Consider the following 121,896-nt stretch of genomic DNA (forward strand, 5'->3'; position numbering starts at 1 on the left):
TGCCCCACACGGTGCTCACCATAGGACTGGCAAGAGAAAAGGCTTTGCATGCCAAAGCCACACAGCACAGGTGACAAACTCACCAGACTCAGGGGACTGGGCTGGCAGCCCACCCTCTGCCCAGGCTCAGGACTGGCTCCACTGGGTGACCCTTCCAGCTCAGAGCCACCAAATCAAGTCAGTCTGGTGAATTAGAGGTTGCACCTCAAAGAGTGATTTTTTTTTTTAAACTCCTACCAAAAACCAGCAGGTCCCTGTAGAGTGAGTTGTTTGCCTGGGGGAGAAACCAGGTCAAAACTTTGTAAATTCAGATATAAAGGGTTTGTTATGCTTCCTCAGCAAACAATGTCTTACTGCAAATAACTGCAGCTAACTGTGTGCCCTCAGCCTTGTTCTGTCCTGGGTGATGCTTAAACTGTCAATAATCCTAAGGCTGCTGTCACAGTGCTGCTCAATGGGGTTGACAGATTATATCTCTAAAGTCCCTTTATTGGACCTTGTTCCCAGAAAAGCTTGCAAATTGCTCTGATCTTACCAGACAAAGGCGTTGCTCACTCTCGGAGTCCTTGGATATCCTACACAATAAGGTAGGAATTGGTGAGAATTACCTGAGATAAAATATCCCTTACAACATCAAAGTTCCTGATCTCTTAGCTGTCAGCTGCAGGTATGTGAAAGTCCTGACAGGCTGAAGATAGAAAGAAGAGATAAAGCAAAAAAAGAAGGGAGGGGGAATGGAGAAATTCTCTGCATGAAACGTTATATCATTGGATTTGGCACAAAGATGTCAGCTCAGGGGGTCTGTACAGGCAGCTGGGGTGTGAGCAGGGCACTGGGCTTTCACCTTCTCAGATGAATCAACAGCAGCTGATACCAGGCAGCCAGGCACAGATCCTGATCCTTGGCACACCGGTGGATAAGGAGGTGAATTCAATAACCTTTGTGAGGATCCTAACTCAGGGGGTTCTATGATAAATGAAGCAGGAGTAACAGAGATCTGCAATAAATCACGATCATGCCTCCCCCCATTTCCCCATCCCTGCACACTCAGCTCTTGGTTGTTGTTTGCAGTGAAATGGGTGAAGTGGGTCGGTTACCAGGGGAAATCACTGGTGTGAATCACTGGTGTAACACAGGACATCATCCTTGTGCCCTCTTTGCCCTCCCCATTTTATAATAATTGGCCTCCCTGAGTTGTCACAGGAGCATGGCAGGGAGCTGGGCTCAGACCGCACCCAATGCTGCCCTGCACCATAATCTCCCTGTAAAAGCCAGAGGTAGGCCTGAAAAACAGATTTTCACAAAAAACAGACTCAGAGTTGAGCTGAAACAAGATCTGGCTTGTTTGTCTAAAATCCTGCCCTTTCACACTGCAAAGACTGGACAGGTCTTCCCTCTGCCCAGTGCTCCCACACACCTAATCCTCCCTAAAATTGTGTTTGAGAGCAGATCAAATACCTTTAGGTTCTTAGAAAGGACTGGTTTTGGCAAATGCACAAATACTTCTCTCAAATGACATAAATATTGTATGTGATTTGTTGCCTTGCCAAAATGCAAACACACACACATGCTCTCCTAACTAAGCAACATTCTTTAAAAGTTAAGATCATTGCTTAGAAAGAAATATAGAGCATTTTATAAATCCAAATTGATCACGCACTATGTGTGTTGAAAGTATGTACAAAAAAATGGAACCCCAAAACTCCATTAAACCACTTCTGAGACAATACATCACTGCACCTTTATATTGCACCAAGGGGTTTAACAACCCTTCTCCAGGAAAATATTTTACTAGGTAACAAAAAAAAAAGTTATTGAAAACATATATTTGATACTTTTGGCAATTCATTTTACTACTTGCATTTCCAATTCATTGGTATAGTTCATGAAAAAAAATATTTTCGCAGTTGGGTCATGTTATTATTTCTCTCTCTCTTTTTTTTTTTTTTTTTCTTTTTTACTTGAAAGCCATAATACAATTTTTTTTTTCTATGGAACAACAAAGAGACAAAAGCTGCTTGCTTGGTGATCCAGTGGATGTTTGAGGGTCTGCTGGAAGAGTAGAATACACACAAACATGCCTACAGGAAATTATGGCATCTTTCTGCTTTCCAGGATAACCAACTTCATATCTGAACCAACTAAACAAAGCCAGGAAGAACCAGTAGGTTGAATCTTCCAAGGAACAAAAAGAAGGTATCATTTACTAGAATATTAAAATCTTTATTAAAATTAGATGATTTTGCTTCAGATCACCTGAACTGTCCCTGGCACTGGGCTGTGTGTGACACCCTCTCCCTGCAGCACTGCACTTCTCTTGGCTGGTGTGAATTTATCTCCTCAGGTGAAACCCTGGCTTGAACTTGACCTGTCCAGATTCCAGATGAAGGCAAAGGAATCCCAGGAGAGGAGGAGATAAGCATTACCTAAATCAGACTAACAGCTTGGGCTCAGATTCCTTTCCCTACCTAGAGAGTGATTTTCCACCCAAAGCTGCTGGTGCTTTAGACCCTCAGAACTGGCCATCATGGCACTCTGGGCTTTTGCTTTCCCTTGGGCTGAAAACACACCCATTTCAAAACAAACCTAAACCATGGGTTTATGTGTGCCTGCCTGCCATCCATCCTTCCTTCTCCCTCCCCACCTGCCTCTTTCCTTCACATCCCTCCAAGAAGATTTTGGTGCTAAAACCTAGGTGGATACATGTCCTTGGAAGCACTGGTGACCTGCAGAGCTGGACATCCACACAAGGATTTCTGCTTCTTTAACCAAACTGCTCCTGGACCATGTGTGTGCTCACTTCCACTGTGCAGGTAAGTCTGTAACCTTTGCTTTGAGAGAGGTACTGTGATTAACCAGAACACGTTGTCTCCTTATTTGTCTGGAGAACAGTGATTTTCCATTTTAATTGCTTCCTGTATGACACATTTTGTCAGGTCCCAGCCTCCTGTCAGCTCTTCTTCTCACTGCATTTGTTTCCTGATGTGTGTGTAATTACAACCATGAAAGTCCATCAGCAAAAGCACCATCAATCTGAAAGATTAACGAATCTCACGCTTTCCCTCTCTCCTCCCCCCAAAATTAGAAAGCCCACTCTGTGGTTTCCAGCACACATCTATCATTACACACTCCTGGGTCTCAGGTAAATTAGCAACCTGATTCTTTTCCCTGCTGTCACTTAGAAGAAAAGGGCTTCTTATTTGCCATCCAAGGAAAAGTACAGTAAACCTAGAACTAGATAAAAGGGAAGTAATCAAATATATTTAACTGTACTCAGCCAAATCCCATTATTTGTGTAGATGTTAGCTGGTGCATTTGAAGAATTAGGGAAGCCTTGTCTTTTATAGGAAATAGTACTACTTGATTGAAAACTGCAGTATCTGTGCTACTGTTCCTCTGCTTACCTAAAATAAGAAGTTCAGCTTTATGTAGAGATATATTTATGCATGAACAGCAGATATTTTAAAAGGGGTTTCATGTTCTTACTCTTCCACTAATCCCATACATTTGGGGTGAGGACAGCATCCCTCTGTGCTTCTTTCAGAGATGGGAAATGCCTCATCAGTGTGGGAATGTTCCTTGGACTGCCCTTCTCACTTCTACCTGAAAGATGTGGAGAAAATAATTTTAGAGAAGTCAACTCCTACACATCTGAGGCAATCAACTCCCTGGGGTGTGAGGAACAGCTCATGGGCTGTAGGGATAATGTAGGGGCAGGCTGAGCAGCCAAGGGGAAGGATCATACTGGGAGATTATAATCATGGTGAGGTTGTAGGGAGAGCACAGGAAGCCTTCAGCTGGTGGTAGGAACCCAGGTTTTGAAAATACATGGACAACACGACAGCAGTGCTCGTGCAAGGGGTGCTCCTTCCCCTGGCAGCTGCTTCTGTGGGAAAGGGGGAATGCGCCACCTCTAGACGGTTGTGGTTGGTGGTCACCAGACCTTCCCCTTTGGAAATCCCTCCAGTGCCAAAACACAGGATGCACAGCTGCTTGGAAAATATACCCAAATATACCCAAACCCATCCTTATCCACAGGACCAAATCATCTTCCAGGTGTCCCTGTGCAAACAGGGTGAGTGTCACTGTGAAAATGTTTGATTAAGGTGTTCCAGGTCCACAGATGGAGGGAAAGCTTCCCCCATTCTGTGCTCATGCCAGCACACAGCTTTCTCAGCTCAGTTTTGTGCTCAAAGACACTGCTTTGTGTGCTATCCAGCCAGGTAGGTGACTGGGGCTCTGCAGAGAGCCCAGGTTCTTCAGGGTGATGACCCAGCTCACCCTGATGACAATGGGCACAGCAAGATGAGGCACATTTTGATCCCAAATTCCAGTTTTATTTTGCTCAACTCAACGTTGTTTCAGTACTTTGGGGAGAAGAAGGAGACAGACAAGAGTCCCCACAATGGTTTTTTACATGCCTGAGTCAAATTACCCTCCCTTCTGCGGGGCTTCTTCTGAAGTAACAGATCGTACTGTAACCAAATATTGCCATCCAGGAAAGCCATTTTCCATCCAGCAAGGAGGCTTCTTCCTTCTCAGCAGCCACTGAAAAGGGCCTTTGTTCTCAGGCTGAACACCTGGAGGGTGTTATCAGCAGTGGTCTCTCGGGGCCAGCACTCGGAGCAGCTGTGACAAGACCCAGTGGCTTTGGCGTCGGGAGCGTCAGCAGCACCTGGCAGCTGCTGGCACCCAAAAAACATCCTGTCTGGGCCTTTGCAACTTTGGGTGGTTCCTCTCTTCTGTGGGGACTAGGGTCTGTATTTTCTTTCTTTTCCCATTTTATAGTGACAGCCTCACTCCATAGGGTCTCTGGATAACCTCAAGGATGTGACACTTCTATAGGGAATGGAGAACAAGCCTTGGCATTGCCTTTTGGAGATACTGGTGTGAGCAGGGAAAAGCTGGCACAGAGCACCAACATCCAGGGCACATGGTTTGACACTACACCTTGATGAGTAAAAGGTGGAACTGTTGCCTGGCATGACAGGTAGGACATTCAGCAGAGAGGGAGTCGAGTGATGTGACCAAGGACAAGATTGCACAGCAGCAGATGTGACCCTGGCACAGCTTTCTGCTCTCCCTACAGTCAGCACCACTTCTGCCTGTGTCCCTGAAAAGACAGACCCACAACTGCTCAGAAACTCAAGGAAACCCAACTCATTTGGCCCATTAGGTAATTCCCTGGAGGTAGAACTGCATTGTGTAAACCATCACTGCCATAGACATCAGCTTCAAAATCAAAAGGTTTTCTTTCTTTCCCTGGATTTTACAGGATCTGAAGAAGAATGTGTGAGGAAAGATGGAGAATCAGAAAGCAGAGGTTGTCAGTGGATCTGCCGTGGGGTAACCTGGAGAGCTGCTGACACTGGCTGAACCTGTGCTGGGTCTCTGAGGGGTTTTACCAGTGGGACCTATGAGTTTAGCAGGTCTAGACCTACAGACCTTTCTGAATGTGTTGATTTTCCACTGAAGCCAGACAGTTCAGATCACAAACCACCCCCCTCTAAACCCCAACATAATTATTATTTTCCTGATAACCCAGATAAAGTTCTGACTCCTACAAGGAGTTATACACTGGGAGATTTCAACAATGCCTCGTCACAAGATTCACAGCTCTGCAAAGTATCCATTCTGGAGCAGTTCTGCCAAATACCAAGAGAAAATTGCATAACATGAGAAGGAGCAAACCACAGCTGAAGCTTCATCATCCACAGTGGCAGCTGAGTGTGGACGTCACGAGTTCTTCCATACCAGATGGCATCATTTCCATTTTCTTTGGACTCTAGTAGTGAAAGAATAAACATTTCAAAAGGTTCAAATGAGACCTTTGAGTGCCAGCACTGAGTCCCTGTGAGGCTGGGATAAACTGACAAAATAACATCCTGCAGAAGCTGTGCCTGGGACAAACCACCATTCCTGCCTTCGTGTTCTGTGGTTTGTAGCACAGGGGCCACTTCAAACCTTGGTCTCTGTCCAGGCACCAGTACCAGCTCTCCCATGACTTTATGTTTGCATCTCTTTCTTCTCCATGAAAGGAAAATTTCCAGGTTTGTTCCTTTTAACTTTGTTCATGGTAGCACTCTTGACAGAAGGACTTAGTGCCTATTTAATGTCTTTGCAAGGAAAAGAGAGAAACTTCTCGGTTACATAAAAGTTTGTATCAAAATTCAAGAATCCGGATTAATTATAGAAGACTTGCCTTGTATCATTCAATTTGTTTGAATAGCTTTAAAGATTAAGCAGATCCAAGGCCTAACAGAACCAGAGCCAGTAAGACAATAGCTGAGATTTTCCTTTGAAACAAAATATACAGGTGGTTTCTGTGAGTTTCTGTGTCTATCTGCCCGGCTTTTTTATTTTTATGTCGTATCCAATATCACAGAACCTGGCAGTAGAAATCATATAGCAATTTGTGAAAGCTTGTTGCTGTTCTAGATATCATATAGTCTGTTCCACACCAGCAAAGACAAAACCAATGCCTTTACTCCTCGAGTTTTCATTCAAAAGGATAATGATCTCTGGTAACAAAATATTTGGCAGTAGCATTATTTAAAATGCACAGAGGAAATGTTTGTCCCTAATTCAAGGGACTGTGGTCACACAGTCTCTATTCACTTGGTATTTACCAGCGAATGCCAAAGGCTAATCTGCAAAAAGCCCAGGAACAGAGTTAAGTTTATCACACTCCATCCTTCACCCATCCCATTGTAAGGGAGTTAAAAAATAGTAATAATTGAATTTCTTTGTGGCCAGAGAACTTATAAACCGTGTTATACCCAGCAGGCTCTAATGGCTCCTTCGGTAAGTATCTAATTAAGTGGTTTGGGGTGTTGGGTTTTTTTTCCTTCATAGCATACTTTTGTGTTTTAAAATCCCGTTGCATTAAACGACTTCTCGAGTTTTCCAAATTTCTCACACGAACAGAAGAGAGAAGTAAGAAAAAAAAAGCGGAGGGGAGATTTCGGTCGTGGGAATAGGAGGCAGAAACGAGGGTTCGCGAAGGCTAAAGGCAAATCCTCCCCAAAATCTCCATCTAAAACCCTGAGAACTGCAGCTACGGTCCGCCTGAGACCATTTGCTGTCTAGAGAGGGGGAAATAAAGCCAGCCCGAGGGCAATGGCTGCGTTTGTGGAGGAGAGGCCGCTCCCCCAATTCCCAACACCTCGAGGGCTTTGAACGGTGCAGATGCGGGGTTTGGGCAGCCTCACCGACCCCGCTCGGCATCCCCCGCCCGCCGCTCCCGCCGCCGCGAAATCCCGCTCCAGCCGGGGAGCCGAACGCGCCGAGCGCTGCTGGGCGAGAGCTCCATCGGGATGGGGAGAATCTGCCCGGGGTGACGGGAGAGGAACCGAGCATCCACCCAGCTCCCTCCTCGCCTTCGGGAGGGATGCTCAGCCGAGCTGCCGCCCCGCTCCCTCCTCGCTTTCGGGAGGGATGCTCAGCCGAACATCCGCCCCGCTCCCTCCTCGCCTTCGGGAGGGATGCTCAGCCGAGCTGCCGCCCCGCTCCCTCCTCGCTTTCGGGAGGGATGCTCGGGGACGGCGGGAGGTGAGAAAAGTGCGGATCTCCGGCCCGGAATGCCACCTGTTCCAGGGAAAATTATTTGCCCCGAGAAAACTGCGTGCTCCGGGGAAATGTCTCACAGCGAGCCACGGGGCCGGTCCCTGCCTCTCCCCCCGCGGTACCAGCGGCCACCGCCTCCCGCAGCCTCGCTGCTCCTCCGGGCACCGCGGGGAAAGCTTAAATCGGGCAATAGGTTGGTTTTTTTTTTAATGGAGCCATGTCGAGGTGCCGGAGATGGGCTGGAAGGGGCCGAGTCCCCCCATCCCGGCTCGGTCCCGCATCCCGGCTCGGTCCCGGGCGCACCTGCCCCGGCCCCAGGGCTGCGGGTCTCTCTCGGGGCTGCTCCTCCCCTGCGCCCCCGATCGCTCCGGCCCCTTCTCCCTCGTTAGGGAAGTGTTAGAAAGTTGCTGAAGTGCGAAATGAGCCTGCGAAACCTCGTTGTCCTCATTAAACTCTGACAAGGAGGGTGACAAGAAGCAGCGGAGGGGAAACAATGCGGCAGTGTTGGGGAGAGCCCCGCGCCGGGGCAGCCTTTGTGCCCGCACACAAAAGCTCTTGTTTGCATGTGTTAAAGTCCATTAAACCGCGGCAGCCCCAGGTGCAAACGCCAGCCCGGAGAGGCCGCGCCACCTTCCGCGCCCGCTGAGCGCCGCGGCCGCTCCGCGCTCAGCCCCGGCAGCGGCGGGGCCGGGGCACGGCCCGGCGGCTCCTAATGAGGGCCCGGGGCTGCCCCTTCATTAGCGGACATGGGTGGGTTTCGCTCTCTGTGCCCCCACACTCGCCTGTCCCCCGCCTCGCCGTTAGTGGCAGCGACAGGACACAATGTCGCCTATTGTGCTGCCCAGCCCCTCACCCGAGGGGACACGGAGGGGACCCGCTCGCAGCCCGGGGTCGTGGGTGCTGACCTGGTGCCAAAGAGTTTGCTGGACAGGGGCCAGTGGTTTGGCTTTTTCCCACTGGGGCTTGTAAAGGTGCCTTTGGACACCGTAACATCGTGAAATCTTCACAGAAAGTACCGCCAAGGCTGGGAGCAGAGCAGTTTTCCGACTTCTGGATCAAACAGCAGAATTCAACCCAAAATATGGAAAAGAGAGGAATTGTGCAGAGAACAACCATACAAAAAACCAAGCTTTGCACAGGTCAAAGCCTACAAAAACAACCTCATCACACTGTTAGTGTTTCTTATGACTGGCATGGCAATTTATCCAAGAAAAAGTATTTCCAGGTTCTGTTGCAACAAGTCCACATCACTTTATCCCCAGTGGTCTGCCAGGGATCTGCCCCGCAGCTATTTTAAATTGTGCTGCTAATAACAATTCATTACAGTTGATAGAACTGGGAGACTTGCCTTTTATTTTGCAATTAGACGTAAAGGCTCTGATCTGGCAAAAGCTCTGCACTGTGAGCATGCGAGTAACTCTGCTGAAGTCATCTGGGACTGTTCATGTGCTTAACATTAAGCCCATGTGGGTTTGCAGGATCAAGGTCTGAGACGGGATCATCTTTAAGGATGTTTGTTTACCTGCTCTGTTCTGTATTTTCTAGATTCACGACGGCGCCCCGCAAAACCGTTTCTCTGGGAAATGGAGAAATGGAGAGTCTCGAGTCAGCTGGGCACAGCTCACAAGCAGCATTCGGAGGCCAAGGGATTCTTCCTGTAAACAAAAATGGTTTGCAGGAGCTTGATTTGGGAAGACATGACGGCACTGGGTACGTTGCACTGCGAACTGTTGAGCTGTGTGAGCCTGTGTGTACTGAGGCGTTAATGCAGAACTGTTGGGCATTGGGCCCAGAACAGATGTGATGATGAGTGAGAGCAAAGAGACAGGGAGGAAGGAGCAGAAGAAAGCACATTTTAGGTTTCTCAGTTCCTGACTAGGCAACCACTGCTTCCAAAACCTGGGCACCGTCCCCAAATGCCTCTTATCAAGAGAAAGTGGGAAGCAACATGATCTGCGGCGAAAACAAACATATTTGGCTTTTTTCATCTGCCAATCCTGCAAACAATAGCTGTTTGTAGGCAAATAATCCTCAGGTCTGCATCGCCAGATCGATGCAGGGAGTGGCTCCCATCGGCTCTGCAGTGCCAGACGCACTGAGTGGTTTGTAAGGAAACAGGTCCTTGAACTCCTCCACAGCACAGACACTATCTTAGTAGGTTATCTCACACTTGCTTCTGTTCCTGCTCCCATTCTTCTCATCTTCCAAGGCTTGGCCCGGCAGGGAGAAGTGAAGACTAGAGGAAATAGACCTTGTTTTAATAGAAAAGGCTTCAAAATGTTCAGCTGTTTGTTATTTCCTTGCCACTTACTTTTCCAATTTACTTTTGGAGCTAGGCTAGCTAAAGGAAAGGCCAATCCTTGTGCACAGTCGCAGTTTAATACCTATGATATGCATGAAGAAAATTAATTTGACTGAGGATTTTGCTTCATGAAGTAATTACAGCCCAAAGCATAAAAAGGCTGTGTTTTGTCTTGAGCCGCCAAAGTCCTGGTTTGCATCATGAGGTCATGTTTAGGATTACAAATGTTTGCACAAATAGCATCTTGCAGTATCTCACATTGTCTCTCTCCACCTTTACTAACAGGACTTTTGGAGGTGGAGAGGATCAGGAGAAGAAACTGTTCTTCAGTCCCAGATGTGTTAAAATTGAAACTCAAACCGACAGGGCACAAGAAGAGCAGCACAAATACAGGAGGGGGCTGAGTTTATGGGGCTGCTCACACCCCAAAATATCTCCCATATCCACAACCCCTCTGCACTACTGTCAGTGGAGGAAGGTTGGGGGAACCAGCACAGCACAATTTAGGTTGGATTGATACAAGAGGAACCCTCATGTAAGACATTCCATTTCCATGGTATCTCCAGGACAGGCTTCTCTTTTCTATTTTGACTTTTTAAGGCACCTCTCTGGATTCAAATCCTTTTGAAATTGTGTGTGAATACTTGGATAAATTGAGTAGAGCTAGTTTTGGTAGAAATGGCAGATTTTTTCATTAATTTGGTGATATTTGCAATGTGCTTCACAACTGAAGGCAGCAGTTCAATTATCACTATCTTGCAGCCAGAAAATATTTGGAAAAACAAAGCAAACCAAAATGTGCTGGCAAAGCACATCTCACTCCCTTCACATGGCCAGTCCCTATCAATCAGTGACTTCTGCTACCAGGGAGCCCATAAAATGCCAATCACACCACGGTTCAAATCAGTCCATCCCACTGCTAACCTGTATATGGCAAATTTGGTCAAGACTGAGGAAATTTATGGATTTTAAGTTTGTTTAGAAGAATTAACTCAAGCTCTAGAACTACCCATGGGAAATAAAAGTTAAAGGAATGGTAAATTTACAAAACCCCAGAAAATTCACAGATTAAAGTCACTGGGGAGCAATGCACTCACCAGCACTTTCTGCCTTACCTGGGTTTTTGGGTGGGAGATCTTCAGATCCAGCTTGTGCAATGAACTGCTGGAGCTGAGTTCTGAATGTCTGTCATCAAAACACTCAGGCTGCGGGTGACTCACATTGGGAAACTGAAATTATGAACACCCTTTTTTTATTCATCACTGCCTGCCTTCTTTCCTCACTGATAATCCAGGGTCAGCATCCTCTCAAAATGACTGGAAAAGGAAACAGTGCATGTGAAACTCTCAGACACCGCTGTCATGAGCACCATGGAAAAACCATACGGAAATGAATAATTTTGTGCCCAAAGCACAGTTTGAATAACAGGCAGTAAAAAGCCCCTTCGCTGCACATTAAACAAGAGGAGAATAAATCATGAGGGGAGCTGCTCCCTCAGGAGCAGCAGCCATTGCCAATGCAGAGTGAGCGGGATGCCTGTAGGAAAAGGGCGTGGATAACTCAATTACAGTTCATCTGGATGAGGAAAACCAGGCAAATCCTGGACACTCCAGGCTGTTGAATGCTGGAGCGTAGAGCCTCAGTAGCCTTTCAGAGTATATTGTTTCACACACGTATTTATGTTTGTGTGTGCATGGGCTTCGGGGGATATGGAAAATAAGTGGGATAAGCTTTGGCTCTGTGCCAGGTTGACTGCTCTACACAGCTACGGCACTGCTGGTCAGCTGGAACCACAGGCTGAGGTCTAGATGGAAAAAAAATCTTGGAAATATCAACTGATCAGTTTGTAGAGTATCTGTGAATGGCTGCAGCACCACTGACTGGGCAAACACAGCCCTCTGATATGCGCCTCACTGTCTTCATCCATGGGGTTTAGAAACACCCTATCTCCAGGTAGTCTGGAGATGTCTTTACTGACCCTCTCCATTCAACTTCTGGCACTCCTGGGCTGGAGCCAGGGCATAAGATACAGCAGAGTCTATTTGGAGGAGTTACCACTAGCAATATCCCCTTCGTTAAGGTTAAATAAGGTTGGGAAGTAAGAGAAATTAATTCCTACAGTGACACTTGGCATCTCTAAAAGAGAGACAGCAACATCATAGCAGGAACGTGTCCCTGGACTGTGCTTGGCACACAGGCAGGACAGCACAAGAGCTGAGGTCAGCTCTCACTCACGGTGGCCTATTTTAGAGTGCACATGTCCAACCCAACAGTGGGAAGGTGATCTTTGTTCTGCTTGGCAGAGCAGAGCTGGTGTACTGATGGTGTAAAACCTCAGTGTGAGATACAGCTCTGCAGGGCAGCTCCAGGGAATCCACAGCACTGCTGTCACGGCAGCAGGTTAAGGACACATTGTGAGATCTCTGTGACAGAGAACACAACAGGGTAACTCAGCAGCAATGTGACCTCTCTGACTGACGCTCTTCCTCGTGTTTCTGACACATTGATCAACTGTTGCAAACTTAGGTAAATCCCATTTTTTCAGTCCCTCTATCCTAGTGGTGGCATGGTTCTCCTGAAGCACAGGAATGAATGTAAAACGTCTCTCACTTGTTCTGATCAGGGCTCTGCTGATGCTTTAAGAGCTTCTCCCATGCAGAAGTCTGGAGATGTGAGTATTTCCACCCCTGTGGGTCTGGTAGAAGCACAAAAGACACATCTGGTGACAAAAGACACATCTCTTTGGGGCTGGTGGACTTCCCGCTTGTGCCAGGATTGAGTTTGCCCAACAAGGGACCAGTCAGTGTCCACAAAACTCTTTGACAGCAGAACATTCCGTTACTCTTCCTGTGACGTTATCAGAGGAAAACACTGCACACAGCTATGTACATCCATTAAAGTCTATTATTTCAGCTCGTTCATATGTTGCTGATTCACTTTGTACAACCTTTAAAAAGTCTTACACATCCCCAAACCCTCCACGCGGAATTTCTGCCTTGCATGTATCTCCCACTGCACCGACGTTAATTCAAAGAGGCAATAATTTTCCCAGGAGTGTCCTGTATAAGTCTTCCTCATCAGAGATAAGAGACAAGGTCATTCCTCATGAGACAACCCACTGGAATGAGTCTTTAGACATTGCTTGTTCTGGAAATTCTTATTCATCCTGATATCCTCATCCCGATATTTTGTCCTCTAATTGCAAAAGTACGTTCCGCTTCCACTGAGTGTTTCTGTGGGCAAGGTACAGACAGAAATGGATAAATTCCTCTTCTTTGGGACTAGGAATACATTGGGATTTGGCTAAGAGGTTTCTTCTAGCTTAGGTGCATTTGTAGCTTTTGTGGGAAATAGGAACTGGACAGTTAAAAAAGGATAACTTAGAAATAAACATTTCTGCACCATCAGATAGGTTTTCACCTGGGTAGAGGACATCCAAAAACATCCTGCAAGTACAGGGAGTGGGGGTTGATTCATCAAGGTACTTTCCCTTCTGAATCAGCACTAAATCTACGCCACTGTGATATCACACGCTATCTGCCTTTGGAAGCTCTGAGCATTTTTAAGCATTCTAACAGCAAAGTGCTGACTATTGCTGGGGATTACAGATTCTGCAGAACATTTTGGAAGATAACTTCTGGCATCTTGCCACTTGTTATATGGAAAATATGTTGTATTATCTTCCATGTGTGTGGGGGTGTGAGGGTGCTCCGAGTGTCCTGGCCCTCAGCCTGCAAAGACTTTCACATATTTTATGCAGAATAAAGTTAAGCAATACATAATGAACTTGTTCAGGCTCAGAGCCTAGATCTGTCACTTAAGACATGTTCCATATCCTTCAGGACTTCTCGAAAGACAGAATCTTTCTCGACACTCCAAGTACGCTACCATGAGCACCGTGCTGGGGCTTGGCTGAGTGGGACACAAATATGCTCTTATCAGTTTAGGACTTTCCAGTGGAAGGGCCTGGTCCTGCCCCAGCCGGCTGGAGTCTGACTGGGATAGTCAGACTGGGATGGTCAAACTGGTCCACAGGAATGTGGATGAACATCATGGTATGCAGATGCACATCAGACACTTGATGTTCTTCTCTTACTGTCAGTCCTGGAAAGCTCTCCAGAGGCAATGAGTGAAGGATGAGGTGTAGCAGGTTGAGGTAAGGATGTCAGGGCACCAGGAATAGCAGGAAAAGGCCCTTATTGCTGGGAGACAGTGTTGTTATTTCCATGGAGACCCCTGCAAGGATCCTCCCATGAATGACTTCTGGGTGGGCGTGGGTGGGACGCGGAGGCAGAAGGCAGCAGAGGGCACATCCTCACATGACCACCCCAGTGCCACCCTTTGGGGGAAGTGGCTGCTCCACTCCCAAAACCCATCTGGGCACACCCAGCTCCACTCCCGCACTGCTCCCGGCAGCGGGGAGTCCTGAGGGAGCCCCATGGGGAGTCCTGCGGGGAGCAATGCCTGGAGCTCTGAGGGAAGCACTGTGGGGAGCACCGCGGGGAGCCCTGAGGGAGCAGTGTCCGAACTCTCTGTGGAGCCCTGAGGGAGCAGTGTCCGAGCTCTCTGTGGAGCCCTGAGGGAGCAGTGTCCGAGCTCTCTGGGGAGCCCTGAGGGAACAGTGTCCGAGCTCTCTGGGGAGCCCTGAGGGAGCAATGTCTGAGCCCTCTGGGGAGCCCTGAGCGAGCAATGTCCGAGCTCTCTGGGGAGCCCTGAGGGAGCAATGTCCGAGCCCTCTGGGGAGCCCTGAGGGAGCAGTGTCCGAGCTCTCTGGGGAGCCCTGAGGGACTCTGTGGAAACCCTGAGGGGAACGCGGTGGGAGCGCTTTGGGATTCTGTGGAGAGCCCCGCGGGGAACCGTTTATGGCGTGACGGGAATCTCTTGAGAAGAATCCCTTACAGCCCCGTGCAGAGCCCTTTGGAAGCCCTTTGGGCTCCTGAGGGGAGTCGTTAGGGATCCCGCGAGTCACCCTTCGGGGGCCCTTTGTCACCCGTGTGGGGACAGCGCTGCCGGAGCGCTGTGGGGACCCCTCGGCGGCGCGCACGGCGCGCGGGCGCCCCCCCCGCCCCTGCGGCGCGCGCGGAGCCTCGGCGGGGCGGCGCCGCCCGTCACCTGCGGCCGCGCGAGGGGCCGGGGCGGGGCGCGGGGGCGGGGCCGGCGCGCGAGCCGGGGGGCGGCGGCCAATGGGGGCGGGCGGGCGGCGCGCGCGGCGCTCTTAAGGCGGCGCGGGCGCTGTCAGCGGACAGAAGGCGCGCGGGTTCGACGGCGGGGCCATGGCTGCCCTCAACGGCGCTGTAGAGAACGGGCAGCCCGACAAGAAGGTGCCCCAGCTGCCGCGGCCCCTGCGCAGCCTGGAGGTGAAGTACACCAAGGTGAGCCCGCCAGGCATGGGGCGCTGGGCGGCGGGTGGGCTTTGCCGTGATAGCATCACCTATGCTCTGCGAAGTCAGGGTGGCGGTGAGGTGTTATATTTTTAATACAAAGTTTTTACCCTCGGTGTTGTTTTTCTTAGGTTCTTTTATTCCTTCTGCTGCCTGAAATATCAGATTTATGGGGGTTTGAGGTTGAGCAACCTTGATGACAATGGCGTTTCTAATGGAGCAACACTTGCCCCAGTCCCTAATGCCCAAACCCTACCTTTTTCTTTTTAATAAAATAATTCCACCCAAGCTGTTGCTGTGTCCCAGGTGTCCTGGACTCCTCTCCCTGGCTGTGGTGCCTGACACCATCTTCCCTCCCAACCCACCCTGAACGCCTCCAGCTCCCGCTGGCGCTCAGCACAATCCGATTTGGATGGGTGAGCCTGGGCAGGGCGAGCAGGGCTTTATCCCTCAGGAAGCCGCTTGCTGGGATTGTGTTCAACTGTCCTTGACCCACAGCTCCCCTGTGGCTCGGTGCACTGGTGAGTTTGGGTGGTGGCGAGCTCAGGGCTGTGTCCGGCAGGCCTGGGCCTTGTGGGAAGGCTCTGCCATGGGACTGGAGCCGTCCTGCAGCTCCACAAGAGGAGCAGTGCTGGGGATTCTTCGTGCTCGTGCTGGGGATTCTTCATCCCAACTCCACGGCCTCCCCACGGGATGAGGAGTCGAGCACTGAGCCCACACAAACCCTCACCTCTCCACTCCCCATTGAGTTTCCCTTTAAACTGTGGCTCCTGACTTTTTGGTATAAACCAAAGGCTCCTGAGCTTGATCTCTCTGTCCCTCAGAGGTGGAGCTGAGCAGGGCTGCAGAAATCCCTGTTCCCAGGGCAGCTGGAGCTCTGCGATCGCCGAGTCGCTTTTTGTTCCACAACAGCCTGACCCGCTGCCTTGCGCAGTGGGGAAAGCGTCCCGGCTGGGTACGCTGCTGAGGAGCCTTGGCTGCCATAATTTCCATTTTTGTCTGGACTGAAAGAGCTAGAGGGGCTGAATGAGTATGTTACTGTTACATTTTTGTGTTAAGCATTAAGGAAAAACGAAATTTGAAGCTCATTGCCTTGTAGCAAGAAGGAGTGAACAGCAATAGCTTATCGGGTGAGGTGTTGATTTGAATTATGCACCCAAAGTACTGAAACAGATTAGCAATTAGGAGAAATCACTGGGCTAAATTAATTTTTAACATCCGAATTTTATCTGCTCTTTATTTGTCAGATAAACTTGTCATTTAGCAGCAAATTGGATCTGCAGCTGCTGATTGCAGAATGGCGTAATGCTGCACAAACAGCTCTTTCCTGCGTCCAAAATGGACACGGCCATTTGAGTTCTTCTTAAACATCCAAATGTTCTGGTTTTTGTTATTTTTATTGTTGTGAACACTTTTAAACACTCCTTAGGGATCTTATCCTGCAGCCGTGTATGTTTTAAAACACGCAGTTTATGCTCCACAGTTTTACCAGAGACTGCGAGTGCTAAAAGAGTCAAGGTAGTATCTGAAAAGTAGAAACGAACGTAAATTAAAAGTGTTTGATGTTTGATCTGATGCTCCCGGTGCATCTGAGAAAATAATGAGCAGCAGTCAATTTTCATAAAACTGTGAGGGGTTTTGTGCAAGCTGAGTTTCACCAGATGTTTACAGCTGACAGCACGCTTCCCTCTGCTTGGAGGAGATTTTTATTTTTGGTTCTACCAGTTATGGGGCTGGGCGAGAGGCAAAGTTTTTCAACAAAGATCTTTCTTATGGAGCAGCTTAGTGCTTGTCATGGGTGGGTGATGGAAGTGGTCTGTCCACAATTCCTTGTATCCAATTCTGGCTATGAAGCATGAACTGCTGCTGTACTGTTCGATTTGATTTCAACTCCTGGCACCAAGGATTTGTGATATGTGGTGGATTCCCAGAATGATGCCAGTGTGTATGATACATTTAAAACAACCTGATCCTGTCACTCTTGTGTTTTACAACTTAGTATGAACATCACTTTCCCACAGAATTGGTGTTGAATGCAAAGGAAAAATCAGTATCCTTCCCCAATCCTTAGTTTGTGAGCATATACCTGATATTGTAATTTTATGGTTGCTGTCATATTTCCCACATTTATAATGTGACTTTTCTTCATTAGGGAAATAAAGAAAAACTGAAGTTAAAATGTTTACATGTTAAAATGTAGTACTTGGGTAACAGAGGTAGTTTGGGAGCACTGGTATCCTAAACTGGAGTTAATATTTCTAACATTGTATATTTTCTTGTGACTTCTCTTGGCAACACTTTTTGTAAAATGTTATTTTTCTCAGCCTGTGTGTAACAGGTGGGTCCAGCAGTGCAGCTTTTACACCAATTACACTTTGGATGCTTTATGCAGAAATAGTAAGAAAAAGCCCTTTCAGGAAAAAAAGCTGCCCAAGGAAAGAAAAGTATGACCCAAAGCAGTGGGAATTCCGAATGTAAGAGATGCAACATTAATCTCCTGGTGGTGTGTAGAGACTCATAAACAAGATTGCAAATGTGGATGGCTTCCAAATAAAAGTACTAGCTTACAGCCACTAGCAGGCTACTAATAAAGATTACTTCATCTAATCTTATTTAAAGTATATTTATAAAATATAACACTGCCAAGTCAGATCACAGCGTGGATAAGATGCATGCTGAATCCATTAATTGTATATAGGTATTCATGCTCTGTTTACAGTGAGTAACAACACTCCAGTATTTAATGCATTTTCAGTTACGCAACGCTGGGACTGTTTGTTCTTGCTCTGGAAATGCAATATTTTGAAACACTTAAATCTTGTCACAGATGACTCCAAGTGACGTGGGAGGATTGATCTGGCCTGTGACAAGGCATGGTGGGGTAGAGCTGAGCCAGAACCCTCCTCCTGTGACCACTGCTGGAGCGGGGAGCAAGTTGTGGAGGTAGCCCAGGGCAGGGCACAGCCACACGTAACCAGGGGCTCCTTCTTCCTCAGCCATGCAAACTTCTCTTGGTGTCTGCTTGCTGTTCCCATGGAGATGGATTTCAAAAACTGCCAAATCCCAGTGTTGTTCTGTGTGGAACCCATGCTCTGCCTTCCTCTGGCTCAAAACTAACTGGGTGCACAAAATTTGTAGAAATGCTTCTGTATTGCCAGCAGTGCCTCTGAGAGAGAGACTGAGCACACTTGACTCTGCCATGGGTGGAAGTTGAAGAGCCTCTAGACCTTTGAGGAGCACTTGTGGCTTTTGTTTTGTTCTTTTTGTTTATATCAGTTGTTTTTCTTTCTCCTGCCCATCCCACTCCCCTTGCTCTCTCTCCAGATATTTATTAACAATGAGTGGCACGAGTCTACAAGTGGAAAGAAGTTCCCCACCTACAACCCTTCAACGCTGGAGAAAATTTGTGACATTGAGGAAGGAGATAAGGTAAGTGTTGTTGGACAAGCAGTGCAAGAGTCGTTTTCCAGGGGATTTCTTTTTGTAGGGAAGCACACGGAGGAAAAACTGGCAGCATCCATCTGGGCAGCCTGAGCTGGAGGTCTGGGACACTGGATGTGCTGCTCAAGAATTACATGGGCTGGGTGGCATCAATCCTGTCCAACTTGTCAGAGGCACTTTCCCTGGTAGGAACTGGCTGCTGAACACTGCCAGAGGAATGAGACTGAGCATCATTCTTGTGCCATAGACTGGAAGGAAGTAGCCAGCCTGAGGGAATAACAGTGATGGTGCATGCATGGGATTTGGGCCCTGTGTTGTGGGGGATTTATACCCCAGCTGCAGGGCAGCCTGTTGGAGACACTGAACTGGAACTCCCCCTTTTTTTAAGCCCAAATAACCTGAGCACTTAAGGGAATTTAAACTTGGTCATGCAAACATTGACCACTTGCTGCTGGAGATGTGGTGCTGCTTTTCCAGCTGCTGTTGTGGGTTCTAGCCTCCTGCACAGATGTGGCAGCTCTCACTAAAACTGAACCAGTATCTCAAGAGCTTTAGTAGTCCCTGGCTCACCCTGGTGTGCTGTAGAGTAACCTGAGATGTAACTGCTTGGGTTTGGTAACAGTCTGAGGTGAGAAACAATCACATGTGACACTTTTTTGTCCAAAGCAGCTCATGTATGGGCCAACTGGTCTGACCTATGGAAAAGAGCTGGGCCAACATCTGGCTTTGTGCAGGAAGTCATGGGAAGGCGATTCACAGCTGCTGTGCTGTGCCAGGGCTTTGGGAGCTCGTTGCTGTGGGCAGTAAGTGTTGGGCAGTGTGGCCATTTCTGCCTGCACTGAGATCTTTTTCTTGGTGTTTAAACTTGTCCAACGCTTGTGAGGCAGCCTCCAAGACTTGTTGCCACTGGGGATCTGTGCATCCATGGGGCAATTACACATTGAGGCAGAACCAAACATGATGTGTCATTTCTTTATCCTGACTGGGTAGGACACAACTGTGTTTAATTGCAGTGGCATGTAAACAGTGGAATTGAAGCTGACTGATGCAACTGTATTTTGATAGGCAGAAACCATGACGTGGTTATTGTTCCCTGAGCTAAATGTCTCCTCAAGCAGCTACAGAATACTACATGAGCAGTTTGCTTCTTAATGTTGGCTAAAGAAAATTGTTATACAGAACTAACAGAAGGCCAGTTTTGCCTCCTTGAGATTTGTCCCTGTGTGAATTCAGCTTCTAGCTTGCAGGAGGGTCACTGTAAACTTTTCCAGTCAGTGGAGCTCTCTCCCCCTGAATACTCAGTCCAGGTGACTGATTTCTTAGTGGAAATTGCTGCCAAAAATGTAAGCTAGCTGTGCTTTGGGTGCTGAAAGCCTCTTCTACACATCACACCTTTTTCAAACAATATTTTGCTCTAACTAGGTTTTTCCAAGAAACTGAGTGGGGGTTAGACCTGGATCTGGATTAATTAAAGAGTCATGGGTAACAACATCCCCAGCTAGCTGTTTGCCTTCTGCTGACACTTGACCATGTCCTACTCTTTCCTGGCAAACTAAGGTCCCTGAGGCTTTCCTTGCTCTGGTTCATCCCCTCCTGGGGCTGCAAGTGCAGCCTGCTGGAGTCACCACAGGAAGTGGTGAGCTGTGTTTGGTGCTGCTTTCCAGTGCCCTGTCCCCATGTGCCACTGGGCTTGCTGTGCTGGCCAGTGCCACTGCAGGGTGACAGTTCCTGCTGCTGGCTCTGGCTTCAGCTGTGCCCTGCCAATGTTTGGCTGTGCCTTCACAGCAGGCTGGGAGCAGAACTCCCCTTCCCAAGCCCTGAACAGAAACCTGCCCCTCCCTGACCATGCAGAGTGTTTTGCTTAGGCTGCACGTGAGGGGTGGAAATTTGGCAGCCGATACCTCAGCGATGACAGTTTAGTCTGGTGCTGAAACTTGGCCAATGCTTTATAACCCTAGAAGCAAAGGTTTTGTTGTCTGTTCTTTAGTTACAGAATTGATGGGACAGTTGAGGGATAAAGAGAAGTCTGTGTGGACAAAGAAGCCCTGAAAATAAAATGGTGGATATTTCCACTGGATGCTGGATACCTCACAAATAAAAGCTTAGTGTCCAACTGTTTGCCAGATTGATAAGGGAAAAGGAGTGACTCTGGTGCTGTCCCTAACACTTGGAGACAGGCTTTTTCCTTCTAGCAGCTTGCTGACATCCATCAAGGGCAGGGGAAAAGTGCTCCTTCCTCAAAGGAGTGCCAATCTTGGTGGGCAGCAGGTCCACAGCTGTGACTGTGAAGTCTCTGTCATTAGCATTTCTAGACAGCTCACTCTCATGTAGCCCTTTGAAGGGTTGTGAGAGGGATTTGTACAGTCAGCCTGTCCTCTCCAGATTGTAGTGGCAGGCTGAGGTAAGACCACAGCAGACTTGCAATGTCCTCAATAATGATTTTGGATATTTCAGGCTGTTAGATGCTGATTGCAGCTTTTTGAATTCAAGTTTGGAACTTAAAGCAATTCGATGTGTGGACTGTTTGCAGGGGAGCAGGTCAGGGAACCTCTTCTAACTGAAAAACTGTGACATGCTATGTCAGAAGAGTGCCTTTCCAAAGATGTGCACAGGGGAAGCTTTTTGAAGAAGTCAGTAGGTGAACTCAAGAAAGAGGGTCTCCAGTGGGTGTGCTCCATTCCTGGCACATCTCCTCACTGGGGCACTCTGGGGCACCCTGAGATTGAAGCACAGCAAGGCTTTTTTGCAGGTGTTTTCCCCACTCAGAGGCAGTGGGGAGATGGCTGCTACTGGGGCAGGAGTGAGGGAAGGAAGATGGGAAAGAAAAAAGGAGCAGCAATGAGCAGGCCTTGAGGTAGAGGAGGAAGGTGGATGAGGCAGCTTAGAACAAAGAAGAGTGTTCAGTCTGTCTGGGGGGAAGGTATGTGATTGTGCAACTGGGGGTTGTATCATAATTCAAACACCCCAGGTGGGTATGAAAGTTTGCAGTCATTTCCCAACACTGTAAAGACTTTGCAATCTTAATATTCTTAGTGAAGCTTTTTATGTAACGCTCAGTAAATCTGTTACAGAGCTGAGTGGAGCACCAGGATGCATGGATCTCCTCCTCCTGTGGTTTTGTGCACCACAGGGTGTTCCTGGCACCTTGACAGTTCAGAGTCACTTTGTCACGCCTTGTGCCTACCTATTGCAACATGCCTGCAATGAACATGCCATTCAGACTCCCTTAATGCCTAGTCATAACAGGATGGATTAAGAATGGCATTTCAGCCTTTCTGAAGAATTTCCTTGTTTTTGCTGGTCTCTCAGACCTTTTGAGGCTGGGCAGAAAGGCTCTCAGGATATCACTTGGTGGTGCTGCCCTGAGGGTGTTTAGGGAAAGCCTGTTTGCCTGTGTGACAGTGAGTGCAGGCTCTGAGCCAGTATTTGTGCCCAGAATGTCTGAGAAAAATGGTTGTCTTCATTTTTGTCTCTACAGGAGCTGCAGCAGGGCTCATGTGCTGCCATTTTTAGAGGCTGGGGAAGATCTGGGCATGCACTGGAGTCCTCTGCCCTCACAGTTATTTCATTCCTGTTCTGAGTGCCAGGGTGGAGGGAAGGACCTCAGTACCAAGGGCATTGTGCCACTGCAGACCCAGCTCCCTGCACATCAGTGCTCCCAGCCTGAACTAATTAATTGCTGCTAAGGGAAGACTTGTTTAAACCTGACACACTTATGTTCCTTTGCCTGCTCTGTCACATAAAATATTGCCTTCTTTCAGCTTAAGCCTTCATTCCAGCAGGCAGGATGGGGGATTCATAAGTGTGCAGTGGCTGGTGGTGCCTTCTGGCTCCTGTGATGTGCCAGGCTGAATCCAGATCAACTCCAGCAGGATGAGCCATCCCAAGGCCTGTTGTGCCTGTGGTGGTGGGTCCCAGGCAGGACTGCCTGTCTGTGCTCAGTGGCTCTGGACACCTCTGCACCTTGCTGGACCAGAGCCATCCTGTGACAGCACAAGTTTCCTCCAATGGCTTCCCATCACTGCTCTTCCAAAAGGATGGAATTCTTTTCCTGACAGTATTACTGGTCAGACTGTTTCAAAGCTATGTGATCTCTTTGTAAAGAAATGGAACCAAATGTAATGTAAGGTGCCATTGCCTTGGGTGATGACTTGCAGTTTTGACCATGAGCTTTTTAAGAAGGCAGCATATCTCCCTGCAACATTTTTTTCTTGATTGAGCACCACACATCCCCCCATGAGAGGGGTGTGGCCAGACCTTGTTGGATGAGTGCTGAGGTGTATTTCCTAATTGTATCCAGACAAGGCTTGAGAAAAGGTATAGATGAGAGCAACTGGTGAAGTGCTGGGAGGAATGATCAAGGTCTGACAGCCTCCCTCCTTTCCCACCCTTTTGAGTTATATACTGCAGTGAGGTGCAAGCTCTATCAGTTGCAGTGAGGCTTGGGCTGTGCCAGACCTTACATACAGCAGGAGTCTGTCCAAAGCTTTATCAACAGCTGGGGTTCAGGCTTGGCCTTGTGGATGTTGGTGGCAGTGTTCCCATAGATTCCATTGGATTGGGAGCCCTTGGCCTCACTTTTTTAATCAATGTGTATGAGGTGAAGGGAGGAGTCCAGGCCATACTGTGGCCAGAGCAAATGCATGAAGCTCTGGGGGTGATGGTGTGGGAGGAAGGGGAATTTGCTCCCCATCTGGTTATTCACTTGGGTTTGGTCCAGGGGATGGTAAAGCTGTTGGGAGAGGAAGGAAGAATGGCACTGAGTGTGTATAGGGGAAATGTCTTTGTCACAGCCCTGAAGAGCAAAACCTTTCCCATCTGGTGGAAGTGTTCTGGGAATGTGTTCTAGGATCTAAGGGAGATTTTTAGTGTGTTAACTGCCTTGGCATGGGCTCCAGGGGAGCTGGATGGTGGGATCTGAGCTGTAATTACTTCCCTGGGTAAAATCTTGATCTCATGGGGGATTTTCCTGCCCACACTTGTTTAGAGGAGGCTAATTCATGTAGGCCAGTGGCCTGTCATGATTCTTCATCCTCCCCCAGTGTCACATCCTGTATTGGCAGGAACATGATTCTGGATTATTTTATAAACAAGTCAGTTACATTAAATTACCCTTGAAAGACCCAATTGGTATTCAGACCTCAAGGTTGTTTATGAGCCCAGGCCAAACATAAAACATATTCCAGGCTTGAATTCAAATCCAGGAGTGAAATGAAAGTGGTTTTGTTGGACAATTTGGTTTTGGCCGCCACAGCATCAACTAGGAAGTAGCCTGGGGGGGTTTCTGTGCCATTGTCCAGCTCCTTCCTTGTAACCTGAGTTTTTCTTGTGTGTGTGTTGTGTAGCCTGATGTGGATAATGCAGTGGAGGCAGCAAAGGCAGCGTTCCAGAGGGGCTCTCCATGGAGACAGATGGATGCCCCCAGCAGAGGAAGGCTCCTGCACAAGCTGGCAGATCTCCTGGAGCGGGACAGAGTCACCCTGGCAGTGAGTACTGGGAGCGCTGATAAGCCAGAACAGTTGGTTCAGAACTCTGCTCCATCCCTCTGGTGTATCCATATCTACCTAATATTGTTCTTCTCTCCCTTCATGAAGGGCAGAAAAGTCCATCCAGGAGTCATGACTTTGTTCCTCTTTCTTAGAAAGAGAAGGCTGTCAGTTCTTCTACATAGTTGACTTTTGAGGAACTTTAACTCGCTATTGAAGCAATTAAAGATATTAATACTTATATTCTCAAAGCAATTTTTTTGTTTTAACTCTCATTGGTGTTTATAACTGTCTCCCAGCTCTTACTACTTTTTTTCTCACTTTTTGATATGACTTTGGAACACCCTCTTTTCCCTTAACCAGAACACACTTCAAGCCCTTCTGGTTTGGGAGGGCTTGTTTGGCATTGCTGTTTGCACTGCAGAAAACCAGCCCTGGCTGCCTTGGCTGCATGCTAAGCAATGACTTATAAAAATCAGTTGTTGTAGCAGACATTCAGTGGATAACAATCCTCATCATTCCAAGGGGAATGTCTGTTAGAGTGCTGTTTGGACCCTGATGTCTGTGGAGGATGACAGGGTATGACTTCATGTGTAAACAAAGATGTTTCAATCTACCAAGGGATAGTACTTCCTTTATGGATGTGCTGGCCATTTGCACCAATATCCCATTTAATGACCTGAGTGGAGAACAAAGCATTCCCTGAGCTAATGTCCAGAACAGTGTGAAGGGCACAGGCTCAGCCTGGAATTTGTTTAGAGCTGATCAGCACCAGTGCAGCAACTTCTGCCTTGCCCTGGGCTCAGCACAGATATGAGCCCAAAGGTTACTTTACCAGAACTCTGTAAGAAGTCTGTTTATCATGGGACAAAAGAGCCTTTTCAGAGGTTGAGTTTAGGTTTATCAAGTAGAAAAATCAGATTATTTTTTTCTAATAAAAGGAAAGTAGTTCTGCCTGATCTCAGTGACACCATCTGGACTCCAGAACATCTGTGTTGAAAGGTCAGTTAAGGTGAAGTCATGATACTCACATTGTCTCTGACCAGTGCCCCAGACCCCAGCCCTGTATCCCACCCACACTCACCTTCTGGAGCCTTCTGGAAGGTGCTCTTTCAGCACAGCCCCTGAACAAAGCAACTCCTGTACCCATCAGTCACTGTCTCTGCTTCCCCTTCTGCATTATTTGTTTTAGCAAGCTCATTCTCTAAATAGAAGAGGAGGAAAGAACATTGCATGTCTTCAGAACAATAAAGCTGAGAAGAGGGTTTTTTTTTTTAAAGCTCTTTCTTAAGGAAAAGACCCAAAACATTGACTTGTCTGACAGTGCATGCACCTTTTTTTTCTCTTCAGACTCTGGAAACAATGGACACAGGAAAACCTTTTCTGCAGGCTTATTTCATTGACCTGGAAGGCTGTATAAAAACACTCCGCTATTACGCTGGATGGGCTGACAAAATTCAGGGCAGGACTATTCCCGTGGGTGAGTACCTTCAGACCCAGTTTCAGAGCTGGGATCAGGCTTGAGGGGGAGGGAGATCCATGGAAAAAAGGCTGGTTTCTGAAAACCTGCAAAAATAGCCTGCACTTCCTTTCTATCTCAGGGTGCATTGTAAGCAGATGTGTCCCAATATTGAAACTAATGGGAGAACTTGGTTAATGCCTGGCTAGATCTCTGGAAAATAATGTGTGGATTCTTCTTTGCCTTTTTAACAGAGAAACTTTTGGTTAGAGCAGTCACACAGAGAGAACACTTTGGTCCAGGTGTAAAAGATCAAATATGGTTTTGATGAAAACAAGTTAAGAGAATGGATGTCCTTGTGACATGATGGGCAATATGGAGTATTTTCAAATTCAGCCTCTTTTGTCCCTGCCTATGGGTGATCACTGAGGTTGTGTGAAGGACAGACACTGTAGACAGAAATTAGTCACCAGAGGAAGGGCTCTGGAGGGCTGAGCTAGTTTAGTCTGTGCAGACAGCAAAGGGAGCCATGGCAGTCATGTAAACTGAGATTTGTCACCCTCATTCAGAGTAGTGTAAAGCTTTGCTTGTCTGGACACTGCTTGTTTGTCCTGATTTGAGAACACTTCCAAAACCCATCAATAGAAATGTTCTTGCTCTCTGTCACATCTTCCCAGTGAAACTGTGTGTTCAGCAAGAATGAATTTGAAAGGCAAGTGTTCTTCCTGCTTTCTCTTTGAAAGCATAACAGCAGTATTTTAAGGAATGGTATTACTTTAGTTTCAGACTTCATCTTCTTGTGATTTCTTACCAGGACTGAAATTCCTGTTACACTGAACAGGAGTCATGTACAAAATGTGTTTTAAAACCTGCTCCTTCAGGGACATAAGTGCTTTGTGTTTTTTAATAGAACACAATGTGAATGAAATTTGTTTGCTCTTCAGTACAATAAAGAGTTATCCTCCCCTCAGCCTCAACACAGGGAGTCTGCAGAAGGAACTGAGCCCTGGTTTTAAAAGGTTCCTGTGTGACTGTGAGTGGTGTTTGGCTTTCATGCTGGCACAAGACCTGTACTCAGATCTTCACCCACCTGGGGTGTTCCAAAGACATGAGTCAGGATGAACAGACAGTGTTCTCTGTCCAGCATGGGTTTAGTTCTGTCCCCAACCTGTCAGTGTGCAGTTGTCTCACACACTTTCTGTAAAAATGAGGATTTTGACTGTTTTGTCCCCTTTTACTCTCTTGTCTTGCAGATGAGAACTTTGTCTGCTTCACCCGGCACGAGCCCATGGGTGTGTGTGGAGCCATAACCCCAGTAAGTGCCAGTGCTGGTGCCCTGCACCTCCCACAGAACTGGAAATTCCACGTGCACTCCATCCTACCCTGCAGCCATTTGCTGCCTGGTTAAGCACAGCTGTTGTGCAGGGAACTCCCATCTCTGATGTAGTTTTGTATTTTACCCCCATGCCAATTGCTCTTGGCAACAGAAATGCTCTGCAGTGGAAGGGTGGGTCTCCTAATCAGATGCTCTGTTGCTCTCTGAGGCTGACACCAGTCACCAGAGACCAGTCAGAGCTCTGACTCTCACACTGCTGGGACAACCATCTCATTAGGAGTGCTGGCTTTTTGCTGCCTTGTGCTGATGCATAGTTTTGAGTTTTAAATCATATCCATTATCAATTAATTACGTCTGGCTGTTCTCTGAGCTTTCTGGGATTATATCTCACTGAATAGTTTTCTTTTCCTTGAGGTCTCATTCTCTGCTGAGGGGACAGTGTGGCTAGCTCTTGGAATGCCTCCAGTGTTAGCATGTGTTGCTTGCTCTGTTTCAGCAGACAGCCAGGAAGAACTTTACAGCTCATGGGAGACAGATTATGTTCCTGTCTGGTTGTAAAATGCTTTGAATGTGGTATCCTACAATTTGTGAGGCAAATGGTGCTGTGTGAAGATTCTCTGTTTGGATACAGCACCAACTCTGCCAGAGCTCAAGAAGTGTTTGGACAATGCTGTCAGACCTGTGGAGGGAGCCTTGGTGCTGTCCTGTGTAGGTCCAGGAGTTGGAATTTGATGATCCCAGTGGATCCCTTCCAACTCAGGATATTCTATGGTACCTGGTTCAATAAGAGTTCATGGAGGATTTTGATTTTTGAGATAATGTTAAAGACTGAAAGAAATGCAGTGGGACATTGGGAATCCCAAGATGTCTGGGGAAATTCTGCTTTTTCCTTCAGCAGGACTGAATTTATACCCCAGTTGATGAGAGGACATGGTCTCTGGTAGTGTCAGGGTGAGGTGGAAACTATCCCTTTAAATGCCTCCATGCAGGATGCTTTGGAAGGCCACTGTAGGGGACACAGTGGGACTTGTAAGAGCTCAGGATGACCCTAGACCAGCAATAAATACATCAGAAAGTACAGAACCAAATTTGAGTTAAGTTCAACACTGTGTTTGTATAAAGTATGATTGGGGTGAACAAAACCACATCTGTCTTCAGTTTACTCAGAACCAATCTTCTCCAACTTTTTTTCCCAGTTTGATCTCAATAACACCAACAGCCTGTGGTTTTGTATAGTCCTACTTGATTGAAAAAGATTGTCACTGTTCTGGGTATGCTTCCCTAGAGCAATTAACAGTCTTCCCCTTTTCCTATGGCTTGACTGTATTTAATGTTCTTAGCCAGAGAAGTTCTTGGGAAGTACAGCATATGGCTTGTTTTTATCCCAAGGTGATATCATGAGGCAGCCCTGGAGTCCTTTACTGTTACTTCCACCAGCAGAAAGCTCCTAATGGAGCTGTTTCATGCTCTGAAACTGTAGAAAAGTAGAGTAGGTGTAAATGGCTCAAGCTGTAAGGTCAGGCCTCTAAGAAAACTTGGGAGAAAAAGACAAATGGGCAAATTATGGGATGTGGCCATTGGAGAAGATTACTGAAATGGAACAGGTCTGGGAAAAAGGGTGAAGCAAGTTGAAGAATAACACTTGAGACTAAATTCTGCTTTGTCTCAGGGTTAGAATAGAACTCATGGCTCAAAAGCTACACTGCTAATTTATTTGTAAGTGTGAATTTGTGGATTCCTGACATACTTGGCTTCTTTGTTGATAGCTGAAGGCCCTTGGCTTGAGTCTTGACAAGAAGTCCCCTTGCTGTTGGCCTGCTTCCATCATCCCTGAAGCAGCATTAATTATTTTTAATGAAGAAATCCTTTCTGCTGCCAAATGACCTTTCTGAGATTCAGTGTGAGCTAGATTTTCCACTTCTTGCTTAGACTCCAAGATCTCCAAATACACATGAGCATGAAAGAGATTAGCACAGAGAAAACTGTGGACTGGTTCTTAATTCCAAATTAGAAAACTAATTGGAAAGGAGCAATTCACAATATGAAGGGAGTATAAGACCTCCCTTAGATTTCCCTGACTGACCAACTCACTGCAGTTTCCTAGTTATAAAACTGGAACTGAATGATATTATATAACTCCCAACTACTCAGCCAGTGCTTAACAGAGAAAAATTAGTTTTTTTCTTCAATGAGTACTTGCATTCTGTAATTCCCCACATACAGATGCTGTACAGAAGTGATGCATCAGGAAACTGCCTCCAACACAGTTTCTGTGAAGAGCCAAAATCCTACACAAAATGTGATCAAACTCCTTTAAAGAATGAGGTCACATCGTGCAGAAGGTTGTCCAACTTACAGGATTAGTGTGAGGACTGCCAGCAATAACAGGGATCTCAGGGGGAAATCAAGGAAGTTATATTCCTGAGTCCAAGCAAACACAGGATTACAAACAGACGCTTCTCTTTGTGGCTTTCCTCCCAGCTCCTTTCCTCCCTGAGCTGGGAAAAGGCTGCATGCAAGTGAGTAGGTGACTGTTCCAGGCTGACCTGACCACTGACTTGTGTTCTTGCAGTGGAACTTCCCCCTGCTGATGCTGGTTTGGAAGATGGCACCAGCTCTGTGCTGTGGAAACACTCTGGTCATTAAGCCAGCTGAACAAACTCCGCTCACGTCGCTCTACATTGGCTCTCTGATCAAAGAGGTGAGGAAATCTGAACAGCCCATCCAGGGTCTGTTCTCTTAAGGTCATAAGCAAAGCTGGATTTTGAATTTGCTGTCCAGATTTTTAGGTTTTAAAGAGTCTAACAGACTTTCAGCCTCACAAAGGAAGGTGAGAACAACCTGTCTTCAGTCTGGCTGGGAGGTGGCAAACATCACAAACCTGTGATTTTTTTTTCCCTTCTCAGGAAGCTGTAGAGAGGAAAAAATGAAACTTTCCTTCCCCTACCTTGTCTTCCCCTCTCCCAAATGAGGGAAATACAACAGCTCAGTTTATTAGACAATGGGACAAAAAAAAGTGTGATTAGACAGCAGTGTTGTGTTTGTTTTTAAGTGGGATAATTCAACCAAGACAGAGTGCCCTGGGAAACAATTCCTCATAATTTCTGTGGTTCATAGAACAGTTTAGTTGTGTCTGGCCTGTAAAGTCAACTGAAATAAAGGCAAGATAATAGGTTGGGGTTTTAAAATGCTGATTTAGGGCTTGTTAAGGTGGGATCCTGTGTGCCAACAAATCTGTTAATTGTACAGAGGGGGTGGGAAGTGCACAGAACCTTCCAGCACTGCTCATACATCACATTCCATAGCTATGGATCTGACTGAGGAAAACTGAAGGAGTTGCAGATGGGCTTTTGCCTCTCAGCTGGAAGTCTGTTTGTTAGGCTCAGTCAAATGATGATTTTGTCCTTTCTTGGCTTAGCCTGGGAGAAAATAGAAAGATATGTTGATAATTGACACTTTAGGCCCTTCCATCAGGAAAGGAAGTGGAAAAATAATACCAGTTAAGTATCTGCTACAGTTACTTGGCTTAATGAGATTACACAAGACGAGTGAGTGAGCACAGGGTGCAGTTGTCATGCCAGTGAGCCCTGCCACACCACTGCTTTTTTTGAGTCTGACATGTAGCTCCCCAAACACAGACAAAATATTCCCCCCCCCAAAAAAACACCATTCAATTCTGGTAAAATTAATTTTTTTCAGCTGAAATTCTAACTTGTCCTTCAAGGCTGAAGTGTAATTAGAGCAGAATAACTTTACTTGAAGATGTTCCTTTCTCCACCCAAAATTAGCTAAATTCTTTGCAGTTTTTCAGAAAAAGGAGTTGAAGATTTTGGTTTTCATCTTTAAAAGGATGCAGAAGATGTTAGCACACACACAAAGCTATGTGTTACGTTCAATGAATTAATTCTTGGCCAACCAAAATATTTTGGCTTTCATTTTTGCTGAAAAACAAAAAACTTTTTGGCTCAGGGTGTTTTCAACCAATTTTTTGCTTCCTTGTGGCTTTGCTGCTGACTCCAAACACCATTACTTGCACAGTTTGACATGCAGTATTTGCTTGAAGACTCATTAGCCAAGATGCAAACTCCATTAAATGCACTTTTGTCATTGTCACATCCATAGAAGAAATGAGACTGCCCTTCCAATTTATGAAAAGAAAAAATGGGGGGAAAAATTCTTATGAGGATAATTTTTTTTGCAAGACAGTACAAGAGCAATTGCTATTAAAAAGTAATAGCATTTATTGAGATTTTGTATTAAAAAGTCATAAGAAATGAAGCAAATGTGTTATATTCTGCAATTTCTAACAAAATTGCAGGGAAAACAACCTTGTGCTATCAGTAGTAGGGGAAGGCTCACCTAGAAGAGCAATAATCCTTAAAACTTGTTTGAGAAAGTAAAACCAAACCAGTTCTTCAGTTCTCCTTGCACTAGAATTTCACCTGAAGTTTTGCCATTTGTCTCTTTTGGCAAAATTACTAGTTGGCTAATCTAGGTTGTAAATGTGGTGGAAACTTGCATAAGTCTTGTTACCATCTGCTTTTGTACTCCTGTTTTATTAGCCTCATCATCTAGTGAGGTTTTACTGACTTCTTAATCCCTCTGGTCCCTGAAGAACCACAAATGTCAACCTTTGTTCAAAACAAACTTTCATTCATTTACCCCTTGGCTGCAGCTGCACTGCAGTAGCTGGGGGCCAAGTCTGGTTGAAAGACTCACTCTCTTTTGACTTGAAACTGGGATTTCTCCAAGGATTCTTACTGAAACTTGGCATTTCCTAAGCATGGCTCTGAGTTTCACCCACGTCTGCTCCAGCTGGTAGCATGCAGCCATGTTACTGGAAAGTCTGGAAAAGAGGGATGTATCTGGTAAGAGCTCGGGGGAGTGTAGTACAACTCATCCAGGCTTCCTGGGAAATGGGCTGGGCTCTCCAGTTCTCTACAGAGCTGTTTTTAATCTCTGTTTCAGGTGGGTTTCCCTCCAGGTGTGGTGAACATTGTGCCAGGCTACGGCCCCACAGCTGGAGCTGCAATTTCTACCCATGACAACATTGATAAAATTGCTTTTACTGGATCCACCAAGGTGAGTGATGGATTTCTCAAAGACACCTGCTGTTCTTCTCTGCATTCTCCTGTAAACTGTCATCCACACAGGGCTGGACCTATGAAATGTCAGTGATTTCTGTAGAACCAACACTTCTTCCAACACATTCCATGTGACAGGATTTCTCAGAAGTGTTTGGTATTTGTCTAATTCAGATCTTTGTGCTTGTAATAATCCCACATCACTGAAAGCTGGGTTTTGCCAAACCACCACATTCTGTAAGAGCTGTAAGCAAAAGGTGCTCTGACGTAAGGGAAGGCAATCTCCAGGGCAGGCTGGCAGTGACTTAACATCATGTCATTGACCCAATGGAGTTTCTGGGCATGTTTTCCTGCCAGTCCTGCCCTGCAACTGGAAAACATGTCAGTCAGAGCCCTGAACAATTCTTCCTTGGCTTTAGTTACCTCTGAGCAACTAGGACTTAAATAAAAACATGGCTTTGTGCCCAAGGCCTTCTCTGCTGACGTGGAGGGGATTAATATTTGAGCTTCATTCTGAGACCTGCACAGTAAAGCACCTTCTATTTAACTTTATTTTCCTGTAAATAGATGTCTGGCTTGTTTATGAGAGGGGTGGCCACAAGACCTCTGCACTATCAATCACCTACAGCTATCCTCTTCCATACCTGCATGGGAAAAGTGCAAATGGCTTGGCCAAGACCATGGAATTGAGCACAGCTGAGACATGCAAACAGATCTGACTGCAATAATCACTGCTGAAAATTCTCAAACAAAATCTTGCTTAGAAAAGTGAATATTTTTCCAGTGAGTGCTTTAGACGTTTCTTGCAGTAGATCTGCACCTCCAGAATAAAGGCAGTGTCCAAAGCGTGGAAATGCTCACACCAGTGGGGGCAGCTGAGGCAAATTCAATCTCTTATTTCTTTGAAGAACATTATTCTTGTTGAGCATTTGCTAAATTCATCCATTCTTATATCTGCCCTCATAATTGCAGACTGTGCTGTGAATGTATAATGATGACAAATTACCTTGAAAGGTGCTCTTGGTTGGTAAAGGTAACTCCAAGCACTCAAAAGCTGCAGCATTTACCAACACCACCATCTAGTGGCTTTGTGTACATCCTGTGCTTATCCCAGAGGAAAAGGTGTGCTAAGCCTCTGTTTCTGTGCAGGGATCATGGGAACAAACAGAACACAAGAAATGAAAAGTTCACAGTGAGCTTTTTCTGTCTTGATAGTTGGTCTAATCTGAGCATTTACTCAGTTACATGCTTCTCTCCAAATCCTAGATCAGAAACTTTTAGCCCAGATGAGACATTAGCTGTGTGAAAACAATAGAGCTTACAGACTTACCCAGCCCACATGGATCTGTTTGGGTTTTTAATGAAAAAGGAGTATCCAGTGGATTAGTGGCAGAAGGAAAATCTCAGCTGCTGGAGCCTGTAGGCAAAAAACTCCTGTAGACACTGTGCTTGTCTCCTAATCCATGGGTGTGCAGGAAACACCAAGGGAGACAGATCCTTTGCTAATGCATGTGTAATTTAGAAGTGTTTTCTTCCCCCTCCACCCATCTGTGAGTTCAGCTGCATCTCTGCAGCATTTGCAGCACAACGCTACTGCTTCTGAGCCAGGAAGTGAAGCTATTCAAAATATATTTTGACTTAGTTATTAAGCCCCAGCTTGGGCTCAGTGCCAGCTTGGAAATCCTGATTTTAAACTCCATGAGAATTTTCCCATATAGATCTCTTCTCTTAGGTTATTAACTTGCTCCTCTTTGGCCAGCCAGCCTGCAGTGATGCCTGTTGCAAAGCTAGGATGCATCACTTATTTCTGCTGTCTCTAGGCCTGAGCTCTGAGTGACTAGAGATGATTTCTCCTAAGTTCAGGAATCAGGCTCAAGTAACAAGGGCAAACCATGAGAAATGCAGTCCTGTAATTTCCAGCCAGCTGCCCCATGCCCCCATGCTTTCCTTCCTCACAGTTCCACTCCAGGGCAAGAGTAGTTTTTGTCAGAAATAAAGGTAAGGTTTCCATGTGCAAAGGTAGAATACAAGAAAACAGTTATAATGTAAGCAAATTCAAATATTACATCACTCTTAAGAAATTAACCTGCCCTAACAACTAAAGATCCCAAATAGTTTTAATTCATACTGTTTCTACCAAAATTAGATTACTAAATTTTGAAAGCAGAGTAAGTCCTTCCCTTCAGGATACAGATGTAGCTCTCCCACACAGCCTGTCCTTTCAGACCTGCCTAAACCAATCCTTAATTCTGGCTCTGGTTTTGACCCGACACACCACAGCAGTAGGCAACTCAAACCATTTCAGAATGTTCTCCCTGAGCTCTACCTGCTTCAGCTGCCATCCAGGCTCTTCCATCTTTGTTGGAACCACAGTTGAGATTTTTAGGGGAAACAACTCATGTCCTGTTTGTGTCTCACTGATACAGGTTGGAAAACTGATCAAAGAAGCTGCTTCTAAAAGCAACCTCAAAAGGGTGACATTGGAGCTGGGAGGGAAGAACCCCTGCATTGTGTGTGCAGATGCAGACTGTGAGTATGGGCTGCTGGGTGTGCTTGCTGCAAGAGGGTTGAGGGTGGTGGGGTTTGTGTCTCTGCTGTCCTCTGGCAGCTCACAGGGCTGGTGTTTCCACCCCAAAGGCTGGAGGAAACCTCTGTCCAAGGGCAGGATATAGTTCTGCCTTCCTGGAGCTCTTCCCCTGCATGGGGATGGTTCCCATGGTTCATGTTGCCTTCCCTGGGGGTGGCTGCAGTTGCAGTTAAATCTTGCATTCCTGTGTTTGCTGTTTGTGGGCTTTCCTCCTGATTGGCAGTGCTGCAGAGTCTGAGCCAAGCACTGGGGAAAGCAGTTTTCTGCAAAGCAGCCCTCTACAGGCATTCCTGTGACAGGGGAGTTTTGTAGGACCTGGTCTAATCCAGCCTTCACCTCTCTCCTGGTGGTCTCCAGGGCTCACTTTGTGTGTTCCATTACGCTTTTGTGTAACCTGTGGCTACCAAAATGGCTGAAAAAATCTTATTTGGCTTTGAGAAAATCTTTCCAGTCCTGCACAGCACAGGTTGAAAATCAGAGGTATTTGTGTCAGCTGCTAATAGGGAGCAGTGCAAGGAGCTGGCCAAAGCTGGCGTGCTGCTTTCTGAGCAATCACAACTGAAACTTGTCTTTAAGACCCAATGCATGGTATCAAGAATTCCCACAGCAAGAAAAACTGGTCACTGCCTTCAGTGAGTCCTTGTGGAAGAAAGTATCAGGAACTATGTCTAACTAGACCTCAAGACAAAAGGCAGGAAGGGAGGTGGATGCAATAAAAGATCTGGTTTGGGGGCAGTGAGGCCCAGTGAGTGCCTTCCATGGGTGTGGACCATTGTCAGCATTTTTTAAGGAGGTTTTCCAAAGAGAAAGGAAAACAACAAATCTGGAAACACTGGAACTGTGCATGTGGTAACACTTCTCTCCCTCCTGGGTCATCTGACAGTGGACTTGGCAGTGGAATGTGCCCACCAAGGCGTGTTCTTCAACCAGGGGCAGTGCTGCACTGCTGCCTCCCGGGTCTTTGTGGAGGAGCAGATCTACCCCGAGTTCGTCAAGCGCAGCGTGGAGTTTGCCAAGAAGAGACTGGTTGGAGACCCCTTTGATGCCAGAACTGAGCAAGGGCCCCAGGTAACTGTGTGTCTCAGAGCAGTTGTTGTTGGGTTTTTGGTTGTGGTTTTGTATAATTTTCCTTGTGTAAATATTATCCTTACGGACGCGGTCCCAGCAGAAGTGCCGAGGGGTGAGTAATGTATCGTGGCTTTATTTTTCCTCTCTATTTTAAATATCAATTAATCACAACTGTTGAAATGTTATGTTGTAATTTTTTTTTAAAACACAAATGTATTTAATTCAGTTCTTATCCAGCTTTATGAAGGGGCTGTCTCCCTGGTGCAGTAACACAAAGCATGTTGCAGTGAGCCATAGCTCTGTGCAGAAGAGTGCAGCTAAATGGCTATTCAGCTCCTTGGCTGTGTGGGTGATGACAAGCAGTTAGAGCCCAGAGACTCCTGAGTCCTCACTTTCCCTCTCCTCCTCTGCTGCCTTTCTGATCCTTTGGAGAAGTTTCAGCTGAATTAAGAGGAAGAAACATGCCAAACTGCTGTCAGAACCAGCCTCCTCAATACTTCCAGAGCCTTCCTTTTAGTTTTTCCTTTTGAGGCAATCAGAGTTGTGCTGGAGAGCTCTGGGGGAAGATGATTCTTAGGTCAGATCTTCTCACAGGCCCACAATTTGGTACCAAAAATAAAGCAAGGTTCCCAGAAACCTATAGCCAAGGTCTCTTTTCTCACTGCACTGTGGGTTTTTCTTTCCTTGATGCTGTCTGTGTAGGATCCCTCAGAGAAAGGGTGGCTCTGAGGACATCTGCCTCTCCTGATCTGGATCTGTACATGATTCATGCATGGTAAAGCCCCATTGCTTGCCCTCAGCATGGGGAGGAAGATGATGTACATCCCCTGCTCATGCTGAGGCTGCATCTAGCCCTGTGACTTGCCCAGAGATTTCAAACTGCTCAGGTCTCTTAGGAAAAGAATCTGATGCTGAGGCTTCCTCCAGCAGAGATGAGCTGCCCCTCAAGCACTGATTTCATGAGAACAGCTCCTGAATCCAGTCAGTTGTGAGTTTTAAAGGGTGAAACACCCTGCAGTGGTTGGAGCATGTTGAACTGGGCTCACTGCTGGGATGGATCACTGGTATCACTGCTGTGGCTTAAGGGAGACCCTTTGCATACAAGCCTGCAATTGAGGGTAACACCAAGCTGGAGTAGCAGTGTCTGGCCAGATTTTATGGCCTATCTGTCCTTTTTTCCTGCTCTGGCTTACCTGTTATACATGTAGGAGAGGCAGCACACCCACACACCTGAATTTCTGTATATGCAACTGTCAAGTCCAGGATGGGAAGGTGTTGAGGGAGTGGGAGGAAACTGCAAATCCCAAAGCTTTTATGTGGTTGCCAGTTCAAAGGAACAACCACTTCCTCTGCAGCTATGTTGTGGGCACATACAGAAACCTAAGCAAAAGAAAGAAATGATGCAGTGTCACAAGGACTTAAAAATACCTCCAAAAGTAGCAAAGGCTCCTGTCTGCAAGTTACTCCTCAAATGTGAAGCTTCCAGATAATTTTTCCCCCATGTTGCTGAAGTAACCTGCTTGGCTGTGAGGGTTTTTTGATCTTGAACTGATGGATAAGGGAAGAATCACCAGGAAAAATAATTTATCTTCATCTCTCTCCATCAAATGCTTCAGATCCAGCCTGTTGCTTTCATCCTCCTTTGGTGTAAGTCAGGGTGAACACGTACAACAGCATTACTACAATGCTGCATAGATCCTGTTGTGGGATGGTCACTGGCCTAGAAGCCAACAGGGGGAAGGGATTGAAGCCAACCTTCAGGCTGACAGTGGTTGTAGCTCATGATCTCTTTGGTCCTGCACCAGCTGTAGGTGATGACAATCCTGTTCCACAAGAACTTGATGTAAGCTAGTCCAGGAAAAGTGGTGCCATGTGCAGTTCCTACATTGCACTGCACTAGATTTGGGAACTGGCTGATTCAGGTCTAATCCAGCTTTTTTGGAAGTGAGGAAGAAAAGTTTTACTCAGGTCAGTCCCCTGATGTGGATTACTGTTCACTGGCATGGATGCTCATGGCATTGCAGTGGGGAAAAGACTGTGTCAGCTGCAGTATTGGGTTATGCTGATATAAACTGTACTGCTCTGATTAAAATTAGGTCAGCTTTAAACAGCATTAAATTTAGACAGAAATGAGGCATGCTTCTGATGAGACTCCTCCAAAACTCACATGTGTCTGGCAGTGCTGACTGGCTGGAATTCAAAGGACACCACAAGAAACCTGAGGGGTGATCAGGATTGTTTGAGCAGAGTGCCAACCTCAAATGCAGACCAAGGGTAGTTTTTAACTTTGGATTCCTGGGAACTGTATCACAGGAAGCAATAAAATAAATCTGCACAGATGGCAAACTGGTTAACCAGTGCATTATACAACTGTGAACAGCAAATTGCATTAGATGAGACTGACATCCTGGGGCACTAGAACAGGGATTAGATTAGAACAAGACTAGACTAGTTTTGTTATTTTAGTACCCCAAATACTGGGATTTGTGGACTGCAAGACCTAGTATACAAAAACAAAAGAAGCACTAATTGTGGCACTTGTTAGCCAGTAATGATTGAGCCCAAGACATAAATTTTGATTTGAGACAGTGAATATTTTCCTTATACTGTAGACATGCACTTTAGGATTAAAGTGTGAAATAAAACATTTAAGTAGAAATGGTTGTGTCAAACAGCCTGTTGGACCCAGTTGTGGGCTGTTTTGTAGGATTACAAACACTAGGTTTGCACATGGAAAAAATTCTCCTTGTGGTCTTGACTGAAATGAAGCAAGAGATGAAGATTTGGGGGTTCCCAGATTTTCAGTATTGCAGTGATCCTTAGAAGCTCCCTTCCCTATTGAATTAGATGAACAAATAGTAGAATTTGCTTTACCAGATCATGTGTTTTTAATAGAATTCAATGCTTGAACCATAAATAATAGTGGAGTAGGGGACAGAATTTAAACAAGCCTTGCAAGCTCTAGTTACAATGACAAACAGTTCCACCCTTGCATGTCATTTTTACAAATGTTTTCTTTCCCCAGTGTCTTTTCATCTAACTGTAGTTTGCCTTGCAACAAGTTACAGCTGTATAAATATCCTTGTTTTGTTTTCTGTGATGTGAAGTGGATGGACTGGATTGGTCTGGATCACAGACATGCCAGGATGGAAAGCACTTGCAGATATTTTCTAATTATTTACACTTGGCAGCTAAGCAACCAGACAAATAGACAATGTGTGTGACACCTGCCAAACTCAGTGTGACACTGTGTGCTACAGGAGGGCACACATTTCCTGGGGCAGTAGCATGAATTAAATGTGTCCTTAGGTAGCACCTTAACACATGAGAGAACACAAACCCTTAGACAGTGCATGGGCTACACACATCTGTTTGCCTGGAGATGTGCTGGGCTCTGTTTCCACTGTGTACCAGAAGTATCCCAAGGACACCCTCCTGCAGCTTTGATATTTGTCTAAAAGCATGAAAACTTGGATTGTGTGTGGCCAGGATTAACTAGGGACAGGATATAGTCTGTAATCTGGAGGAGTCAAGTGTGGAACACTCCGTGTAAACAGTCCCAACTGGCAACTGGCCCTGCTGAAATAAAACCAGATGCCTAGGGAGGGGGATTGAGCCAGAACAAGCATCTGGAGATACCTGGCAATCAGAATAACACCCCAGGCTTCCAGGACACCTTGTACCAGTGGGTGGAATCTTTTTTTCTTTAATCACCCCAATAAATTTGTCAAGCTTTTTTTGTTGAGTTTTTCTTTTTAAAAACACCTCTGTAAGCCTTTTACCATAAGGGGTTTCATCACTTAATTCCACATCATGTCAAGAGCCAGGTCTGTTTGTTTGAAAGCTGCAGTTCTGCAGCCCACTGCTGCATGTGGAGCATGGATGAAGGATCAGCAGTGATTGGAAGTGCTGTGGGCTTCTGCACCTCTTCCCAGCACAGGACACCCTGTGCTTGTGGAGTACATGATGTGTCCTCCAAGTCCTGGAGCAGCTGTGCAGCTTCAGGGTCCTGTCACTGGACTGGCCTTTCCCCACCCCTACAGCAATCCCTGGTTAAAGGCTGACAGCAGCACTCACCATTTGAGATTATTCCATATTTAGGAGGAGTTAGAAAAGATAGTTAAAAATGAAGATATGGCTCCCAGTGCAGAGGGAAAAAAATGCAAGCTTATACCAGCTCTAAGAACTGTGAAAAATTATTTTGATTTTAAAGCAAGGCTTTGGTGCAGCAGTTGCTGTGAAGTCACCCCACCACCAGGGCTGATCTTTGAGGCTGTTTGTGTGGTGTGGAAGGAGGTGGAGGCAGAGCTTGCTGGGTTCTTCCAGCTGGGGACAGAGAGCTGGAGGTGAAGCTGCACACTGCAGCAAAATTGAGTTAATACTTCTTATGTCTTGGTTCTCCCTCACCTGCAGTGATTCTGTTGCTGGTCAGATCCCCTTGCTGAGCTTTCTAGTCCATCTCAGGCTGTTCTCACACTGCTACTGAGAACTGGGGATCAGCAAATGCCAGGGCTCAGGTGAGGTGAGTTCTGGCAGCACATTTCCAGGACAGGGAGGAAGGGAAAGTGGGGAGACTACTCCATGTGGCAGCAAACTGTTAGATCAGATTAAACTGTCACATGTCACTTCACCTTCTGTTTTCTGTGGCTCAGAACTGTGTTCCTGTCCTGTCTTTCTCCCTGCTCACTGCCTGACTGCCACATCCTAAACTGAGCTGTAAACTGACCCAGTTTGACAGTGCCCTACAAACATGCCCTGGGCCACATTCCATGACTCCTCTCTGGAACCATGATAATAAAGGTGCTGCTGTTTGTTTCTTTCCTTTTTGTGTCTGACAGATTGACCAAGAGCAGTTTGATAAAATCCTGGAGCTGATAGAAAGTGGGAAGAAAGAAGGGGCTAAGCTGGAGTGTGGAGGTCTTGCCATTGAAGACAGAGGCCTGTTTATAAAACCCACGGTGTTTTCAGAGGTCACTGACAACATGAGAATTGCCAAAGAAGAGGTACAGTACAAATCACCTAGAAAAATGCTGCTTCAGAATCAGAAATAGTGGTGATGGAGGGGGTTCTGTCTGAATCTTTAATTCTAAATATAAATAACTGGGTAAGAGTAGCTGACACTGCAGCAGGCTGGAGCAATTATTTACCCTGTTTAATGCTAGTGACAGTGGTCAGTGTCATGTGTGGTTTTGCTCCACTACTTTGTAGAGAAGGAGTTGTTTTATTGCAGAAAGGTGGGAAAAGAACTCTGGGACCTGATGCTGGTAAGGAGCAAAGAAACAGCCACTGAAGTTCTCTGAAGCAGCCTCAACATCTGAAACAATCCCAGATTCCATTCTCATGGCAAAATCCCCTGAGACTTGACTGTTTCTTTCCTATATGAAAACGTGGTCAAAGCCAGCAAAGTGCAGATCTAATACTCTGGCTTTCATTATTCATATGCAGAAATGTTGAACAAGCTGCATGTGATTAGATCCTGTGATATTCCTTTGAAATAGAAGTTAATCTACTTTTCATCATGTTCCCTAATGGAAAATAAGTAGTTGCCAAATTCTAACTGGCATTTGTAGTTTATAGTTTAGCTTAGTGCTTTTTATGGAGCTGCTTGATGTTCACTCCTGGCAAGATGTTTAAATGTCTCAGTTCTGCCACAGAATCTCTAAGGAACCTGGGAAAGATATCAGTCAGTCAGGGCATCAGTTACATGCTAAAAATAGAGAGAAAAAGAGCTGAAAATCCCATGACAGACCTTTTCTTAATGAACTGACTCCAAATCCCAAGCCATGATTCACAAAGCTTATCCAGTTCCATTCATTGGCAGTTTTGTTTCAAATGCACGTTCATCCTTTGCCTGGGATTGAGGCTCCACATAAGAGCCTGGATATTCCAAAACAAAAAGACATTTAGAAACCCTTGTATGACCTTAAAAGTAGCCCAAATGAGTCTGTACTTCACATTCAATGGGCTTTATTGTGCTGTGAGCCCTTGCAGACCAAGAAAGGGATCCACCTTTGATGCTGTACCCGATGAGAGACTCCATCCCAAAATTTGGGAAGCCTTCAGTATGGCTGTAGCCTCTACTGGCAACCTGGGAACCAAGTTTGTGGTCAAACACAGACGTGGTTAATGCAAATAAAATGCATACAGTGACAAAATCAGGGGTAAAACCAAGGGAAAAAACTTGCAGTCCTTGAAATAAATTGTTACTTGAGTACACTCAGCTTCATAGTTCAAAAGGAGAGTTGTAAATGGAGTAAGGATGAATCATTTGTAACCTGTCCAGATCTAATTCTGCTTATTTTGATTGTTACAGATGATCCATTACTCGTTGGATCTTAACATTTATTAACTACTTAACTACTACAGCACATCACCATGCTTCCTTTGAAGTTTAATTAGTAGTTTTTAAGACATTCTGTCAGTGACCCTTAGAAGGCTAAGATACAAAGTTTTAAATGTATTACTCAAACAGAGCATCTGATTCTGATTACTTCAAAATTACCATGATTAGCAGATGCTTTCCTGTACTAAAGTTTAATTGATATGTGCAGATTTTTGGGCCAGTTCAGCCAATTATGAAGTTCAAGAGTATAGAAGAGGTTATAAGAAGAGCCAACAGCACCGAGTACGGACTCACAGCTGCGGTGTTCACCAAGAACCTGGACAGAGCCTTGACCCTGGCTTCAGCTCTGCAGTCAGGAACAGTCTGGTGAGCAGGCTGGGAACAGAGGGTGGGTTGGGGCTTTGTTTCCTGAGAGGGGAGAGGGATTTAGGATTTGCAGTCATGTTGGTAAAATAATAAAGTTGTGGGCTCCATCCCCATGCCGTTCAGTTAAGAGTTGAACTTCATGGCCCTTGTGGGTCCCTCCCAACTCAGAATATCTGTGATTCTCTGAATGCTGGAGCTAAGATGTATCAGTAGCCTGCCTAATTCTTGTTCTGCTCAGAAGCAACACCCATTCCTCAAAACAGGGTGCTGAGGCCCAGACAGCATGTGGAGACATTGATTGTTTTTTCCTTCAGTTGAGGTATTTCCTTGTCAGGGTTGCAGTAAGTTCCACCAGACATGATGCCTTCCAAAACCATGTATGGAGCAAAAGGCATTGCAAAAGGCAATTCTCATGATCTTTAGCCAGCACCAGATGGGATTTTGCTGCATAAACGAGTATGGACAGTAGATGGCAACACACCACTGTCACAAAGGAAAGCAGCTATTTTTGCATACAGAATTTCTTCTTTTATATTAGAATGGTTTTAAAGATGGAATCCTGGTTTTTTTCCCACTCAAGACAGGAAGTTGATCTGGTGTCTGCTTCTGAAGCAGAGGATTAATTTCAAGAGTTGGCACCAGAAGAATCAGCCTCAAATATTTACATTAAAATGGGATGTTGGGCTTTGAAGGATACATGTGCTGAACACACATGGAGGTGCACACCTCCAGCACAAACCACACCTGTGCTCTGTGACCTTCAGTCATTTGATCTTACTGAGATGCTGGGGAAGTGTCTGCAGCAGCTTTTCCTACCAAGGATCTACAGGAATGGGCCCAGTGCTTTTATTTTACTGTGACACAATTGTCTGATACAGTCCAAATGTTTTCTATACCTGGAAGGGGATGCTGGGGCCTCATTGTGAGTGTTTAGACAGCTTTCTGAGCAAACACGCTCATTTCAGAATGTGCTTAATAAATTAGGGACTAGCTTGGACTATTTATATTAATCATGACTTTGAACATGGCATAAATTCCAGCTCAAGCATGAATGTCTTTGCCATTAGAGGATATGAAGTGAGATGTAGGTCAGACTGAGAACTACTCAGATGTTTTCTGTTTCTGCAGCAAAAGAAGATTTTATTGCAAAAATCTGATTTCTCAAGTGACTGAATTGTATGAAAGAGAAAGCTGAGAGATTTCAGCCTTTTATTGTATTGTTGCTGTTGTCATCATCTTGCTTTTCCTTGGTATTGAATTGTCTTTTTAAAATTGATGTTTTTATTGTAGGATCAACTGTTACAATGCGCTCTATGCTCAGGCTCCTTTTGGTGGCTTTAAAATGTCAGGCAATGGCAGAGAACTGTAAGTTTTGCTCAATATTTTGTTTCTGTGTGGGTGGTGAATGCAGTAACATTTGTGACTGTGAAAACACTGTTGAATTTGCTTTTAAAGTTTAATCAGGCTTGCAGCATGCTCCACAGGGAGGTGCTAAGGCAGTAGAGCGTGGATGTAAAGCACTCCTTTAGGAGCACCTTCATCTGCTTTATAAGCTTTTAATAGCTCCAGTTCAGTCAAGTCCACTTGGAAGCACTTTTCCATACTAGTTAGACTTTTAGATGAAGGGAGAAATGGGGCACCATGGCTGAGGATACAGGTATCCACCCCAAACCTGCTCCATCCATGGTGGTGTCTGTGCCTCTCTTGGCTGCTGTATCATTGCTCTTGTTCAGGTGGGAAGGAATGATCTCCCAAATCATTCTACATCCCACCTTCCAAGCTTGCTGCTAAATTACAGAAGAACCCTCTGTCCCTCTTGCCAGCCTGGCCTGTTGCAGTGGGGCTACCAGACACATCAGCTCTTGATAGTTACTAAAGCTGAAATTTTTAAACCAAGGTCACCCCATGAGTTAGATACAGAGCTGAGACATTGTCTAAAATCTTAATTTTTGTCTTGTATAGGAGACAGGTTTTCTTAGACCATTCACCAGACTCCTCAGAGGAATCTAACACACTTTTTCTTTCACAAGCCAGATTTAATCCCAGAAACCATTTCCAGTAACTGTTCTGGTACATCTGCTGCTCTGAGACATTCAGGTGCCTCATTTGCTAAGCACAGCAAATAAATGAATCCTCAGATGGGACACAAATATATATTGAGACCTTATGGTTTGCTGTGCCTGACTGCCTGGCTAATTAAAGGATGTCAGAGCTTTCCCATGGGAAGGACATGGGAACAGAGCCAGTTATCACCAAGCAAGACATAATGCAGTGGTGGGCTCTCTCATCAGTATGCATTTCTGCAGCAACTGTGCCCTCCTGATGACATGATATCTTACAGATAGAAGCTTTCTTTTGGTGAAAAATAATTCCTTTAATTGCTGTCTAAGAACCAGTAATGGTGTGTGCATGGCTGTCTCTTGTATGGCCTCTCACAGCAGCACTCAGGTTGCACTAGGCAGTTACAAGTCATCTTTTGGATTACAGTGACCAAAGCAGTCTGTTTCTTTCACAACAGGGTGTTGTTATTTGTACTTATGTGCATGTGCTTGATGGTTATTAGAAGTGGTGGGACAAGTGTAGTTGGATATTTGGTGTAAATTGTTCAGATTTGGTTTTAATGACCTGATGTCAAAGATGCACATGTGTGCAACTCTCTTCTCTCACATGAACATTTGACAACTGTTTGTCCCTTTCCTCTTCTTTTCTCTTGCAGTGGGGAATATGCTTTGGCAGAATACACCGAAGTGAAAACAGTCACCATCAAACTCTCCCAGAAGAGTCCATGAAAACAGGGGGCCTAAAATGCTGACACTCTGAATGTGACACATGGGGGACGTGTTCAGAGCAAGGGGGAGGGGAGGGAAGGAAAATGGAAACACCTGTCTTTATTCCTCTAGAAACACTGAATCTACTGGACTCCATTTTACCAACTGGCTCTTCAAAAACTGATTCACTGCCCCAACTGGCAGTACACACTTGTACTCTACAAGTCCCTGGCTGTACATCTGCCTGCTCCCTGTGGCTCAAACACTGGTCAGTCACAGTGCTGGCAGGACATCTGCTTCCAAACTGTACCCCTGAAGGATGTGGACATCACTGGCATGTTAGAGAGACTGCTGGTACCATCAGAGGTACTGGCAAATCCTTCAGAGGCACTTGGCTTTCCCTTGGCAGAGATGGACTTGAGTGGTAAGGGTTAGAACAACTTGACTGGAGTTGGTGGAGTTTGTGTGAAGATTGCAGCTGAAGTTTGGAATGGGAGTGCAAGCTTTCATGGAAGGATCTGTAAGGAAATTCTCTTTGAAAGAGCTATCATGGTCTCTCTAAAGATAAGTGCATTCTCCATCCTGGTGATATTCTAGCCCTGAATGAGATTTGTGGGAGTTTCCTAGAGGACTCTTTTGGGGCCACTATGTCACCCAACAGAGCCAGACTTTTCAAGTGTCCTTGGAACCTGATGTTTGGGTGTGCATACACTACACATGCTGCAAATGCAAGTTCCTGACTTGCTGACCCTTCTGGCTCCCAGTGAGTCACAGTTGTATCTCAAACCTTCACTACAGCACTTTTCTCAAGAGGATTTTGCACTGCACTTACTGTGGTGACACCGAGTTGGATGCTGAGCATGTAGCATGGTAGATACCCCACAGAAAACACCCCATACCAATCCTGATCTGGGAGAGGGAGCAGAAGAGCTGCAGGAAACTGTCCTGCACTGTCTTGCTCTGTAACTTTCAGGCTTTTTGAACATCTCTTTGTTTTTTGAGCCAGGACTATTACTATGAGAGTAAAATTTGCCAGCTCTTTCACACTGCTTCTTTATCTTGTATGAATGTAGCTTAAAATACATTCCTGGAAGTGCAGTGTGAAAAGGCAGGTGCTCCCCAGCACACCTTGAGTGCTGAAGAGGAGGGTGTTCAAGCCAGTTACCATGGAATAAGCTGTGGCTGGACTTTAGTCTGTCAGCAGCTTCACAGCCATTGTCCTTGTGAGTGCTGTCATCTTGTGGCCAGCACAGAGAATCCTTTACTGAGAAAACTGCCTTGGATTGTCCCTTTCACAGCTGTCCATGGAGTGGCTGTCACACCGAGTTCATGCCTTAGCACCTCCTGCAGTAACTTCTTTGCATGCCCAGACATTATGATGATATTAATTATGAGTTTAATGACAAGCCACAGACTATCTTCAGTTCCTGGGTTCACTGCTTCCCCTCCTCCTGATTCTGCTGGAGACCCCTGGCAAAGGCACAGCCAGTCCCACGTCTGCAGGAGCTGTGAGTGTGCAGGAGTTAGTGGTGACAGCTTGGTAGGAAGTTCAGCTGATCCCTCTGGGGTTGCCCTCTGAGAACAAGCCCACCGAGGTTCCTTATGGCTTATCAGCAGATCTCCAGGGAGCACTGATAAGGATTGCTGCTCCAGATGTCAGAGCTTGGAGCAGAAATGCAGGTCTAACCTCTCTGCTGCAAGCCAGGATTTACCCAGTACCTTCCTTTGCTCACAGATAGGCTCAGACAGCAACAAATTCTGTTGCATGAGTGGAGCTTTTTTTGGAGGAGGAAGGAAGGTGGGTGGCGATAAGTAAGTAAGGGAAAAAGTTTGCATGAGCCTAAACTTCCTTATTAGTTGGTGAATGTTGAAATTGCACTTCAACATCACTTCACTTCTGACATGACATACCTCCAACAGTGTAACCAGGAGCCTGTCCTCCCACAGGGTGTGAGGCAGGAAAATCTCCCCATCCAGTGATGAAAATGTCCTCCCTTCCCCATGAAAGGCCAAATGGGATCATTGTAAATAAGTTTCTATTTTTGTAAGACACTTAAGAGTGCAAACATCTTCTCAGACAAACATTTTACTCTTGCCCACCTGAGGGTTGGGTAGGTGAGGCTGGTTATCTTGATGCATCTCTGTATTTTTGATAAACAGTGGTGGAGATTGAAATAATCTGAAATTCTTAAAATCCTACTCTTCTGGCTTTATATATATGATATATATTTCACTTTTTTTCCCCTTATCAAGTTTTTAAAAAGTCAACGTATCTCTTATTGTATAAATCAGGGTTTGACTCTACACACTGAATTTCCTAAGTTATATAACACTAGACACTAAAATAACCCCTTAGAGGGTATATATAGTCCTCCATTGCACAATAAGGCTTTCATATGAATACTAGTTGTTTTTTTTAAAAGAAAAGAACTATATTTATAAATTAGGATACAGTTAATCTAATGTATTTTTATAGCTAAAGGTACATGAAAATGTTATGTTTAAACCTCATGTATATATTTAGACTATGGATATCTTTTTTGTAATAGTTCTTGTTCCTAATAAATGTTTAACTTTGTGAAACAGGTGTATGTGAGGATTTAGTATCTCACTGGGGGACTGTGAGGGAATCTGCACTTGGAATAATTTTTAAAATTTGGGAAGAATTAGCCAATTTAAAGAATAAAGTGTGGTCAGTGCTCTGCACATCAAAACTTGAGTTGTGCCATTTACAGCAAGCAGAGGGAGGAGAGCAGAGCTGCAGGGGGAAGCACAAAGTTGGATCCTCTTTTCCTTCTGAGGTGAGCCTCAAAATGCAGAGTTAGTTCCAAGGCCCCGTGGCTCCTGCAGCCAGATGGGGATTCCTGCCCTGCTCTGGCTGCTTCTAAACCCCTTGAGACACATCCACCTCCAGTGTGGCTCTGCTAAATATGTTCCCAGCCCAGGTTTATTTCTCTCATCTGCAATGTAGATACACAGCAAGGACATTCCATTGTCTTTTAACTCTCTTCCCATCTGATGTGTGAGAATTTCCTACCAGCCAAACTCCTTGAATTTTCCACTCACTGACAGCATCACTCAGAAGCTTTCAGACTCCAGAAAAGGGAGATACAAAGGCATTACTGTGTGTGAAATAATCAGTGGGGACATAAGGAAGAGTGGGATGAGATTTGGGGAGAGAAAAAAGGGAAAAATTAGCTTGAATATGTGGGTAAATTATTGCCAGAGGAAATTAGAGACTATCATAATATAGGAAAAAGAGTTCTTTTCGGGTGTTTTCAAATATTGTGCTAAAAATGGTGTAAGAAAGGTCTGGCTCAGGGCTGGGCTGTGAGGCGTAAAAGGAGCAGCAGGCTGGGTAAGAGATGGAAAGGTGCTGAAAACAGGTAAGGCTGTTTTTTAGCTGTGTTAAAAGTCAGAAAACAATAGTATCGGTATGTACTTGCTCCCCACCTATGGCTGCAACTGGAGTCGGATTGACGGGGACCTGAACCCAGGGAAAAGCACCGGGGAACACCCGTTTGTGTCTCCACAATCATCCAAAGAAACCCCCAGGAAAATCTCAGCCTGCCGCAGCCCTTCTGTGAAAGCAAATCTGCCTCCAAGTGTCCATCAGTGACCCATTGCTGGGTACCGACCAGGGTAAAACACACCCTCTGTGTTTAATTTATAGAGTGACTACGAACAGCAAAGCAACAGGCACGCAGGTTTTATTTTTTTTTTCTTAGTTGGTCCGACGCGGGCTGGTAAATGGGGCAATCCCTGGCTTGTAGAGGCTCCTGGAGAGGAACGGGTCAGCACCAACACTGACTCCGTCCGAAGCGAGGGGGCAACCTCGCTCTGCTCTTCCACCAGCCCCGAACTCACCGCGATCCGGCCGAGGAGCAACTTTGAAAGCCCGAGCTGAGCCGGGCCCTGCCGGGGTAAAGCCGGGCCCTGCCGGGGCGATGAGCAGCGCTGTGGGAAGCTCCAACCCCCAGCCTGCTTTTTCCTAAAAAACTCAAACCCTCGGAGCCAAGGCGCTGCCGGGCCGAGCGGCTCGGCTCTGGGAAGCAGCTCCATCCCGCTCCTCAGGGGCAGGCCAGGGGCCGTGCCCGGGGCTCGCCCTTGGCCGGGGGCCGGAGGAGGAGCCGCGGTCCCGCTGCCTTCGCTGCCGGGCTCCCTCCGCCTCCGGGCCGCGGAGCGAGGCGTGCGGGCGGCGCCGGACGAGGAGGAGGCGGAGGAGCAGCAGCAGCAGCAGGAGGAGGAGGAGGAGGAGGCGGCGGCAGCGCCGGGAGCCGGCCCGGGACGATGGAGGTACCGTGGCTCTGCTGCCGCGTCTCGGGCACCTGCCCCGCCGCCAGGGCAGTGGGTGTGGGGGACTTGCCGGGGCGTTTCAGGTGGAAACGAGAGGGAAAAGCAGTTTGTTTTTAAAGAAAATGAAAGTTGGGAGGGAAGTTTGCGGGCGCAGCGCGGCCGCCCCGCCCGGCGGGGACGGGGAGCACCGGGACTCGCTGTGAGGGGACGCCCCACCCCGGCGGCTGGCAAACCGCTGGGAAAAGGCTGGAAAGGGGCTGGAAAGGCTTGGGAGAGCCCCCAGAGCGGGGTGTAGAGCCGGGTGTTCCCCAGGCCGAGGTGTGGGAGAAGGGGATGGCGTGGTGCTCGCTGCTCGCCCGGCCGGGAGGGATGCGGGTGCGGCGGGCAGGGAGCGCTGGGCTCGCCCTGGGCCCCGGGATCGACACCGGCAGCAGAGCCCCGACACCTTCCCTGCCCTGGGCCACATCCCCGGGGCTACCCAGCCCCGGCTGCGGTTGGCACAAACAACAGGTGGTTTGGGTGAAGCTCTGAAGTTTTAGCAGGGTTTTTTTAGTGTGTGACACGGGATGTAAATCGCATTTACACGTGTTCAGGTGTGTTCTGCATGGTCTGTCTCCTTCTGAACGGGATTCTGCAGAGCACAGGCTGCCTGAATCAAATCCAGACGTGCTGTTTGCACGTGTTGCAGTTGTGTGCAGCTCTGTAGGGATTTTTGAGATATATACAAAAAGATCCTGAAATACACAAATCCTGTGCACTCGGGCACTATGTGGCAGTAATACACATGGCTACAATGTTTAGCTTCTTGTGCAGTTAAAGGGAACTGATTACCAGAACCACGCTACTGTTTTTCCTGAAAATTATTTTTCCTTTTGCTTTATACGGGGAAAGTTTCAGCCAGGGGAGTAGGCTGAGCAGAGAGCTAAAAATCAGGAGTGGGATGGTTTTCAAGCCTCAGGGGTCCACGCTGACCCCCATTCAGTGTTTGTTGTACAGTTGCTGTGGGTGCACATGGTTTGTCCCCAGAGCAAGGAAGTGTCTCAGAAACCATCATCTGCTGCAGAGCTGGGGGTCAGAGTGTGCATGGGGAAGTGTTCCCTCTCCCTGGAGCTGCTGGGAGCATCACATCCCCTCCATTGTCAGAGTGAGAAACCTGGGCAGCTCTGGGGAGGTGTGAGAGCCTCCCTGACAGCTCTGCCTGGTGTGTCCCACCCATGGCATGGAGAGATGTGGGGTCCCAGCACAGCAGCTCTTCCTGCCAGTGTGGTCAAGAGAAGCTGAGACCAGGAGAGAAGCTGAGTCTGGTGGGACCCAGCACGTTCCAGGGCAGAATTCAGTCCTCCACAAACACAGCACAATTCAGCAGTTAGTGGGCTTGGATGTGTGATTAGGAATCACCTCCATCTCAGCCAGACTGGGGCACAGGATGTGAGTTTGGGCTCTTGCTGCCAGGCACTGCAAAGTCAGGGTCAGCAGAAGCTGAATGCACCTGAAATTCAAATATTTGCCTAGAAACAGCTGAAATAGGATGCAGTGATTTTTAGTGTTGTTGGCAGATGGTTGAAACCCAGTGTAAGGAGGGAGGAGCAGAAATCTTCCTGGAGAGTGGTGAGGGATCAACGTATTTTTGTATTCCCCATGGCCTTTGATCCCAGCTCAGGAAGCCAGCTCTGCTCAGGGTGAGTCAGGGCTGATCTCAGGCCTTGCTGGCCAGAGTGGGAGGTGGGTTATGAGCTTTGCTGAGCTGGAGCCTCAAATCAAAACTTCATCATCACGCACCAGACATGAGAAGAGCCAGTAAGAGTCAGTTGAGGGGCATCTTTTTGAGAGGTGTTTCCTGACTGAAACTGAAAGCAGAAAGTGAAGGAGCTCTGATGCTGGTGGGACAAACGCTGCAAATTCTCCAGGAGTTTGAACCTCTGTAGGAAGAGGTTAAAGGGTGGGTGTGCAGCTGTGGAAAGGGAGGGAGTTGGAAATGCCTTGGGAGACTGAGCTGTGCAGTTTTCTGCTGCCTGTTATACCAGGCAGTTCACAAGAAGCCAACCTTTAATAGCTCCTAAGGGCCTGATTTGCCTCCCTGATTGAAGAAGCCTGATGCTTCCAGGGTGGGAGACTTCTCAGAAAGGGCTGGACAGAGGGGACAGGAGCTGCTGTGTTTCTCTTCACCCTTTTCTCTTTCCTACACAGGGTTATCTCAGTAACCACATCAGTATTTTTCAGTTTCTCACAGTCTTACAAGAGCTGTGGTTGTCTTTGTGGATGGGAGAGGTTTTGAGGTTGCATTTAGGATTTTTCCAGCTGCACTGCAGGGTTTCAATGGTCTGCCTTTACACCAGCTTGTGGAGAATCTGAAACTGCAGCTGTGACCCCTGCCCACCCCCATGTCCTCTGCCCAGAGACTGAGTAGCTTTGGTGGTGAAAAATTACGAACATTATCTTTCTGTAGTGCAGAAATTGTTAGTCCCCTCTGTTAATTCATGTTGTGCTCTTTACAAAGCTGTTATGAAAATAATTGAATTTATGGGATAATGTATTTCTGCAGTGTGACATTTGGATAACTGTGTTAATAGTGGAGAGGAATGAACATCTCACCATTTCTGCAGCAGAACGATTAATTTGTTTTGTTGTTTATTTTTAAACAGAATAAATGATGTTTCATCAGGATGGTGCTCACTAGCAGCCTCTGCTCCTGCATTCATGTGATGGGGATCATCCAGCTCTGACAACACTACTCAGTCTGAAGGGCTGTGGAAAGTTTGTCTGTGGGACCTTCACAACTGTGACCCAGAATGTACTGGTGTGTGGGAACGGAGGAATCCGCTGTTTGCAGGGAGAGCAACATGGATCCACAAAATGGTAAATGGGAGGATTCAGCCCTTTCCTGTTCATATTAGGAGCAAAAGGTTCTAAGAGAACTCATTAGCCAGCTACCACTGGGCTTTGATGAAGTTTAAACATGTGGGAAGTTTTTTTGAGCCCTAATCTTTGAAAATTTACAGTCTAGAACGAGGAATTTTACTTCCAGGGAGAGTGGTGTTGAACTATGGAGGTGGTAAGAATAGCATTCCCCCAAAGATGGATGTTCTCCAAAGGCCTACAGAATTAGTCAATATATGTATCATGTCTCTCCAGTTCCTAAATATGTTTTACAAGATCTGTGCTTTCTCAGTGTGTGAATGCAAATATGTTCCCAGTCACTGATGCAATGGGTATTCAGGGTATGAAAGCTGCTAAAATCAGAGCATCTCTTCTCAGCCTGAACAGATATTAACTGCTCCAGTTTTACCCTCAGCTCCACTTCAGTGGCTTGCAGTGATTTCATGTTGTGCTAGATTAGGAGGTTTGTGTTTATGTAATAAAGAAATTCCCCTTTTGGAAGGGACATATGCTTCAGGTTGCTTCCTGTGAAATTTTATTTTTTTTCCTGAGCAGGCAAATTATTTTTGGATGGTTTCTCTCGCTGCAACCCTCAGCTCCCAGGCACTGCTGCCTTTCTCTGAGTCAAACCCCAGTTATGTTTCTGCAGCAAGAAATAGCCTCCTGTTCTTGTGTAACGGTGTTCCCCCCTTGCAGCAAGTGCTTCATTAGGAGGCAGCATCTGCGTTTGAAGTGTGGGAAGAAGGTGTGTTTGACGCTTTGTAGTGAGTAAGCAGGCTCCAGCAGAAGCTAATGTTTTTGCAGCCTTATTTTGGATTTTATCAGCAACTATGAAGCAAAACCTGATAGTTTATTCAGAGGCCTCCTTGTCTTGTTTGAAGACGTTTCTCAGCAGCGTCACAGGGAGCTCTGGGAACTCTTTCCTCTCTCCGTACGTATTCTGCTTGTTCTGTGATACTGGTTTTTCTGTTTGCTTTTGGTAATTAGCACTGTACCTTTCTGTAACACTTGGTTAGTGAATATTCTTAAAATTCTTAAATTCTGCCTTCTGAGTTTCTCTCTGGAAGAAATTATCTCCACTTGAATACTAAGCTATAAACCATGAGAAGAATTTTAATCTGCGCTAACGATTCAGAATTGCTAAATTTTTGTTCTGCAGTAGTGATCTGACAAGTTTTCTCACTGTTTAAAGATACAGTAAATAAATTATTGTAGGAGTGAATAACGAAATGAAAAGTGGAATGGTTATATTTTCTACATTTCAGTTCATTTTTCTTTTTTTTTTTTTTTTCCTGAGAACTTTATTACACGTTGCTGTTATATAATTCTATTCTGTTAAACTGGTTAGCTGGAAGCATGCAAATCTCACTGCTAGACTCTTCTATGTGGATATATCTGGGTTATATTATAAAGTGTATATATAATACATGACATATATATTTAAGTTAATATATATATTAACTTATATATGTATAAAGTTGTCTACAGTGTTGGAAAACTGGGAAAGGGATCCTCGTAAAGCTTAGGATCCCTGTACAAGGCACCAGTACTGCCATGGTGGATCTGCTCTTTATGAGGGTATTGTACACGCTTAAACTCATTGTTGTTTCAGGATTCTGTGCCAAGAACAGTTGTCATTAGCTAATGGGTCCACTCCCTGAGTGAGCTGGTCCTTTACAGGGGCTGCAGCAGGAGCACGGTGACTCAGCCTCCCATTGTTTACACCCCTGTAGGAACAATGTGGATGCAGCCTCCTGCTCCCATTCAGCAGAAGCTGCTGGGAAAGGGAGTGAGATCCCAGATCATTTCTTTAATGCTGACAACTTCATTAGTGCACAGAGCTTGGAGTCTTTATTTTTCTTTGGGCAGGAGGGACTGGCATGTGGCTGTGGGGGGTTTAACCTGAGCACGGTGGTGCTGGGGGCTCTGGGGTGGGTCGGTTGGATCAGCAGGGCTGGAGGCACCTTCCAGCAGATCCCTGTGCACCTTCATTATCTGAAGCCTTAGGATTTTTAGGAGTTTTTTTCCTGGCAGTTATAAAGCCTTGGCCAGTTGTTTCTGGAGGAAAGGTTCACAGCATCCTTGTTAGAAAATGTAAGATAGGATGCAGGGGCTCACCTTGCTCAGGTGTCTCTTGTGCTGTTCCTCTTGGTTGCCAGTGATCTTCCTGTGTCTCAGCTTTCCCTGTGTGCCAGCAGGATGCCAGCTTTCCCCAGGAGTGAGTGAGCTGTGTGTCAGAGCTGGACCCTCTCTGCCCTCCAGCCATGGGGCTGGGCTTGGCTTGGTGGTGGTGACCGAGTCCTCAGAGGGGATTTGTCACCAGAGCTCAGGGTGAGGCTCCCTTGTGGGTGCACTCAGCATCTCCCTTGCCTCCTCAAACCCTGCTTCCCCTCTCCTGGATTTGTTCCTCTTGTCCTAATTAAAAAGAAACTGAGCAGGGATATGGGGGTGGCTGCAGTCTCTCATGAAGTACAGGGTTTGTTTTTTTTAAAAAACTTGGTTAAAGAGCTCTGCATAATACAGAGAGGAGGTGGCATGATGGGAATTTTGTAGGAAGCACAAAGGAAGCCCAAAGGCATCACTTTATGAATGTGTAGAAAAGCATACATTGCCTTTCTATGGGCTGATTGATTTCTTTGAATCTTACAAAATTTCACAGCTAGGATCTAATTCTGGTGTGGTTTTCCAGGAGACAGTTCCTCAGAGGTGTAGAACAATCATTGCCTTCTGAAACATAAGGGTACTCTGTTAAAAAGCTTATCTCCTTCTTACTGTGAATTTTACTCAAAGTCACAGGGAATTCATATGCCACTGGTGTGTGTCTCAGAGATTGGATTATCCTTCAAACATGCCAGAGGGTGTCTCTTCTCTCCTGCTGAAGCTAGAAATGAGCACTAAAGAGGGGTGTTATGGTGGAAGGTGTTCTAACATTACATAATTAGGGACAGCAGTGCCAAGGAGAGCTGCCTGAAACTTTATAGTAGCTTTGCAGGTATTAATTTAGTGCACCTTGACAACTCTTTTTGAGGGAAATCAGTTGAAACTTGGTGACTTCCCACTGTCCAGGGAAGCACAGATGGACATGGACAGTGTGCCTGGAAAAGGGATTTAAATATTACTTGAGCGACCAAACAAATAACCAGAACATATGACTTGAGTTGTCATTTGGAGTGGACCAGAGGCTCCTAAAGCTGTGCTTTGCAGGTGCTGTGGTGACCCTGCAGCTCACAGGGCTTTCTATCTTTTCAGAAAGAAGCTGCCCACAATGGCAGTGACCTTTGCAACCCCAGCTGGGCCACGGCTCAGCTCAGATCTGACTCACAGGGAGCGCTGCTGCCTGCCCTGCTGCTTCCTGAATCCTGCAAAAGGCTCTGGTGTGAGTAAGGGTTGAACTGGAAAAGTCAAAGGGTTATTCAACAAGAGGGATTGCTCAGGAGTAAGTGGAATTTTATAGGAGAATTCTCACAGCAGTTTGAGTGGTGGCAGTTCAAGGTTGGCCAAGGGCAAATGGAGCTGTTTATCCTCCTGGGACACACTTTGTGCCTCCAGCTTTGCTCCTGGTTGGCATCAGGGCAGGATATGAGCAGAGGTGGACTGAATGGTCCTGATGGGTCCCTTCCAACACAGCCTGATCTCTAATTCTATGATTTCCTCACAGTTCTGCACCATTAAATGTGAAGGGCAGGAACTTGCAGCTTGAATAACTTTGTTTAAAAATCTTTCCTGCTGAATAGAGGAGGAAGGGAAAATCAGCACCAGGGATATCAGTTTGTTCCTCTTGAAGTCACCGTGTAAACCTTAAAACTTTCCCATCAGCTGTGTGTGGGGACAGGACCAGCAGCTGGGCCTGGGGGCACATTGTGCTGCATAACAGGGAAAAAGTACTCACAGCCTCTGTCCTGCTTTTTCCATCCACACATCAGCCTCTAGTAACATTGCCCTGAGTGTTTCATGACAGTGTGGGGTGAGAAGGACAGAGAGAGGATCTGGGAGATGAACTGAGCTCACAGAGCACTGGAGAGCTGCAAAGTGTGTCAGTTGTGTGAAGTTCTCCATAATCAGACTAAATCAGCCTTGAAGGTTTTCTGCTTTTCTTCCTGCTTATTAATCTGTGAGTAAATTCGAGTCCAAACAGCAAACTGAAAGGGTTCCTATGAGCTAAAAAAGCAGAAAATAGAACAGGTTTTGTATGTGAGTCAGTCTCACTGCAGAGTGCCCTGCAGAAGGAGAAGTAGGAAATGCTCAGCAGGAATAGGAAGTACACCAGCAAGGCAGTAATAGGCTTGTATTTTTAAATATTTAAATAAACTCTTCATACAGAAGTGGTGCAACCTCACAAGGGGCCAAGGGCTCCTACGGAAGGCTGGTCTGCAGCTGAACATGCCTGTGGTTAAACCTGCCCTCCTGTGCAGGGCTGGTGTTACAACATCCCTCCAAACCCAGCCTGCATTTCCAAAAGGGGCAAGGAATGCTGAGGCTTTTACAATTTTCCTGACAAAACCCATCAAAGCCAGCCTGCTCTTGAACTTGAGGGCTGTGTCAAGGAGGGCAGAGCTGCTGGGAGAGCCAGTGGTGCAGCAAAGGCCTTGGGAAGTTAATTGAGCAGAGAGGCTGCCCTGAGAGCCAGTTTGATTTACAGGCAGCAGTGAAACATTGATCTTTCTTTGAACTGCATCTGGAATTATCTGCTGCTTTACAGCTTTATTTTTACACCTTCATGTTAAAATGTATTTGTGGTGTATTGCATTGAACTGTAACTTATGACAACTCTATCTAGAAGCCTGGAAAACACCAAAGATAAGGTGATAATGTAATGAAGAAAATCCTGTGCCCTTTGAACTTGTACTCAGGGAGTTCTTTACAATGTTCCTGAGGTGTGATGTATGAGGGAGCTTTCAGGTGAGGGTCATGGAACTGCTCTCCTCTGTTTCAGTGGGGAAAAAGCAATTGATAGTGTTCACACCAACTCAGCCTTTACCAGGCCTGTAATTGATGTGCTGTTTTGACTGACATATCACAGCTGATTTTATACTTGCATTAAGAAAATGCTGTGAATGATGGGGTTTTATCCTCCCCAGAGCCTATGGGAGCTTTATCCAAAACCCATTACATTCTTTGCACTGACATAATGGGATCTTCAGGGATCCTTACAGCATTAATTCTCTGGTTTGTTTGTTTTTCACTGCTCTGATCAATAATGGGGCTGCCAGTGCTGTGCTTGCAGAAGGCAGTGAGCTGGGAGGAACTGTTTGCATTGCAGATGAGGGGAGGGGGAATGGATTTTATACCATTCAACTCCCAATCTGCTATATGAAATCATAAAATCATGGAATTTTTAAGGCTGGAAAAGACCTTTAGGGTCACTGATTCCAACTGTCCCCCAGCACTGCCAAGCCCACCATTAAACCATGTCCCCAAGTGCCACATCCACACAGCTTTTAAACCCCTCCAGGGATGGTGACTCAACCATGAAGTCTATCTCTTAATAGGTTCTGTTTCAGATTTTACATCAAGTCAGGCTGATATTTAATTCCTTCCCTTAATCCAAGTCTGTGTGCTCATTAGTGGGTCAGCAATTGCTTATTTGCATGATTATGTATCACCAGAGCAGCAGCTCTTTTATGTAAGCTGCTGATATTTTCACAACAGAACTATCTCAATGTTTTTTAATTTGTGCCTTGCCCTCACTTTAGAGGACCTATTTAAAAAGTCTTTAAGTTTTAGGAAAGGCTCTCACCCTTCCCAAAGCCATTCTGCAGTCAGGGGGACTCTGGGAGTGAGCAGTTCTTGTTGCTGGCAGGGCTTGGGGTCTGCCATGGAGATGCACAGTGGGAAGCCTGGGGCAGATCCTTTGTGTTTTGGCTCTGTCTCTCCAGTTGGAGAGGGCAGCAGATCCCTGGTGAGCTTCAGGAAATTCTCATCTGCAAAGACAAACCCTGTTAGTGTCACCCAGGGGTGAGGAAAGGGGTCAGTGTGCCACAGGAAGGGTGGTAGGAAGGAGCAGGGACCTGGGGCTGGGAGCTGGAGGAGCAGCTTCATTTCCTCTCTAATAGTCCATGTGTGGCTCCCAGGAATAAAGGCTGGCATTGCAGATACTGCTGGGGAAAACTCAGTCCCAGGCTGTCCCCAGCTCCTCTCTGCACATAGCTGAAAATCATGGAAAAATAACGAACCAAAGCAATGACTCAAACTAGAAGTCTGGATAAATTTAGCTCAAATATTCTTGGTATGTTTGTGGTCACTGTGGAAATTGCATCACTTCTTGTTTTAATGATCAAAATATTGCTTGGAAAACTGGCATGGCTACCCGAGGAGAGCTCAAAATGAAATCCTTTAAAAGCAAGTATGTCTTTGGAATTGCTTCACCTGCAGTTAATTGGTTTTGGGGGTTGTTTGTTTTATTCCTGCCTTGGTTAAGAAGTTTTTGGATTGGAGGTTATTGCTGCTTAATTGAAAAGCCGCAAGGTTTAGAGCTGATGCACTCTGCAGCATGATTATCTATTTCATATAAAATTTCTGTCTGGGGAGTAGGATTCAAAAAGAGTGCTGGTAATTGCTGAAGACAAGACCTCCTCCAGAATCTGCCTGCTCGTCTTTCTGTCTTTCACATCAAAGAGCCTTTGAAAATGCTTTTATTTTGGCATCAAACAGGAACATTTTATTTATTTTTTTTTTACAACACTAATGGACAGGATCCCTTTTCAGCTCTCATGCATAGCCTGAAAAACAAAAAGCCTGGCTCCTTGAGTGAGCTTGTAATCCTGGCCATAATTCTCCCATGTTTTGCACCTTGGACCTTTCACACAGTGGCAGGGTGTGAATAAAAGCTGCCAAATCAAAGCCATTTGCAAGGACAGGACCAGGTTCATGGATGCAATGGATCAGAGTTTGTCAGAGGTTGGTGGGAAGGGGATGAACTGTGCCCTGCCTCATTTTGCTGTCTGTGCCTTGGAGCAGACATCCAAAAATGCTGTGAGCTGCAGCAGGGTCACAGCATGGACAGAGGAGCCTCCCAGGCAGAGTCCTTGTCCTCCCTTCACTGGAATGGGTGCTGATATTCCCAGGCACCAGGAAGACAAAATACCTCCCTGCAAAAGCAGGCATTTCTGCCACTTGTAGGTTGTGTCACAAGTAGGGGAAGGTTTTATGGGGTTTTTGTGGTAGCCCCATTAAAGGTTTGGTGGCTGGCTGGGCCAACAGCAGAGGACTTTCCATCACATTTCCCTTCTGCTCAGACACAGCTGTTCAGGTGATCCTCCCTCTGAGCCAGTCTGTCCTGGAAACCAGGATCTTCTCTGACTCCTCTGGAAGAAGAGTCAGAAGTGGAAGTGCTCACATGGAGTTCAGTAGAAGCTGGAGTGGAGCCTCATTTTCTTCACTGTTTTGTGTGGATTTTTATTTTCTTTTCCAAGCTAACCTATGCTTCCCCTGGTGCTCTTCCCAGCTCTGCACTTCCCTTGGCTCTGATGTTGCCAAATTGTCTCTTCAAGTCTCTTGATGCCAACCATATCCAATATCTTGATTGCATTTTCTTTTTCTCTGCATGCAACACTTTTACTTAAACTGATCCAGAGTGGTTGTCTTAGTGATAAATGAGAAGTGAGGGTAGCAAGGAGTATTTTATTAGTCAAGCATCACAGTAAAGAAGCTCATTGAACTGTGTCTAACATGTACTAAACTTGGATTTTGCTGTGTGGGATGTTTGCCCCCTCAAATCTCTTGAAAGGCTTCTTCCTTTAGCTGTGTCTCCTGCTTCTATCAGTTTTTTTAATCAAAAATATTATCTTATTCTCCAAACTTTAGTCAAAGTAACTGGAAGGAATGTGTCCATGTGTCACACTCCTACACCTTATGTCTTTCTGGAGGGACAGATTTTGGCTGTTTCTGTGCTCTTATTTTTGACCAACAGTGGAGCTGCATTGATATAAATGGGTTTCCCATTGAGGAAAGTGTTTACCTGTGTTAATAAAATGAAACACAAGCTTAGGAGTTGCTTTTCCCAAGCCAGAGAAGGTGTGGGATTGCTGGATTTGTCTTTGGTGGAGCTGGTAGAAGATTTGTGTTAAGAAGAGACCTGAGCAGAGACCTTGGGCCCATCTTTGTCTGACACACAGCAAATCCCTCCTGAGCCCTCCACACGTAGCCTCTCACAGCTGGGGCTAAAAGCATTTGCTTCTTTCTAAAGCAAGTTTTAAATATGTGTCTGAGCAGCAGAAGTGGGCTGGCCATGAGTTGGTGCTTCCCCAATGTGAATAATTAATGTTTTAAATTTTTTTAGAAGAAGAATTTTGAGCAAATTATTTCTCTGAAAGGAGAGAAAACACTGGCGTGTGGGATTTTTTCTCCCTTCTGGTGAAAGCTTGAATGTTAGGGAAAAGGTTCAGAAGAAAGTTAGCCATGCAATTTTATTTTGTGGAGTTTCAAATGAAATCCAATCTTGGTTTGGTTTCATGGCTATAATATTTGATTCAATTGGACAGGAATGGTCTCATTGGAGACACCTTTCATCATTTAACAGTCCTCCCTTTCCAGCCATGCCTGGAAACCAAAACAAAGAAAATCCAGAAGTGTTGTCGTACTTCTGCATGCTTAATGTATATCTTCCAATTTAAAATTTGGAAAGCAAGAGTGGCATAGTTGGCCTTGCCTGCAGAAGCACATTTCTGAATGATTCAAGCTGTAGGATGGGAACCAAATCACTGAGGCCAAAAGACAAAAATAGAAACTTTCACTCCAGAGCTGAGTCATTCAGATTTTCAATACAGCAACGCTCTGGCTATTTGGAGTTCTCAATAGCTTCTCTTTGGGGGTGGAAGTTCACAGCATCACTGTTCTCTGTGGGCTTTGCTGATCCTTTGCACCAAAAGAGGGCATTGCTGGAGAGATGGAGGGCAGTCTGTGCCCTGTGCTTGCTGAAGGATATCCCTGCCCCATTCCCTCCGTGCCAGAGGGAATCACAGTCCTGCTCCTCTCCCACCAGGTACAGCCCAGAGCAGTGCAAGTGGAGCTGCATCTCACAAAGCCATCAATGAGGAACATCCTGTCCTCTTGCATGTCCTGCTTCCTTTTCCATGGATAGCTGCAGCTGTCATTAGTGACCCTGGATCTGTTCTGCACTTCCCAGCGTGGTTTGCTCAGTGCCATGATGGGTTTGTTCTGACACTCATATTCCAGTGTAATTCTGTGTGCTCTCTCTGACCCCATTGTCTTGTAGTGCCTTTGTGCAGGAAAGAATTCAGCAAAGAATAACCCAGCTCAGTTCCATTTTAACTTCTTGGACAATACAAACAATTCCCAGAGTCCCAGGAATTTGGGAGGTGCACACACAAATACAAGAGCCTGCCCAGATCTGGCACTGCCCAGACACTGCTGAGTCCCAGTGTTTTGAGGCTTTTCTGTTCCCTCTTCCCTCACTATCCTGGATGATGAAGAAATGGTTGTGTAAGTGTGGAGCTGAAGCCTTTGGAGGAGTCTGTTTCTCATAATTCCATTCTGGAGCCCAGTGTAAAGGCAGCAATCCAGAGCATTTTTCCACCCGGGACTTCATATTTTCCTTTCAGGCTTGCATTAGCAAATGTTTTTTTTTCCTTGCAGGTTAAAAGTGTTATAAATAGAAAATTTCCAATGATTCTGGTGATAATGGTTCACTCTACACAACTGCACCCAAAATTGTCAGTGTGGCCTGGGTGCTTGCTGGAAAATGTTCAGTGCAGATCCACGGATGCATGTGTGGTGCTGGCATGTAAACAATTTCAAAATACTTCCAGAATCTGCAGTAATAGTGAAAAAGATCCCTTCAGTGCTGGATTTTTGCCTTTGAAACATTCCTCTGTGTTTAAAATCTGGTTTCTTTTGGGGTTTTGAGTCTCCTTTTGGGGCAGTGAGCATTGATTGTGAGCTCTGTTGTAGATGTGGGTGGCTTTTGTGCTTAATACATCATCTTTTCCAGTGCCTTTGGCAGGCAGAGCTTAGTGCAGAGCCACTCCTTTAATTAGCTGAAATAATGGATGTTTGGAGGAGATGGAACCACAGGAAATAGGCAGAAAAAGTCCTGAGAAGCTGGCATATCCCACTTGTTGTGGGAAATATTAATTAGGGTCAGAGGGGCCATGACCCAGTTCTGGCACAGACTCTCTCCAGTGGGGATTTGGAACTTCCCAGATAAGCCATCTTGTTCTCAGTGTCTTCTCCCAGGGGGATTTATTGTTCTGACCATTTTTGAATCCTGACAGGAACATTTTAAAGCAGAATTGGTTGAGCCCCATGTATTTCAAAGCAGATCACTGGCTTCTTGCTGCAGGATGGTTTTGAGGCAGGTTCTGGCAGCGTGGGCACTTGAGGAGCACCAGAGATCTTGGTCTGTGGCTTTATCTTCTAAGAAATGGATTAATGAAATGAAAGAACAAAATCTTTTAACTTTTTTTTTTTTAAGGAAACCTTGAAGTGTCAGCTAGTTAGAGAAGGAACACAAAAGATACCTTTGCCTCATAAAGCTTTTTTTACCCACTTGGGCAGACTGAAATATTTATTTCTTTGTTTTTTATTGAAGAACCCAGGGCTTTGGGTTTTCTTCCTGGTTTGGGATGGGATTTTTCAGTATCTCAAAAATTTCCAGTTTTTTCTTACCCATCTAAATGGAAAGTGCAGTGTAGGGCAGATCCATCATCCTTTGAAATCACTGGAGGCTTCTCATTTGCTGCTGCACAGTTTGTTAGCCTGAAGTTTTCCAACGCAGCACAAGATGCATGAGTCTGTTGCAGAGACTCAGAAATAACATGGCTTTCCATTAATTTTGCAAACCAGCTGGGCAGAGCTTTTGTGGAGTAGTATTGAAAACTGTTCAGTGACATTGGTGAGTTTTGGAATGTTTGGAGGTGCTGGCTTTAAATATTCAGCACATTTTCAAGCTCACCCCTGCCCTATTTTTTACCTGTGTTGTGGCAGCGCTCAGAAGTCAAAATGGCAAAAGATTAAGCTGGTGCAGGTTAGCTGTAGCCATCTGGTGCTGTTGAGGAATTAATGTGTGAGCTGAGCCTGGAGAGGCAGCCTCCCTGCCCACCCCCATCCCCACATCCTCTGCACCAGAGGCTTGGATTTCGCCGTAATGGGACATGGAGATGAAAATATCTGTCAAGGCTAAACTGTGCTAGTTAATTCAGACAAAGGAGCAGCCAGCCAGCCATTCCATGCAGTGGCCACTGCAGGAGCTGCTGGTGCTGGAGCAGAGGTGGGTGGTTATCAGTCCCAGGAATTAACAGCTCAGTTGGGCATCGCTGGGTGGGATGCTGTGTTAAAGCATCAGCCTGATTTGCTCCCGTCTCTGGAAATACCTGCACACATTATGACAAGGTCAGTAGCTGTTTTCAAGTTGTTTTATTGTTGTAATTCTGTTTTTAGCTTCCTGATTTATCCTGGGTAAAGCATCTCATTTATATCTTTCTCTGGTAAATAAAAACATCCTGCCTAGTTGCAAAGAACTGCTGGTTATCGAAGGGCCTGATGTAACATTTGCAAACTTTTGTGAGTTTATGTGTCAGAGATGCAGTGATTTGGGCTGTAAAGGCAATAATCATCTGTACATTGTGCTGCTTTGTTATGCAGCTGTTTGCTGATTCACAGCACTGACCTGCAAACCCTCCCCTTTTACTAATGACAGGCTGTCAATTTAGAAATTTTAGAGGGTTTTTTTTCACCTGCTGTAATAATAAGGCCTGTGACAGGGTCTAACTACACATGACCCTAAAATTCTCATTGTACTCTTTATTGCTAAAAAGGATTATTTTTATTTTGTTTCTCTGAGCTGGGTCAGCAGTCTGTTGCACTTTAAAAGTGATACCTTGTGCCTTTTAATGTCAGTAAAATAACACTGCTTTTCATTGATAACCTCTGGTTTCATTGGGATATTTTTAAACAGAAAATTTGTCTTGCTCTTAGCTTTTATGAAGGGTTGTTACAGAAAAGCCAAACATAATATCTCCAAAGTATAAATCATTGAAATCAAGAGAGAAATAACTCAAGTTAGTTGTTTTTGTAAAGTCTGTTAAGTGCTGTGAGGAATAGATGATGGATGCATTTTTAGTGTCAGCAGATGCCTTCCCTTTTCCCCTCACAAACAGCCCTGGGTTTGCTTACAGCTTTTTTAGTAGAAAGCAAGAAAAGAAAAGAAGCTGTGGATCCATGGAGAGGCTGAACAAATATGATGCAGAGATGCAGAGGCTGCATATTAGGGGATAAACTCCATGGCTTTATTTTCATAGATGTTGAAAGGTGTTAGAGAAAAAGAATCCTCATTTCAAATAGGTTTCATGTATCTAATTTTGGTGCTGCTTTGGGGCAGAGCTCTCAGAGAAATCTGTTCCAGCAGCAACAGCCCAGATCTGTGTGCAATAACAGAGAAACCAAAAAAGATGGCACTGGGTGTGTAAAGTTTGTGGAGTTTCTTGGATAGTACAGGGATATCCAAGCAGTCCTGCTGGGATGTCATCCCTTGGTTTGCACACAGCAATGTGCCCTGTGCAGTCACACAGACCCTGTTGTTGTGCTGTGTGCATGAGCCAGTTCCTAAATCCATAAAATCTAAGCATTTAAAGCACTTTGCTATATCCAGGCTCAAATGCTCAGAGTGTTGCACAATCAAGTCCAAAAGCAGAGGTTCAGTGTTAGGAGCTCCAGTATTGCTCTCCTATCAAGGCTGGGTGAGGTGACTCTGACAGGAAAGCCATGAAGAGCTCAGGCAAGGAGCAGGAGACAAGCAAGGTTAAAAGCAGAGCAGGAGACAAGCAAGGTTAAAAGCAGAGCAGGATTTCTTTGGATTTCAGCCCAGATTTCTGCTAAAAATGGTTGGTGCATGTATTGGCAAAACTTTATTCCCAGCCTACATGAATGCCACTGCTGAGGATAGGTCAGTCATGCATCTTGTAGAAATAAAGCAGTCTTTAACCAGTAAAATGTAGTTTTCCTCATTTATTTCCCCCTCAGTGGTGAGTATAAATTAAGCTTATAGAACATGCTGGTTCTTAATTTGCCCTAGTATTTCAGAAGACAGTATATCATTTACTAAGTCACGAGCAAGTCTTTTGTGAACCTGGTAATTCTGTTGGTGAGATGCTTAGCTTTGCCTTGGATGGTGTTTTTTTGGAATTTGGGAATGGGTTACCAGCCTTTTCTGAAAGCTCTACTAAAATCTGAGAGCACCATGTGAGTTCAGCTGTTGGTTGAGGGCAAACTTTTTTATCTGTATCTCCCCAGTTTTGCCCTTTTCAGGCTTTCAGTTGGTAGTCACAAGGACTATTTTTTGCTGGAGTTTCTTCCCTCAGGCCTTAGGCAGGAGGTTAATTTACCCTGCAGAATAGAATCCTAGAAGGAAGTTTTGGTGTAAGAAATTTGAGAGATGGGTAGCATTATCTTGCTTCCAATGATATTTAATATAAAAACATTGGTTTCAAACAATAGAATTGCCCAGATTTCTCACACTCAGTGAAACCTTTATTGAATTCTACATGATGAACATTCAGATGTTCAAAACTGAGAAGTTTTGATTAAATCAGTAAAAATTTGCCTAAAACAAGACTGAAATTGAGCTAAAGGACTAAAATGAATATACTGAAGACTCTTCTGGGAATAAACTCTCTGGAGCCAGCTGTGACCTTCCAATTCCTGGAGATCCCAGAATTCTACACCTAACTTGTGGCCAGCCCATATTCTTCCAACTAAGGGTTGTGACTGAACCATTGCACTACAAAGGACTTGAGAAATTGTAGGGGGGCTAAAAATGTAAGGGGGAAGCCCAAAAGTTTAGTGAAGTTTTGTGAAGTTTTGTGAAGTAGTCATTTAGCAAAACACAGAAGTGTTCTTGGGATTAGGGTCTAGCAGGCAGAGTTCCTCCTTCCCTCAGTTACAACCCTGTGACCCTTCTTGTGCTGGTTTGAGTGGGGCAGCTCCAGCAGCAGAGGTGGAAAATTCTCCTTTAAGCAGAGTTCTGTGTGTGGAAGGCTGGCTGGAGACCTCTCTGCTCAAGACACCGGGATCTGATGAATCTCTGACTGAGATTCTTGCACCTCCACCCTCCCAGTCCATGATTTAAAATCAAGGAGAGATGGTCCTGCTCAATTCTTGGGCAGAAAGGCTGTGCTTTTACATCTGGAATGGCTGCAGATGTGGGCCTTGAATGACAGTCCCCAAAATCAGGATTGAGGCTGGAATTGAGTAAAATTTGTCCCTCCTGTAGGAAGCAAATTGCTCTGCTCTGTGAGCCCTGGTTTGCTGGGCTCCTTGGGCAGGAAGCTGAGGAGCTTTCCAGATGTTTTGTATCTCCAGTGTGAGGCATTTTTTCCTCCAAGGGGAATTCCAGAGCTTCTCTCTAGGTTCAGGATTTCATCACAGGGTGCCAAGAGGGGAGGCTGCTTGTTCCAGTAAGTGCAGTGTTTGCTTGGATCTGTACTTCTTGAATTTTCTTAGTCCAGTTTTGAGTTGTTTTGACTGGGGAACTACTTTGTTTTAAAGTTCTCCCTTCTAACATCCTTTACACATACTTGGCTAAGAACATTTTTTTTTCCTATCTTTGATGCCCATGAAAATGAAAATGAAATAATTTGTGATATTCTTAGTGAACCAAATGCAGGAAGAATTTCTTTTCCCACATACTCCCTAAAATTACAGAATTATGGAAGCACTACACCCATTAATTTGAACTCTGAGATGCTGCTTATTGTGCTGTAATTTAATCCCACTTTCATGGGCCTTGATTTCTGCTCCTTGTCCTTCACACATTCTGCATCATCTAGGAGAGGTTATTGGTGAGGGCACATTTTTAATGGCACGAACCTCTGGAGCCATCTCCGATGTCTGAGTGATTTGAGCTTCGTTTAAATAATTGATGAGAAGTGTTAGTCAGAACCTACTGGTGATTCAGACTGCATTATTCAAAGATATTTACTGACAGTTATAGATTGCTGCAAATTTGCTTCTCTTTCCAGGCTGCATTAAACTAGGCCCTGTGTGACATATGTGTCTATTAAAAAAAATAAATCCTTGTAAATACATGTGAAGAGCTGTGGGCTTAAGAGCTTTATTTAACCATTTGCAAATAAGCAATAATAATTCATGATGTTTTAGCAGGAAAAGCCTTTTTGTTTTCAAGTGGAAAATGCTTTTTTTCCCTCTGTCTTACTTGTTGTTCAGGAGTGGACCTGAAAACCTCTTGTATTTCAGTGACTTTAATGCAGCTTTCCCTGTCCTGGTAGTTGGGGAATGGTTTGGTGTTGACTTCCTGCCTGCCTCATTAGCCACCCACCAAAGCATCTTCTCTAATGGCTGCAGCTTTTAATCTCTGACACTTAAAAGCTCTTCTGGCTCCCAACACCATTTAGGAAAATAAAGTCTGGTCTAGGAGATTCTCCAGAATTGATTAGGGTGACACTGGGCAACTTGCAAAATCTCCTTTTACCTTTTTTTTTTTTTTTTCAGAGTAAATATTTCCAGTTTCTTCTATTTCACACTCATAGAGGTGCCTAAAATTCTGGTTGAAAATGCTGGAGGACAGTGGGATTTTATCAGGCTGTTGTCAGGACTGAAGTGTGACTAAAGCAAGGCCAGTAATACCAGATTTGCCTTTGTCAGAATTCCAGGTGCCAGTCCCATGTAATTCCTTCTCCTCCCTGGTTCCTCAGCAGGAGGAGTGTGCCAGGCAGATGAAGGGTTCATGGGTCCATGTGTGTGACCTTCCACACCTTCCTTTGGAAAGCACCTCTGGAGCCATTGGGGAACTTGCTGTCCCTCTCAGTTTCATGTCCCTGTTGGAAAGTACTTTTACATCTTATCACTTGCTTTTATCAGGCTCTTTTTTTGTTGTTTTTTAATTGCATGCACTAAATATCCCACTGAAAACCACCAACTTCTTTTACTCCCAGGATTCACTGTGAGTAACAAGCAGGTACTTCTCCCTGACTTCTCTTTCCTGATTTTCCTGCAGGAACTGTGGACATGGGTGGCAAACAGTCCACAAGTGGCGACGTCTCTGTCATCCAGACCCCTGTGACAGAAAGCATCCAGGATGCCTACAAAGCTGGGGACACCAGCAAGGCCCAAGAGTTGATTAGGTTGTCCTGTGAGGAGACTGCCCTGCAAGTGGAAAAGGTTGGGTTGGGTTGGGTTACTGCTCTCTCTCAGATTTTATTGGCAGAGATGCCAAAATTTCAAGATGCTGCTGTCTTCTGTCGTTTTTCTGTGGAGAAAATCCGTTTGGTTGTGTGGGGCTCTGCAGAAACATGCTCAGGGACACAGTTTGCCCTTGAAAACACAGATCAGGAAGATGAGACAGACCACAGGGAGCAGTGTCTGCAGGAGCAGCAGGCTGTGTGAGGAGGGGTGCTGCTGCTGTGGTCACCAAAACAGGGAAATGCATTTTTCCCCGTAAAAAGGAAGCAGTTTATAGACTTAGCAAAAAAATGTATTCTCCCATCAGTGCAAAGATGGTTAATGGCCCTCTGGGAAGATTTTGCTGCCTGTTTGTGGAATTCTGTCACAAGCTCTGTGCCAGCTTCTGCACTACTCTGCCTTCAGAGCCCTCCTTTTGAGCCTCTCTTTGCACAGAGCTGATGTGAGTGTTTTGGGAGGGTCCCTGCCTGTCAAGTCCAGTCATTCTGGCCATCTCCAAAACAGGTAATACTGCATTTTGCAGCTGAGCTGTGCAAATGCTTTTGCTGTTGGCCCATGAAAAATGGGTTTATACTAACAGTTCTGTGCCTCAGGCACTTATGTGAAAAACCATACAAAAAACTGTAACCCAAACCCCAACAAATTAATATAATAAATTTAGCAACAATGATTACAATGACCACTAGTGTTTATGACATTCCCAGTTAACCACAGCGACAGTGGCCATGCCTTGGCACAAATAAACCCATACAGCTCTAGAAATGCTCTTTCTCTGCCTGCTGCCCTTAACACAGACTTTCTTCTGCTGTGTTTCCTTCACCAGTGTCAGCTTTTAGGCATTGCAGCAGCATATGGAGATCTGCAGGCAGTGAGGTACCTGCTGAAGGAGGCGTTGGTGGTGTTACCCACAGAGCCCAACGATGACAATGCCGCCGTGGTGGCTGCGTATTTTGGGCACAAGGACATCGTGAAAGAGCTGCTGGATTCCCTGCGTGGTAAGCCCTGGGCTCACCCTGCCTCTCCTCAAGATTTTCAGGAGCTGTGTGCTACAGCTCCAAGCAGGCATTTGGGTTTTTTCCCATTCCTTGGAAGGGGAGGGGTTTAGTCATGGGAAAGTGCGAGGAGGGATCAGATCTCTGCTGTGCTTGAAGAAAACTTCCCCCCGGGGAAGAGAAACACATACATAAAAATAGTCCATGTTTGCAAACCGAAGTGGAGGAAGATGCCATTGAGACAGTTCATTCCTGTCAAGCCTCACAGCTGGGTAACATCCCAGACCCTACAGTGAAATGAGGGGATTTTCAGGATGCAGCATCATCCCACTGCTGCTCCAGCAGTCTCAGTGGTGCTGGCAGCGAGTGGCCTGACTGGTCAGGGACTCTTGGGTGCACAGCTGACACCCACTTTGTTCTCTGCTTGACATTCTGTTTTGACTTTCAGGGGAATTCCTTCTTTAGAATAATCATTGTATTTTACTTAAATTTTATTACAGTAATTATTTCAGAGCAGAGATGTTTTTTGACTCAGACAATTCCTAAGGGAGGGTTGGGGGCGGGGGGCAGAGCACAGCTCTGACTCAGGACCAGGAGCTGTGTTTGGGTCCTTGGTGCTCTCTCTGTGTTCTGTGAGCTTGGCAGCTGCTTCTCCCTGGGACCTTCCATGCATTTGGGGTCTAGAGGTCCTGTAGAACATCTGGGACCAATCCTTGACCTCAGAAACTGCAGTAGCACAAGAGCTAAGCTGCTTCTGCAATATTTAACCTGAATATAGCTCTAGCTCCTCACTGGGACTAAATAGTTGCCAGTGGCCTCACTGAGAACGGGAATAACCTGTTGGGAAACCTGCTTATTTGGTGTCCTGTTAGAGCACTGGTAAGCAAAATGAATGTTCCAGTTTGTGGGATGCAATTATATGTAATATTTCCTTCAGCCAGAAAGGAAGCTGAGTAACATAGTAGTAAAAATTAAACTGTATTAATTTAATACAATGAAAAATGACTTAAGTAGTTTCTGGAAACTTAGTTTAGCAGTGACCAAATTCCCTCCAACTCTTGCTTCGGGAGGGTCAGGGGAGGAGCTCTGCACAAACAGCAGCTTTCAGAAATTTTTATGCAGGTCCTTCCAGCTGTTTTCTTGGGAAGTTACACAGAAACCAATCACAGGGCTTAGGTATAAATTACATAAATTTGCAATTTGGCCGTTGCACTGCAGTGATTCTCCCTGGAACAGTGAGAACTACTTGTGGCTTGCAGCTTAAGTGAAGCCCATTTTTTGTAGCAGGAGGGTGAGGGATTTAGTGGAGTTGTTAGCAATGCAAAGAGCCATGTAATTTCCACATGGATAAGCTGCAAAAAAGCCTTGACATGTAAAACTTGGGCTTGTGGGTGTTCCTGTAAATGTTTCAGAGAGGATATGAATTTGTAAAGTATATGGAGGTAGTACAGGGAATCAGGGGAGATTTGGGGACTGCTTATTGTTAGCAGAAATAATTCTGTCCTGGGCATTTAGTTACATGTCTAGAATTAGGCACACTTAGAGGAAAGTGGTGTTCTACAGGAAAACATTATTTGGGGAAAAAAAGCAGTTTGAGAATGACTAAAACATCAGCAAATGCATGCAAAAGATGGTGTTTTAGTTTTTAGCTTAAATGACATTTGTCTGACTTTGCTAGGAATTAATAGTAAAGAGTTGACCTGAAGTGAAATACTTGAAGGGGAAATGAAAGTTTTTGTGGGAGACTTCAGGTTGCAGCAAAAACAAGCTAAAACAATTCTTTTTTTGTTGACTGAAGCATTTATTTTTGTTTTATTCATCCAATAACATGAAAACTCGCCTGGTTTCCCCCATTCTTTGTATATCCTCTCATGAACTTGAAGTGACCAATATTGGGTTTTTAGTTCTAATGAATGTTTGGCTCTGGGTGCAAAGACAGTCCTGATCATTTCTGTTTGTGGTCAAATGTTCTGACCAGATCTACTGGTGTTTTAGCAGAGCTGTTGCTGGTAAGGGACAGACAAAATATTTCACCCATTAGCTGGGTGAGTAAAGAAATAGAGTTAAGCAAAGTTGAAAACTTTGTGCCTGGCCAGGTTAGGACCCTTCTCTGACACTTTTGCAGTGTAACCTGTTCCTTTAGTCCTCAGGAGCTTTGCCCTGTCCCAAACCCCTTTGCACAGACATTATCTGTGGGTATTCCTTGCACATCACAGCGCAGTGGCACCAACTAAGTCACATTTTGTCTGTTTTTTAGTAGGTCCTAACACTTGCCAGCAGCTCCTGAACTGGATGCTGGCCATAGCCTGCCAGCAGGGCCATTTGGACATTGTCAAGCTCCTGATCCGTGCCTACAGTGCTGACCCAGAGAGTTGTGCAGTCAGGAAGAACGAGTTCCCCGTGCTCATCCGCCTGCCCCTCTACGCTGCTATAAAGGCAGGTGGGTATTTGCCTGCTTCCACATTTTACCCCTTTTCTGCCAGGTCTTCAAAACTGAGCTGTTCACACACAGGGTGGTACCCATGGCTTGTCTGAAGTTGGATTTCCAGCAGGATAAATGAAAATGGAATTGGCCCTGAGTCTTTCGGCTCAGCCAAATTGGAGTCAGGGCCTTGTGAAGTTAGATTACTGTAAATGCTGAGAGGCTGAACTTCCCTCTATAAACTCCTAGGGAAAAGACCCTTAAAAACCAGAATCCTTGCAAGTAAAAGCATTATTGTTATGGACACTCTGGCACACGTGCTTGATTTAGGCTGAATAATTTACACTTCAAAGCACAGCTGTGTGTACAGTTTAATAAGATGGGAAAAAAGAGAAAAAAGAAAGAGCCTGGGCCAGCACTTTTACACAGTGTCTTTGCTGTCTCAGTTTGACCAAAGTGAGGCCTGCCACTGGAGGAAACAGCCTTTACACAGTTCAGTTTCCTTTTTGAACACCCCCACAGTTTTTTTCAGAAGTGGTTATTTCCCAGGATTTCTGTTCAGCTCCTTGCTGGTTCATTTACATGAGGTGAAGGGAGCAAACAATCTGCTTTTCTCCAAAGGGAATGAAGATGTAGCCGTGTTTTTGTTGCGGAATGGAGCTTTCTTTTGTTCCTACATCCTGATGGACAGTCCTGAATCCAGCAAACACCTTCTGAGGAAGTATTTCATTGAGACAACCCCACTACCAGGTAGTGCTCCAGCAAAAACAGTAAGTAACCATTTATCTGCCTGAGGAGATGTTGTTTTAAAGGGGCATCATGTTAATATTTGATAATTGTCTTTGCATGCCATGTGGCTGTGCTGATTCTCCTCCCCAACTAAGAACCTTTGTGGTTTGGTGGTCTTTTAGAAAACTGTGCATGTGGCTTTGATGCTGAGTTACAGGGTGTAAAACATCAAGGCTTTGAATGGCATCACTGTGCAAGACACAGCAGCAGCTTCTGTGGGGCCATTTAAACACCATAGTGTGAACCAGGGTGTGCTGGGGACAGGAAACCAACCCTGGGCTCAAAGGGTTCCAGAGAAGAAGCTGGGCTGCTTGTAGGAGAGATTTCCTCTGTGCCCCCAGGGTCATCACTTCCTTTAGGTTTCTGCTGTGCCCCCTGGTTGCAGGGGGGATGCCACAAGCTCTGTGGTGTCCCCAAGGTTCCTGTTGGTGTGCACAGAGCTGAGCATGGGAACCCTTCTGGGTCACTTTAGGTAAAAATGGGCTTGGGTGGCTTTTGGTTAACAAGGAGCATGAGCAAAGCAATGATCTGCTGAGTATTTTCCTACTTCAGATCCTCAGCAGTGAAAAAGTGTTTCACACTTTATAGGGAAGCACACAGTATTTTGTATTATTTATACTATTCTCCAGCAATTTATTACCAGGCATTTTTAATTTTTCCTCTCAACATGTAGTTTAACTCACACTGAATAGGAGCATTAGATCCCTGAGCTTTCAATGCTTACAGTTTTCATCAAGTCACAAAAATTTTGCAGTGAAAAGATGTCCCTAATCAATCCTGTTAAGTATCTGTCTGCTCAGCTTGTAGCATTGCAGGCTGTTGGTTCTGCTTTGGTGTTGAGTAAAAATGAGGAGAGAGGTTTTAGCAGCTTTACAAACTTCTCAATTCTCTGTTTTTCTGCCAGAATCCTCTCACTGGGCTCCTTTTGATACCCTGAGTGTTCAACCACATAAGTGAACTTGGTTTCTTTAGGTTCAATCCGTAGATTAAGAGCCCTCCTTGTGCTGCTCTTAATTTTGTTGACAGATAAACAAAAGGAATCTGAATTCTATATGTGGATAAGAGTTGATAAAATCTCTTTCACAAGGAAAAAAGAAATCCAACTGGATAATTCAGCTTGAATAAACTTGGAATAAATGTTTGAATCACAGGGAAGAGGTCTGTTTTCCATGTGAATTTGCTGGCAATATTTAACTTAGCTGCTGTAAAAATGACTCAGCTTTGCTGTTGTCACACCCTGAGTAAAGAAGAAGAGAGCAGTCTTCAAACATCAGCTAATTGCCAGAAGAGCCTGGTTTAAAAAGAAAAAAAAAGAAAAAAGCAGAGAAAAAACACAGAAACTTGACCTTGATTCTCTTAGTAGCTGTTTATTTTTAATATGTTTGCTTATTTAATGCTTTCTCTTTGAATTAATTTTGGCAGACTGGGACAGACTGGGGAGGATCTGTCCTAGTTTGTGTGCAGAGCTCGGATCTTTGGGAAGTGACACTCACACACTCTGATAACTTTTTAAAACACCAGTTTGTGGCAGCTGCAGACAAACTGCCTCGGTGCTCTCTTCTTGTCTCAGAGGGTTCATCCTGAGATGGATTTTGCTCTGGGAGGAAGCTGAGCTGGATTGTGGGACATGTGTGGCAGCCAGCTGGATGTCAGAAAGTTCTCCCCTTGGACAGGGAGGGCAAACCAAGCACTGATCCTTTCAGAGTGAGCCCAGAACTTCAAAAGGGTTTGTCCCTGCTGTGCTATCTCTGAGTGGAAACACTTGAGCTCAGCTGAGCTCCAACTGATTTCACAGTGGTGAATGCAGAGCTATGCATGAAATGTGCCTGAGAGCTGCTTTTGGCTGCCACACCTTCCAGACAGACCTTGCACTGAGCAGAGCTGCCCTTTCTCAGACAAGAGGAGTTGCATCTCATTTTTCTAATACCTGTTTCTCCTTTTTTTGTTCTTTCCTGGCATAACATTATGCCCTCAGCAAACCAGTGTTTTGCTGAAGAGAGGAAGTGGTCCATTTTTACAGGAACAGGTGACAAATGCCAAAGAGAGCCTTTGCAGTGAAGTGACTGGGCACAGATTGTAGACTTTAATATAAATGTAGTCAGCAGGGAGACAAATGTAACTTTTCATTGTGTACAATGTGAGATATATTTAATTTTTCCATTACAGCCAGAGAAGAACTTTGTTTGCTGTATTTCTCCTAGGAAACAATTTACCAATAATTTTATATTCAAGCATACAAATGTATGTGTGTGTGGGATTCTCCTCTTGTTTCTTTATCCTGGTAATCTCACTTACATCACCATCAGCACAGAGCTCTGCAGCAGTCCCACACAAACTCAGAGCAGGGTTGTTGATGGAGGGAGCAGATCCCTGTCCTCAGATTCTCCCATCTGCAGCAGGAGCGAGGTTCTGATGGAGCACTCACGTCATTTAGGAGAAATGCACGACAGCCTTTCTTAATCACCTTACCAGACAGCCTCAGATTTAAGAAAATATTTTTCATATTTATAGTTGATCCTTTGCCCAAGAGCAGTGGGGTTTCTTGCTGCTGCACAATTTCCAGTCCTTTACCTCAGTGCATCCACTGACATTGCTGCAGAAGAAGATTTCAATTTTGTCTTCAGGGCTTGTATTGAGAAATTCTTCCTTTGGCAGGAGAGGGGAGTCTGCAGAGGTTTTCCTTGGCCTTTTGAAGAGCAGTGAGCTGCCGGCAGTCAGCCCTGAGCTAACATCCTCTGAACTCTGTCCCTGGTTTAGCACAGAGTTCACCACCAGCCCCAAAGAGAGAAGGGTTGGGCTGAGCCCTGAGCTCTGCGAGTTTGGCATCACAGACCTTTGGCATCAGAGAAACAGCTTTTCTGGGAAAACAGTGGAGATGACTAAGTATGAGTTGGGGAGTAAATCCCCTATCTGTGTGGCACTGCTGTCAGGATTTCTTTAATTTAATTAACATTTTCACTACAGAGTCCTGAGCCAACCAAACCCCTAAGGTAACTCCACTGATGCCAGGTTACTGGTACCAGCTGAATTTGGCCCACTGTCTCTAAGTCAGACAGAGCAGTTTGGCTGGTCCTCCAGTTTGCAGAGACACTGTCAGTCCTCGTCTCTGGATGGGAAGGAGGGCACTGATTGCTGAGATTCTGAAAGCTGCCTTGGACACAGGATACCAACCCACAGCACTGATAGCAGGTGCTGGATTTCACAATCTTGTCTGTGGTTTGAGAAATCATTATCTGCATTCTCCAGGTATCTCTTTATCACATTAGATACCCTGAGGCCATGCCTCTGCATTTTTGAGAGTACTGATACCCAGCAATCTGAATGCAAAGTACAGATGGGTTATCAGTCTGCAAAGAGCAGCACAGACACAAGGTCCTGCTTGCACCCCCTAAAAGAAGGCTCTAAGGTTGTATTATTGCTGCACTGGTTGGTGTACTGAAGGACAAGTTCTTTTTTCCTAACCCAAGGGATTTGTTGTATGTGTTACAGGTGAGAGAAGAGTTCAGAAGACTGCATACTGAATTTAAAACAAGAGTTTCTAAGCAGGAAACTGTTAAATATGCAGATTTGGGAAATCTAGCAGTAAAGCCGGGTGTGCTTGGTGTGAGAGTCAAGGCTTTGCAGCTCCCTTTGGGTGCTGTGCACTTTGCAGTGGCCATGGAGACTCTGCTTAATTTGATTTCTTGTTGCTGCTGGCTTACTGTGTTTTAGGGGTGCCTTGTGGCATGGCAGTGGGTGTAGCTTTAAACAAACAGCTGGAGCTCTCTGCCTTGGTTTCCCCAGTGGCACAATGGGCATAATATTTCCATTCATATTTGCAGGGCTGTCCTGAGGCATCACGAGTGAAGGTTTGAAAAGCACAGTGTCTACACTAAGTACAACTGCTGTCAATATCTAAAAAGTGCATCTGTTTGTACTTACCCTTTGTTCCATTCTCCAAAGCATTTGAACTGTCTGATCTACATGACCAGCCCTGAGTCTCAAATAAACATTTGAGATAGGCCTTTGTTTCCCTTTCCTTTCTCTCCCTTCCCCAAATACATTCCTTTAAATTCTGAATTCGGGGTTAAAAGTGCAAAGAGCTAAATACTGGGCATTGGAAAGTGAATTAGATTTGCTGCCGGGTTCTTGCTGCCTCCTGGTGGAGAATAAACAATCATTCAATTGAGGCTGGTTTGGGGATGAGTTATGGCAAAAACAACATTTATGAAAACGTTTTGGGAGTATAATTTTAAAATGTGCATTTCAGGACAAGGATTGGAATGCAATGAGGTGATCTTGAAAATGAAGCCATGGTTTTTTCCTTGCATTAATGACCACTGTGTGTTCACATTTCCTTCTGCCCAAGCTGGACCCTGAATTATATGGACTGGTGAAGAAGTCCAGGTCTCCTGCTTGAGCTTGTTCATGGTCTTTGGAGTGAAATCATGGAGCAGATACGGCAGGGGCTGCTGATATCCAGGCATGATTTCATCTCTGAGTCAGTTTAATTCCTAGAAGCAGATTGGAAAGTGAGCAAAATGTTTATGGCCTGTGCTCTGCTCTGCCAGATTCCCAGTGGTGTAGCACAGGCTGAGACCAACTGGGAGTTCACTAATGTGGTTTTCTCTTCTCTCTCTGACACATGCAGGCTTTGTGTGTGAACTGGTCAAACCTCAAACTGCCCTGGGTGGATCTAGACTGGCTGATCGATATCTCCTGTCAGATCACTGAGCTTGATCTCTCTGCCAACTGCCTGGTGTCCCTCCCATCCGTGATCCCGTGGGGGCTGATAAACCTGCGGAGGCTCAGCCTGGCTGACAATCAGCTGACAGAGCTGCCCAGCGTGCAGTCCTCTGATGAGATCATTTGTACAAGGTGCGTGCTCCACACAGAGCTGAGCCTGCAGGGAGAGCTGGCCAGCTGGGCTTGAGGGGAGCATGGCAGGAGCTCCTTGGTCTGTTTTCTGTCTGCTGCGAGGTTTAACTTAGGATTTGTCCCTCTCATCCTCAGTGTTTCCAGGTTTGTTGTTGGGACAGTTGTGGGGGCTTTTATTCCTGTGTTGTTTCGTTTTACCTCTGTTTTTCTCCAGCTCTGCTGAGCCCCATTCCTCTAAGCTGGCTCAGAGTGACATTTACTGGCTGATACCAATGATTTGATCTGCTGTCTATCCAGACCACCTCTCTCTGCTCCCTGGAAGAGTTAATTTTCTAATTAGGGTTTTATGCTTTACCTTGTGAGGCACATTTCACTGCCTTAATTCAGAACTGAAGCTGTCCTGGTAAAACAGATGTCAGTGGCAACAGGAGGCTTTGCTGATGTTCTACTGATGCCTGACTGAGATTGTTCTGTGCTCACAGGTTACTCGAGGTCGATGTATCCAGCAACAGGCTCTCCACTCTCCCTACTGGATTCCTACATCTTAAAAACCTTAAAAAACTCATCGCTTCCAAAAACTATATGGAGAAGTTATTTGACGAGGAAAACAGTACGTACAGTCCAGTGTTTGGCTTGCATTTCAAGGCTGGGCTGTAGGGAAGGACCCAAAAATGTTAAAATAATGGGTTAAATGGCTTAAAAGCTCTCATGCTTTTATACCAAGGCCCCAATGTTTCATGTTTTCCAGCAACAAATTGGATTGGTTTAAGGAAGCTGCAGGAGTTTGACGTCTCTGACAACAGGTTGGTGGAACTTCCAACGGTTTTTCTATACTGCTTCAAGTCCCTAAACATACTGAATGTTTCCAGAAATCAGCTGAAAGTGTTTCCAGATCCCTGGGCCTGCCCCCTGGTAAGTTGAACTGCTCTGACAAAGTCAGAGGCTGAAAAAACTGTTGAAACAATGCAAAAAGAATTGACTGTGATGCTTAAAAAGCTGTCAGATGCTTAAAAGGCTGTTCTGTGGGAGTGCCCCTGCCAAATTTGGTTTATGGGTTTCAGATCCAGTCTTTCTGAGGTTCCACCCTGTTCTCACCATGTTGATGGCATTGGTGGAAAAGTTTTAGAAATGTCTTACATGGATGTATTCATTTTCTTTGTAGCTCCTCTGAGCAGAAGTATTGTTAGGATCATTTTACAAAACACTCAACTTCCACCAGAAGTAACTTTGCCCAAACCCATGGCAAACTAGGACATCTGTATCCACACCCATCACTGTGATTTTATTCCTCATTTTCACAGGGACAGCAGGGGAGCAGTATCCTTTGGGGAAGTGTTTGTTTGTGGTTGAAAAGCAGATGGGGGTGGGTGATTTTAAAAGTAATTTTTTTTAATACTTTTTGCCCAGCAAGGAGTTTGACCAGCAGTTGAGTGCATCTCCTGTGTCTGCATGCCTAATAATTTATCTAGATCAGGATATCTTAAGAGACACCTAGAATTTATTTATTAAAGCTTTTGACATGTGACAGCTGATCTACCACATTTTTTTAAAGAGGTGATTACTGCTCTGTAAATGTGAGGCTTTTTATGTTTTCCAGAAATGTTGTAAAGCATCTAGAAACGCTCTGGAATACCTACCTGATGCATTGACTGTGTTCTGGAAAAATCACCTGAGAGAAGTGGATTTTTCTGAGAATTCACTGAAAGAAGTTCCAGCAGGACTCTTCCAGCTTGAAGTAAGTGTCATTTCTTCATAGTTCTCACATTATTTTTCCTAATACTGACTCAGACCTCAAATTGGCTGCCTGGTTAAGGTAGGAGCCCATGTGCTGGTTTGGACTGGTGCAATTGCACAGAGCCCCTGAACAGACTGTCACCCCCTGAATCACCACATTCAGGCCTTGTCCAGTGAGATATATCTAATTTCTGACACAGGTCTTCTGAGAACTCTCTGGATGTCTGTGGTTTGCAGAATTTGGGAGACAAGCCCTGCATTGTAGCTCTGAGCTCCAGCCATTTAAATATTGATGTACTCAAGTCCACTCACAAATAGTTGTGCTTTTTCTTGAAAAAAAGTGTTGTATAATTAGGAGTAAGTCTTTCTGTGCTGAAAATAGCAAGTTTGAATGCCCTAAACAGTGCTGCTTGGGACCTCTGTAATCTTAAAGGTTGTAGATTAAATATTTCTTTCCTGTGAACACCACAGATCCATGGGTTTATGTCAAAATTCTTCTGAATTTCTGCTTTCACATGGTGTTGACATGAAACCAAGCAGAACTTGGGGTTTCCTCCAAGCTTCCCTGCAAGATTGTGAAACTCAGGGTTGTGGAGAGAGAAACAGAGGAATCTGTGCAGAATTTCTATGCTTTTCCCTGCTGGCCTCTGTGGGAAGGATGCAGAAGTGATTGTTCATATCCATGTCCAGTCCTGATCTCAGGATCTGCTGCAAAGGTGCCTTTTACTCCTGCTGGAACATGAGGGCTGAATTCCCTCAGCTCTTTCCAGTGATCCCTGCATGTTTGGCTTGGCTCTCTGGTGGCTGTTTGTTTCCAGTTGGCATTTCTCCTCCTGAAACAGAATGAATCCTATGGACTATTGTCTCCAAAACTTGGTTTTTCTGAGTGTATTGAGAACCATCCTAGGGGGTGGGAGCCACCATGGCAGATATTAAACACTAGATGGTGCTTCCAGGGCACAATTCCTGGGTGCTGCTGCTCAGAGAGCTGCAAAGGCACCAGGGCAGGGGAGACCTCAGCGCAATCTCTGCTGATATTTTCAAAGTTAGTGTGCCTTGGCTGCCCTAAATAGTGTCAGTTCTTATCTGTATCTCTTCAGAATTGTATTAATAAATATCAAGAATTTTCAGTGCCCTTAGGACCAGAGTGTGGTGAGCAAAGAGAAGGTGAAAACCTGAAGGAGCTCTGGCTTGAGCTACTCCTTGATTGTAGAGTTTATGTGGGTGAACAGGGCTGTGCTCATGCCCAAACCTTCTCCAGAAGCAGATGTGGGAATTGGGAGAAATGGAAAGCAAAGTATTCCTACAGATAATGTATTATTTTTATGTAGGAACAGCAGGGAACTGTCTTCTCCCTGGGAAAAGGAGACAGCAGAGGAGACCTGGCTTGAAAGCACCTGTCATGGGACAGTCATTTGTCACTGTAGCTGCAGTGTAGTTTATCATGGTTTGCAGAGAAATCTCAAAACTGGGACCAGCTCAGTCTCTAATATCAAGTGTACTCCAGAAATGTGGTGTTTAGAGAAACAGAAACCTCCTCAGCTTTCCTGGCTGCTGCCTTAAAGGAACCAACCAAACCATCTCTTAGTTCTCTCCACTAGTTTGCTTCTTCTGAAGACACCTGGCCTCTCTGGGTGGAATAATTCAGGTGGGACTCTGGTCAGCTTTTCCACATCATGACCTGGCCAAGGCACCTAAATCTGGATGCTGCAGTCCCCTCACTCAGGTTTCATCTCACACCCTTTTGCATGCTCTGGCAGCAGATTTGAAGGAGGTTTGTCTGCCACTGCCATTGTGTCCGTTCTGGAGGCCCCCATTCTCACACTGAAAGCAGTAAAAATGGAGAAATTAGAGAGAAGAGGCAGTTTAAAAGGACTGGAGATCTCCAGAGTTTCAGTCCTGAAGAACCACAGCCAGCTGAGTCACTGATTTTCCCCCCATGCACAGAACCACTGGAGGAAGCTCCCCAGGCTCTCAGCTCCCTGCAGAGTGGCCATGGTCAGTGTTGGGGGAACAGTGACTGAAAAAGAACACCCCAGTTAGACCCCACAGAATGCAGTTTGTGCTAATTCTGGGACGTGCAGCCTCCCTCTCCTCCTGCCCCCTGCCCTGGGGTGTTTTGGGGAGAAGTCTGAGGCATTGTCCTTGCACAGCCCCATGCTGACACTTGGAGAGCCTTGACTCCCAGAGCAGGAGCCAAGGGCAGGCTGGGCCCTCCTGTCAGGGAACACCAATGATGGTAAAAGCACTGACTGTCAGGATTCAGTTTTACAGTTTTACAGTTTTCCCTTTCCTTCAGTGCCTCACTCTGCAGTTGTGTATTCCGAACTTCACCTTCTCTAAACCAGCAGAGCCCAATTCTGCCCCTCTCCATCACTAGAGGGAGCATTTTGCACGATAATTCCCATTCCAGCCTCTGCTGGTTGTCCATCGCTTATGTCACATGGACACCTCATATTTTTCCAATCTAAAAAAGGGGAGGAAGGCCAACAAACTGGCTTTGTGAGACATTGTTAATCCTGCTCGATGAAAAGGGGCATAAACCTTTTATATTAACTTGGAGCACATAAAACATTTAACACACTTGATGCTGAAGTCTCTGCTGGTAAAACATGATTTCCATGGGGTATAATTCATTAATATTGCTGTACTTCTGGCAGGAGATAATTCAGCTGACATTCTGCTTTATCTCAGTTTTTCATGGGGGGGAACTTGCTGGATAAACCTGGTTGGAAACTCTACAGACAACACTGGTTTTCAGTGGAAAATTGGATTTTCTGCCAAATGAAAATGATGGTTTGAGCCTCAGCATTATTAAGGGCAGATGGAAGAGCATAAACTTTACAAATCTGAATGGGAACTGCATTTTTTTTTCTTTTATATTTCAGTTAAAACAGAGATCTTGTGTTTAACTTGGTATTTCCAGCTGAGCCCTGTCTGTGTGGTGTTAACTGTATGGTGTCAATCAGCTTCACTTGTTTTTAAAATTCCTGTGTCTGCTGGGAGGGGAGGGAAAAAGGAGATGTGTAACTTGTATAAATCTTGGGAAGTGAATATAAATCCTGTTCATTTTAATAGAGATGTCATAAAAAATCAATCAAAACTTTTCCGTGTGTTGAAGGGGTTCATGTTTTGCACCTTGATTTTGTGCATGTGCCACAGGTGTGAGCCCACTCTGACACCAGCTTGTACAGACACATTTATTACACATGTAATTAATCCATAAGTGGCATCCTGTGTTGGTAAATCAGGCTGTTCTTTTCCATTTGGAAAGGTTTCCTCACTAAAAAGTAAGATGTCCTCTGGCATGGGCTGTTTCCAAGTGCATCTGTCAGCAAGTGGAGCAATAATCTCCCCGGAGTGAGTGGTGCTGCTCCGTGCAGAACTTGCTGGGGACAGGGAGGAAATGTTTGCATGCTGGGCAGCACGGACAGGATGTTCTGATGAATAAGATGTACTTTCTTCGTGTTTCTGTTATTTAATAGCCATGCTTAAAAAGCTCTTTCTGTGTGTTTGGTGCTCTCTAACTCCAAGCTATTCCTCTCCTAGGCTTTGGTGTCCCTGAAGCTGCTGGGAAATCAGTTAGTTACGTTGCCTTCACAGGATAAGTGGAATTGCAAACAACTAAAGTCCCTGGATCTTTCAAAAAACCAGCTTGGGAAGTAAGTGTTTCTTTCAAGTTTTGGCTAAGGAAACAAAAGCTGAAGAAATAACAGCAAACCCAATCCCTCGAGCAACACAAAGGATGTCAGGAGAGAATTAATCACCTGCATGGAGGGCATTGATACCCACATACCATGTCCCCAAGTATATTGTGTGTCTGTGACAGTGATGAATTATCCTCTGCTGATTCCTTGGGCATTTAGCACACTGTATCATTTATTAAGTGGATAGATTATTGATAATGGCAGTTTAATTTCTGAGCATGTAGGAATTTTCTTCAGCCCAGTGTGTGGTTCATCACTACAAGTACAAGTTTGTGGGGAGCATATCTTAACCATAAACCATCTGGCTGAACTGTAGTTATTAGTTAGTGTGGGAGTATTGTTTTGGAAAAAATGAAAAGTCTTTGTTTTTTAAATGGAAGTATAACCAGCTGCAAGTTCATAGAGAAGATTTCCAACCTAAAGGATTCTGTGATTCTAAGACTGATGTTAATAAGCTTGTCCAATAAAAGAGTGATGTTCTTCTGTTTAGAAATTCCAATAGGGATGTTTAACACAGAGAGTTAAAGGTCCTTTATCATCTCCAAAATTGCACTGAATTGTGTCATGCTGGTATCTTCTCATCTGGGTGCCTGTCCAACACAGTTTTTGGAGTCCTTAGGAGTTTCTGTGTCAGTTGCAAAAGACAAATTACCACTTTTTGAATGTCCCAGTGCATTTCCAGAGTCATACTGGTGGGTCATCTCATCTGGGACTCCCTGGGAAGGGTGGGCAGTGGCGGCAGATCGGTTCTCCAGCACTTCTGGTGAAACTCCTTCAATTTGCTGTTTGACAGCCACTTAACCCTGACACCCATAGAGCTGGGGGTCAAGTGCTCCCGCCCTGGGAGCTGGGAGCAATGCCTTGAGGAGCTCTGTTGATTTGCCAAGAGAAAACCGCGGGGCTGGATAAGTGTTGGTGGAGTCTGATTGCACAGTGGGTTTCAATCCCATCTCTCCAGAGCAGGTGGGATCCTGTGAGAGCTGTGAGCGGGGTCAGGCTCTTCCCATGTAGCTCAGCACCTTTCCAAGATCTTTTCCCCACGAGTCCCTGTTTTGTTTGGCCCACAGGAGTGATGAGGGGTTTAAAACGAAGAGGATTCCCTTTTTCACCACGAAGAACAGGGTGCGTGGTGGCCCCGAGGCAGGTAAGGCACACAGCGAGTGCTGGCAATGCCAGGTGACCTGGGAGGCAGCAGCAATCTGCAGTTTGGCTGGAGGGAAAGCAGAAATTCCTCTGCAATTTAAAGTGGAACTGCATTTCATTAGGATAAAACGTTTCTAAAGAAATGATGCAGCTGGTTGGTACCACCAATATAGAACGATGGTGTGAAACCTGTTTGTTTTGCTCTTTCATGGAGGTTATGCCTTTTAGCCAGAGTTCTAAGTGGCATGTTGAAGAGAAATTAACCCATAATTATCCCTGTGGCTCTTAGGATTGTTTCTGTTGCTGACTTTGTAAGTGGCACATTTTCCCCTGGCTGTGATTTGTACCCTCAGTGTGGGGCAGAGCTGATGAAATGCACGTGAAATCCCAGAGAGAACAAAGGGGTGTCTGAAAATACTGCACTGCTTCCTGCTCTCCGTGGGATTCATCTGCATCTCTTTTGTTTGTTGTTTTATTTTAAAGCACTTGGGGAGTTTTCTCATTCTGGCTGCCTGCAGAATGCCTGGCTCTAAGCATTCCTTGCCAGTCACAGAGTGGGATAGAGCCGGCGTCGTCCTGACGCACATCCGAGCAGCCCTCGCTGCTCGTGGGAGGAAGAGGCCCCCCTGCAGCAAATCCTTCCCTCAATTCCCCTGAAAACTCTGAAATGGGTAAATGTACCATGTACAGCCATAGCTGCAGGTTAGGGCTGGAGTTCTTCACCTCCAGGTGGCTCCTTGGAGAGGCAGAGGCTGTACCTGACCTCCGGGCAAGGCTGATCCTGCCTCGTTTTCCTGTCCATGGAAGGGGAGGCTGCTGTGCTGAGTAAGGTGTGTGTGCCCCCCGAGGGGAAAAGAGATTGGTCTGTGCTGCTTCACAAGCAGGAAATGGAAATAGAAATGCTGTGACATTGTTGGAATATGGAACAGCTGGAAAAGGAGCCTGAACCTTGTGAATCTGTGGAGTCTGAGATATGCTCAGAGCTTCGCTGTGAAGTGCTGCAGCAGCATTCCCCAAAGGGGAGAGAAGGGCAGGAGCAGCAGGCAAAGGCAGCTAAAACCAGCTCCCTAAGGGAATTGCTGTCCTGATGGAAATCTCTACATGCTGCAAACCCAGCACAAGCCCCTGCAGAAAGCAGGAGATGGGCTCTACATCAGTAACATCTGTACTGCTGTGGCACTTTACACCCTGGTGCAACCTGGAGCAACATCTGTATTGCTGTGGCACTTTGCACCCTGCTGCAACCTGGAGCAACATCTGTACTGCTGTGGCACTTTGCACCCTGCTGCAACCTGGAGCCTCAGGTGGCCTCAGGCAGCAGAGGGCACAGAGTGGCTCACCTGGCTGGTGCCAGGGGTGAGCAGCCACAGAGACAGCAAAGCCAGCTCATCCTTTTCTCTCTGTTCCTCTGCCAAGTATAGCTTGGTGAGATGAGAGGATGTGGCCAGGAATTTAAACATCAAGAGAAAACAGAAGCTGGAGTACATCAGCTACTCACAGAAGTCTCCTGGTGAGGAGGGGGTGGACAGGTTTTCATATGATTTACCAACAAAGCTGTTTACTTAAGTCTAGATTATTTAAAGAGAATAATTTATGGATTCTCACTGTACTTGATTGATAAATCTCAGAATAGCTTCTTGCACATGCATATGTGGTGTTGGTAGCATTTATTCATCCAAAAATACATTTTCAAGATGGCATTTGTTTTAATTTTTCTGCAGTTCTTTAAAAGAAAATTTGAGCTGAAGCCAGAGAAATCATAAATAACTCATGAATAAATAATTACAATTCATAAACACCTCGAGCTTGCTTCCAATATAGTACACTCCTTTCCACCTGGGACTCTGGTGAATTCAGAGGATTGCTGCTATTTTAGGAGTTTGCTCCTACGTGTCCAAGGGGAGCTAAATCTGTGTGTGCCTGGGTACCTACTGAAGAGCAACAATGCAAAGTTTAAGTCCAGCGATGAGCCAGAAAGGAAGTGAATTGCATCAATGAATAAGCCTGCTGTTCTACTAAAGTAATCCCAAAGGTGATTTTTTAATTTGAAAACTCAAAGGCAGACTGTGACACTGCCCACACCAGACAGGTCTGTCACGTATATGAAACACCCCTGCAGACAGTGGGACTCTATCTTGCTCCTTTTCAGATCACAGCTCAGGCTGGAAGTGCTGTTAATATTAGAACTGAGGAGTTTCCTTCTGAGAAAACCTCTTCCATTTTTTTCCTCTTTTTGACAAAGTCTAATTACAGTTCCTCACGTCTTCTCTGTAAAGGAAGAAGATCTTGGTGGAAGTGGAACTGTCCCATCCCTCAGAAAGAGAGAGTCTTACATCTCAGGGAGTTGCTTTGACTGACCATGGAGGCAGTAGATGGTGCTGGTTGTACTTTCCTAATCAGACTCCAAACCTGCCTGGTTTTCCTCCATTTCAGGATGTTCTTTGGTGGATAAATGTGACACCCTCAATGCAGCAACACAATCCATGGCAGCTTTCTGTGCTGCTATCCCAGGAGCCATTTCTGGAGTGAAATGGTGCTCTTTGGAACTTGTAGAGCTTCCCTTTGTTTGAACCTCTCCAGCAGCTGCAGCTCAGCCATGCAGTTGGTGCTCTTAGTGCTTGGGTTGCTCCCAAAACACACAAGATGCTCCTCGGGCATGGAGGAAGTTCCCTGAGTCCATCTGTTTAAAACAGAACAGAGGAGCAAACACCCAGCATGTTTTAGGACAGCATAGGTCAGTCTGTCAGCTGCAGTTTGGGTTTTCTTCTCTGTTGTTACTGATTTTGACCCACCATAAATTACTGTAGGATGCCACGTGGGGGCCTGAACATAAATCCTGGCTGGCTTCTGGCTTTTTTCAGGTAATATGGAAAAAAACACATTGAGAACCAGCTGTGCCTGGGTGTGCCCTTTCAGTGCCATATTAAGAACCAGTTGTGCCTGTGGGGTGCTCTCCCAGTGCCAGCTATTAGGCTGCAGTGGGGGCAATTCACAGGATATAACCATGTATTCTGCAGCACATGAGGTGCCACTCATCCCCTGAGCTCTTCTGGCACACTTGGAGTTCCTCCCTCAGCACCCTCTAAGTCCTGGACACGTCACCTTCCAGCACTGTGACTTTAGGGCATTGAGATGTGAGCATTGGTGTTTGATTGCCACTGAAGGCTGTTTGCTTTTCTGCTCTTGCTTGCTGGTGGCCCCTGCCAGTGGACATGACCTCATGTCCTGCCTGCAAAGTTCAGGTGAAGCTCTTGGTTCAGAGCCTTGATGCCTGTTTTGTTGTTGGTTTTTTTTTTTTTTTTTAAGGTGCAATTTGTTTCCTGTCTCATTCCAGGTCCTTTTCTGGAGTTTCCAGCATTTCTGAGCGATTCTCTGGAGGTTCTTTATCTGAATGACAATCAGCTGGACTCTGTCCCACAATCCGTTTCCCTCCTGAAAGGTTTAACAGAACTTTATTTAGGAAAGTAAGTCCATGTCCTGGAAAAGCTTTGCAGTGTTATTTCCATGTTGTTTTAGTGACCAGTCTTCTGTGGAGCCCCACCCCAGATGTCCAGTGCTTTTGAAGTCAGAAAGCTGGAAATAGTCAGCCCCTTGTTAGAACTGTGCCCATGGTTTGCTTTAGATAAGGGGGAGGCTGCTCTTTTGAGTTAGGGAGGATGATCTAATGCTTTGAACACAGGCCTGGGAATCTAATGTGCCTCTAGTTCATTCTGGCTTTTTGCTGTCAGTTTTTGTAGTGTTACATTCAATAACTCATCATTTTTGCCTTTATTTCCTCCACTATCCAGCAAAGATGATTACATTTGTCTGCCTCAGAGGATAAATGGAGGTTATAGATCACTTTTAGGATGGAAATTGCTATTAAAGTGCTGAGTAGTCTTATTAAAATGTTAATGGAAGATTTCTGCAAGGATAGAATAGCGTAATCTGAGAGTCCATGAGAGCAGCTACTTGCACACAAAGCCTGGTTGTTGGTAGATTTATTTGTTTTTGTACAGTAACCCTGGTATCCGAGAGCTTCCTCCAGAACTTGGACAGCTGGCTAATCTCTGGCAGCTGGATATCGAGGAACTAAATATCAGTAACGTTCCTGCAGAGATCAGAAAAGAGGGTAAGGCTGATGCTGTGTATTCTTTATTAAATGGACTGAACATGCAATAAAATCTTTTCCTTTTAATGGTCAAGAGCAAGAGCAGACAGTGAATGCCTGAGCCCTCGCTGGGGTTAACTGGAATTGCACAGGGAAACCTCCTACTTGTATTTACAAATTTGATAACCAGTGCTAAGCTCTGGCTGTAATGATCAATTTAAGACAGATCACAGTTTAAAATGATGACTTATAAATGCAGAATTTCATTTGCAATATGCATAAATTCTGTGGCTTGCTTCCTGAATGTGGATATTTTAGGATATTTAGATGGCCTCTCTAAAGACTGAAGTGTTTAGGATCGGCAGTCACAGTCCCATTGAAGTGACTTTATTGTGAGCTGCTGGGTTTTTGGATCTATTACAATTCTGTCTTTTTTTTTTTTTGGTGCATTTTAATCAGAAAATCCTGTGAGAACAAAGTTATCAGGAATTATTCCTACTCCAGCAGTATAATGCTGAAGCTTCAATCTAACTTTAACTGGAAACATAAAAGTAGAGGGAAAACCTGAGTATTTTAAATACTAAATTAGTATTTTATGTTTCCTTTCAGCTTCTGAAGCGTAGGAGCCCCAGCATTTGTTTCTCCTTACAGTGCTCCATTGTGGAGCCTCCGAGCAGTGACCTCTTCCTGGGGTCTCTGTCTCAGGTTTGTCCGCTGGAGGTTTCTTTGTTTATTCTCAGGGGAAGCAGGAGTTCAGCTGGTGTGCCTGCAGCCCTGGGGTGTGTGCTGTCCCTGGGGGGTTGGTGCTGCAGTGCCCAGCCTGCTCTGTCCCGCACAGGTCCCAAGACGGTGCTGGCGTATTTGCGAGCGCAGCTGCGGCGCGCCGAGAAGTGCAAGCTGATGAAGATGATCGTCATCGGGCCTCCCCGGCAGGGCAAGTCCACGCTGGTGGAGATCCTGCAGACAGGGAAGGTGCCCCAGGTGATGCACAGCGATGCCACCATCCGCACCACAAAGTGGGAGCTGCCCAAGCCCGTGGGACACAAGGCGAAGGTGAAACGCGGGCGGAGATCTGCAGGCGCGGTGGGATGGGGGAGCCCTGCAGGGTCTGTTTGGGCTGGAATTGTCCTTTTGCAAAGAGCAGCTTCCATTTCCTCGCTTTAGACCCACTGCAATTCTGTTTCATTTCCACTTGGTCCTAGGGGCAGTTCTGTTTTCCTGACTAACTGTGTTCTAAAGAGAGCTGTGTGTTGGCTGGGCTGAAATTCTGGCTCTCCCACCTCAAATTTTGAGAGACTCTTTTAAATCAGCTTCTCTGCAGCAGATTCTCCTTTCATCTGGGACATCAGTACCTAAAGCTGGACTTTCTTGATATCAGAACTGTCCTAGGTGGGGAATGTGGGTAGGAGGTGTGACCCAGGGGTGTCTAAGGCATATCTTGAGTACCCAGATCTCAGGTGGCTCATTCATGGAGTGTGGCATAGTGAACTCATTTGGAGGGTGCTGATTTAATCCAAGCATTTGTAGAGTAGCCCAGGGATTAGAGCATACAGAATTGGTCCTGAGGTCTTCTCAGAGCTGAGGGGGTGCAGACACATCCCTCTCCCTTCCCAGATGAGAGCCATGACCACCAGACTGTTTTGGAAAGGGGGAAGGAGCCTGCTGAGTTCAGCTGTTCCACAGCAAAGAGTGCCAGGCCAGAGACAGAAAGAAAAGAGCAGCACAGGCTGACTCCTTGAATCGTAGACTTTGATAGGAAAAGGGATTTGTGCATTTTGTGTTGAAGAGCAATTGAATAAAATAAAAGTGTAGACAGCACCAGAGACCTGGAGTGGGATCAAGACACTGAACGAGCTTTTATCCCTATCTCTGAGTCTGTCTGTCCACACACACACTCACAGCTGAAGGTCTTTTGGATGAACAAAGCAGTCCTTGTGCTGGTTAGGGCTTGGTTTCAACAATATGGAAGTTCTTCCAGCTGTTTTTGGGAGATTTCACACGGATTGCACAGAATCAGAGCCCTGCTGAGATACTGAGCTCCTGGCTGAACTCTCATAGGGTAACTTCCACGTGGGATCAGTCAGTACCTGGCCCCAGTCCCCTGAACAGAGCCCATTGGGTGTTATGTGATGCTCTGAGGATGGTGGCTGGAGGAAGGTTTGGTTTTGTGTTCAGTCTCAGGGGTTTTTTGACTCCCCAGGGCCAAAGTGATTTAGAGACAGAGTCCTCAGCTATGCAGGTACTTCCTGCTGCAACTGGGAACCTGAATGCCATTGAAACAGAGAGCCAGGCTCCCTCTTAGGGCTGTCGTGGGGCTGCGCAGAGGAATGGGTGCAGGGATACTGGGAAGAGAGCCAGAGCTGGAGAGGCCTCCATTTAAGCATTCCCCCAGAAATCAGTGAGTCTGATTCACAGCAACTGTGATTCTGGCCCATCTCTGGTGTGCCACAGACGTCAGAAGCCTGGGAGCAACGTGTAGGAGGTGTTTATGGAAGGCTTGAGAAGCTTCCATCTCCTGAGCATCTCCCTTCTGCTTGGCTCAGCTCAGTGTGAGCTCAGTGGAAGTGATTTCAGCAGGGGTTTCCTGCTCCCCACAGCAGTGGCAGATAAGCAGCTTCAGTGGTCCTGTCGAGCGTGGCACAGGCAAGGATGGAACAGTTTCTGTTACAAATGCAGTGAAATGCAGGGCTCAGAATGAGACCCTTGTTTGTACTGGAGAATCCACAGCGCTAACTGGAGTTTTACCAGCATCAAGGGCACCTCTATCGTTTTAGCAGCAAGTAATTAGTCTTGATTTCCTGTGGGGAAGTGGTAGCCATGCTTAACAATTGCTTGTTGATTTATCTTTCCTGGAGGCACAATTAGGACATTGAACCCCTTCTTGTGTCATACATTATGCAGGCGTAGGTTTATACTTCAGCTATTATCTCCCAGTGATTTACTGCCACGGTTTGATTTGAACACTTCTCTTTGTCTAAGTAGGTTGATTCAGTGGAGTTCAATGTCTGGGATATCGGAGGCCCAGCGAGCATGTCTACAGTCAATCAGTGTTTCTTCACAGACAAAGCATTGTACATAGTGGTCTGGAACTTGGCACTGGGGGAAGAAGCTGTGGCAAACTTACAGTTCTGGTTGCTGAACATTGAGGTAAGAAGTCACTGGTGGGCTCTGGGATATCTATTTATCAAGTAGCAGCTCAGCACGCAGATATGTGATATTGCACATTCTTTTTGCTCTGCTTTTAAAAGCTCCCCAAGCTATGAATTTTGCACAGCATTTGGAATTCATTTTCCATTACGCTGTAGGCGTATCGCTATATTTAATGGTTTAAATTTATCATTTGCTTTGTTCTCCCTCACACACAGCAGAGAACGAAACAAAAGCTGATTTATAAACCCTTGCTAAGTAAGGCTGAACATACTTATTTTGGAATTAGTGTTTGACCACACTGTGCTCCAAGGGGGGTTTGAAGCATTTTCTTTCTTGTGTGGGTTAGACACACATTAGTCTTGACGTTATATTTTTAACACTTTAGATTCAGGTAAGCTGGAGGGTATTTCCAAGACAACTCCCATTTAGACTCAGAGCTGCAGTGAATTCACTGCTGTGGATTGATTATTGTAGCACCATGTTCATAATTGTTTGTAACTCTTTATTATTTGATAATTGTTTTAACATTAAGTGCACAAAAATGTGTGCCTCTCAAAAAATCTTGTAATTATTGAAATATTAATGGTCAGCAGCAATCAAAAACCCAAACTAGGTAACAATGCTGAAAGAAAGCTATTATATTTAAAAAAATGTATGATGTGTCCTTAATACATCCCAGCAAGCACATAGTAACATCAAGAAAAATGCAGAGGAATATGATCATGATGGTTAAAAGAAGGGAAGAATGAAGAGGGCTGTATGTAGACATGATGGGGAAGGGAGAAAACCACAATAGAGTCTTTGTTCATGATCCTTTACAATAGAATTGGGAGAGAACAAGTGAAATTGTAGCTTTGAAGCAAACAGTGGGAAGTATCTTAAACACAGTGGATGGAAATTACTGGAAATACAGTGTGCTGGGGGTACCAGAAATTGGAAAGACAAACTGGTGAATGGAAACTCCATCAAGTGCTGTTAATTCTGAGATACTCCTTGGTGCTGAGGAAGTCAGTGAGCTGCAGGCTGCTGGCTACTGGGAGAACACACTGGGAGCATCTCTCCACCCTGCCCTGTTCCTGTGATCTCCACAAGCCTCCAGGCAGCAGCATCCTGGGCCAGGGGGCTCTTTGCTGTGGCTTGGTGCAGCCACCACTCCTGGGCTTGTTTGGTGTCACTCAGGCTGGGAGATTTCAGTGGGCATCAGAGAAGGGAAATGGGTTGCTTGCAAAGAAAGAAATCTTTCTGCCTCTGAATATTCTTCTGTGGTCAAAATCATTTGGATGGACAAATAATCCCTGCTTAAGCCTGTGCAATCCCATTGCATTTGGCAGCATTTTCCCAGAGATCTGGATACATTCCAGGGTTGTAATACAGTCATGGAAAGGTTGGGAGGAACCACGAGATCACCTAATCCATTCTTTTGCTTTGATTCAAGATTAAGTAGGTTGAGAGTTTTCTAGAAGTTTATCTCATCTCTCCGTGTACCTCCAGTGAAAAAATTTGTGTGACTTCCCCAGATATCCATTCCAGACTGTAACTAGCCTTTTTCAGGATGTCAGATCTGGCTGCAGGTTAAGTTAACTTTGTTTGGGCAGACGTGGTTCCCTTCATTTCACTAACTCCCAGTAACTCCCTTTATGTTAAACCCTAATGTAAAAACCCAAAGTGACGGTTTCCTGCTCTGCAGTAGCAGCAGATGATGATTAAGCCATGCTCTGCAGAACTTCTGTAATACCCAGATCACTTGTAGCTGTTGTCAAGCTGCCACAACAGGTTGCCTTCATTTTATTAATATATATATTACAGTTTATTAATATGTGTGACTCCCTCCTCTGAAATACACTTTTCACCTGTCCTCACTGATGTAACCTGGATGAGATCACTGTCAGTGTTTTCTCTTGCAGGCCAAGGCTCCAAACTCAGTGGTGTTGGTGGTGGGAACACACCTTGATTTGATTGAAACCAAATTCCGTGTGGAGAGGATAGCAACCCTGAGGGCTTATGTCCTGGCTTTGTGTCGCTCTCCCTCTGGATCCAGAGCCACTGGCTTCCCAGATATCACCTTCAAGCACCTGCAGTAAGTACTTGTGCCTTTGTGAAGTTCAGTCACTCACTCTTTATTTTATGACACTTTTAACAATTTTGAGATACTTGATCTCCTTGGCAACGGAACCGATTTAGAGACTCGTCAGCATTGCATTTCATCTATTTTTGACTGAGATAATGTATTATAATGAGAGAGAAGGTCAGTGTTGCTCAGGGGGCTGATGATGAGTCTGAGAGCTGGAAGCTCCAAAGTCATGACCTTGACCAGCCTGTTTACTGCTCCCCCTTCACTCAGGTTTCTCACAGTTTAATGGTGACACATTAGTCACAAAGAGAGAAGGTGCAGATTGACTAATTAATGCTGGGAGAGCGTGACTGTCACAGGGTGGGTGCCAGGGGCTTTGCTGAGGGGAGGCTGTGGGTAGTACCTGATGGGAAAAGGGCTCACATGGCACTGTTGGCTGGGCAAGGAGGGGTCAGTCCCCTGAACCCCTGGCAGTCCAAACCTGTCCCATCCATCTCCAGGTGTCAAACAGAGGGCTGGGGCTGCCTGGGAGATGGGTGTCACTCAGGCCAGGCAGTCTGGCACTGCTCCAAGAGAATGCCCTTGGGAAGAGGAGGCTCCTCTGGCTGGGAATGAAGCATGTCTGTGAGCCAGGGGCTGAAACTGGATGCAGCAGGCTGGCACCAAACAATGTGAAAATGCCTCTGCCTGGGGCAAGAGCAGGTGGCAGCTGGCAAGTGAGGAAGGGCACTGTGATGTCCCCAGCACTTCCCATCTGCTGCCTGGCAAAGGCATCAGCCAACCTCCCACACACTGCTCTGCAGGCACTGCTCTGCAGGCACTGCTCTGTCAGACATCCCAGCCTGTGTCAGGATCCCAGACAACTCTTCCCCATTAGAAGGAGCACCAGGCACCCACTGTGAGGCTCAAAGTCTCACCATGAGAAGGATAAAACCTTGTGTTTGTGTCACCTTAAGCCTCTTTCCCCATCACAACACAGCCTCCATCATTCTTACTTTCACCCTGAGAGACATCCTGAACATTTCTCTTCACCTTCCTCTCCCCTTGCATTTTTTCCCAGCCTGATTTCATACCTCCTCCTTCCTGTGCCTCCCCACACCCCATCATCCACCTGGAATATGCATGGTATTAAGCTCTGGGGCTGGAGGAGTGTGAGGAGTGTGAAATCTTTGTGGGTGACCCTGGGTGCTTCCATCAGTGGTCAGGGTCATCCAGCATCCCAGTGAGCTGCACATTTCCCTGTGCTGAGGTTTAAAATAAATCATATTTCATTAGAGAAGGATTTTCTGTCTGCCATGGGAACATGTGTAGGATCAGTTAGAAAGACCTTTTGTTGGGGAAAGTGGAATAGAACTGTTCTTATCCAGCCCACAAAAAGATTAAAAGTAGTAGGAGTTGAAGAGAGCAGGTTTTCAGCTGTTAAAGAGATAATGAAGGCCAGCTTTTAGGATCTAAGCATCAATTCCCAGATGGCAGGATCCAGCTGATCAAGGACCGGAATGAGGGTGGGAAAAGGTGTCTGGTAGTCATCATCCTGCCTCTTTGATCTGGGGCAGGGAGGACTGGACTTGTCTCCAGAGGCTGCTGGGGCACAGTGTTTTCCTCCTTCCCACAGCCCCTTCCAGGATGTGTGTGGCTCTGGAGGGACACAGGGGGATGACTTTGGTCAGGCTGCCAGGGATGTCCCCAGACATCCCAGTGCACAGGGGACAGCAGTGCAGTGAGTGGAGCAGGCAGAGCAGAGGTTGGACTAATACAGATGTGGCCTAGTACATCTTTTCCAGGTGACTCCATGTTTTCTCCAAAGTCTTCTAAAAATACTCACTGACAGCCTTCCTCCCATTCAGCTGACACAGGAAATTTAAAGTCAGTGATAAGAGAAAGTGAGCCTGAAGGGAAGCCAGTGTGCTGATAAGGTTTGATAACCTTCCCCTCTGCATGACTTTTGCAGTGAGCTCTCGTGTAAGACTCTGGAAGGCCTCGAGGGACTGCGGCAGCTGATTTTTCATGTCACTTGCAACATGAAGGATGTCGGCAGCTCAATCTGCTCCCAGAAACTTGCAGGGAGATTGGTGAGAACTGGGCTGTCTTGGTGATCCTTACCAAAGCAGGGCTTTTTTGGGGGGTTTGGGAGGTGAACTTCAGGAGTGAGTGATGGAGTAAGGAGTTGATGCAGGAGCCATGTGAATATTTAAGATGGCAGTCTGGCTTTGGGAAAAGACAGCAATAAAAGATCCCTGTGAAAGGAGGGTGGCAGCCAGTTCATCCCTTGCTGGCTGATACTGATCCTACTGGTTTTCTCATGTGGCTTGCAGATACCAAGGAGTTACCTCAGCCTTCAAGAAGCTGTCCTTGCAGAGCAGCATAGAAGAAGTCAGAATGATGATGTGCAGTATTTAACAGACAGACAGATAGAGCTGATGATCGAGCAAACACCTGGAAATGACATCAAAGACTATGAAGACTTACAAACTGGTAGGTCAGAGTAGACCAGTAATGTATTGGAAATTAATATGTATGTCCAATTGAAGTATTCCATAAATAGTAAATACAAATTACATCAGTGTAGAGGTCACTTTGGAAACTGGTAAGATATAAAATCAGTAGTGGAACTTTGGGGACAGGACTGGGAAGTTTCTAAGGTGGTCTGAGGTTACTGATTTCATTCTTTTTTTTTTTTTTTTTTTTTTTAAAACAAGCTGTCTCATTTCTAGTCTGTGTAGAGCGAGGGTTGCCATAGTTTCAAGTCTGGCTTCTCTGTAGGGCCCCAATCTTGTGATCTTTACGGAGGCCTTGCTCTGCAGGAGGCAGGGAGAGCCCTTCCCTGTGAGGATGGCAGGAGGAGGGTGAAGGGGAGGTGTCATGGGGACAGAAATGCTGGCTGTGAAGAAGTGAGATGTGGGTTTTACAAGTGGAGTGTCAGATAGCAGCACTCCTCAGATAGATGTTACTCTCTTGGCTTGGCTGCATGCTGGCTGTATCTGGAATGCATAAAACTGCACAAACTGCCTCGTAGTCTTACTCTCCTGCACTGTGGTTTCTTAATGCTGGCCTATTGCTAATCCCCAATTCTTTACTTTTTTGCAGCCATTAATTTTCTCATAGAAACAGGGACACTACTGCACTTCCCAGACACAAGCCATGGCCTGAGGAACCTCTACTTCCTTGACCCTGTCTGGCTCTCAGAGTGCCTGCAGAGGATTTTCAACATCAAGAGCTCCAGGTCTGTAGCTAAGAATGGAGTCATCAGAGCAGAGGACCTCAGGATGCTGCTGGTTGGGACGGGTTTCACGGAGCAGACCGAAGAGCAGTACTTCCAGTTCTTGGCCAAGTTTGAGATCGCCCTGCCTGTGGCCAATAACAGGTATGTTGATAATTAGAGAGGTTTGGTCAGGCTGGAGAAAAATGGCCTTTTAGTCAGTGGGTGTTAATAGGCTTTGCCACTCTTTTGTGGTTGTCTTGATGGGGTTCTTGTGCTGAGAAAATGTCTGAGAGCATTCAGCAGTGTCATGGAAGGCACCCATCCATTTGGGCTGCATTTCCTGAACTGAGCATCCTCTGGGCCAAACCAGCCCTCGTGAAAGCTTTCCCAGAGCAGTCTTTGTCCACTGGCTGCATTGAGGCTGGTGAGAGGCTCAGCCACCAGCCCGGAGGGGCAGTGACACCGCCGGGGATGTGGCCACGAGCAGGTGGAAGCTGTAAGGGCTCAGCCGGCGCAGCTGCAGCCGGGAGAGGATGTGAGGCCACGGCTGCCAGGCCTGAAATATAGATGGGCTGGAGTCATCTGTTTCCAGATCCTCACTTCAGTGTGGCAGAAAACTTTGGGTAATCAATAACTGTGTCAGCCCTGAAAGTAGCAGCATTTTATTCCTGGTGAAATTGGGAAAGCGTAGCTGCAGCAGCGACGTGATTTACTTGATTTTTAACCTCAATAGGTGTTGATCAATAGTTTTCCTAGAAATGGTCTAAGAAACCTCATTCTCTTTAAATGTTAATGAGTCCTCCTCCCCTCTGCCCCCCAGTCCCTTTTCCTCTGGGCAGAGTTCCCTGCGATTTTTCTCTCTCCCATCTGCTTGGCGACAGCCTGTTGTTGGGCTAGCGGTGAGACCAGAGCTGTATTGCACTTTTGATGTGGAATTTGCATTTCACTTCCTTGCCCTTGCAGGACAGCGCGGCTGCATCGCCCCGAGCCCCTCGGCAGCTCTGAATGCCAGCACAAGTGCAGCATTCTCTGTGCTGTCATTATGCCTGTCACTTATCCAGTCCCGGATGCCAACAAATTTTCTCAGGCTTAACGCAGATAAAGCAGCAATGTTTCTGCTCAGTCCAAAATGCCTTTTGGACTCCTTGTCACTATCTGCCATTTTTCACCAGGGCAATTACATTGTCTGTGCCTCGGGAACAAGGAAACTGCTTTTTCATGGCCTGCCCAATGTTTTTCTGAGCGATCCAAGCCACATTAGCAGAATATTCTTCCCACTGACGGGCTGTACTATAGCAGGTTGGATTAATTTAATGTACTAGCCAGACACAGAGCAGTTATTTGTTACTGTGCTGCTGCAATTATTGTCTAGATTGCCAGATAGGGTTTCTGAGCAGTCAGTAGAGAAAGCAGCTGCCAGTTTCTGTTCTGAAAGGGTGGATGGGGGCATGTTTCACATATTTTCAAAATTTGCATTGGCTGTTGTTCAAGAGCGTCGAATCACCATCTGTGTTATAATCCACTAGATAGTTGTGGCCCAGAAGGGCCTCACTGGCCCTTCTTACACTCTTAGACCTTTTCTTAGATGTGCTGGGGGAAATTTATTGGCTGTCTGATGATGCATCCACTATTTTACAGAGCAAGAAGTTTTAATTTGTTGCACTCCACTTTTCTGCCTAAGGTGCATGTAACTTAGCTGTGTTCTGCTTCTTAAAATACAGTTAAAAGCGTGACCATTCTTAGTGCAATTTATATTGAAACTTTTGCCAGTTTTACATTCCAAAGTTGTTTCATGGAGCAGATAATTTGGTCATGTAATATGTCATCACGTATGACATGTGGAGAGAGCTGTTGTCTAATGATCACTGTTTTTGCTGAGCTGATAGTTCAGATTTTACAGAATGCTGCAGCTGCTAGAGAGAAAACATGAGAGGCTTTAAAAGCAGTGGATTCTGACCCAGCATTAGTTCTGGTTGTGTCTAGTCCCTGCCAGTGTTATTTTGGTCAGGTCTCTTGGCCATGTGCCTTGTTGCTGTCATTGTGCCCGTCAGCGATGAGCCCCAGATGCCAACACATTTTCTCAGGCTCAACACTGATAAAACAGCAGCGTGTCTGCTTACAAGCAAGTAACATTTTAGATTGTACAGGCGTCCTGGGATGTGTTTGGTACAGAAGAGTGTCACTGACAAGAGATTTACTGGCAAGTATGGAAAGCCATAAGCTCATGGTTTTCAAAACAGTTGCAGTGTTCCAGCACATTTAACTTCCCAAATATGAAAGATCAGGAGATATGGATATTCTGGGCTTACTGGGAGATCTGAAAATAATTGGAAAATGTTGTGGTCCCCTACACCAGCATAGCTCTGTTACTGCTGACTGGTCAGGCACAGATAACATCAAGTCTCCTTCACACTTGGGCAAGGTACCTAATCTGATTGCAGGGGAATCTGAGCTAGGCAGGTGATTTCTCTGCTGGCAACAGCCTGGCAAAGTGAGCTCTTGCTTTAGGGCTTTGGCAGGGATGTGGCAGGGATCCATCAGCTGCAGGATGGAGCAGCAGGAATTCCTGTCATGCTGACCCATGAGGTGCTCTCATTCTGGGGCTGGATTGAGGCAGAGCAGCCCTGAAGCCTGGGCTTACAGAACCTGAGCTGCTGGAGGTTATTTTTGCACTGATCCCCTGTTCCACAGCTGTAGTTCCCTGCTTACTACCAGGGCAGAGTAGTACAAAAAAAATTAAGTCCTGACATCACAGCTGTTCTAATGACTCTTATATTTTAATGCATTTAATTTGTGAGTACACAAATGCTCATTACATCAATTTTAGCCCTTTCCAATAGCCCTGGCTGAATTATGTAATGTCTGTTTTGCCTCTGCTTGCTTCCATAGTGTAAATTAATTTCTCCATGTATTGCTGCAGCGCTTTAGTCTAAAAGCTTTTTTATATGCAGTAGGCTGTGCCATTAAAAATCTCTTTGGAGACTGAATCGCCCTATTATCTGGTAACAATGTACTCACTGTTAAAAGCTGTAGCTAAAATCTGAGCTGTTGAACTTGATGTGTTTCAGCTACCTCCTCCCTCATCTGCTTCCTACCAAGCCGGCGTTAGATATCCACGGGCTCTGCCACCAGACTGCAAACACGGTCCAGAGGGTCTTCAAGATGAGTTTTGTCCCAGTTGGCTTTTGGCAAAGGTTCATAGCCAGGATGCTAATTAGCCTGGCAGAGATGGACCTCCAGGTAGGTTGTTGTGTCTGCCTGCAAACAAAAGCAGACAGCTGAAGTGGTGCAGTGTGAGTGGGGTGTCTCTTCACATCCCGCTCGCTTCTGTCACAGACTTCAGTAACACTTTTTGAGTAAACAGGGAGAGAGGAGGCTCTGCTCTGTAAATCTGATTCTGTTTTTACAGTAGGTGTCACTGAGAACAACAAATTGGCACTGGGGGAGAAAACCTGAGTTCTCCACAACCTCCTTATAACATGATCCCCTGGAAGGTCTCAGTTCCTCCAGCATCTTCCAGTTACAAGTAATTGGAGTTCTGCCTGCTTCTCTTGTCCATGACCATTCCACCAGGCCAGACTCCCCCACGGCTTTGCCAGAGAAGATCTGGAATAGCCCCAGCAAAGGCAGATACCTGAATCTCTATGAGTTTAAATGGGAAGAAAATTACAGGACTGTTGCCATAATGAGGCACCCTGTTAGTGAGAGTGCTATGAGTGACATTAAAGTAGTGTTTGCAAGGCTCTGAGAGCCAAGTGAATTTTGATGTTGTTGCAGATGTGTTTGCAGCAGTTTCTATCTGAAACTGTAGTAAATACCTGCAAAATATTTATAGTACTGCTCTGGTATCTTCTTAGCAGCTCTCCATTAAACTGTGGTCTGTCAGTGATGTACAGAACATGGAAAACATTATACCTTCTGTTGGAAGTCCTCAGTGTTCCAAGCTTCCCAAACCATGTAATAACTTTACCTCTTTTTACTGGCTGTCTTGGCAACCCCTTGCTTACATCCTCCTGGGCACTGCATAATCGTAGAGCACCTTTCCTAGGGGTTTCATCCAGTGCTCATGAAGGGAGTGGAAAGGATGCCAGGCGTCAGACCTGTCTGCAGGCAAATAAATGTTGGAACAATGAGTACAGCGGAGTCCTGCAGATTAACTTCTTGGTTTTAAAACAGAAATACATTTTGCTCTAAGTGCTGGTTTGAAGTGTCTTGGAGAAGAGCCATCTTCCTCCCACTAAAACAGGTGGAAAAGTTAACTCTCTGCATTGAGGGCAGGCTTCATCATTCACTAGAACATTTAGTGCTGTAGGTTTATAAGACTTTGGTGAATGCAGAATAAATACAGCAAATGTCACAGTTATAGAATTAGCTTTGTGCACTGATATGAAATTGTTCTTTTTTGAGTGGCATGAAAAAGATTTCCACTGTGGAAAAATCAATTTTACCACGTGTATTTCCATTCCATCACAAAATTTTATACGAGCACAAGTCACTTTTACTGGAAAAGGTACAACAGCACCTGTGAAAGCCAAAAAAAGAAATTACTTTCTTGCTCGATTAAAACATCCTTATGAGAAACTTCAGCACTTAAACGATTTTCATGCTTTTCTGCTTGTTTCAGCTCTTTGAAAACAAGAAGAACACCAAGACAAGAAACAAAAAGGTGACCATCTACAGCTTCACAGGCACCCAAAGGAACCGCTGCAGCACATTCCGAGTCAAAAGGACTCACACTGTTTACTGGCAGGAAGGTCTGTTCGTTACCTTTGATGGAGGCTATCTTAGGTAATTTGTGTTCATAATGCAGCATGTGTGACAGGGGACTAATAGAGTGTATGAAACACATCAGCTGAATGGAGATGAATGGGCCTGACCCAGGCTATGTGCTCACTCATCAGGAGAAGAGGAGCTTCTTCTAATGGACATAACTCATCTGGTAACAGCTGCTGACAAAAATGATGAATAACTGATTATTTGGCAGGTCTGAATGTATCAACCTTATCTGTTATTGCAGCCGCAAATTGAAAGAGGCTTGAGAGCAGAAAGTGAAATGCAGAGGGGGCTCTGCATTTTCACATGCAGAGATTTTCTTACCTCAGTGAGTTTTCCATTGAATCCTAAAACTTCACCACTGCATAATCCAGGTCAGTGGAGGTGCTTCTGTGAAGCAGAGACTGTGGACAAGTGCCACAACCTGGCCAAGGCAGAATGTCTGCTTGGCTGCAAGCCTGGGGAAAGCCTCCTGTCCATGTTGTTTCACAAATGCAGACATTTAAGGCTTTTGCTCCTTCAGTCCCTGGCAAGACAGGGAGGAACCAGTGGTGCTGTTGCATGGTTGGAGGCCAGAAGGAAACAGTGACCTTCCCAAGTTTCCAAGCTCAATCCACAGGCTGGAATTCTGAATTCTGGACCGTGGTAGTGGTCATGCTGTGTATTTCAGGGAGTTATACTTTCATGGGAATTGTGCAAAAATGATGTTCATAAACTTTTCCTAATGGTTTCTGGAAATATCATTATTATTTGGCTGGAATTTTATTACTGATTTTACAACTCCCAGCCTTCCATCATTCTGTGTAGGGCATTTCTGTCAAAACTCTTCAGCATACTCAGCTTGCTCAGGCCACAGTTTTTCCTGGGCCTGACCTTCTATAGCACTTACCCTTTGTGAGGAACTGGCATTTCTGTGCAAGAATTCTCTTCTGAAAGTCATTTTCAGAACAGACTCAGTTGAAAATCACCCTCGGAGCTAGCTTGCTTTGTGTTTCGATGACTCATGAACTGTGTGTTATTATGTAACTCAGGTTTCCTGCCAGAAAGAAAGTTTGTTGACACTGATGCTTCAGAAAAGCTTCACAGGTTTGTCTTTTGGCTTTCTCACACAGCGTCGAGTCTTCTGATGTGAACTGGAAAAAGAAAAAAAGTGGTGGAATTAAAATAATTTCCCAGTCAGAAGTGAGAGACTTTTCAGCCATGGCATTCATCACAGATCATGTCAACTCTTTGATAGACCAGTGGTTCCCTGGTAAGAGAACAATTGTAATTTTCTGTGCAGTGTTATGTCTTTTCAACAGAGGGTTCTTTGACAGAGCTCTCCAGGTGCACAATATTGTGTGTCAATTGAAGACCCCTCAGGCTCTGACAGTCTCAAGCCTATAACATTTGATAAAAGCTAATAAACCTGCAGACAGATCAAGATTAGTTGCCAACACCCTTTGGTCTAGACATTGTGTCTTTCAGTCTGTCTGTCACAGCAGCACAGGTGAAACATTGCAGTTCAGACAGGACCTGTAGGAGTTCAAGTGGCTGATCCACAGCTCATAGCAGGGGCAGGATTTGGTCCAAACTGCTTGGTGCTGTCCCTTGAACTCATTTTGGCACCAGCTGGGCTGAGGATTAGCCCATCATTTCTATGGATTTTGTTTTCTATGAGTTACAAAATTCTGATGTGAGAGACATGAGTGAATATGGTACCAAGGACTCCATGCCAAGGTAACTTCCTTGACTCCTGCAGCTGCTTTTCCTGTGCTCAGCACAGATCCTGCTGTTACCCAGCAGGCTGTTTGCAACCCCAATACACTTCGTTGGAAACCAAAACAAAATCTGAAGTGTTCTTTGTCGTCCTACCCTGGTCTGAAAAGCAGTGCCAAAGTCTCTTAATTGGAGGCTCTGTGGAGGAAACAGTGGTGCACTCTCACATACTCACGTTCTACATGTTCTGAAGTTAAAAGAACATTTTATTTGCCTTTGGATTAAAATAATGCTAAAGTTAATCAGTGAAGCTTGAGAAGAGCCACAACTTCAAAGGCTGCTGCCTGTGTTCACCCTGACTAATTGTGGGCATTTAACAGAGCCTGTCACCACAAAATCTCTCTGTAGTTATGGGAGAGGTGTGAATATCCCAAAGGCTTAGTCGTGGTAGAATCCACATTTTCCCTGGAGGTGCTGAACACGTTTCCCATGAGGGAGCCCACAGGACCTGTGTTCCCAGCCTGGGTGCTGCATGTGAGTGCTGAGCCTGAGCTCAGTGTGCTGTGCCTGCTCCCAAGCCCATTCCCACCTCAAGCCATCTGGCAGTTTGCAGACTGGGAAGAGACAGAGGCACCCAGCAAGTAGAAGGGTCTCTCCAGTGCTTTATTCGCATATTTCTCATTTTTGCTGGTCCTGAGTACATTTGCCTTGTAAGCCTGTTCATTACCTGTGACCAGAGCAGGGTGAGTGCTGGATTATAGCCACAATCCTGTCTCCCCAGCACTGTCCCTGTATACTTTGCAAAGCTATTCTCTATTCCAGTCAATACCCTGCAGCAAAGTGCTGCTGTGTGAGCGTGACCATTGCCAGGCAGTGCATCCAGGTCGTGCTGCGGACATTGGAATGCACTCGGAGCTGTTGTTCCTCCTCAGCTGGTGTGAATGACATTGTTTCCTGTTTGTTTGCTCTCTTTGAAGCCCTCACAGCCACAGAGAGTGATGGCACATTGCTGATGGAGCAGTATGTGCCCTGCCACATCTGTGCAGCTGCCAGGCCGGAGCAGGGCGAGGACAGTGAGAGGGCGGAGGACGTGCAGTACTTCAACATGGAGGATTGTGTCCTGACTGCCATTGAGCTGGACTACATCACATGTCCTAACCACCCTGACATCCCTGTGTCTCTCCAGGAGCTGGTCCCAGAGCTTTTCATGACTGATTTTCCTGCCAGGTAACCTGTGATAGCCTTTGATTGAGTTTCAGTGTACCTGTGTGAGATGGTTGGGCCCTTTTCCTAAGTCGCCTCTGCTGGAGGGATGTACTGACCACAGGGAGCAAATCCATCTGCTCTCAATCCGTGCTCTGGCAGTTCATCCTGAACTGCACCCCTGGTGTTCAGCAACTTGCTTGGACAATAGCTGTGTGCTGACCGAGTCATCACACCAGGGCTCCTTTGAGATGGCTGTGGTGTCATGTGAAAGTCCCTTTTTAAAGCCACAGCTGTCCTGCATTGCCCAGAACTCTGGCCAGGACTTTCTGTAGTTGGAGCCTTTCTGGGATCCCACAAAAGGAGATTTTAATGTGGCTAAACAAAAAGGAAGTGCTGCTGCATCACAGGATTGGCACTGAAACAGCCTTAATTTTGTAAAGGCCTGTAGGTGGGTGAGTTTATGGACACCACAGGAGGGTTCACACTGAGCTGGCTGAGGGCTGAGGGCTGCTGGATATGTTGGGTGTGTGGCAGCCCTGAACAGCTGAAGGAGCTCTTCCCTACCCATTGCAGCACTGCTAAATCTTTAAGCTGCTTAACTGCATTCCCAGATGGGCTCAGTCTTACACCCCTCATTACTCAGTGTGCAGAGCAGGAGACCTGAGAGCAGCATCCCCTTTGGCTCCTGCTCTCTCAGACCTTTGAGTGCCCAGTGCAGAATCACAAGGCCTCAAGACCAGCTCTCACTGGCCTCTGTTGCTTTGTTGGGGTCGTTTTTCTGGGCAAACACCCCATCAGCTCCTCACACCAGCCCTCCTCACACTGTTATCTCCTGCAGATTTATTTGGCGGGTGCGAGGTGAGTGGAGATGTTTGAAGTGTGAACAGCTGTAAAAGTAGTCTCTGGGAGAGTGGGGAAATGATGAATTGCAGCCTGGGAACACTAAGCTGATTTGAATAATCAGGGTTCAGACTGTAGGGCTGTTCATAAACATCCTGTCTTGCCTTGGTGGAAAAAAGAGGAACAGGAGGTAAATGAAGCAAAAAAAAATGGTTAATACAGATAAATGGTACAAGTATCAGTACCTGTGTCATCTGCTTGGAAAAGGAGCTTATGTGCTTTCCAGATCTATTTGATTCTTCTGGGATAAATTAGTGAAAAGCCTGTTGTGCTTCTTTGCTCAAATTACTTTTTTGTGTGAGAAATCTGTTGTACAATGTGAGCCAGCATGGAGGCCACTGAGATGACCAAGGTCCTCTTGGTAGATAAGGCAAGAACCTATTAGGCATTTGTGAAAATGGAAATCACATTAAAAACAGAAATTTACAATGTCTTTGAAACTTTAATTAAAAACCCCCAATTTCTATTTGGCAGACTGTTCCTGGAAAATAGCAAACTGGAATGCAGTGAAAATGAAAACAATGTTCTTGGCCAGGGTGGAAGTGGAACTGTTATATATCGGGCACGATACCAAGGAAAACCAGTGGCTGTGAAGAGATTTCAGATTAAAAAATGCAAGGGTTCTCCCACTTCAGCTGCAGGTACAGTGCACAGATTTGGTGTCAGGAATCTGAGAATCTGCAGTCTAGGATCCGAAGACCAAAGAGTCTGCAAAGTGCTGACAGCACCTAATTAAACACAGCGTGGAAACAGATAGCAAAACTGATGTTTTGGGTTTCAGTGGGGAAAGAGGATGAATCTGAGAGTTCTTCATGAGCACTTGGATGATGAAGGTCACTGGCACTGCAAGGGGGTTCTCTCCTGAAGATCAGAGGTTGGATGTATAGGGTAAAAAGGCAGAGTCCTCGATTGGGAAGGGAGGTGAGATTTCAACTCCTGTTCCCACACTATTTGGACATGAGAAGTGTGGGTTTGCTTGGGTTTGCACTGAGGGTTTGTGGGTCTCCACCTCTGGGTTGGTGTTTTACCCTCTCAGTGCCAGCAGCTGGAGAAAGCAAACTGGGAATCCTGAGCCCACCAGCTTCTCCAGGCAGGGATGGGCTCCCCTGTGGAGCCCAGGTTTCCATCAGAGCCTCAGGCTGTGGGCAGAGGAAAGGGGAAAGTGCCTCACATTCCTCATTTTTGTCAGGGGAGGATGTGGTGAATCCCTGAGCTGTGGAGGAGGCCAGCTGCTGTCCTGGTGACAAACAGCCTCGGGAAAGAGCCGGCCTGCCTGAGCAGCCTGTGGTGTGCTGTGGCAGCAGGACCATTACTGTGATGGGTCTCTCCTGGCAGGGAAGCAGGGAAGCTGTAGGGAAGAGCCTTCCAGCAAAGGGTCTGCAGAGTGCCATCTACACACAGCCCCTGCTGGGAGAAGCACAGCATGAGTTTTCCAGAGTCATCCAGGGGATATGTGAGAACAGCATGTGCCAGACACACCAGAGCTTGGTGTTTAAGGACCATCTTGCTTCCTGAGGCACCAGATATATCTGCTTATAGCCAGTGTCTCTTAGTGGCTCATGCATCAGTATAAGGATTCAACTTAAAGCCTTGCTGTTGACTCAATCCCACCAGCTGCCTTCCTCCTGCAGCCGTTGCTGGGTGATCACTTCCCAAAGAGTTTGTGACTCCTTCCCTGAGCTGGGCAGTGAGAAGGGGGTTGTGTGTCTTGCCAGATACCATGCTGAAGCACCTGCGTGCCATGGATGCCATGAAGAACTTCTCAGAGTTCCGCCAGGAGGCCAGCATGCTGCACTCCCTGCAGCACCCCTGCATCGTGTCCCTCATCGGCATCAGCATCCACCCGCTCTGCTTCGCCCTGGAGCTGGCCCCGCTGGGCAGCCTCACCACTGTCCTCTCTGAGAACTCCAAAGGTAAAGCCAGCCTCTCCCTCCACTCCTCTCCCACTGACAAATGGTCAGTGGTTTGCTGGAGGGATTTCTTTTTCCCCACACTAAGGAGGGATGGAATTATTCTTGTATTGTGCTTTTGGGAATGTAGTAAAAATTGATGCTCGGGATTCTCAAAACTACTTTGGAGACCTGGATTTTCAATTTCTCTGCAAATTAATATGGAGTGCATCTCTCTTCAGTCCTGCATGGATGGTGCTGTGTTTTTCACCCTGCAGATGGGTGTCTGGTACTCTAAATTATCTCATAATTATCTGTATTGCTGTCATTGTCAAATGAACAACACTAATTCCAAGATAAGTTGAGGCCATCTGACCCTCTTGGCACCTTGGCTTCGTGTCAACTTTCAGTCAAACACTAATTTTCACCAGAAGATTTAGTGGCCTAGAAATGAAAGGGTTTAAAAAAAGAATTTAATAGGACTGTCAGACATGTATAGTAACATAAACAGTGTCATTTTAAATGGTGGCATTGAGTGATGTTTCAAAAGGTTGTCAGTTATTGCTCTGGAGTTAAAAGAGAAGGAGAGAGGGGGAAGAAGAAGGAGTTTTGGCAATTACAGGAGCTGGAGACGGGCTGTTCCTTTGTGCCAGGGTCCTCCTTTGTGCCGCTGGGACACATGCTGACACACAAAATAGCCTACCAGATCGCCACAGGCCTGGCCTACCTGCACAAGAAGAACATCATCTTCTGCGACCTCAAGTCAGACAACATTCTGGTGTGGTCCCTGGACGTCAGGGAGCACGTCAACATCAAGCTCTCCGACTACGGCATCTCGCGGCAGTCGTTCCACGAGGGCGCGCTGGGCGTGGAGGGCACCCCGGGATACCAGGCCCCCGAGATCCGGCCCCGCATCGTCTATGATGAGAAGGTGACTGGGGGGGTCTGTGGGGTCAGCACTGGGGGGCTGGCACCATCCCAGGGCTCAATTCCCTTAGCCATGCGCTGCTTTCCCACTGTGGCCTTCCTCGCTCCCCTCTCCACCCACCAGCACAGCCTTGCCCTGATTGTTTCTGGTTTTTGTGGCTCCAGGTGGACATGTTCTCCTATGGGATGGTCCTGTACGAGCTGCTGTCTGGGCAGAGACCTGTGCTGGGACACCACCAGCTCCAGATAGCCAAGAAACTGTCCAAAGGGATCCGTCCTGTGCTCGGGCAGCCCGAGGAGGTGCAGCTCTACAGGATGCAGGCGCTCATGATGGAGTGTTGGGACACCAAGCCAGAAAAGGTACAAGGTCACCCTCCTGACCTGTGTTCTCTGCCCTCTTCATGCAGCTCTTTGAGCTTGCTCCTGGTGCAGCATGACAGCTCCATTGCCCATTTACTCCTCCTGCTGATTTAGCTCAGAATTTCTCTTGACTTAAATGAGAGTTTTATGAATGAAATGATGACAGATTTGTGGCCCTAGACATCCGTGGTGACATGCAGGTCCCTTGATGTTGATGGCAGTCAGGCTGCTGATTTCATTGGGTCAGCCTCCAAAATTTGTAAGCCTAAAGAAATGAATCAGTAAAAGGTGTAAGAGAATAAGAGACCAAGCTTTAATAAATAATCACAAAATCAGAAAGTGGTTTGGGTTGGAAGGAACCTTAAATATAATCCAGTTCCAGGGACACCCACCCTGTGCTGGTGCTTGGGATTGCCCTGATCCAGGGGCAGGACCTTGTTCTTGGCCTTGCTGAACCTCCTGTTTATGATGGTTCTCCTGTTTCATTTTGTGTGACGTGTCTTTCACTTTTCCTTCCCCCTCAGCGTCCCCTGGCCATCTCTGTGGTCGGGCAGATGAAAGATCCAACCTTTGCAACGTTTATGTACCTGCTGCCCTGTGGGAAGCAATCTTCCTTCTTCTGCTCCCTGGGGCAGGAATACACGGTGGTGTTCTGGGATGGGAAGGAGGACACCAGGTGAGATGGCTCACAATAGCAATTTCTTTCCTTTTTTTTCCTTTTTAAGTAAAAAATCCTTCAGCATCTTCACTTCTGCCTCTGAGGGGGAGGTAAAGAAGGTGAAAGTGAACTTGGAAGAAGGCCAAGAGTACGGTGAACACTGTTTTCCCAAACTCTTTTAATTGGGAACAGTGGTTGCTTTATAAAGGATATTTAATGAGCTTAACTCTGCTTCAGTTAATATGAGGAGAAGATTAGGGCAGTGTAATGATTCACACACACAGGATGAAGCATTTGCACATGAGAACAGACGTGTTCTGCCTTTCCTAATGAGGCCATTTAACACTAAACCTTTCCTAATTGAGGCTGCAGTTCCATCTCTCTTCTGCAAAGCAATTAAGCACATGCTTAAATCCTATTGCAATCATTGGGAGTTAACCACATGCCTGGAGCTGTGTGTGCATCCAAGTGTGCACTGCCAGTAAAATGTGTTCTGGGCTGAAGGCATGTGCTTAAAATGTTATTAAATTGTGACTGAGGTGATGGCATTTTGCACAGCCACATGTGACCTGCAGCTAGTTACGTTCATTTTTATGGATGCTGCTGATTTTTATAGCCTCAGTCTTATTGGAAACGCTCACAAACTGATGAGAATTTTATATTAATGTGTTCATTATTTGTAACCATTAAGCTAATGGGAAAGGCACGTGATTTGTTGCTGAACTATTTGCTTTGCCATTTGTGGTCCTTGATCAGTTGTTCAGTGCAGGCAGTGTAACTTTTCCTGCAGAACTGGTGAAGCACATGGCACTCCCAGATGTATTTTGAATACATGGATGTTGTCCAAATATTCACAGCAATATATCTCAGTGAATCTGCTTCCTGACTGGACAATCCACTTGCTGGAGACTGCTGAATAACGAGTTACTCACATGTGACAGATTTCAGGATGTATAATTGCTTGTGCCACAGTTGGTAAAACATCTGGGACTCACAGATGTGGTTGTGAATATCCAGTTATTGCTCAAACATCCAAACCCAATAAACTTCCCCAAACAAACAAAATCCTTTTAGCTACAACCAAAAACCTATTAATTAGTGATATTTATAAATAATTTTATTAGGTTACAGATCTTTGCTCTGTAGAATCATGCTCCTCTGTTTATGTACTGGAATAATAATGAAGCCAGATAATAGTGAGGCAGTGAACTTGGAGGGCAGATATTCATTCCCTTGAGAACCTAATGGGCAGGATGGGCTGAGACTTCCCAGCTATTAATTACTGCTGTCCTGCAGGAGCTGTTTGTCTCACAGCTCAATTGCAGGAGCAGACCACACATGCCCTCCTAACCCTGTGCAAAGTCAGAGAGCTGAGTGTAGATCTTCACAGAAGCATCTGCCCCTGAGAAAGAGCTGTGGCACTTCTTTCTTCTCCTTTGCAATGAGGAATTTACAGTTTGGAGGGGTATAGATCCTTGCAGCATCATCCAGCTGTGGGCAGTTGTGTTATGGCTTGGCCACCAGGCCCACAGGTACCTCAGCCCCGTGCAGGAGGAATGTTGGCTGTATGAAATTGTTGCCTGCTCCTTTCAGGAACTACACGGTGGTGAACCTGGAGAAAGGAGTCATGGAAGTGCAGAGGATGAGCTGCCCAGGAATGAAGCTGTGCTGCCAACTCAAATTTCAGAATGCCCTGTGGGCAGCCACAGAGGTGAGCATTGCCTGTGCCCCCCTCGAGAGGGGCCTCGTTAAGGGAGACACAAAGAGAAAGAGCCTGTTAAATTAGTAAAGCCAAGAGTGTGCCAGACAAAGGGTGTCTCAGATGAGCAGTGTGAGTTTGCATCTGCTGTCTCCAGGTGTTTTGTTTCTACCTGACACACAGGTCCAGGCTGTGCCTCCCAGAGCTCAGAGCAATCGTGGGAACCTCAGCTTTCCAAGAGAAACTCTGGGTTGGAGCAATCTGTACCCAGGGGTTCATCTGGGAAATGTCCTTATCTGTGAGTGATAAAGGGAGGCAGGGACAGAAAACATGCATTTAAGGGTGGGGTTTTGAAAGAGGCCTGAGGGATTTGGAGGTTGGTGGGAAATAGGTACCCAAGTTTTGGAAAATTGCAGCTAAAATGATAAGAGCAAGAGACTGTGACTGATTTATCCCCCAGAGCCCCTGTCCACCCATTTAAAAGGGCTGTTAAGTGTCAGCCAGTTCTGACACAATCATTTCACACAAAACAAAGAAAAAACAGCCAAAAAATTAAATGCACCTGAAGTTCAGTGTTTTAGAATGGGGGAAAAAAAGGCCACACTCACGGAGTAAGTAATTTGTGTTGGCTGTTTCACTCTGCCCTGGCATGGGTTTTTCTCCCCTTAAGAAAATAAGATATTTTGACTTTTTCTGTTCTCAAATAGAGGTAAAGCTCAAATACTCTTTTTTTCCATAATAATAAGTATAAACAAAATAAAATTCAAAGGTCTTAAAGCATTGTATTTCCACCTTTTGTCTCACAATGAAAAGTGTTGCTGGTTCCCAAACTGGGTGCTCTTGGTCAGTCTAGTAGATTTTGGAGGTGTGGGGTAGATGTAATTCCACATAAAATGTAATGTCCCTTGAATGGACAGATTAATGCAAAAATAGCATACAACCTGCTTCAGTTGTTGTTTGGGATTTTTGCATTCAGGATTGTCAGATGCTGCTTTTGGATGTGGTATAAAACTCCTACACTTCTGGTTTTTGGTGACTTCTGGATAATGCATGTGTTGTCCACAGCCTGTTCTGGGGAATGCAGCACCTGCTGTCTACCCACATGCCAAAGGCTCTCCTTGGAAAACAGAAATTCACACTCTGAATATCAAAAAATACAAATAAAAACTAGTTTTGGAACCAATTAGATCTTGCTCAGGTGTCAAGATATAAAAAGTGGGGAGGTGGTTTGCATTTATAGAATTTTATGTGCTCTTTCACAGGACCAGAAGATTTCTGTGTATGGATTGCAGGGCATGTGTCCCTTAAAGACTCCACTGAAGGGTTTAGACACTCCTGCCACTGTGAGCTGCTTCCTAGTGATGCCTCTTGTCAAAAGGGTAAGGAGGAAAAGGGGCAGGAGTGAGACTGCTGCTGGGCCAAGCTGCCACACTCAGCTGGTGCTGAAGGGCTTTGCAATGCCCAGGAACATTTTGGCACTGCAAGGAGAAGGTTTCCAGGTCTTTCTGCCTTGCCAGAGGACAGAGGTGTGGGCAAAACCTGAGTCAGGGGACCAAAGCTGGCACCTCCAAGCCTGCTGGGAAAATAGTCAAAACAGATCAAATTCTTCGGCAAGGAAGTTTTCCAGCTGCGTTTCCACTTCACTGGAACACAAGGTTTAGGCTGATCAAGCAAAGTAGAGAAGACATGAAACAATAATTAGAATAGAGATTTGTTAAGTGCTAATGCAGGATGTGGGAATGTCCAACCTCTTGTACCCACTGTTTTCCTGGGCTGTGTGCTGTCTTTTGTGTGCACAATCATCCTTAAATGTTATCCGGGCTCAGGCACACTCCTGTTTTGGTTTTGAATGAGAACACTTAGATGATACAGCTGGTTTGGGTAATGCTCTTATGGGTAACACGGATAATTACTCTTATGGGCATTAAAACAAGTTATATGTTATCTGCCTAGCCCTGGAATTGCCAGCATCCCGTTTCTGGCAGCAGCAATCTGACCTGAGTGCCTATTGCGGGCAGGTCTTGGGAGATGTATAAAAACTGTTTTCGAGCTAAATTACCTCCGGTTTGCTTGCAGCCACCTCAAGTGAAAACATGTAATTATGTTCCAACATTACTGGTAGCTGTGTAGTCCTTGCAAATGCCAGCAGACGGGGATGTGTCTGAGAGCTCAGCACGGGGCAGCTCTCGGAGCTGCAGGTTTACACCAGGCTCATCCCGAGCCATTGTCCATTTCTGAATCTGAATCCATGGGCTGAATCTGAGGCAGCTGATTTGTGTAAGGTGTGCTGCTGACACTTCCAAACATGGTGTAAGTAGGACTAAAGTAGGGCATGGATGTGAAGCTGGCACAGGGCTGGATTTCTCTGCATCTGTTGGCTTTCCTTGGCTCCTGGACCCGTGGCGTTTGTCTGCTCTGGAGTTTCATTTCTGATGTGTAGGGCAAATTTCTTTTTCATGCTACCTGAGGTTCCATCCAGGACAGTCGAAGGAGTCTTTTGGTTTCAGCTTTTCCACTGTCACACAGCTTGCAAAGCCATTCCTCAGGGGTTACGAGTGGCTTTATGTCTCCTGGTTTCTATTTCCAGTTTGTGGCTTGCCTAGAAAATGTCATAAATAATGCCAGGCCCTACAATAGCAATATTGAGTCTAGACACCTCCCTTCCTCCCCCAGCCCTACCCAACCTTCCAGAAATCCACCTCCCTTCAGCTCACTCCTTGGTTTATTGGACTTATATTTTCCTCTCTCCTTTCTATGAATGAGTTTGGCAGTGAAATGGCCAGAGCAGCAGCCTGGGGATGTGCAGACCAGGCTGGCAAGAACTAAACCAGCCAGTTCTTCCAAAAACCTATGTGGAAAGCTTACACTTGTCACACTCACTGCCTGGCCAGCAAGCTCTATCAGTTATCACAGTCATTGCTGTCCAGTGGAGAAGAGAATTGCATTTCCCTGGGAAGAAAGCCTTCAGCTGGTGAGATGTGAGGTAACTTTTAGTCAGAGAATTGCCGAGGGATGTTGCTGGGAAGGGGAATTCTTTACGACTGCCTTGGGAAGGCTGATCCAAAAGAAATAGTTTCCAAAACTTGGTTTCTCATCCAAAGGAAGCATCATGGAAATTTGAAAGCAGGCGAGAGGGGCCCAGAATGTGAGACTCACCCGCCAAGGAAAAGTCTTGTACAATTTAAGCTTTTTGTTGCATGCTTGTTGTCACCAGGATGATTATTTTGGTAAACAATACAATTTTCAGAAGAAAAAAGAAAACAAATTAGCAAATGAGCAGGTTAGAAAGGGCAAACCAAGCCACATTCTGCCTTGTGGAGGGAGAGAAATGTGGAAAGAGAGAGAAACCCGAATGGGTGCAAATCTTTGGCCTCGCGCAGAAACCTGGAGCGCATGGAAACAAAAGCTGCATTTAAAGGCTGCAGCCAGCAGTGCCAGACCCTGCAGGGATGAGAGGAGGAGGAAGAGGTGACCAGGCCCTGGTGTAGCAGTTTTTGCCATTTCTCCTGACCTGCTGGCAGCAGGACAGGACGTCTGGAGCCAGCTCATCCCCGCACATCGCAGCCCGGCACGGCCCCGCTCGGGGCCTTCCTCCTGGCACGGCGGGGCTGCTGGCAGCCCAGAGCCTTCAAATGCAGTTCTGTTGCTGTGTGTTTTTGTTGGCTCTTCGTGGAGCCCAAATGTTGAAAATGAATTCTGAGAAAGTTACTTAAGGTTTCTGTAGGCTGCAGCCCTGCCTGCCTTTGGTCACTGCTGGAACACCTTGATCAGGGGAGTTTTGCCTCACCGGCGCTGGATAAAATCTGTGCCATCTGTGGGGAGGTGCTTTTTGACATGGGCTTCTGTGAAATTTGCCATTCCCTCAGCTCAATCACGTGAGGGACAGCAGGATGAGAGCACTTCTCAGCATTTGAGTTCCTGCTTCTTGTTCCTTATCTCTCTAAGCAGGAACAACAATGGTTGGATAAAAACAGGTCCTGATAGCCAAGACAGAGAGCAATAAATGCCCCAGTGGAAAAAAAATATCTTCCAGATTTGCTTCCACCATTGTTCCATCCCAGACAGGCCATGATTTGGTGTTGGTATTACTGGTAACACCAGGAGGGGGTCCCTGACCCACCTCTGCCTGGTTATGGTGCTGACTGCTCAGTGCCAGGGAAATTTGGCCTGTGGAACCCAAAAGGGAATAGGAGTTCTGTTCTGCAGTAGCTGACACTAATCAAGGAGTTCAAAATAATTTTTTCTGAAGACTGTGCTTGGATAATTCAGCATTATCAAATCAAATGAGACAAAATTATAATCTCTGAAGATTCTAATAGTATCCTGTGTCATGCTGGGAGCAGTTCAGTTTGACATACAGTTAATATCTGATGTTCCCATTTCAATTTAAATTTTCCAACTCTAGTAAGAAATGCAGAGTCCTTTGAACTGAAAAAGTTGGACCATTTTTTACCAGAGAAATGTGGGCTGTTCTGCTTTGTTTTATTCAGTTTTAAATAATTGAACTCCCTTCCAAAGAAAAAGTAACCCAAAACCCAGCTTGTGCAAAGCATTGTGCCATGATCCAACCTACTGATGCAACTCCTTGGCAAAGCCACTTCCAGGAGCCTTTGCACCAGATCCACATGGCAGCAGGGACATGGCACTGAGCACTGCAGGTTTCTTTTAATTAGTGGTTAGAGAATTGGGACTGGACTGAGTTAGTCCAAGCCCCATTTCACAACTTTCCACTTGCTTTCCTAGTTTTTCCCATTACAGTAAAATTCTGCTGTGATTTGGATTAGTCATAGGGGCTCAGTGCTCTCATGGTTTTACTCATACTTGGTGTGCAGAGAGTTTCTCTTTGTCCAGGACTCTGAATGAGCCTTGTAAGCAGAGTTGTCAATTAAACAACACTTACCTTGCACTACCTGCCCCTCAATAGCTGTGGCCAGTCAAGATACTGATTTTTCTGTGGATTTACAGCCTGGGAACTATTGTCCAGGCCTGGCAGAATCCAGATCCCTGGAAGGGCACAGGAATGCCTTAATTGAATTTTTGCATTCCCTGCAAAGGGTGACTCTGAGCCCTCAGCCCATCTCACTGGTCATGCCAAAGGCAGGGTTTTCCACTGTGGATGGGCTCAGGAGGGGTGAGGTTGGGTCAGCTCTGTTGAGCTGTGTGGTTCTGTTTGGTTTGCTGTGCTTAGTCCAGGCAGCAAAAAAGGCCTGGGTAAAATGGTCCTTTTTTAGAATTTATTGCTCCACAGGGAGGAAGTGAAAAGGCCTTTGAGGTAAGTATTGTTTTATCTGCTTCACAGATGGGGGAGTTTCTGGTAGAGGCCCAAGGTCACAGGCAGTTTTGTTCCCAAGAGATCAATTTCCCAGTCTGTTTAGCAGCATTTTGCCCTGCTGGGATGGCTGGAGGAGTTGCTGAGCCGTGGCTTTCTCAGCAGCTCCTGCCCCTGGGACACAAGGGATGTATGGCCATGGAGCTGGAGCTGTGTCCTGCACATTTATACATTTAGGGACAGGTTTTTACCAACCTGTAGAGTTGTTTGTGGCACTTGGCAGGTGCTTTGCTGATCTGCTGCTGCTTCTGGCTGGGATGTCTGAGCTGCCAGGGATCCCAGACCCAGAGCACATCCCTGGGAGGAGCAGTGCTCCCAGAGCAGCAGACTCTGGATGTGGAGCAATCACTAGATGCTCTTGTTTGTGAGAATATTGGCTCCCTTTTTCCATTTTTACTGCATTTCTTCCATTCCTCTCCTACCTACATTGATAGCAACAGCTTTACTCCTTTTTGGAAGTGAGCCGGGTTTCTACAGCTGGATTCCTGGGATCATGATGGCTGTCTCTGAACATACTCCAGCTTGAATTTGTTAACCTTCAGGGCAGGCTGCCAGGTCTGTCTGTCTGCCCTTGCCAGTAAAGAGAGAGGTAATACTGGGTGAAAGGAGTGTGGCTCTGCAGCAGCTTCTAGGGATTGGCTTCTTCTATTGTTGCTGTTTTCACTGTTTTGGGGTAAGTGACTGGTGTTCCTGCAGAATGTGAGAAGCAGGCAGAGCGTCTGGGATTGAAAGATCTTCTGTTATAGAGAAGTAAAGAAATAGGAGAAAATTCTTTGCTGGGAGGGTGGTAAGGTCCTGGCACAGCGAGGCTGTGGACTCCCTGTCCCTGTAGGTGTTCAGGGACAGGTTGGATGGGGGATCTAGTGGAAGGTGTCCCTGCCCATGGCAGAGGGATGGAATGAGATGATCTTTTAGGTTCCTTCCTACCCAACCATTCTATAATTCCACGAAATTTTTCTCTCTTTCTCACAGAACTCCTACATGGTGCTGGCTGGCTTGTCAGACGGACTGGTAGCCGTGTTCTCAGTGTCCCAGGGCCTGCCAGGGGACAACTGCTCCTACCTGTGCTCCCACACAGCAAACAGGTCCAAATTCCACATCTCCGACGACGACCCGCGGCAGAACCCGTACCCGGTGAGGGCCATGGAGGTCACCAACAGCGGGGCCGAGGTGTGGTACAGCAACGGCCCCGGCCTGCTCGTCATCGACTGCGCCTCCATGGACATCAGCAGGAGGCTGGAGCCCTTCAGCCCGCCCTCCTCCATCACCTCCATCGCCTGCAACTCCGAGTGCCACGGCGAGGAGGTGGTCTGGTGTCTGGATGACAAAAGCAACTTCCTGGTGATGTACCACGCCACCAGCTACCAGCTCTGTGCGCGCTACTTCTGCGGGGACTGCAGCCCCCTCAGAGACATGTTCACCATCCAGCAGCCCTCAGCTGCCATCCCAGCCACAGCCCCCCTCAGCCACGGGGCCGTGGAGAGCAACCCTCCAGGAGACATGAGCATCATGTACAGCCCAGACGTGGGCACGCAGATCCTGAACCACCAGGACTCGCTCACAGATTATTGCTCTGTGTCTTCCTACTCCTCCTCTCCTCCCAACACCGTGACCCGCTGCCCCTCCAGCCTGCCCAGCTCGCCCATGAGCTCTTCCAGTGCACCCTTCTCCACAGATTTTGAGGAGTCTGAGAAATTCCACGAGCTGAAGGCTTCCATGGATCATGATGCTTCCCCTGCGGGTGACAACACGGAGCATCTCCAAGCAGTCAAGATTCTTTCTGTAAAAGACCTCATCTGGATCCCCAGGTAAGTGGGTCACTCACCCAGGGAACTTAGCCAAAATCCCTCCTGGCTGAACATGAGATTAACTCAGGCTGATTCAGCAGTTTTTGCATTCCCAGTATGATTCACCTGGCCAGAAAGTCAAGTTACCATTAAGAAAATCTGTTCCCAGTGTAATGGAACATGGATTTTCTGTGCCTTTTGAAAGTAATGAAGTGTTGAGCAGAGTGGCCTCATGGAAGGCCTTGCTGGGTTGGTTTCAACAGAATGAGAAGGGGGTGGTCAGACTCCAAGCTGAGGAAACAAAGAGCAGCAGGCAACCTCCTTGGTCAGACACAGCCCTGGCAAGTCCTGCTGCCTCCTGTGGAGCTGATGGGAACCTCTGGGAAGCTGATTGCACTTGTCACAGATCTCTCACTGCAGTGGATCCCCATGGCATCACAGTGCCCCCTCCCCTGCAAGACATCATGGTGGGCATGGAGCAGAGGATGAATATCCATCCAGCACGGATCTCCCTCAGCTGACAGCATCCCCAGTGCTGAGGATGTGACAGCTCCCTCGTTTCTCTTCCAGGAGAGGCGGGGACATCATCGTTATCGGGCTGGAGAAGGAGTCGGGCACCCAGCGGGGCAGGGTGATCGCGGTGCTGAAGGCGGCGGAGCTGGCTCCCTATGGGTGAGGCTGAAAGGCACACCAGGGGCAGTCTGTGTGGGTACAAGGGGGCTGGAGGGGCAGAGGGGGGCTCTGCAGGCCCTCAGGGTTCCTGGGAGTTTCCTCTTGGCTTCCAGCAGGCTCTGAGGAGCTCCAGTGGGAGGACACCGAGTTGCTGGTTGCACGCTCTCAGAGCGGAGCAGACAGCGAGGGAAGGCACCGTCACTGCAGCCTGGTCCCCAAAATCCACAGACACTGAACACCCCATGATGGCACAGACAGCACCGTGCACAGTGTGCTCGAGTGGGGCTGATCCTGCCTGGTGCTGGCTCCCTTTGCTCTGAGGGCACCTGGCAGAAGGTCAGAGCAGCTTGGCAGGCTCTGAACAAGAGGTGTATTTATGCAGAGCACGGCGCTTGTCTGTGGCTGCATTCACGTGGGTCAGGTTGATGCTCTGGCTCTAAATGAGCACCTTTGTGCTGTGGGCAGTGACAGGCCAGGGGACGGCTCCTGGAGCACAGGGGAGAGCAGTTACATACGTTAATTTAAAATGTTTCATACAGAGAAGGAGAGTCCAGGGAAATAAATAGCTGCTGGAGAGGTGGGGGTGTTCCTGCTGATCACTTAAATACCGGTCTGGGATTGTACTATTTATGTCCAAACAAATGCAGGTTAAGCAGTGCTAAGGATTATAAATGATCGTTTATTACCACCAGGCAAACACAACAGGAGATCAAAGGCTCCTGCCATTCCCTCTACTCTGAACTGAGTGTCTTTATCAGTTAGCTGGGAGGAGAGAATTCTCTTTATTCGTCACAGGTGCTCTTAGGTTGGTTTTGCTTAACCCAAATTGAGTGTAGAGTTCAGGCAAAGTGATACCACATCTCTCACCTGGCTGGACCAGGCACCATGGCCAGACCCTCCCTGTTTGAGCAGAAGGGGAGGAAAGGGAGGGGGCTTTGTAGGGGCAGTTTGTGATAAAAACCAGCTGCCAAGGACAGTCCTGTGGCCAGTGCTCCCAGCTGGGCACCTTTCTGGGGAAAGGCTTTGGGACCAGCCTTCCCCATCTGCTGTGGGAGTGGTGTAAGGAGCCCAGTGAGGGCTGGACTCCTGTCCCTTGGACCCTGCAAGGGAAAAGTGTCATTGTCTGTCCTGCCACCTCCCTCTGAGGTACCTGCAGGGCCAGCTTCAACAGAGACCACGAAGGGGAGCACATACAACACGGACCACACAAATCCCTGAGTGCTGCCACAGCTGTGCCTGCTGCTCTGGGCTCAGACCCTGAGCTGACACAGGCAGCTCCATCCCAGTTCCTTGCTTTATTCCAGGCTGTGGAAGCTCCCAGCAGCCTGTCAGCTGTGTTATGATGGAGCTGTTCTGAAAATGCCCAGCTGGCAGCAGGAACAAGAGTCTGTGGATTTAGCAAATCAGGAGATTAGCAGCAACTTCAAATGCCACGGCAGACTTAAGCCTCCACCTGCACCTGAATCCTTTTAAAAACTTTTTCCCATGTCACTGAGCTGCTTGGTTTTGATGTGACACAGTTTCTGATCCCTCTCTTTGTTACTTTCTCCTTGCTGAAGGATTTGCAGCTTATAAAAAGCTTGTGTAGCTGGAAGGGAAGCTCATGAGCCAGTGTTGCGCTTGCAGAGCTGCTCTTCCACACAATGCCCTTCCCTGAAATGAATGCCCTTCCCTGTAATGCCTTTCCTTGTGATGCCTTTCCCTGTGCTGCCCTTCCCTGTGCTGCCTTCCCCTGTAATGCCCTCCCTGCTCTCTCCTCCCTCCCCAGGACGCTGGTGGACGCAGCTCTCGTAGCAAAGGACACGGTTGTGTGCTGCTTTGAGAACGAAAACACGGAGCGGTGCCTGGCTGTCTGGAGGGGCTGGAGTGCCAGAGACTTTGACATTTTCTACCAGGCCTACGAAGAGCTGGGCAGGCTGGAGACCTGCATGCGCAAGAGAAGGTAGTGCCGGTGGGACCCAGACTCTGCGGGAGCGCCCTGGACTCGGAGACACGGCCCAGAGCAGGGCTGATGGGGAGTGTGTGCCTGGTTTGCTGCTAGTGAGCACCTGGGGTTCCCAGAGCCCCATCAGGGCTTTTGGGGAATGAAGCTGGTGGGACAGGCCTGGGAGCTCTCAGCTCCCCTGCGCTGGTTGGGAGCGAAGGCAGAGGTGGCTGCAGTTCTGCTCATCCCCCCATTTCCAGTTTGTTCTTCCTCGTTTTGAATTCCTTCCTCACCTCCAGCATGCCCTGGCTGCTGCTGCTGTTATTGTTGTGTGTGTGTCAGCCAGGAGAGCTCTGTGGGCTCTTCCTGGGAGCCTGAGCACGTTCCAATCCCAGCTGGCACTGTGGGCTGGTTCACCCTCTTGCCAGGAGGAATGCATCTGCTGGAAACCCTGCACTGTGGGGCTGCTTCCCACCCCCCTGCAGCTCCACTAGGGCTGTAATCCCTGTTCAGAGGCACCCTGGTGTAGGAACCAGCGAGAAGCTGTGGCTGGCCACTGCATTTCTGGTTCCTAAAAGCTGTAGTGGTGCAGTGTTCCTGTGAGGGAGCCCAAAACAACCTGCCAGGAATGCTGCACCAGGAGTGAGTGGCTCATGGCACTGCTGCCTTGTCGATGGAGCTGGTGGAAAGCAAATACTCCTGGTGGAAGAGAAGGGAGCCCCCTGACCAGGAAGGTTTATAAGCTGTCTCTGCTCCACTCCTCTTTCTCTTGGGAAATGCACTCTGGAGCAGCAGGAACACAATAAGCTCAGTTTGCCTGTGAATCTGTGCAGCTTCTGCCCACCACAGCTTGTATTTTATCTTCATTAGTGGCCTGGGATGCTGTATTGGCTCTGAATCCAATTGCACTTAATTATCCCAAGCATGTACAGCAGTGTAAAAAGTGCCCCCAGCTAAGCACCCTGTATAAAGGTGTACAGTTTGAATTTTGGACCTTTTTCTTTTTTTTTAATCCCAAGAATCTTGTGTGAGCATCGGCAAGGCTGGCCAAGGCCGAACGGGCAGGTTAACCCTCTGGTTCACATTTCTGTTGCAGGCTGCTAAAATATCCTTCTTCAGAAACAGAATGTATCTTAAAATAAACTGATTCCTCCCCAGGATGACACTGCATTGGTGGTTTTTATTGGAAACCCAGCTGGCACTGGGTGTTTGGGGTTTGCAGCGTGGTTCAAGTGTTTTGTCATGATGAGCACAGCTGGAATCAGGGCTGTGAGTACAGACTGTCTCCATACCTGCCCCTGCCTGTGACTGTCACCCTGTGCCTCCCAGCACCTCATGAAGCAGGTATGGCAGCACCAAAATCCCCCTCCCTTGCCAGGACATGCCCTGTTGTCTCAGGGCT

General features: G+C 46.2%; 2 protein-coding genes across 5 annotated transcripts; both read left to right on the plus strand.

Annotated features, from left to right (window-relative positions):
* The first annotated feature begins 15,126 nt into the window (after positions 1-15,126).
* ALDH1A3 (aldehyde dehydrogenase 1 family member A3) lies at positions 15,127-46,231 on the plus strand. The gene is made up of 13 exons (XM_033071108.1): positions 15,127-15,240; positions 18,574-18,678; positions 24,036-24,176; positions 25,527-25,656; positions 26,889-26,950; positions 29,544-29,672; positions 31,940-32,053; positions 34,482-34,584; positions 35,526-35,710; positions 40,549-40,713; positions 42,262-42,419; positions 43,710-43,784; positions 45,136-46,231. The coding sequence occupies exons 1-13, from the start codon at positions 15,142-15,144 to the stop codon at positions 45,206-45,208; spliced, it is 1,539 nt and encodes a 512-aa protein (XP_032926999.1). The 5' UTR covers positions 15,127-15,141; the 3' UTR covers positions 45,209-46,231.
* Positions 46,232-49,413: 3,182 nt separating this feature from the next.
* On the plus strand, positions 49,414-121,654 carry LRRK1 (leucine rich repeat kinase 1). 4 transcript variants are annotated; one of them, XM_033070686.1, is made up of 34 exons: positions 49,414-49,483; positions 52,126-52,339; positions 68,331-68,494; positions 69,339-69,510; positions 71,765-71,947; positions 72,551-72,699; positions 77,349-77,575; positions 78,058-78,185; positions 78,324-78,487; positions 79,173-79,310; positions 82,859-82,971; positions 84,084-84,160; positions 87,494-87,623; positions 88,158-88,270; positions 89,088-89,302; positions 91,232-91,396; positions 93,304-93,476; positions 95,422-95,542; positions 95,786-95,945; positions 96,558-96,834; positions 99,741-99,912; positions 101,297-101,460; positions 102,558-102,697; positions 104,121-104,370; positions 105,724-105,890; positions 106,965-107,162; positions 107,792-108,069; positions 108,231-108,425; positions 108,950-109,101; positions 110,677-110,794; positions 112,045-112,161; positions 117,084-117,919; positions 118,469-118,570; positions 120,339-121,654. In XM_033070686.1, exons 2-34 carry the CDS (start codon positions 52,273-52,275, stop codon positions 120,514-120,516), a joined length of 6,003 nt encoding a protein of 2,000 aa, XP_032926577.1. In that variant the 5' UTR covers positions 49,414-49,483; positions 52,126-52,272; the 3' UTR covers positions 120,517-121,654. The 4 variants fall into 4 exon arrangements, with proteins under 4 accessions (XP_032926577.1, XP_032926578.1, XP_032926579.1 ...); XM_033070687.1 differs by having other exon boundaries at positions 71,768-71,947; XM_033070688.2 differs by lacking the exons at positions 49,414-49,483; positions 52,126-52,339 and adding an exon at positions 52,855-53,291.
* Positions 121,655-121,896: the final 242 nt, after the last annotated feature.

This window comes from Catharus ustulatus, chromosome 12 (genome assembly GCF_009819885.2).
Source record: "Catharus ustulatus isolate bCatUst1 chromosome 12, bCatUst1.pri.v2, whole genome shotgun sequence".
Classification (NCBI taxonomy): domain Eukaryota; kingdom Metazoa; phylum Chordata; class Aves; order Passeriformes; family Turdidae; genus Catharus; species Catharus ustulatus.

Coding starts and splice junctions, on each gene's coding strand:
- ALDH1A3 (XM_033071108.1), top strand. CDS start 15,142: ATGGCTGCCCTCAACGGCGCTGTAGAGAACGGGCAGCCCGACAAGAAG. Junction 40,714..42,261: donor TGAGAATTGCCAAAGAAGAG/GTACAGTACAAA, acceptor TGATATGTGCAG/ATTTTTGGGCCAGTTCAGCC. Junction 43,785..45,135: donor TCAGGCAATGGCAGAGAACT/GTAAGTTTTGCT, acceptor TTTCTCTTGCAG/TGGGGAATATGCTTTGGCAG.
- LRRK1 (XM_033070686.1), top strand. CDS start 52,273: ATGTACTGGTGTGTGGGAACGGAGGAATCCGCTGTTTGCAGGGAGAGC. Junction 93,477..95,421: donor ATCACCTTCAAGCACCTGCA/GTAAGTACTTGT, acceptor TGACTTTTGCAG/TGAGCTCTCGTGTAAGACTC. Junction 108,070..108,230: donor GCATCGTCTATGATGAGAAG/GTGACTGGGGGG, acceptor TTGTGGCTCCAG/GTGGACATGTTCTCCTATGG.